This window comes from Hippopotamus amphibius, chromosome 3 (assembly GCF_030028045.1).
Source record: "Hippopotamus amphibius kiboko isolate mHipAmp2 chromosome 3, mHipAmp2.hap2, whole genome shotgun sequence".
NCBI lineage: Eukaryota > Metazoa > Chordata > Mammalia > Artiodactyla > Hippopotamidae > Hippopotamus > Hippopotamus amphibius.
Window position 1 is genome coordinate 28,783,681 of NC_080188.1, and position 144,179 is coordinate 28,927,859.

General features: G+C 40.2%; 3 protein-coding genes across 4 annotated transcripts; 2 read left to right on the forward strand and 1 right to left on the reverse strand.

The window, feature by feature from the left end:
* Positions 1-5,231: 5,231 nt before the first annotated feature.
* Positions 5,232-53,413, reverse strand: CHIC2 (cysteine rich hydrophobic domain 2). Of its 2 annotated transcripts, none has more exons than XM_057729053.1 (6): positions 53,280-53,413; positions 32,932-32,986; positions 32,722-32,793; positions 9,938-9,994; positions 9,712-9,771; positions 5,232-6,493 (listed from the first exon to the last, which is right to left on the reverse strand). In XM_057729053.1, exons 1-6 carry the CDS (start codon positions 53,396-53,398, stop codon positions 6,443-6,445), a joined length of 414 nt encoding a protein of 137 aa, XP_057585036.1. In that variant the 5' UTR covers positions 53,399-53,413; the 3' UTR covers positions 5,232-6,442. The 2 variants fall into 2 exon arrangements, with proteins under 2 accessions (XP_057585036.1, XP_057585035.1); XM_057729052.1 differs by having other exon boundaries at positions 32,638-32,793.
* LOC130847963 (myocilin opposite strand protein-like) lies at positions 24,825-25,058 on the forward strand. Its single transcript, XM_057725742.1, has one exon. It carries the CDS (start codon positions 24,825-24,827, stop codon positions 25,056-25,058), a length of 234 nt encoding a protein of 77 aa, XP_057581725.1.
* A 29,996-nt stretch (positions 53,414-83,409) lies between the features above and the next one.
* On the forward strand, positions 83,410-85,757 carry GSX2 (GS homeobox 2). The gene is made up of 2 exons (XM_057729051.1): positions 83,410-84,210; positions 84,888-85,757. The coding sequence occupies exons 1-2, from the start codon at positions 83,637-83,639 to the stop codon at positions 85,223-85,225; spliced, it is 912 nt and encodes a 303-aa protein (XP_057585034.1). The 5' UTR covers positions 83,410-83,636; the 3' UTR covers positions 85,226-85,757.
* Positions 85,758-144,179: the final 58,422 nt, after the last annotated feature.

A 144,179-nucleotide genomic window follows, 5' to 3' on the forward strand; every position in this document is an offset into this window, starting at 1 on the left:
TTGCACTGGATACCTGGGTCAATCAAGTAAAATGAAAAAAGAGTTTGTATGACAATCATTTGATACAATGCAACAGATAGACTTTAGCTTTTAAATGCTAAATATGTATACTTACAGGAGTAGTGATTAGAATTATCTGCATCCCCCTAAAAACTTAAAAACCAATGCTAAACCTTAATAGCTGTATTGGCTTTAAAAATTTAGGGACAACTTAAATAAGATCTTTGGAGGAAAAAAAAAGTAATATGTAAGTTATTTTTTTTCCTCATCTTTTTTCCAAATATAAAGCAAGTTCATGAACACAATAATGTAAAATTTTCTTTAATAAGTCTATTGCTCATAGCTCCTAAACTCATATTCATAATGTTAATATTTTATTCCTGGATATTTGTGAAGGTCATGTCTACAGAAGAAATGTGTGTGTGTGTGTTCATTCACATGGTCGTTTCAAGAGACGTTATTAAGTTTGGTCAATTTCTTTTTAAAGTGATTTGATCTCTTAAATTCCAGACTCCCTTTTCCAACTTCACCTAAATTGGCTTAAAATTTTATTTAACATATGACAGTCTTTACAGACTAAATGCTGTGAATTAGCCCATATTTCAGTTTTGAGCATGGAATCATGTGTTGAAGTCATGAAAGTCATAAAAACTCAACTAGGCAAAGTAAGCCAGCAAACACAGTAAAAGCTGGAAAAAAAAAAATCCCCTAGCTCAAATTAGGTCTCCATTTGTTTACGAGAAAAACCATGTCAATGAAGACTTAAGTTTACAAGACTAAATATACTGCAACCAACACTGGAACAAAAACCACGCCACCTTAAATACAGATTTCCTCACAATTATAAAAACCAACAAATTTTTATCTAACCAAAAGAAAAATCCCACCTTAACAAAAACATATGACATCCCTTTGACAATGGCTTTAATTTCTCAATAATGAAAGAAAAATATAATATATACCTTTAAAATTCAACTCATACTTTAGCAAAATTATTTTCATTTTTTTTAATGTTACTAGACTTAGCTGGATGTAATTAGAATTACCTGAAAGCATAATTAATAGGGACCTCTTGGGTCTGCATAACTGCTCACCCATCAAAAATTTCTGATGAATTACTGATATTTTATTTAAAAACTATTCCATGCTCATCAAGGACATAGGAAAAAATTCCTAAAATCCTTTATTTGGTACTTTTTAAATTAATTGTCACACAAATTATAAAAGATAAATAGAAGAATACTGTATTCAAGCTGGCCTACCTTCTCAAAGGACATTACATAGAAGAGGAAAACTATCTAGAACAATATTTTTCTTTTAAAAAAATAATTTCTGTTGTAGTATGTAAAGAATGTATAAAAGGAAGCATAAAACTGTGTGCAATTCTTGGCCACTGCATAACTCTCCCCTTTGTAAACCAAACTGTTGGATACCAATGCAGTTATTTCCAACAGTAGATTTCAGCACATTGCTTTCCAATCATGTCTACCTTGCCTTTCCACTGCCAGTTTTACAATGCTTAACTCTTCTGAGAGGTCAAAATGTCATTAGCTCTAACAAATGTAAAAAGAAAGAGACTTTAAGGGGCTTTGATAACTTCAGTTAAAACAAACTCCTGTTTATGAAGACTTCATGGTAATGCAATGAGATTGTAGTAATTACCTAATTAAATAAGCTGCTATTAGAAGAAAAGGAAGAGGAGGTGGTCTTTTATTTAGTATAAAAGATTTCTTGAGCAACTACAACGTGCTTCTAAAACATTTTAAATCTATATAGCATTTATATTGAAAGAGAATTGAAACTAGTTTTACTAAATTAAGAACCACCAGGAAAAATAATAGAAGAGAAAAATCTGCAGTATGAGGGTACATTATGGTCCAATAGAGGGGAGTAGCCAAAACACCAACCTGTTACTTATCTTCTCTTGAAGACTGGTTGATATTATGGTTCTTTAAAAAAAAAAAAAAAAAAAAGATAGCTTATCTGGCAAAATTAAGAATTACCTGGTATAGTTTGGAGATGTAACTATATTTTAAAAGGTCTCATTAGAAAGCTTTTCTCAAATATTACAGCTAATGTCTACCTGATTTTTAAACAAGCAAAGCCTTACTGTAAGTATATATAGGGAGTACTTACTCTAACTCTTTAATTTTAAAAGCAAAATTTGATAACTCAAGTTTCTGCTGATATTGTATGTAAGTCAAAAAAGCTACTCAATCATTACTATAAAACATCTAGCTACTTACTTCTATATAGGACTTAATAAATAACAGCAAAATAAATGATTACAAAATATGAGGTAGTCATAGTACCCTCTTTCCGTGGAAATGAAAAGCAAAGAGGCCAAGTAACTTGATGATCTTGCAGAGCATCAGAAATCAGGATTAGCAATCTGAATTTCTGTTTTCATTACTGTCTATTAATCCTACAAACAACTTCTGTTGTTTTGACTTACCATGGGGAGGTGGTAGTGGTGGTGGGGGGGGTGCTATTATTGCTCCCTATAACAGAAACAAGTACACAGAATTATGACTATAATTATAAACCATATTTAAGCTTCTTCTAAATTACTATCTAAAAATCTCTGTAAAAGTACAGAACAAGATAACTCAAGATTTAAAGACAAATCTCATTCAAATATCAACTTATATCAAAGGTATGATCCTAAAAACAACATGAAGTTGGTTATTACATTTATAGAAAATTGAATTGCTTTATTTATTTTAAAAAGGGTATTTACTTAAACTCAAACGATTATGGGATAACTAATAGTTTGGTTTGGGATTCGTCTTGAGCCTATTCTTTCCACCCTAATACTAGACATAAATCGGCTTTCTTCAGCAATAGTGGTTTGAGAAGCCCCATATGCAACCATTCTATTACTCCTTTCTGGAAAGTCCAGACTGACAGGGTCTATTGAAAAGGAAAACACCAATTGTACCACTGTACCAAGTGGAAATTTAAGTTAAAAAAATTCCCTTTTAAAAATGCAAGTAACACTCTAGCAGACTTTGGGATATCAGCCATTCATCACTTAATGTGACTGACTCACTTTAACTGGCTTTCTAAACACCTAGCTAAGAGTGCCAAAAAATTAACATTCTTACTGGGAGCTTTGGGGAAGGAAGATAGAAAGGCAATTCTGAACTATGTCCACACTTGGGTGAAGACTCTGGACATCAGGAGGGCAGCAAAAGGACCCATGGTACTTCAGGGGGAAAGGAGCAGGAAAGAGAGTCCAGGACTAGATGCTGGAATTCAGTCAAAGACAGTTTTAAACACACCATACTTCTGATTTAGTACTATGGACCAAGAGTTGAGCCAAAGCAAACATTTACAGTGAAACATCAGGCAAGCAGCTAATGGTTATAATTGTGAAGCAAATACCATAAAAGCTGAAACAGTCTATATACAGAATATTAAATAAAACTAGGGTAGTTTGAACTCATGCAACTATGGATCCAACTGTACATGTTACTATTTAATATCATTTTTTACAACCAAAGACTGATATGGAATGCTGTCAAGATTTTATACAGTTGGCCTGTGTCTATTAATATAAAGAAGCAATCAGAAGCTCTCTACATATAACACAGAAATACAACCATGGAGAAATTGTTATAAAGTTAGTTTCTCTAGTAAGAAAAGGAAATCATTGTTTACTAGTATTCAAGGTTGAACATTTCTTGATTTTAGGCCAAAATTACATGTTTATATTTTAAATGGATGAAACCTAGTCATTAAAAAGTCTTAATAAAGCATCTGATGACCATTTTATATAGGTAAGGTTGTGAGACAGGGTCATACCTACCTTAAAAGCTAAATGTGTCACTTCAGTTTTACTATAGTCATTAAGTTTGGGAGTATGTATTTTAACTCAGGTATACAAAAGTCGTGTACTAGAATATAATAGGGTTTGCAAAGTACATTATTTGATAAAGGAATGTTTCTACAAAGGGATGCTAGACTGATTGTAAAATGCCAGTATTATATGACAAAGATCATAAGTAAAATCTATACATTAGATTTTCTGCCAACAATACCTTTTCTTGGCCAGTTTTACAAGTTCTACGGTTCATGTCTCACAAACTTCAAGCCAGAAAAGAGAAACGAAAGATTATCATTTAAAACATTTCCTTGGACTAATTAATGTTCATATAACACAGGCATCTCTGACATTCCTAATTTCCAGTAACATGGGCACTTAATGATTCAAGAAAGGATAAGGGCTTACACTGGGGGCTACTAATAAAACCTCAACTGCTCAAAGCATAAATGGTTTATGGTAATGCCATGTATTAGCCACTCACAGCTCTTTTCTATATATTCTTTAGAAATATAAGAGTGCCCATTTCTAGGGAATCTTTAAGCAACTGACATATTGATACTTCTCATTAAAATTTGGAAAGTTAAAAAAAATCCTATACTTAACATTATCAAGTATGAAAACTATCTTATTGTTAAAATATTCTTATGAGAATATAATAATGTTAAAATCACAATTTATAGAAGAATAATAGGAGAACAAAATTATGTCTAAATAGGTATAGTTCTTCCTATAAAGCTGATTAACAGATGCTCTACAAATTTCAACATTTTAGATTTGGAAAACCATGTTGCATAGTCTACACAGTCATCATATTTTTCTGTTCTTTCAGAATCCTGAGGCAGAATTAGCATGCTCCACACGATAATTTGTTACAGGGAAACCACAGAGGAATACTGGAGTTTCTGAATAGCATTACCTTTTAATTTGCACTACTTTAAGGTGATTAGGACATACTTAAGACACAAGGTAAATAAAGAGAGAAGTGTATGAATTCTTGTACTTTGAGCTTTTCATAGGAAAAGTGTTTTATAAATTCAAGTTGGTGTTTTGGGAGGCAAAGGAAACAAATAAATCTCAGACCAAAAAAAAAAAATCCTAGTTTTTAAGATAGTTCCTAATGCCTGATATAGGATTAGGATATAATCTACTGGCATTCAACTATTCAAATTTACATAGAATTACAGTACTTTGGAAAAGTACAAAGAAATACTTTTTAAAAATACAGGTATATAAATTAATGAAACTGGTATTTAAAAGATTTAATACAAGGAAAAAAGGTCTTATATAGTGGTGCCAATTCTTAATACAAATTAAGCATAGTTTATATAATTTCAAAAGTTATTCACATTATTGCTCAATACCACAGTTGTATGGAACAAGTTCTTGACACACACAAAATTTGTATAATTTCAGGTTTATAAAAACAAAAATGTATACATAGGCCATACAGAAATTTAGAAAGTTTTAAAATGCATGGAGATATGTACAACCAAAAGGAGAGAAAAATGTAGTCTGTACATACTTTAAAGAAACAAAGTGATCTGACTAAACTTGTATGTCATAATGTCATACTCTCAATCAAAAACGTATACTTAACTGGACTGAAAGCAAACCAGTGGATTAAAACAGTATTAAATATGTCCTCCATTTCTTAGTAATAATCTATTTTAAATATTAACGGGGTATTAAACACCAGCTTACTTCAATTCTACAACTTCTCCTCTCTTTCAAAAACTTTTCAGAAACACATATCCATTCTACAATTATGTTAGATTGGGAGAAATATTTTCCTTAGAAATTTTTTAAAGGGGTATTTCTATACTTTTGTATATAAGATTTGATAAACAATAAAAAATAACCCAAATAAGGCCGTTATTAATATCTTGATCAAAAATATACAGATTGTAATGCTACTATATTTTGTGATCCTGAGCTCTAGTAACCATTAGATGCATGCATACCATTCACTGATTGGTCTATTCTAATGAAAATAATTTAATCCTGCCTTACAACTTTTGAAGACAGAAATACTTTCAAAACTTTTTGATAGGTCTTTATAATGTTACAGATATTTCTGCTGTAAACAGAGCATTAGGAATTGTATGAGAAAGAATACGCTAGGGTTCAAAAAGCTATGAAAGAAAACTTACTATTTTAAAATAATGACAATAAATTTAAAAAGCAAGAAAAATAAACGAAGAGTGTGCTTACTAGAATAGATAAGTAGAGCCTTACAAAGGTCTTTTTTCTACATTAAGGAATTAATAAATAAAGGACTGTGTGTACCTTGGTGGTAAAATAAAAAAGGCTGGCCACTTTTTATGCTAAGTTCAAATGTATTTTTTGATAATACAAAAAAGTAATCCTTGAAAATCAGAATACATAACAGAAAAGAGCACAATAACTTAAGTATTAAACATCTGTATGAAATAACTGTTGCAAAGTTTGACAAAAATGCACACTTAGAACATGCGGTTATTTAAAAAAAACAAAAACAGAAAAAAACACCACACATTCTGTAGAACCAATGTTATGTCACCACCAGGAGAGCACCAAGCAAGGCACCATTGGAAAGACAACATACTTGGAAAGTCTCTATAAATAAAGTAAATGCTAATCTGGTCGAAAAATCGGTGTCTTTGGTAAAAATTCTATGAGGATGACCTGCAGAAGGAGAAAAAAAAGTTTTAAAAAGATTTTTTTTTTAAATTTTTTCTTAAAAAAACTTCAGTTATATTCCATTACTTAAAATGATTTTGATAGTGCCTCTGACAAACATAAGAATGCATGCATGAATGAATGAGAAAAGGGAGCTAGCATTTACTGAGAACTAAATACCAAGGGGTTCATAGTATATGGATCTATTCAATCCCAACAATTTTCTATGAGGCAAGTATTATCACACTCATTTTATAGATGAGCAAACTGATGGTCTGAGAAGTGCAACACCATGGATTATGGAGTCAGCAGAGTCAGTATTTGAACAAAGGATTGTCTTAACTCCAAAGCCTTGCCCTTTCTACTGCCCTATGGTGGCTGTAGCTGACCCAGTATCCAGTTCCTTAGGCTTCCCTCCCTTTTATCTAAAGCCTAATTCCATGGGTCTTTAGGTTCTAGAGTTATTTTCATTTTATTGTACCAGGATACGTGATCTCTAGACAAAGAGTTGGTCCTTTATCTCTTAATTTTTTTAAAACAATCTTTTCTTTTCAGGTTAGCAAAATTAAAAGGTTAAAATGTGTTCCAAAGGACTGTTTACTAGCAAACTAACGGAAAATCAACAAAAATAAAACACAGTAACATGGAAAGACACAACTTGACCAGAGCTAATTTTTATTTCAAACTTGGAACTGTCGTAAATTACAATCAATTCTTCCCCTTGTTCTAACTCTGTATGGAATAGATGTTAAGCAAAAAACTTAGTTGATCTGAACAGTTTCCAAGTTTGATGAACTCCTCATTCTTTTTCAGAAACTGTGTCTTGATATGACCTCCAGGTTTGGACACTCTTCTACATTTAGCCATCTGGGCCAGAAACCTTCATTTTCACTCTTCAGTTCTGGCTTTTGATCTGTCTCAATAAAGAAGGCATTTCTATACGTGGCTCCAAAATACTCCTCTCCTAGTTGACTTTGGTGCCCCCTGGGCCACTCTCCTGACCTGTTACTTGCCTACCAAATGTTCATTAGCTTCCTATCCAGCTTCCTTATTTGAACTAGAGTCCTCTGTTTCTCAGTTTTCTCATCTATAAAGTAAAGGGATTGGATAGATGAGAAGATTCTTTATAGCTCTAAAATTTGATGATTAAATCACATTTTATAGTATATACTACATAATGAATAATAAAAGCTATCTTTGACTATACTTGAATTATTCCTAGTTTTTAAAGAATATATCCTACACTTTTTCCCTTCAGAAGCCACACATAGAAATTAGCCACTTGTCTAATTTCTTCTAGATCATACTGCTTTGCCATAGCTGAATAAAAAAAAATTGCTATCAAGTTGGTATTTTTCATAGATTTACTCCAATATTCAAAATATAACTGGGGAGAATTATTTCCCTTTAACTAACAAATGAAATTTTGTAAGTTAAAATTTGAAGTCACATAGATATACATGATAGATTATTTACTATCTTAACTTTTCAAAACTATTTTTAGGGGGTTTTTAAAATTATGTTTTTCCCCCATTCAACTATCACAAATATATATATATACACTCTCCAAGAAAATTAGAAAAATAAATTTTTAAAGCAATTTCTATGTTTATTTTAACTACTCTTCTGGATATCTTCTACGATGGTGTGAAAACAAAATGACTTTAGTAGAAATGTTTACCTAAAAATTTATGAAAAATTAAAGTAAGGTATTTTACAAACAGAGCATATATGTTCAGAATGTTTTGGAAGGTTAAATTTTATTTTAACTAATAATAGAATACCATAAAAATAAACATGAATATAATGAACATATTTTATGAATGAATGACATTCTTATAGTTCTATCTGGAAACAATAGTATGGGAATAACTTTCATGTTTTGCTTTCCAAAGTAAATTTAGAAATGTGCAAAATTAATTAATTAATTAATTTAAAACCTCCATTTTAAGCTTAGTGTTTCGGTTTATAAATATAGCAAATATTTTTTTCACAAGATCCTTTAAATCTCTTACATATCCATCCCTCCTCACAAAATATATAAATTCTCTCACCATCTATGATGAAAATACAAGACTAGCATTTTCACAGGTCAATCTCAAAACAAGTTATCTGAATGTCCTTTATTATTATAAAGAAGTACCAAGTACCTTTTTTCATCATAAATTAACATGTTTGATATAACAGATAATGATGAAATCTACATTATTTGGTTCACTGAATAGAGCTAAAGATATCTTTTATGTTCAAGGCTAAAAATGGGATTTGATTGTGTGATAATGAAAGAAAGAGAAAATGCAACAGAGAAAAATGATTTTATGATAATTTCCACCTATTTCCAGTATCTAAGCACTGTTTTCATCAATCTTTTATACACACACACACACACTACCTATGATGGCTATACTGTTTCAAAAGAATAGACAAAATTCGTCAGAAATGCTGTGCCAGGTAATTAACTCTTCCTCAGATCTTTTTATTTTCATATATTAACCTTTCCATATTTAAAATGAAACACCCAAGCTTAAGGGAGAATATTCATAATTTTCTATAGTATTCTGAACTTTTCAAAAGGAGAAAAGTTATTCAAGTAAAACAAGTAGTCAGTAAATTAAATCCCATTCTAAGCTCTAAAATTCATTGTATACACATGCCCATTAGATATCTTTTAAAGAATAAACATAGGATGAGCAACACCTCCTCTCCTGTTTACTTTTAAGATAATTTTTACAGAATAATATTCCAATAACACTTTGAAAGATTCTTTAAAGGCCACTGAGGTATGGGCAGTTAAAATCTTTATAAAGGCTAAAGGTTTCTTGAGCTCCAGCAGCTTGGCTGAAAGGTTTTCTTCCATACTTGGAAACCTGATTAGCATTATATAAAAAAGCCATATCTGACTTGCTGCGTAACCAAAGTTGTGGTTATTCTTTATACAGCATCTAAAATTTCACACTCCATCAACACACGTTCAGGCTATTTTATCTTGGCAATTAATTTATTATTTTTCAGAACACAGTGAAGCCTTGTTTTCAAGTCATTCATAACTTTATAAATCAGTCTTGCACATGAAACCACGCATCTGTGAACCGTAGAAAATCCTTGCGCTCAGGAGATTGAGCTCCTGACACCTTTGCAGATTAATAATCATGGAAAGAATAAGATCAGAAGCAAAATAAATGATCATTTAATAGAGAAACTCACAAAACAGCCCTTTAACTTACATATTCCATCATGTTATTCGTTTCACATTTCCTTTTGCTCAGTCTCCAGTGCAAGCACAGCTAGACAAGTAGGAGAGTAAAAGAAGAAAAATGAGCTCTATTTTATTGCAGCACACAGACTAACCCATTTGTCCACCTTTCATATTTTTAGTTCAACAAAAGCATCTGTTTCCATACTGTGCAATTCAGACCCCAACAGTACGAAGCTGCTCCCTGTGGTACTCACCTTGTGGTATAACCTATTGTTTTCCCATTCTAATAACTTCTCAATCGATCTTCGTGTCTGGAAGACAAATGAGAAAAAAGTTTACTCTTGACTGGTTTTAGAAAAACTTTGTTTTGCAGCTGCTTTTTGTGTGAAAAGGAAGGAGGTATAAGACAGTGACTGAGTATAGGGTGGTCTATAACACTATCAATATTCTAGTACTAAATAGTAGCCTGAACAGAAATAGTACTCTATTTTGATAAAGATATGGTTTTGTTTTTTGGCATTGTATTTTTTAATTGTTTCAAGCTTACTAGCCTCTAATTTAAAACTATCATAGTCTAAAAAGCTAATGTTATCTACCAAATGATACAAATTTAAATCCCCATTTCTTTCAAAAATATTTTTGTAATACTTAAGTAGTAATAAGACCTGAATATATATTTTAAAACAAACGTTTACACATTAGTTACCAAAATGAAAAGGACTTTTAGAGTAAATTCAAAAAGGAAATAAACATTAATAAAAAAATCAATTTACTATCAAATCAAACTAATCTTTACCTCATACTTAAAAATAATGTCCAAATTTAAAAGCTAGTTTATTATTCCACAGATAAAGATTTTCAAACAGAGGCAAAATTGCATTTAAACCTATCATTTTTGTTGATTTTCAAACAAAACTGGTTCTATTTGAAAATCAAACTCTTCATTCAATACTACTATCACAGGAATCAACTAAGAAATTTACATTTAAGATCACTTGATTTTTGCAACATATACCATGCAGCATGAAATGTTTCTTGCTTGGGAGGAATAAAGAGGAGGATAATTCATGGTGCCAGGTGTTGGGATGAGACTGACACAGCTGCAGGTGCAAATAGGACAGTGTTGCCACAAGAAGCAACTGCAACTTGCTGCAGCTGCAGCTTTCTTGCAAGGAAAGGAAAAAAGCATCCGGCTCTATTAATGTGGCACAACTAAATAGGTACTAATCATCAAATATGAAAATGTGCATGTCAAGCAAGGATGAGGTAGGTGAAAAATTGTTAGAATCAAGCTGGTTTTGAATACTTTAATGTTACATAATAAAATGTTTAATATTTATTTAAATTACTTACTGTAATCTAGCTGCCATATTACCTTTTAGCATGTTAAACATGCTAAAGACACACCACAGTCACAGAGGTGCCAATTATAATTCACAACTACTACTTACTGCCTTGCAGTTTCCAAGTTTATGTCATAAAAATCAGAAAATCAACTAACTCTCTGGGTAATAACATGTCAATGACTAATTTATTACATTACTTTTTTTAAACAGTTTTTTTGGCAAGAATTTTAAAGGGAAAAAAGTGCCCTTGTTAACAATGATCAGCAGACCTCACTTGTTTCTTTGTAAAGATAGCCTTTTAGAGGCAGCTCTCCTTTTAAATGAAAATAGGGCAGCAGTTATGGTCACACTTTTTGTTAATTTAGTTGCCAGTCAGCCCCAAATCAAAAGAAAATAAGGCTGCAGAGTGTAATTAACATTCAGTTCAGTCGTTTTGTCCCTTGTCTAGCCCCCAAGCTTTGTTAAAATTGCCATCTGAATGCTGAAGGCTGTAGGGAAATCGATTTGATTCTAATCGCACCATGAAAAGAACATGATCTAACTGCTTTCAGCCCTCCGTAAATCTGTACTAGGTCTTTAGCACAATGCAACTTCCAATTTAAAAAGCACTGAATGTCTCGTCAATGACTTTGTGAAGAAAAAAGAACAAGGAGCAGACATAAAAATTCCAATAGTTGTTTAAGCATTAAAGTTCATTTGCATCACAGCGAACCTGAAAAGGGCTGACCTCTCAAACCGCCTCTCAGGTCTATGAAGTTGTAGCCTTGACAAGCTCACATTGACAGAGCTCATTGACTCTGAAAGGCTACTCTATCAATGGTGAAAAATGGCAATAGGTTCTACTCTGAGCAGGCATCTGCCTGCCCACCCGCTGCTAAACCAATGGCAAAACCGATTCAAAACCTGAATCTACCTTGTAATCTTCCTTTCTAGGACCTTTTAATAATAGATTAAGATTACTATACAATTTGAGGTTTTACTTTTTACTGATGGTTTAAAAAGGGGGCAGGGGGTATGAAAGAAGTAGGGTAGGGAGAACAAGCTTTCCAAGTCTGTTGTTTCATACTAATGTATAAAAATTAAAAGTTTAACATTACATTCTGCAAATATTCATTACTCACAGAAAAAAGTGGTTACCACAATCATCGTTTCATCACAAATTTAAACTCATACTATATTATAACAAGAACAAATCTCATTATGAATGGATCTCATGGTGTATATGATACATACACACACATATCAATTTAGAAACTTAAAAATATTTACTTTAAATAAATCAACTACCAGTATTTGAATAAGAGATAATTATAAAGTATGAACCTTAAATTCCAAAATATTTATGCAGGAATTCTGAATTTATCTTTTGCCTCTAATTGGAAATTTAATGACAGGGTTTGATATAATAATTGTATCTTACAATATTTACGAATTCTAAACCAAACAAACGGTGGTATGCCATATTCTAAATAAGCATCTAAATATAAAATATTTTTACACACTTGACAGTCTGGAGTAATAGCTGTGAATTAGCACCATCTAATCTTGCTATAAGACTTCTTTCCTGCTTGACAGGTGAAAAAAAAAAAGCACTTGCACGTGCAGCTTAATTAATCATTGCACTTGACATCTCAATGATTTACAGTGAGGAGCAGGTGAGAACATACAAAACCAGAAAGGAACCCTTGATCTGAGTGGAGCATTTCTAGCACACTAAGGTGACAAGTATGTAGATTGTAAGTCATTAAAAAAAAAAAGAAGAAAGAGAGAAAGAAAGAAAGAAAGAAAGAAAGAAAGAAAGAAAGAAAGAAAGAAAGAAAGAAAGGGAGAGAGAGAGAAGAAACTGTGCCACAAATTATTTGTTAGTAACAACAAAAGCTCAAATTATATGGGGAAAAAAAGCTTTACTGAGAATGTTTAATACTTTGCAATTATTTTTAGTTAACAAAATCAAAATATATTTTCACAATTAAATACAATATCAATTTGGCAGATATTGAAAAAATATACAACACTTCAGCATTTATAAAAGCTATTTAAAAGCCTTTAAACATGAAAAGAAAGTATCTTATTATTGCAGTAATATAGAAATAAAAGTTAAGAGTTTATGTCCACAGGGTTGTCAGATAGCTATTTCTAATGAAATATAAGATTTAACACGGTCAAACTCTACAATTACTACTGGACAAACAAACTTAACCATATAAAAATCTCTTCCTGATTTTTAAAAATTTGTATCAATCACCAAATTCAACATCTATTAAAGCAAACTAATATGCATCAAAAAAACCCAGTATGTATTGGGTCTGTCAACATGAAGTAACAACAACAAAAAAAACTTTCAGTATTCTAGCCCAGTGGATCTAAAAATGTGTCATCTTAATTTTCTTAAAAGAATTTGGTGCTTGTGAAAAGCACCAGATTGATAGTCATGGGAACTAAAAATCTTCTATTTAACTGAAAGAACAGGGGAAAGGGCAGTGCAGACTTCAGTGCAAGCTTCCCTACGGTGGGCCTTAATCCTTTTCAGTGCTCACACCCTGGGGGCCAGAGGACAGGTTGGTGGTTCTTAACCAATGAATCCTCAGTCCTTCTGCATAAGATGATCAACAAGAAATCTAATTTTATCATGGATTTTCATCCTTAATTAAAAGGACGAAGACCACCAACTCACACCATATGATCAAAACAAGTTTTTTATGAGAATAACATCGGACTGCTCTAAGCATCTGGACCCCTACCCATCTCCCTCATCACAGAGCTCACTTTAAGCATTTCCTCATTTCAACACCTTGCTAATTCTGTTTTTCTCATTGGTGAACTAGTTCTAATGTAGCCATTTGGCAATGTTAAAGTAAAAAATAACAGGTTATAAAACATCATTTCAATTATAGATAGACTTATTTATTAGACAACTTGAGTAACAAGTAGTAATAACAGAAGATAGAAATTTTGGCTTCTATTCCCTTGGTTCCTTTTAAAATTTTGGTACAATTGTGGAAATAGGTCAAAACATGAAAACTGCAAAAGAGGTAAAATAGCCCAGATAATTCACAAAAAGCCTAATTAAATAATGATTAATCAACAATTCATATTAGGTATGATATACCCCTACCAATTTCCAAAGAAGCATCTAAAGTAAGCTTACAATAGACAAATATATATGAAACATCGAGATATAGTAAGTTAGTGCAATTGAAAATTAGGATTTCTTGAAAATTCAAATTTGACTTATGAGAAAAAACATTTTTGTAATTTTTTCTAAAATCATACTTTCTAAAGAATATGTTATTATTCCCTATAAACAAATTATGTGCCACTAGATATAAATAAGTCTTTCAGGACAGCAAGAAATCATTTAGAAAATCTTCAATGTATTACTTCCCTACTTTGTTACTACTATTACTTAACAGTATACTCATTACCAATGATTCATTTACTCACAATCGTCTGAAAAAGTGTTTTTTCAAAGAAGTGGTTTTCTAGAACTTGCTAATAAAATCAATAGAAATCTCATGGATTTTAAAGTACTTGAAACCAAAGGAAAAATCTTAAATGTGGAAGCTGTATCAAAATTTCTCTGAGTTTTTCTCAAAGAAATAGCACTTTTATCAGTCTGTATGATACAAGATGCTAAGATATGTTAACAAAATGTATAGAGTAGCTCACTAATAACTATTTGTAAAAGTTCAACTATTTAAACTTAAAATTAAAGCTTATTTGAACAGGATTTATTCATAACATTACAGGTCAAAGTGCAATTTCAAACGTTCAATTTCTTATTTAAAACACATTTTAAACTCCTAACTTTACAATGCATTAGGCTTTAACTAGAATAATGCTTTGAATGTATCTATAAGTTTTTAAACATTTAAGTATTTTTCAAAAAAGAACTATACTTATCTTTTGACATCTGCGTAAATTCAAATCATTAAAATAAGTGAAACAAAAATGTGCCTAGTTATAATTCATTAGAAAGAAACCATACAAAATTTTAAATGAATTACTTTAATGTAAGGGAAAAATCACTGGGGGGTAGGATGAATTGGGAGATTGGGATTGCCACATATATAACTAATAAGAAAAAAAATACCAAATTGTACACTCTAAATATATGCAGTTTATTATATGTTAAGTGTATCTCAATAAAAGTTCTTAAAAAAAATGCCCTTTTAACTTAGTACTGAGCAGTGACTTATGGGTACTTTTAAACAAAGTATGCTCAAATACAATTTAATCAAGAGTGTAAGACTAGGCTACTGGTTCTTAATTTTTTAAGGTTACTCTACTTTGTGAATGATGAAAAAGGTATTTATGCACCAATTTACACACAATTTTAAGGCATTATCTACAAACATCTGGTAACTTCTCAGAAAATACTGATTACACCTCAAAAAATTAAAACTGAGTTTCAGCTGAGCAGAAAACTGGAAAAAATTGTTCATAAGACAAATGAATTTCACTAAGCTAATGTAGTCAAACGTATTACTATCAGGGATTTTAAAAACCTACATAACTATGCAAGGAAGAATCACTGGCTAGAACCAATAGGTAGGAGGGAAAAAAGTTACTGCTGATTGATTATAATGGACAACTAGAGAAACAAAAAGGAGTAAGGAATAGTATTTGTTGATCCTCACTTTGGATCTGACCCCATGCTATGTGTCTTCCCTTTGTTACCTTATTTAATCTTCACAATAAACCTAGAAAAGACAGCTTGTATAACTTTTATTTTACATATGAACACTGTGTCTTTGTGGGGTGAAGAAACAAAGCTACACTAGGAAATGGTGGTGCTGGGATTTGAAACCAGGATTGTATGGCTTTCAACATCATGCTTTCTCCATTATTCAATGAAGCTATGAATTTGTAAAGAATTTGTAGCTTGTTGAATAACATGTCTATGACATGCAAGGTATCTTAAGTCACTAACTAGGCTATCGGCCTTGAATAGCCAAATTAATCTCAAACTAAATTTTCTTCAGCTCTAAGGTATATGAAATACTCATTCTACTCTATTCTTAAATCTCAGTGAGATTTATCCAAAATGTATTTTGGTGTTATTTATATCTTGCTTTGTGCAACAAAACATGAACTGAAGTAAGTGCACAGACTTACAGAAGTTAAATGGTTTGCCCAAGGTAATACAAACAGTAAGGGTAATAACAGGATTCAAACCCAGATCTCTAAACTTTAAATCCAACACTTTTTAACTTGGGATCAGCAAACATAACTATTTTTACTTGCATCTGAATTGACATTAATTTATAAATCCTTCCATTCAAGGCACAAACATAAAATGAATATAATGTCCTTAAAATATGATTTCTATTCCAAATATGAAGAAATTTCAAACAAAATGGTAAAAACAAGATAGTAATAATCACACCATTCTTTCCCTCCCAACATGCAAAGAACAGCATAATTCTTTATATAAAGTTAAGGTAACTAGAGACTTATATTTCTGGGTGGGATGTCAACACTTAAGCCAATACTCCCATCACAGATAGAAATGTATAAATTAAAAAAGAAAAAAAACCACTGTTTTTAAAACACCAGAAAATTCTGGAAGCAACAAGGACTAGATGAAATAAAATACAGAGAAGGAAAGAGCCCTTTCTAAATCATTTGATGATTATGTACTGGCATTTTCTTTCTTTGTTGATTAGAGAGGTCAGCTAAGGATTAGGCTTGGCACAACCAGTGGGACTCTACAGAGGAAAAGGGAAATCAACAGAGCTGCCATAGGTTGTACAGCATGGCTCGATGGACTGGAAATGAGATGTACCCCAAAATGCAAAGCCAGCTTTCCCCAGAGACGCTACTGAGTTCTGAGGCAGCATGGAAGGATGGAGGACCAAGATAAGGCAGAGAAAAATTACTCATAGTCTCCCAGTACTTAGGAGACAAAATTCTGCTAGAGGGAGGAGGACCTGCAACAAACTCTTGATTGGTCTCCCCCTCCAAATACTTGAACCTACATAAGATGGAAGGCTAAATTCAAAATATCCAAAGGATACAACCTTCTGAGGAAAGGAGGCAAAGACCCTCCAGTCCTCAATCAAAAGTCTAAAGGGGCCATACCCCAGAAACAGAAAACCAGAGATGGAGTGAATCTTACTCAACTTGCAACCCAGCCCAACCCACCTCAATCTCTGATTAGATCAAAGTGATCATTCTCCTCACCCTATCTGCCTAATAGAGGACAGATGGGACCCTTGATTTTGGAAGATTTCTTCTGGAGTTTCTACTTCATTCTGTGTATAACATCTAGCATAAAATTAAAAACTTTAAAAGCCAATAATCAAAAGAAAAAACCCACAGAAACAGATCTACAGATAATCCAAGTACTGGTGTTAGTTGACAGGAATTTAAATTAATTATGATTAGTATATTCAATTAAATAGAAGGAAAAGATGGAAAAAATGGGTGAAAAGATGAATTTCAAAACAGGACAGATGCTATAAAAACATCAAATGGACCTTTTAGAAGTGAAAAATACAGTATCTGAAATTAAGAATTCATCACACAGGGTAACAGCAGACTGGACACTGAAACAGATGGGCAAATCTTTCTATAAACCACCAAACCAATACTATGTTCTAAATATTCAGAGAGAACTGAATGTCAGCCAGCTCTCAGCAAAACACATTTAAAGGAGTCTAACACATTTTTAAAGTCTCAGTGCTATCTCTGCACATTTAAGACTCAAAGTTTACACCTTTTTTTGTATATCCTCTTTTATAATGAGAATTTAGTAACATGTTTTTACTGCAGCTAAAAGCAAATCATCAGTGCCATTCACACTAAGGGCAGTAATTTATTTAGTTTATGTAAGAATCAGTTTTCTAAGTTTCAAGCCTAAAGTATTCTTTTTTTTTTTAAGCCTAAAGTATTCTTTAAAATGAAATAGCAATAAATACATTTTTCTGGTCATAAGAAATTTTTTATATGAGATCCCTTTTCCACAGTAACTGAAGTAAGATTTGAAAGAGGTTAAACCTATTTCTTTATCCTTATAATATGGGAGATACTGAAGAAGGGGCAAGAAACTGCAAACTGAACACCTAGGGTTGATAGGTGTTAGAAATCCAGACTCTGCCTTCAGTGAGAGTCCCTGTCCCTCCTCCATTGCCTTAGCTCATTACAGACATACTCAATCTCTCTAAGAGAAAATGCACAAGTTTTAAGAAAGGGTGTAGGACTTCCTAGGTGATGCAGCGGTAAAGAATCCACCCGCCAATGCAGGGGACATGGGTTTGAGCCCTGCCCTGGGAAGATTCCACATGCCACGGAGCAACTAAGCCCGTGCGCCACAACTATTCAGCCTGTGCTCTAGAGCCCATGAGCCACAACTACTGAGCCCATGTGCCGCAACTGTTGAAACCCATGCGCCTAGGTCCTCTGCTCCACAACAAAAGAAGCCACTACAATGAGGAGCCCGTGCACCACAATGAAGAGTAGCCCCTGCTCGCAGCAACTAGAGAAAGCCCGCTCGCAGCAACTAGAGAAAGCCCGTGTGCAGCAACGAAGACCCAACGCAGCAAATAAATAAATTAAATAAATAAATAAATTTATAAGAAAGGGTGTAATGTTAGGGGGGGAAAAAAACACCTTACCAGAAATAATGTGTACTTATTCGCTAGGGAGCGAGAACCTGATAATTTCTCAAAGACAGGGATGTTGATTTTTGTTTTATAAAAGTAAAACAGAAGTAAAAGTAATATACCAACTCAGTTGTCCAACTGGAACTTTGCATAAAATCTGATTAAAATATACTGTTTTCCTGTATCTTTATCTCTTTTGTGGCCTCCTTCCTTTACTGTGAGTTTGTATTTTCAAGAAATACAAATTTGTTTAAATATTAGGGAAAAATAATTGGAAAGCTAAATCTGCTGAAAAACTAAAGTACTGCAAAAGTTAATATATATAAAATGCTTGAACACTGTTATCTGTTATAAATCAACTGGATAAACTTAGGTAAATTACAACACTATGGGCCTGAATCTCCTATCTTGTGAAATAATGATCTTTTAAGTTCCTTTCAAACCTCTAAAATCCCCCTGCTTCCAGGTATAAAATTAAATTATGATAAGTAGAAAAAAAGTTGATCTTGTATCCTTATCAAAGAGTGAAAAAAAAAGCATGAGATTTGGAGCTTTAAGCCTGGGGTTCTAACTATGGCCTAGCTTTGTAGACTGTGGGATCTCAAGTAGATTACTTAACTTCTGAACCTCAGTTTTCTCATTCTTAAAACAGGAATAATATGAATGCCTACTCCTGGAAGTTGGGGAAGACTGAATGACACAGTACAAGTAAGTTGATTAACTCAATCCCTGGCATATAGTGAACACTCAATAATTAATTATTAGATGTTATCATGATATTTACCACATAGGATTGTTGTAAAGATTAGAAGAGAACGTATGGTTTTGCGATATATACGTGTATCAAATCATGTTGTACACTTTAAACTTACATAATGTAATATGTCAATCACATCTCAATAAAGCTGGGGGGAGAAAGAATGCATGGGGTAGAGCTTATGTTAAATGTTCTCATCACACCCACACACAAAAAAAAAAGAGGAGGAGAGGAGTGAATTATTAGAGGTGATAGTCAGGTTTATGGCATCATTTATAATGATGGTTTCACAGACGTACACTTATCCTGAATATATGAAAGCCCTTATAGATATGTTATATTTATAGAAATAAAGCAACTGGATAGCATCCTTTAAAAACTGATTTTCCTATACCTTCAATCAATAATAATGACTGTCATAAGAATACATTTATTTGCAAGGTGGAACAAGAGACACAGATGTAGAGAACAAACATATGGACACCAAGTGGGGAAAGTAGGGTGGGGATGGGGAGGTTGACGTGGGATGAATTGGGAGACTGGGATTGCCATACATACATTACTAATAAGAAAAAAAAGTATCAATTATACACATTAAATATATGCAGTTTATTGTATGTCAATTATATCTCAATAAAAGTTCTTAAAGAAAAAATACATTAATTCATCATCTCTTGTTTACCAGAAACTTTTCAAGATCCCCCTTCACTAAAATTTCATTATGATGTTTTCACGTTTGTTTTGCTTTCATTATCTGCAACATGTTAGAAGCATTTTTCTTTATCTAATTCTTCATCCAAATGTTCACTGCCATTCTCATCCTATGATTCAGAGTTACTGAATACAAACGCTCAAATCCCAAACACAGAGTAAATTAGAGTTCTAAAAGTTCTGGGTAACTTTTAAAATTGTTAATATAACTTAGTAAGTATACTTCAAATTCTTCACATATACAAATATTTGTAGCCCTCTAGTTGTGATTCTCCCAAGTTCACTGTCCCTTGAATTTTAAGTCTCACAAGGCTGCATTCTCACTCAAAACCCTCTACTCTTGACCTCTCCCACTTGATTTTCCACCCCTTCTATACCCCAACCAAAGTAACTCACAATTATTGGATAACTAAACTTGAAGTTGAGAGAAAAGGTATCTAGAAGTAAATCTAAGCATATTACAACTTAAAAGTAAAAGAAACAGATGAGATACAGGCCATTTTGTTAATCAAAGTTTCAAAACTAAATAGCAATTATCTAAAAAGTCTCAGAGAAGCCAAAAAAATTTTAGAAAGAAAGAAAATATTTTACCAAAATGTTAATTCTTTAGATTTGAAATAAAAATCAACATTGAGAACTTCTTTACTTAGAGCTTGGAAAGAGATGTTTTGTAGACCTACACAACTCAATTCTCAAAGGATTATAGATTTTCAGGGCTGGAGAGTACCTAGAGAGATCAGTCAGCCTCTCTTCTAAGATTAAAAGAAAAAGAAAGTGGGGCGTGGGGGTGGTGAAACTCCAGGCTCAGAAAGGTTTTAAATGACTCTCTCAAAGTCACTCAGCTTCAAACACTGATTTACTACCATTTATACCTTATCATATTGCCCCTGCAGAAAAAAATGTCTGTTATTTACTCTAAAAGACAAGATGCTTTTATTTATTTAGGAATCTTATTTTGAATTGTGAGCACTGTATCTTCTGAAATGTTACAATCTTACTACTCAAGAATTTCAAAAGCCAAAAGGTACATTCACTCAGCAAATATTTATTGAACACAAGGTAGATGAGAGGCACTGTGAGAGGCACTGGGGATACAGTAGTTAGCAAGACAGACAATGGGAAGAATAATGACAAAATGATACTAATAGCAACTGCCATTAACTAAGCACATACTATAGCCAAAATACTGCACTAAGTACTCTACACGCACTTGCTCTAATTTTTATAACAACACTGAAAGGAAGCAATTAACCCCACCTTAGGTAAAAACTGAGATTTAGAGAGTGTGAACTGATCAGTCATTCAGAGTAAGTACCAATTTCTAAACCAGTTCCTCTAGCACCAAAGTGCAGGTCCCAGCTACCACATGCTGTAGCCTATTTCCTTATTCCTAAAGAAATGATTCCCTGATATAGGACTAAATACACATAAGAGTACAAAGAGAATGGAAATATATACTATTTACGACAAATCCATATAGAGAGCACTTTTAGAAAGCCACGCAATTTTGGTCATCATATGTAAGAGAGAGATTAAAGCACTAAAAAAAGGAGATAAGACAACTCAAGATTAAAAAGTTGGTGTATAAAAATTCTAAAACTTAAGAGTTTTTCAGTCAGAAAGGATAATGGCTGAGAGCATACATAAACAAAGTCTATAAAAGCACTAAAGCTGGGGACTTCCCTTGCGGTGCAGAGGTTAAGAATCCGCCTGCCAATGCAAGGGACACGGGTTCGATCCCGGGTCTAGGAAGATCCCACATGCCATGGAGCAACTAAGCCCATGTGCCACAACTACAGAGTCTGCACTGCAACTACTGAAGCCCATGCACCTAAAGCCTGTGCTCTGCAACAAGAGAAGCCACGGTAGTGAGAAGCCCTTGCACCTCAGTGAAGAGTAGCCCCCACTCGCCACAACTAGAAAAAGCCCATGGACAGCAACAAAGACCCAATGCAGCCAAAAATAAATAAATAAACAAACATATATTTTTTAAAAATAAATAGATAAATAAAAGCACTACAGTTGGGATATTTTATACATATATATATGAAGTTGGGATATGTTTTGTATATATATGCAAAATCTCAGAAGACTGAAACTAATAGTTACTTTAGGATGGAAAACAAACTAAAACAAACAAAAAATACTGTAACACAATGTATGGTAAAATTATGAAATTTGTTTTTTTAGTAAATGATCCAGGCTGAAAGCAATACAAGTCGTAATGAGTTCACTTACTTAAGACATCAAGAAGCAAAGTATAAACATAAGTATCAACAAAAATAATCTTTCGCAAAGTAAATGTCATAAAATCTATTTAATGAAGCTGAAGCATTTTATTTGCTTCTAAGCTCCTCAAGCTCTTACAAAGAACACCAAAAGGCTGAGGTTTCCTGTTTCACTGTCTTCCAAGCACTTACCATTTGTAATTATCGCATTGCTTTTTGTCTATTTTTCAAGTCTATTAAGAGGAAACACATAACCTTTAAATGGTATCTAAAAAGCATCTAAAACAGTACCGAGCCCACAGTACAGCTTCACAAATATTAATTGAATTAATGAATAAATAACTTCCAGAGAATGGCATACTAGCAGCATGAAGAAATGGCAGCTAAAACCAGCAATTTCATAAGACAGATATGCTTATATTCTAAGCGTATCAACTTCATTCAAGTCATTTTAAACATTTTGTATTAAAACAAATATATGTTATATAATAGAATGTAAAATTCAGATGAGTGTCTGAGATATAACACAAAACTTCAAATATATTTTGTGATTGTAGGTGGCTACTTCATAGTTTTAGATCCTAAAGATATATATTTATTGCCTTTTGTTATTAGAGCTACTTCATTAAAAATATGACAAGTACTTACAAACTTAAACTATCTCTGTATGCAGCTAGCCAATTCTCTAAATAGACTACATGGTCTTTGAGTACAGCATTAAAATAAACCTTTCAATCTCCAACACAGTACTTATTTGTCAAAATACTTCTATAAAAAGAGGACATTCAGACTTTCATTTTCAGCAACGATGCAGCAATAGGCACCAGATTTACCCTCTGGCCTGAAACCACCAAAACAAACAAACAAACAAACAAAAAACCAAAAAACCCCTCAAAGCATATGAAACTGTTTTCAAGACAATGAACAACAATGAAAGACTAGAATTCCTGAGAGACCGGAGACAAATGAGAAAGGTCTTATGATTTCCCATGATTACTGATGTCAGAGAGCTTCCAGGCCACAGCAAATGGAGGGAGAGCGCAGACAAAGCCCGGAAACTCTGAGCTAAGGAGACTGAGTTGAGAATCTGAGGAAACCAAGACAGCTAGAAGCCACAGAACAGAGAACCAGAGAGAAAAGTGCTGCAAAGAACTCCAAAGATCTGCAGATAGTCCCTAATGAGTATTAAGGTGAGTGCCGAGCAGCACGTGCAGGTTAAAAAACTATCAAAGGTAGAGCAAAGAACTACTAGAAAGGATTAGAGGTGAGAGCGTCCAAAAATGAGCGTGACAAATATCCAGCACAAAGCCTCTTTCCATTAGCCGGCCTAGAGAACACTACCATTAACAAGCTACTGAGTAGAGTAACCAGGAACGTCTTGCCTCACTAGTGATTAGCCTAGGGCTATGGTTCCTCAAGAAGTTAAGCACACTCCCAGGTATATGCCCAAAAGAACTGAAAATAAGTATCAAACAAATACATGTACACCCATGGCCACAGCAGCACTAGTCACCTTTTGGGTGGAAACAGCCTAAATGTCCATCAATGGATGAATAGATAAATAAATTGTGATATATATTAATAATGGAATATTATTCAACCATAAAAAATGAAGAATTCATACACATTAAAATGTGGAGGAACCTTGAAAACATTATGCCAAGTGAAAGAAGCCAGATACAAAAAGTTATGTATTGTATGATTCCACTTATTTTTAAAAAATTTTTTTTGGCTGTGCAGCATGTGGGATCTTAGTTCCCCAACCAGGGATCAAACTCGCACCCTCTGCACTGGAAGCACAGAGTCTTAACCACTGGACTGCCAGGGAAGTTCTTGTATGATTCCATTTATGTGAAATAATCAGAATAGATAAATCCATAGAGACAGAACACAGACTGTGGTAGCTGGAGGGAAAGGATAATGGTGAGAAACTGCTTAATGGGAAAAGGTTTTCCTTTGGAGTAATGAAAATGTTTTGGAACTAGATAGAAGTGACAGTTGTACAATATTGTGAATGTACAAAATGTCACTGAATTGTTCACTTTATTCTTTTTTCCCCCTTTGGACCATACCACATGGCATGAGGGATCTTAGTTCTCTGACCAGGGACCCATGTCTCCTGCAGTGGAAGTGCAGAGTCTTAACTGCTGGACCACAGGGAGGTCCCTGAATTGTTCACTTTATAATGGTTAATTTTTGTTATATGAATTTCACCCTGATAAATTATTCCTTAAAATATTAAGAAGACTGGGAGAGAGACTGACTACAGGAGGATAAAAAGTCCGGGAGGCAGTTGGCAGCTGCGGTGGTGCTTCTGGTCTTTTTGTTCTCTGAGACAGTGGAGTAACTAATATGTGGGAACAGAGTCTGTACAGAGTAAGAGCATTTCTTCAAAGATCATGAGCTGAGGTGTGGAAGGGTCATATCCTGAGATGATCTGGGATCAAAAGATTCACAGATGCAGTGAATCTTAATCCTCTGTGTGCAAGGCCATGGCTGAGAAAGTCTCCATGGGCAACAGCATTAACCTTCCCTACAGAGACCTGGCTTCCGAGGTGACCAGGCGCAGAATCACCATCACCACAAGAGGGGAGAGATTTACCAAGAAAACTGATGAAGCCCGGGAGATACCCTCAGATGTGGATTCGGGACAAACCCCTCCTCCTAGTGCAGCCGGCTCCGAAGTACCCCCAGCCCCACCTCCCTCTCCAACTGAAGACTCCTAAGCACCTAAAACATCAGTCATTTTGAACTGGATTTTGACAGAAAACTCCAGAAAACTGTTTCCATGAAGTCATCGGGATTGGCTTTGAAGACTGTCTTGGAAAATCTTTGTTCTTTCTTTCCTAGTTTCCTTCTCCTACAACCAATGTTGAGCATTGTTTATCCTTACCCATGCACTTAGAGTATCTTTGGTTTCTCAAGCCAAGTCTCTGATGTCTATATTTGGTCTTTAATTTATGCCACACTGTAGAACACTTATGGTAGTCAGTTATATTTGAATAAAAAAAAAATGAAAAAAAAATTTAGAAGGCTGAAAATGGAAACTAAGAATTGATGGGGGGGGGGGGGGGGCAAACAGTAAAATGAAAGACTTAAGGACTTCCCTGTTGGCACACTGGTTAAGAATCCACCTGCCAATGCTGGGGATGTGGGTTTGATCCCTGGGTCGGAGAGATCCCACATACTGTGGAGCAACTAAGCTCGTGCACCACAACCTCTGAGCCTGTGCTCTGAGGCCCATGAGCCACAACTACTGAGCCCACACACCACAACTACTGAAGTCCATGCACCTAGAGCCCATGCTCCACAACAGGAGAAGCCACCACAATGAGAAGCCCGCACACCGCAATGAAGAGTAGCCCCGCTCACCACAACTAGAGAAAGTCCACATGCAGCAACAAACATCTAACACAGCCAAAAATAAATTAAAAAAAAAAATGAAAGGCTTATATTTAGCCATATCAATAATCACAATAAATGTAAATGGTGCAAAATTCCTAATTAAAATACAGAATGTCAGGCTGAATAAAAAAAATCATGATCCAACAGTAGCTATACGAAATAAACTTTAAATAATGGCAGAACTAGGTTAAAAGTAAAGGAAGGAAAAAGATATGCCACGCTAACATTAATCAAAAGACAGTTGGAAGGGCTTCCTAGGTGGTGCAGTGGTTGAGAATCCACCTGCCAATGCAGGGGACACGGGTTTGATCCCTGCTCCAGGAAGATCGCACATGCTGCGGAGCAACTAAGCCCATGCGCCACAACTATTGAGCCCATGTGCTGCAACTACTGAAGCCCACATGCCTAGAGCCCATGCTCCACAACAAGAAAAGCCACAGCAATGAGAAGCCCGCGCACCACAACGAAGAGTAGCCCCCACTCACCGCAACTAAAAAGAAAGCCCGCGCACAGCAAAAAAGACCCAACACAGCCAATAAAATAAATAAATAAATAAATAAATAAATAAATAAATCTTAACAACAACAAAAAAAGAGTTGGAATGACTATATTAATACTAGAAAAGGTACATTTCACAGAAAAAATATTTATTGGTGATAAAGAAGGTCAATTTCTTACTGATCTCTGAGAAGATTAATAAAACTGATAAACCTCTAGCCAGACTGGTCAGGAAAAAAACAAAAAAAGAGAGAGGCAAGTGATAAATTAACAATTTTAGGAATGTCAGAGGTGATATCACTAGAGATTTTACAAACAGTAAAAGAATAATTAATGAATATTATGAACTGTATGCAAATTCAACAACTTAGATAAAATGGACAAATCCATTGAAAAACAGAAACTACGAAGCTCAAGCAAGATAAAATAGATAACCTGAAAAGTTACATATATATATTAAAGAAATTGAATTTGTAGTTTACAAAATTCCAACATAGAAAATTCCAGGTCCAGATGGATTCACTGGTGAATTCTCCTAAAATTTAAGGAAGAAATAATGCATATTTTGCACAGACTCTTCCAGAAAACTGAAGAGAAAGGAACACTTCCCAACTCATTTTGTGAGGCTATCACTACCCTAATGCCAAAATCAGACATTAAGAGAAAAGAAGACTATAGAAAAATATCCCTCATGATCACAGATATAAGACTTCTAAGCAACTTATAGTCTATTAAATCCAACAAAAATATTAAAAGAAAAACAGACATGACCAAGTGAGGTTCATTCCAGGAAGGTTGGTTTAACATCCAAAAATTTAGTCAATTCCACATATTTCTAAACTAAAAACAAAAAACCAGATAACCACTCTAAAGAAGCAGAAAAGGTATCTAACAAAATCCAACATCTATTCCTGATATAAACTCTCCACAAACTAGTAGAATGAAACTTCCACAGTTGATAAAGGATATCTACAAAACCCTGTAATTAATATGATATGGAATGATGAAAGTGTGAATGCATTCCCCCTAATATCAGGAGCAAGACAAGGACATCTGTTCTCACTACTTCTAATCAGTGTTCTTCTGGAGATTCTAGTCAGTGCAGTTAGAAACAAATAAATTAAATTCAAAGCAAGGACAATAATAAAAATAAGAGCAAAAATTCAATGAAATTGAAAACAGAAAAAAAAAAAAGAGAGAGAAAATCAGGCCTAAAGGAGTCCACTGTCGTCACTTCTATTCGACATTTTGCTGGAAATCCTACCCAGTGAGAAAACAGAAAAAGAAATAAAAGTATATAGATTAGAAACCAAGAAATAAAACAACATGGTTATCTATGTAGAAAATCCCACAGAATGTACAAAAGCATTCCTGGAATATAATAAGATCACAGGACACAATATCAATATACAAAAATCAACTGTATTTTTTATGTACTAACAATGAACAACTGGAAATCAAAATTTTAAAAATATCATTAATAGCACCAAAGAAATAAATACACACCAAGCTAACAAAACATGTGCATGATCTGGATGCTACACACAAAATTACAAAATATTGATAAGAAAGAAATCAAAGAAGACCTAAATAAATAGAGAGATATGCCACATTCATGGTTTGGAAGACTTGTTGTTAAGATGTCAATTTTCCCCACATTGATCTATAATTTCAATCCAATCAAAATCTCAGGATTTTTTTTTTTAGACAAGACAAGCTGATTCTAAAATTTGTATAGAAAATGAAGTAAATTAGAATAGCCAAAACAATCTTGAAAAAGAAGAATAAAGTTTGGAAGACCTGCCCTACCTGATTCCAATACTTACTATAAAGCTATAAGGTACTAAACTATACATATATGTATATCCATGTATAAATATATATATGGGTATATATACACACACATACTATATACTATATATACATATATAGAGATGTCTTATTTATAGTACTTTATAGTTTTACAGTAGGTACTATAGCACTATAGCATATACATATACTACATACTATAAAGCTATAAAGTATTGTAAATAAGACCACACGGTATTAAAATCAAGATGGACACACAGAAATTAACAGAACAGAAGAGTCCAAAAATAGATCCACATAAATATGGTTGATTGACTTTTGACAACAGATCAATACAATGGCAATTTAACAGAAAAAGGATAGTCTCTTCAACAAATCACCTTGGAAAACTTGAAGTCATTTGCAAAAAATGAACTTTGACCTATATATTTCACACCTACACAAATACTGACTCAAAATGAGTCATAGATCTAAAAGTAAAATGCAGAAGAGATCACAGGAGAAAAATGTCACGACCCTAATTTAGGCAAAGAACTCTTAGATATGACACTAAATGCACAATCAATTTTTTGAAAGTTAATAAGTTGGACTTAATCAAAATAAAAAACTTTTGCTCTGCCAAAGACAATAAGAGAATGAAAAGGTAATTATACTACTGAGCCCACGCACCTAGAGCCTGTGCTCCACAAGAGAAACCACCACAATGAGAAACCTGGGCACCACAACAAAGAGTAGCTCCCACTCGCCACAACTAGAGAAAGCCTGTGCACAGCAACAAAGACCCAATGCCGCCTAAAATAAAATAAAATAAAATATAAAATAAAATAAAAATAATAAAATAAAATAAATAAAATAAAATAAATCTTAAAAAAAAGACAATTACAGACTGGAAAAATACATTTGCAAGTTATATATCTGACAAGGGATGTTCTTCAGTTGGTGAATAGATAAACAAATTGTGATATATCCATAAAAAAGAATACACTTGATACATGAAACAAAACAGATGACTCTAAAATGCACTACCTGAATGAAAGAAGCCAGATTCAAATGGCTATACACATGTATACTTCCATTCGTATAACATTCTAGAAAAGGCAGAACCATATGGATAGAAAACAGATCAGTGTTGCCAGGGTTTAAGAACTGAAGAGGATGTGACTGCAAAGGGACAGAAAAAAGGAAGTTTTTTGGAATGAAAGAACTGTAATGTATCTTGATTGTGATAGTGGTTACACAACTCTATGCATTTGTCAAAAATCATAGAACTGTACATCAAAAAAGAGCAAATTTTATTGTATGTTAAATAATTTTCAAAAATAGACAAAGGTAATTTTTTTAAAGGAAAAGGCAATCTGGAAGGCCTAAAAATAATAATAATAGGACAGATTAAAAACAAGATCTCCAGAACATGACCAGGTCATAGAAAGGTGCACTCAGTCGGGGATGGGTTTCAAAGGCAAGGCAGAAATCTAGTTATTCAAATTATTGAATAATGTTAGGAAGGTGGAAACTCTAAGCCTTTGGAAACGGGGTATGCCTTTGGTCCCGATTCGCCTTAGAGTCTGAGACAATGCTAACCATATGAGGATTCCACATCACAAACAAGGACAAAAGAGGTTCAGAGGCTGGCAATCAGGCTGGGTTTTAGCTTTTATTTGCACTAGTACCTCTAAATCAAGGGTTCTTAATATGGAATACCTAGACAGAATTCCAGCAGTCTGTGAAAGTGGACAGAACAAAAATTCATCTTTCATTTCACTAACCTCTAACTGAAATGTACTATATTTCCTTAGGTTATGAATGTATACAACTAACTGTGGTAGTTTAAATAGGACCTGTATCTTTTTCACTCATAGACATCACATTTTTTTCCTATCATATCATATTACCATGGATCCCCTTCTATCTTATTTTGCATGCACTAATAAAGAAATATTTATAAATCATATATTTGAGAGGTTTCATTATTTTGATAACTATGTAACCAGTTTCCTAAATAATCCAATGTATTTGATTTTATACATTTAAGATACATTAAACCTTTCCAAATACAAATAAAACATTATTCTAGGACTTTCCTGGTGGCCCAGTGGTTAATAATCTGCCTGCCCATGCGGGGGACACGAGTTCAATCCCTGGTCCAGGAAGATCCCACATGCCATGGAGCAACTAAGCCCATGTGCCACAACTACTGAGCCTGTGCTCTAGAGCCCGCAAGCCACAACTATTGAGCCCATGTGCCACAACTACTGAAGCCCGTGCACTTAGAGCCTGTGCTCCTCAACAAGAGAAGCCACCACAATGAGAAGCCCGCACACAACAAAGAGTAGCCTCCGTGCTCCACAAATGAAGAAAGCCTGAGCACAGTAGCGAAGACCCAACACAGCCAATAAATAAATAAATAAAATTTAAAAGAAAAAAAACACTATTCTAAGAAAAAGTTCATAGGCTTTCCGAGACTATCAAAGGGGTCTATGATAAATAAAAATCTCTGCTCTAAATTATCCTGTCCCCATCTTACAAAGCACCCCTTTTTTCAGGGCCTCTAATACCCTTCACATATGCATGAAGGGTCCCACTCTCCAATTATATAATAGATTATACCCTCAACAGGGAAATACACAGATATTTTTAAGCAGTAATCACACTTGTTTATGCCCACTGGACAGTGGAGTCCATATAAAATTAAATCATACAAGAAAGACCTTAGATATAATAATACAAAGTTGAATGAAAAGTAATTCCTGAAACTACAGACTGAAATAACCTAAAAAAGTCAATCTACTTTACATCTCAAATAAGAAGGAATTTAATAAAAGCATCTGAAATATGATTTTGTTACTAAGAATGCATGGAGAAGGGTAGGAAGTTTACTTTTGTCTTCTAAATCCTACACTGTGCACACATTGCAATATCTTGTTTACTCATTTAAAAAGTAAAAAAACAGAGTATCTCAAAACCTAAAAACAACAAAAAAAAAACCAGCAAAAAACTAGGTCACAAAGGTTTCTACAGTAATAGAACTCTCTGATTCCTTGGGTTACATAACAGCAAATGGCCAACCAAGTAAGACATAGCTGTCACTTAACAGTGGAAATGGCCAAAAAGTAGGAGGGAGGGAGGGGATCTAAACCATAACAGCTATAAGTTCAACTATGGATGTAGGGACAACCAGATTCTTTTTTTTTTTTTTTAACCTATGGTAGGTAGATGATCTAATGAGAATTATGGGGGGAAAATATTCTTAGGACATAAAAAAGTAAATATCACAAATATTACAATAAATATTACAATAGTAATTTTATTACAAAGGTAATATCTACTTCCTAGCAATAAAATGCACTAGTTAAAATTTTTTTCCAGTAGAACTCGAGGTTTGGGGGGGGTGGGGGGTGAAGGGGAAGCTGAGATAAAGCAAGAGAGTAGCACAGACATATATATAGTACCAACTGTGAAACAGATAGCCAGTGGGAAGTTGTTGTATAACAAAGGGAGTCCAACTCAAGGATGGAAGATGCCTTAGAGGACTGGGACGGGGAGGGTGGGGGGGACTCGAGGGAGGGTGGGGGGGGAGTTGAGGGAAGGAGGGAATATGGGGATATGTGTATAAAAACAGATGATTGAACTTGGTGTACCCCCCAAAAATAATAAATAAATTAATTAATGAAAAAAAAAGAAATACACATCTTATTTTGTAAAACAAAAAAGGACAAATAAAATTTGCTTTTCCATATTTCCTATCATTTGATGACAAAATGAAATGGAGCCACACAAAACTATTCATTCAATTTCAATGTAATGGTATTTCATTTTTATACCTTCATCATAATTTTTTAAAGCTTTTTAACAGAAATGTAACACATTCAATCTATACTAATTTGCCTTTACTCACATCTCGGAGATTTTTTATTAAAAGCAGTCAAAATTATTACTCTTTAGATCATTTTTTCAGATTACAGGATTACCATGTACTCATCACGGGAAACTTGTAAAATAACAAAAAAAAATTCTTTAAATGAAAGAAAGAAAACAGAACTTCCCATAATTTCACCAAATAAAAATAAGCATTATTACCATTTTATTTCTTCTACTGGTACTATCTTACATATCAGTAATAATGCTATTTATCAATATTTATTAGACTCTTACTTCGAGCTATTCAGCTAAAAGCTTTACAAACTATTTTATTTTATCTTTACAATAGTCCTATTCAAGTAGGGAGGTAAATAATGCCATTTCACAGATACGTCAACTAGAGTTTAAAGAGGTTAGGAAACATGCCTAGGAGGTCACAGAGATAAATGGCAGACCTGTACCCAAATTTTCAACTACCACCATCAATGGATATATAGAGAACTCTGTATTCTACTCTAACGTAATGCCCTATGTCATAAAAATTATAATTGTTAGCTATTTAATATGACAGTATGTGGATGTAATTTACTTAATCACTCCTCTATTGGGTCAAATTATTTTTGTATAGTATTCAGAACAGTGTGACTCATTCAATACAAAAAATAAAAACTAGGTAAATGCAAGATCTGGCTTGTCAACTTCTAAATTTAAATTAAAATATATAATTCAACTTACTCTTTTACTGAGGCAAATAACTGGCCACATACTGCAACCTAATGTGCAGCAGCAACAAAGGCAGCCACAAAGTAGCCAACGTACATTAACAGGAAGGTTCTTCTTAAGACAACTGTTAACTCTGTTGATGCTGGCTTTAAATTCTTCTGGAGCTACCTAAAGAAGAATTTTAAGAAATAACAACACTGCAATATTAATGTCAATAAACATCTCATTAGCATAAATTTTTCTAATTTGTTAAAAAAAGACTTCAGTTTGAGGCACATAAATAACACCTAAATAACTGACACTCACTTTTCCAGTTAATGAAGAAGGGAATTCTGATTCAAATTTGTTGCTCAGTCCAAATCTATTTTTAAAAAAAGAAGAAAAATATGTTATTACATGTCATTGTTGCAAAAAATAGACCATTTAACTTAAAGGTCAAGTAAATTGAGTGCAACTTTATACAACGAATAACAATACCAAGTTTGAGACACAAATATTGTAATCGGCAATTTATGAAATGTAACAAGCAATTTTAGCAGCTGAATCAAAACTTTTACACAAGAGGCTGAGAATATAGAAAGACTTGACTTCTTTGGTGCTACCTTTGTGAGCCAAATGTTAATGAAATGGAAAACAACACAACTGTCCAATTTTGTCAGAATTACTAAGATTCTTCCAATTAAGTAACAGAAGGTAAAATCTCTATTAATTACTCTTCAGGTCAAGAGCATTTTGTTCACCCTCAACAAAGAATGCAAATTAAATCCTCTGAGATCAGCATATCTACACTGCTATTACAGCTAGAGAATGTTAAAAAACACCTGGAACAACATGGCTACTTCAACTTTCAAATACCAAGACATTTGCTACACATACCCCCAAGGAAATGAAACCAAGGTAGTGCATTTTAACATTTTTAAGCTTCTCAATGTCTTGAAAGATCATGAAGATTGACCGGGCCCTTGACTATTTCTTTGCATAAGTTAGTGGGAAAGATAAAACACTCACAGACACATTGGTAATAGCAGATTACACCCTGGAAATAAAATTGAGATGCTTATATATGATGACTTTTACTGGGTCCTGGAGCCAAAATTTTTTTCCAGTTTTATTGAGATATACTTGACATATAACGTTGTATTAGTTTAAGGTGTACAACCTAATGATCTGATACATGATACATTGTGAAATGATTACCATAGTATGTTTAGTTCACACCCATCACCTCACATAGTTATATATTTTTTTCATGTGAAGAAAAGGCTTAAAATTCACTCTCTTAGCAACCCCTAAATACATAATACTGTATCTTGGGTAGCTGGCACTAGTAAGAGGGATCCTCTGAGATATTTTGTATGAAACAGCTGGCCAGGTCAAGAGTTTCTAACTCAACCATCAATGAAGCTAGAGACAGAAATCAGATAAGGTAGGCTGTGAGAAAGCAATAAGGAGTGGTGGAGACTGGCCAAGTATAAGGTATACAATTCGTGTGTGTGTGTGAATATGAGTCAGATCCAGCTGATTACTGTGACACTAGAATGCAGGCCCACCTCTGACAGGTTGTATGATTTTCCTTTTCTAAGAGGAGCTGGAAAACCAGATTTCTGTGCAAAATTTCCCACCTTTAAAATATTGTGCAAGTCAATCACAACACTTCTGTGGGTCAGGCTGTCATTTGCATCATGATCTAGATTTCCCTACAACATGTAGATGGTGGCAGCTGAGACCATTTTGTCATCATCTTAGAGTACTTTCAAATATTATTTAATAGCAGCATTGAAATAACACCAATATGTCTTTATAAACAATGGGTACCATTTATGAAAAAGTTACATTATAAACTACCTAGATCCAAGACAAAGTTCTGACACTAAACATAAACTGGCAACCATTACTGTTTAATATAATTCTGGCATTGGATATTCTCTAAGACTCTATGCTAAATCTGCTTTTTATATGGGGGCCTCAGAGCAACGTGGTTCTACTTGAAAATGCCCCTACAGATACCTCACCTACAACTGTAAAGGTCCTAGCATGAGGAAGAGATATGCAGTGCTTACTGACAATCCTGTGAGGTCTCTCAATAATGGACTTCCTTTTCATCTATTTCCCTTAAAGGAGATACCATTCAACAAATGTTTATTGAATACTGGACCTTGTAAATTATACATTTCCATCTCTTGTGTTACCTCCCTTGGTCTGAAGAGTTTCTCCTTCAATCAATAGGTTTCATTTCAACAATATTTATTATTGCAATTAACCATCTCCTTCCAACTGGTCTTCAAAATTTTTTAGAAAAGCAACAACCAGGTACCTCCAAGTCTCCTAAAGATAAGTGTCTTCCCCTTCCATCTTCAGACACTAAATATTTAAAACAGATTATTTTACCAAATACCTACAGTTTGCCAGGTGATATGCTAATTTAGAGGGAGCAGTCCAGTACGAGTATAAACCTTAATTTCCTTTCTTTGCCAAGCCTGGATACTTATAATAAGGCTGAGTGGCTGAGTGTTGATGCTTTGCCCAGGGAGCACTACCATCTAATTGCTCTGCTGTTCCTGCAAGTCAGGGCTCCTTTTAAGACAGGCTAGTAGTTATTCTTCTGAGTAAGAACTAGCAGTTCCAAGGACATTCTTTAGGCACTCTCTTCAGTCACACTTTTCTTGTGTCTTAAGAACAGATAGTAATCCTTTCTCTTTCTTTATCTCACCCCCAAAAGAATGACATGGTTCACAACAGATGGGAGTGCTTAGCTTTGCCACCAGCCATTAAGTTGGTGCTGATGATTTTTCCATTTCCTCTCACTGTATTTCCCACCTGCTGAACAAGAATACCTGTAAACAGTGTCAAGAAGATGCTACTGTTGAAGGCCTTGGAGTCTCCCCAGCCCACAGGAGTGAACCCCACCTGCAATTTGCTTTCCCTTTAAAAATCTTTAAACAAGATATTTAAATTCAAATCAAGTACAGCATGATTACAGGCAGATTGAGCCATGATAACCAGGTGCCCTTTCCTCATTTCCATTTGGAATATAGTATTCTACTATATTCAAACATTTGGGTGAACAAGGGGTGTTCAAACATTTGGTGTCAGGAATTCTTTGCCCTCTTAAATCGTTGAGGACCTCAATGAGCTTAAGTTTATGTGATTTATATTTATCACTATTTTGGATTACACATTAGAACTGAGATATTTAAAACATTTAAAATTTTTATTCATAAATGAGCCCACTATATGCCAGCAAAAATGTTTTAATGAGAAATAAATATTTTTCAAAACAAAAAACTTCAGTGAGATTTTCACACATCTCTTTAATGTCAGACAATGAAAGAGCAGAATTCTCACATCTCTTTCTGCATTCAATCTGTAGTGACATTATGATCTTTTGGTTAATGTTTATAAAGAAAATTGAGTTTCACCAGATATGTAGTTGGAAAACTGTGTATACTCTTTGATACTATAACAAAATTTGGTAAGTGGTGGCTTATTAAGGATTTTTTGCAAGAAGGACTTTATCAATGAACTTTTAATACTCTGTTAAATTAAAAACCACCGTGTAGCTTCCTTTTTAAGTGGATTTTTTTTTAACCATACCTGATTTTATAACTTCATATATTATTCCCTTGGAAAATATTGGTAGATTGAGTTATACAGATTTCCAAATGTTGACACACTTCATCGTGTGATATCAGAACGATCACAATCATTAACATGACCAGTGAGCTCATCATAAGTATTGAGAAGCTGTCAAGCTCACAGTGGCAGATGAGTTTTCCAAAATTCTAATTTTCATCTGAAAGCTGGAATTACTGACAACAAATGCTATCAGTTGTTTTACCTGAAGTGACAGTCTTGCTTTACTTAAAAAAAAAAAAAAAAAAATAAGAGGCTGTATGATAACCAGCACTATATGAACCAAAGAAAAAAAATGGTTGATTTAATTTGAGCTACCACCTATACCATAAAAATTAATTTCAGGGCTTCCTAGGTGGCGCAGTGGTTGAGAATCTGCCTGCCAATGCAGGGGACACGGGTTCGATCCCTGCTCCAGGAAGATCCCACGTACCGCGGAGCAACTAAGCCTGTGCACCACAACTACTGAGCCTGTGCTTTAGAGCCCGTGAGCCACAACTATTGAGCCCATGTGCTGCAACTACTGAAGCCCATCCGCCTAGAGCCTGTGCTCCGCAACAAGAGAAGCCATGGCAATGAGGAGCTTGCGCACCACAACAAAGAGTAGCCCCCACTCACTGCAACTAAAAAGAAAGCCCGCGTGCAACAACAACAAAAAAGACCCAACACAGCCAATAAAATAAATTTATAAAAAAAAAAAATTAACTTCAAAGCATATTATTTTAATAGATGACTTTTTTTCCTAGCTTTGAATGTTACTGATGGAGATAGGCTATGGCTGTGGATTTTAACAAGTGTCCTTGGTATGCATAAGCAATAAAAAGCAGGGGAAGGAAAAATACAGGGAAAAGTTGGAAAGGGGAAGTAGAAGGAAAAAGGGAGAGAAGAATGATGAAGAAAGTGAGGACTGGGACTTCCCTGGTGACACAGTGATTAAGAATCTGCCTGCCAATGCAGGGGACACGGGTTTGAGCCCTGGGCCAGGAAGATCCCACATGCCGTGGAGCAACTAAGCCCGTACGCCACAAGTACTGAAGCCCATGCACCTAGAGCCTGTGCTCCTCAACAAGAGAAGCCACTGCAATGAGAAGCCCTTGCACCGAAATGAAGAGCAGCCCCCAGTCGCCACAACTAGAAAAAGTCCACGTGCAGCAAGAAAGACCCAACGCAGCCAACAAAAGTAAATAAATTATTTATTAAAAAAACTCATTCACTTAAAAAAAGTCAACAGCTACATTTATTTAAGAAAGAAAGAAAAAGAGAAAGAAAGAAAGAGAAAGAAAGAAAGGAAGGAAAGAAGGAAGGAAGGAAGGATTGGCAAACTGCCTATTAACTGTCAGTCCATTAGATGTTTGAAAGAAAATGTAAACATATGCTACATCTACATCTATTCCTATTACCTGAAAGATCTTGTCCTGAATCACTGTTAAAATACTCATGGCTTGAGAACTGATAAACGATTTAAACTATTTTCAAAAAATGGCAAACATGACAAGAATGTAAAACACATTAAACAACCTATTTTTCTCTTACCTATTACAAGTTTACAAATCTACTAGTACTTGGAGAAAAAGAGAATTCATTCAAATCAAACTACTGAGTACCTTCTATGTAACATTTCATGATCACAAAGTCCTACAACAGAAAGCTAATATAGCTTTAAAAAACTTTTTTTAAGAAAGAAAGTATCAGACCTCCCTGAAGGCCCAGTGGTTAAAACTCCGCTCCCAATGCAGGGGGCTTGGGTTCCATCCCTGGTCAGGGAACTAGGATCCCACATGCCGCACAGCATGGCCCTTGGCAGTGAAAGCACAGAGTCCTAACCACTGGACCACCAAGGAATTCCCCCAATTTTTACTTTCAAATAAATTGAGGTAGTTTTCAAAGTTCTTATAATATGCCTGGTAAAACTCTGCAAAGGGGCTGCAACTCTACACCTACATCTAAATGGAATCTTGAAATAAGCTTGTTTTACTCATATCCCACTTACTTCCATTTCACTGTCTCCTCATTCCTAAATCTACAGCCAAAATTCAAAACGCAAACTAATCTGTTACCCTGCACTCTCATCTTCATCCAATTCAGAACCTCCCTTTCCTGCGCACACACTCAGTAGTTGCAGCACACAGGCTTAGCTGCTTCGCAGCATGTGGGACCTTCCTGGACCAGGGCTCGAACCTGTGTCCCCTGCATTGGCAGGCAGATTCTTAACCACTGCGCCACCAGGGAAGTCCTCTTCCAAACCTCTTTTAACATTTAATATCTAACTTATCTACTGATCTGCTACTTGGATACCTACTTACATCTTCTCTTTAAAAAAATCTTTTTTTCTTCACTTTAACCAAAAATCCCATTGAAATGACTCTTTCCTTAGAGATTCTCAACTATAACTCATTCCCTGGAGTCTATCGTCCAGACTCCATCTTCCATGTTCTCATAATACTTGACTATATTCTCTCTTGCATAGTCCTTATCATAGCTCATTATAATTATGTCATAACCCTAACTCCCTACCCTGATAATCAATGAGTTGGCTATAGGTAGGCATGATATCTTAATTATCTTTATATCCTAAATGTCTGGCCCAATGCCTGATAAATACTCTACAAATATTTGCTAAATAAATTAATTTCCAAGCCAGAAGAAATGCCTACATTGCACTAACTCCTCATTGCAAACTTCTATATCACTGTTCTCTCTTCCTCTGATGCACATGATTTCCACATTGTTCCAAGCCCCAACCACGCTCCAGAAGATCCCACATGCCATGGAGCAACTAAGCCTGTGCGCCACAACTACTGAGCCTGTGCTCTAGAGCCCCTGAGCCACAACTACTGAGCCTGTGTGCCGCATCTACTGAAGCCCGCGTGCCTAGAGCCCGTGCTCCACAGCAGGAGAGGCCACTGCAGTGAGAAGCCCGAGCACCACAGTGAAGAGTAGCCCCCACTCTCACCGCGACTAGAGAAAGCCCGTGTGCCGCAACGAAGACCCAACATAGCCAATAAAAACATAAAAATAAATTTTAAGAAGTCTTTAAAAAAATTCATACCTTTTGACCTAATAATTCTACTTCTAGAAATGTATTAGAAGAAAATAATTACAGTGGCACAGATATGTTCAGGAGTAATCAAGTATTCTGCAGTGTTATTTTCATGAGGGAGTGTTTAAAGACATTTTGTTTCATTTGTTGTTTCCTAAAATAGGATCTATTTTTCAGTAGATGTACAGTAACTGCTAAGCAAATACATTAAAAAATCTTATAATATACAATAACATCAATATAATTTTTTTCTATCTGAATCTTTTATTTGGTATTAACTAGGTATGTTTTCATAAGTACACAAGGAGTTTGGGGTTCACTAATCAATAGCTTTCCTGAATGCATTTCAATCTTTTCTACAGTTCTAGTCCATATAATCCCCAGTCCTTTTTTTTTTAACTTCAATTTTTAATTTTTCTGTGTTCCTTGTATCTCCTCATATTAACGTCTCTTAGGATTCACTAATGCATTGTTATTTTGAATTAAAATATGTTTTGAACTGATGGTGAATTTTGCCTTTTAAATACATAAGAATCTGAATTCAACTTTGTTGTGTGCTGTGTTTATTTTCCTTGTTTCTGAGTTGCGGTGCTATTTTTAACAGTGAAAGTTTTAAAACAACAAAGACTACAATTGTATGAAATTAATTATGATACGCCAATTTGAAAGAGACTACACAGCTCAAAACCATGTACACTAGAGAGCAGCCTGTTACTCTGCGTGCCTGACTAGGAGCTCCCTAAACTCTGATGAATTAGAGCACAAATGGGCATCTGCTTTAAAAACAGCTAATTCCTGGACTGGCTAGCAGCATATGGGATGGCAGGGCCTACCCAACTTGAACAACACTAACTCAATCTGATCCTCTTTCTTCAAGTATCTGAATAAGAGACAATAGTTGGTAACATGAAGCTTAAACGGAGGCCGAGATATAGTAAAGTCATGGGTAAGTAGAGGTTTAAAGAATTAAAAAAAAAAAAAAAGAATAAGCTGAAGCCAACAGCAAGCCGAACCTACGAGATAGAGGGTAAAAGCGGTCTGCCAGGTCACGAATGCAACAACGAAGCTAGAACTGAAAGAAGGTAAGTTGCTGTGACAGACCACTAGACCAAAGGACACATGCTGCTCAGAAAAATGACAGAATAACTTCATCACCAGAGCTGAATTCAAATTTCCAAAACAACAATATCCTAGTCTCCATGAACTCTGGCTATACAATGGCAAAGTTTCCTGTCTTCTTTAGTCTCCATGCATTCTTACAAAAAAACGTGCACTGCTTAAGGCCCCCTGGGTGGTTCTGGTCTTTGAAATCTAATAGAGCCTAATGTTTCATACTATGCAAGAACCTGTAATAATACTGGCAAATGTTCCCAATATGTTAAATGAAAAATGTAGAATACAGAATACTTTATAAGTATGGTCTCAATTTTTTAATACAAATATTTACATACACATAGAAAAATAGAAAAAGTTTATCAAAAATATTAATAGTGGTTAACCCTAGGCAATAATATTATGGGTGATTTTCATTTTCATAATTTCATGTTTTCCAAAATTTCAATAATTGCATATATTAGTATTTTAAACTAAACAAAAAATTTAATAAGGACTAGGAACAAATATACCAAAATATTAAATGGCCTTTTCCTCTTGGTGATTATAGATGGTTTCTTTTCTGCTTCACTGGGAAGTTTCCCAGTTTTTAATAACCTTTATGTTTTTCATTACAATTAGAAAAAGCATTAAACCTGAAGAAAAAATATATGATTAAAGAAGTTTTGGTTTATTTTTAACTCAGCCTAAGGAAATATATGTGCAATTGACATGTCTAGATTTCAAGATAATTCTACTAGTTTTAAAGTATACTTTAGAGTATATTTTAAGGATTTTTAAAGAATACTTAAATATATATTAAATATATTGTAAAGAATTTAAAAATTAAGTAGATAAAAATAATTCCTAATTCCACAGCAGCAGAATCTCAGAATCTGAGAGCTGGAAAGGACCACAGCTACATTCAGTCCAAACATTTAATTTTACAGGTGAAGAAATCGATGTATAAAAGGTAAATAACTTGGGTCTCATAGCTAATTAATATGTAGGATCTAGGTTAGAGCCTTATTTTGCTGAACCCAAGCCCAGAACAATTTCTATTACAGGTCAATGCCACTAATAACTTTCTCTGTAAGCAAAGAAAATGTTTATCTCCTTGAATTAGAAACTTTAAATTGCGAAAATATTTGAGAATTGGAGGGAAAAAACTTTTTCCATCAAACAGAAATTATAAAATTAAAACTAACACATAACAAATGTTAACATTCTCATATGGATCTGGGGGAAAAAATCTGGTTTTGAGCTTTTCTTTCAAATTTGTATCTAAAATCCCAAAATACAAAGGGTGAGTCCAAAATTATCCACACTCTGGCTGTAGAATTTACAGAATTTTTAACATAATTGGAGTGCGGATAATTTTGGACTCACCCTCGTATATAGGATTTTGTTATGTGTTTCTCTTGATGAATAATATAGAGAATGTTTAAGTTTGTCGCTTTGGTTCAATAAAATAAAAGCAATTAAGCAAACAAGACTCTGGAGCCAGACTGCCTGGATTGAAATCTTGACACTGTCTTTTCTAGAAGTGTCACTCTGAGCAAATTAGTTACCTTTTCTGAGCCTCAGTTTCCCTATTTATACACCAGGGATAATAATAACCCTTAACTAATTAAATGAGTTCATATACATAAAGCACCAACAGTGCACAGCATAAACTCTTTATGTTTAACTGCTTTTATTATTATAAAACAATGTAAATGTATGCTATGTTTTTATTATGGTTATCACTCTTCTAATAAAGTTGACAATATTATCATTTAATGTTCATTATAGATAATAAGAAAATGTCCAGAGCTCAATGACTTCATAAATATCCTCTCAGATAATTCAGCAAACAGAACAGCCAATGATATAACTGGCTAATGTTAACTGTCACAGATATTCCAACTTTCTGCCAACCTCTTCAAGGTCAGGGGTGATATGGAGGAAACAGGGTACATAGAGAAGTGCTGGGTTCAGGAAAGCCAGGCAAAATTAAACAGTTGTAGCTAACATGGGCAAGCATGAGGTCAGGAATCCAGGCAGGTGAGACAAAGGCTGAAAAGCACAAAGAAGTTACTGTGGTGAAAATATAAGAGCAACAAAGTGGAGAGACAGAAAGCCTGAATTCTAATCCTGGTTCAGATTATCAACTAGGTATATTTTCTCAAGAAAGCAAATCTACCTTCTGGTTTTATTTGCCTCAGGTAAGACAACCTTCTCAGGGTCATTTATGGCCCAAAGGTCAAATGCAGTCTCTAAGTTTTTAAGGAAAAAAAAAAAAAAAGCAAAGTTTTCTGGGTTCACATTTTATAGACGCAACAGCTGCTGTAAAAAAAGAAGAAAGTTTTGAAACTTTATTCTTGTCAAAAAAAGTTTGATAGTTTTCCTCTTTGCAAGAGAAGGTTGTCTAAAGTTTGTACTCTTTACCAAGTCTGGCTCATCTCACGTTCTGACAGAGGAAGCACTATGAAAAAAGAGAAAGCACAGAGTAAGGGGAACTAGAGGAGTTTTAATTTTAAGTACAAAGGAGGGTAGGACTCATTAAGATAATTGTAAAAGATTTGAAGAAGGTGAAGGAGCTAGCCATTTGGGTATCTAGGGGGAATATTCCAGAAAGTGGAACCAATTGGTGCAAAGCCCTAAGCCAGAGGTGTGCCTAGAATAATTCAGGGAATGGAAAGGAAGCTGTGTGAATAGACTGGGGTAAACAAGTGAAAGAAGTCAGAGAAATGGGCCAGATCAAGTAAGGTCTTATAGGCCATTAAAAGGAACTTTAATTCTAAAGATGGGGAGCTTTGGAGAGTCTTGCTACAGAAAAGAGACATGATCTAACTTACATTGTAAAAGAATCACTGTGGCAGATGTACCAAAGAGACTGTGAAGGTTGGGAGGCAAAGGTGGGAGCAGGGAGAAGAAAAGTATTAAGTACAAGGCAGAAGAGAGAAAATGATAACTCAAACCAGCAATATAGATGGTAAAAAGTGGTCAGATTTTGGATATATTTTGAAGACAGAGCCAAAAGACTGCTTTCCTGACAGATTAGATGCATTGAAAGAGAAAGAGGGACATCAAGGATGTGTCAAAGATTTTTTAGTCTAAGCAAATAGGATGCCAGGTCTGCCATCAACGGAGAATGGGAAGGCTGCACTTGAAGCTGATTTGGGAGGGAAGATTATAAATTCAGTTTTGGATATCTGGACTCTGAGACACTCAACCTGTGCAAATCTACAGACTAAGAGAATTTTATCCTTCTGTTGATATGACAACACATATGAACTAGAAATTTCAGATTCAATTTGAACACATGGGTTATGTAGATGGCAAGTGAAGACAGCACTTATTTCCTAATGCTGAACTCTGAGCTCAATGGAATCAGCTTTTTTAGCTATTCTGGGAAATGAAGTCATAACCACAGAAGAAATTAACAGATTTTAATGCAAAAAAATCATGCTTTAAATTCACCTGGCTGCCTTAAAACACATCTGAATATCAATGTGGCTCATGGAAGGATAGAACTGAAAGTGTATTAAATTTACCCAGAAGATACAAAACCCCTGGAGTTGGAGACATATGAGTCTCAGAATACAATGCTAAAAATTTTTAACTGTGTGACCGAATTCTGTATATTTCAGTTCAACCAGCTCTGTGAAAGTATTATCTCATTCATAAACTAGTGAAATCAGAAATTTACTTAAATCATGTACTACAATCACTCTATCATAAACCTCATCACTATACATAGTTTCTATAACATTCTAGCATTAGAATTTTACTAATTTTCAATTATTAAGATTACATTTTCAAGTATTAACAGATAATTAAATCTGTTGTTAAGCAGTGAAAGTTATGTAAATGTATACTGATTAAACTTCATGGTATTAACTTCGGATGATATAGGGATTCAACTAATCCAACTCAATTACTTTACATTATCTGCACCAGACTAAGGAAAAAAATTTTATATATCTAATTTATATATGTTCTAGAATATCTTCACATTTATATAAATACTATGAGCAACACAATGATGATAAATTATGTTCATTTAAAAAATAATCTGAATTGGTTTATAGTACACACTACCAAAATATCAATTTCAAGTAAAATTTATAATTGAATAGTTTAGGAAGGGCAGAGAAAGAAGGCTGGATACATAGGAGCTCCTTTACTGGACTAATCAAGAACTCCATCGTAATTATCAATACAATGCAAGATAAAAGAGAATAAAACAAGGTGCTCTCGTAGGAAGCATACAGACAGACAAGACAGATAGACAAATAGAGACAAACATATACATTCACTTCTTATCAATCAAAAGAACAAAAGTAAGTTAACACAAAGTCCAACCAACTCTATCCTAACTAACCTTCACTTACTAGATGTAGAATGAAAAAGAGCTCAAGAAGAAAATCATTTTTCCAGATCTTTGAGAAAATTTCAATTTATGTAGACAGATCAGTTTTAAGTATAAAAATGTAGAAAGCACAGTCTTTTCCTCAAATCTAATGAACAGATCATTGTCAAACACCACACATCTTGTAGATAAAGGGTACAAAGGTTCTTACTTCAAAATCTACGATCTTGTGGGAAAGCCCCTCTCCGCTTCCTGCACACACTGTTCTTTTGGCATACTAGCTGCCCTGTGGCAGCAGAACAGGAAATGTATGTATGTCATCAAGACAGTCTCCAGTCAACAGTAAGGGCAGCCAACAGTTCTCTGACCTCACCCTCCACAAAGCCAAAACAAAAAATACCACAATTGGGGAATGAGATGGCAAAAGTGGCCAATGCGATGTTCTGCCATACCTCATTGGAAAGTTGTTAAATGTTACACGGCTTACAGTCAGAACTGTGATAACTCCCTTATCTAAAGTCCATCACCCTAGACCAGGCCACTATCATCTCATCTTTACTGTTCCAAGAGTTCCTAACTACTCTCCCCAGTTTCCCTCTAATCTCTCTACAATCCTTTTTGGCCCCTAGCTGAGTTTGCCAATCTCATTTCAAGGCAATATTGCCTTTGTTTCCTTCATTCTAATCACAATACAGCAGTATCCTTTCAGTTCCTCAGGCAAGCCAAACTTATTTTGCTGTTCTCCAGACTCTTCACAGACTCTTCCACACTTCCTAAATGTTATCTTCTCAGAGGGGGTCTCCCTAATCATATTATTTTCTATCAGACTCTAACGGGGTCCTTCACAGCAACTTTCTCAGACATAATTTATGTACTAGCTGTAAGCTCCAGGAGGGCAGAGGAACTACCCATGTTTCACTCATAACTATATACCCAGAGCCTCACATAATACTTAGCATAAAATTTAATAAACACTTGTTAAATCACTTATCAGGAAACCTCAATAAGACAGTTGATAATGAAGGATTAATAGAAAATACTCTGAGGAAACAAGTATCTTGAAACCCAAGTATTAAAATTCAAGCATCTAAATAAATCCAGCACCCAGAGCCAACTTCTCTTATTTTATGCATAGTTCTAATAAGGTTGGTTGTCTCATTTCCAACCTACAGCTGATCAATTAGAAAGAAAAGAAGAACGTAAATAGAAAGCAAAATCTCTCACATGTGAAATTCAAAAGAAAGTGCCATTTAGAGATCTTCAAACCCCAAAATACTTCAACAGCCTCTAGGAACATCACTGTGTACCAATCTGTTAATATCTTCTTTTGATTAAATGTTTCCTCTACTCAATCAGACAATTCTGACTTATGTTTGGGATCTTGTTTTAAAGCAGGAAAGCATATGTCACATTTTAGAATGATTTCCAAGAAAATAGTGACAATTAACCAAAAAATACACATGAAGGGATAAATATCAAAATATATGGTACTAACTTGCTGAATGCTTACTATGGGTCCAGGTAATCAGATAAATTATTTCTGACTGTCACACCTAATCTCTGAGGTAGATATCCCTTTTGCAGATGAGAAAACTAAAGTTCAGAAAGGTTAATGGTTACAGTCAGGAAGTTTCTGAGAACTGAAATCAATCTGCTTGACATTAAAGAACACACTCTTTCCACAGTACCATCTATCGTTTTCCAAATGCACCTGATATAAGAATCACCCAGTGGGACTTCCTAGGTGGCGCAGTGGTTAAGAATCCACCTGCCAATGCAGGGACACGGGTTCAATCCCTGCTCCAGAAGGACCCCACATGTCACAGAGCAACTAAGTCCATGCGCCACAACTACTGAGCCTGCCCTCTAGAGCCCGTGAGCCACAACTATTGAGCCTGTGTGCCAAAACTACTGAAACTCACACGCCTAGAGCCAGTGCTCCACAACAAGAGAAGCCACGCAATGAGAAGCCCGTGCACCACAATGAAGAGTAGCCCCCAAACTCCACAACTAGGTAAAGCCTGTGTGCAGCAACGAAGACCCAATGTAGCCAATAAATAAATAATTACTTAAAAAAAAAAATCACCCAAGGTCTTATAAAAAAGTAAAAATTCCTAGTCTTCCCCTAAAGATTCTGATTGGGGATGTCTTAGGTAAGAACCTGAAATGTATAGTTTTTAAAATGCTTTTAGTGATTCTGATAATCAGGCAAGTTTAAGAAATACTATACTGAGATTAAGCTAGACTGTATGAACATGGAAACACTGGTGTAAGTTTTGATTTTACGAATGGATTCTAAAACAAATTATGAAAAGTCACCAACAAATCTTACACAGAAGATACTAGAGTAAGGATACCTAACAGCATCTGTTGCTGTTATAAAGCTTAATTTTATTGAGAATGAAATCTTAAGTAGCTTTATAATAGATTAGAAAGCTAAGCCAGACATAGATACTATAGAGACTTAAAAGATTCCCTTCTGAGTATACAGTTGGTCTATTATCCTAGGCGTTTAACCTGCTAGGAATATAAGCTCAAGTTGGAATTCAAGAGCAGCTCTCATACATATTATTCTTTAGGGTACTATTATTATTTAGAGTAATATTTAGAATAATAATAGTATTTGATTATTTACCATCATAAACAATTTCATATCATTTACTTTCCACCATTTAATTCCTATATTCCACTTAGCTAGACACACAAAAGTTTAAGTACTAGTTAACTTCACATCTGTTGGCAGGCAGAAATCCCACACTGAACTGTTTGGGCTGGAATATCATGTGAATTTCAAATTAAAATACAATAAAATTTTAAAACTTCAGTTTAATACCATACTTCTCATTTCTTCAAGAAAGTTTACCCATTGAGAAGTTTTAGCAGTTAAAATATTTAGCATTTTTTTCTTCATGTTATCAGAGATACATTCAATGCTATGTTCTAAATCAAACTAATTTCCTCTCAAATTATAAAGGTAAGAAAAATCTCTGGGAAGAAAATATCTACTTTGACAATTTCCTCATATTCACCAAATTTTGTTTTTTAAAAAAAGATAAGCTAGGGAATTTCCCAGCAGTCCAGTAGTTAAGGCTCTGTGCTTTCACTGCTGAGAGCGCAGGTTCAATCCCTGGTAGGGGAACTAAGATCCTGCAAGCCAAGCAGCATGGCCAATAAATAAACAAATAAATACATAAAACAAGCCATTTATCTTATGAATGTGCTTTCATAAGAGTTCTATTGTAAAATATTGTTTGCCTTCATTAGGAGGTACAGAAAAAAGAAGAAAACAGTTATTCCTTTGACAATCCTGACATGATAACAAAGATGTATGCAATCACCTCACATATTCAGAGGACATTTCAGGACCCATAATACTCCAGACACTAGCTTAAGCAATGGAGAGATAAAAACCAATTAGCATAATTCCTGTCCTCAAAGAAGTATCCAGCTTTGTGGATAAACATCAAAAAGATCTTCAAAAATCTCCAAACGAAAAATTTAATGTTTAAAAGTGGAATAACCAGGTTCGGTGGAAGAAAGGAGGTGGGAGTTACAAAGTTTAATAAAATTGTTTAATTGAAGTGAATCTGTTATTCGGGCAAATCACGTTCAGGTCTCTTATTGCTAACCACAGCATCTAGTAGCAGTTTTTTTTTTTTTTAATAACTTCCTTGATTTTTTAAAAAATTCATTTATTTTTTGGCTGCGTCAGGTCTTAGCTGCCACATGCGAGATCCTCGCTGCAGTGGTGTGCGGGCTTCTCTAGTTGTGGCGTGTGCTCTATAGTTGTGGCATGTGGGCTCTCTAATTGAGGCTGTGGGCTCAGCAGTTGTGGTGTGTGGGCTTAGTTGCCCTGCGGCATGTGGGATCTTAGTTCCTTGACCAGGGATCGAACCCGCGTTCCCCTGAACTGGAAGGCAGATTCTTAACCACTGGGCCACCAGGGAAGTCCCCCTAATAGCACTCTTAGTCCAATACATTTCAAGACAGACAACTTTTTTTTAACTCTACCATTTGAAAGGTAAATATATACTAAAGTGTTCCTGTGATTGTCTTCTATGCAAAGATTCTATCCCAAAGTGTTTCCATATTTTTTCAAGTCACATTTCTAAATCTTTCAATTTTCCACAGCTTACCTGAAATGAAGACAAAGAAAGCGACTGTCCCACAGCCATTGATAAAAACTGGTAAAGGATGAGAAATTATTTGTGGACATGGTAGGAAGATTATACCTCAGAAGAAAGCACCCGAAGACACAATAATTTAGGGAAATTAAAAGAGAATAACATTAGAAACAAACTTCAGTAAAATAAGTTGGCTCTATGACAGGGCTTGTGTTAGTCAAAGATTATACATGCCCTAGGAAAGCTCCAAGTTTGATTCTGATATGGGAGGGCATGAAATGACACAGGAACTAATAATGTCAGTTATAACGATAGATTAGATAGGAAATACTGCCATAAAACTAGTTTTAAATTCTAATTTTTATAGTAACACAACACTATCATTACTGTGAAAAATCAAACTCTCCAACAAATGATCATTATGTTTTACACAAATTTATTCTAAGGGGCAAAGAATGCCATAATTTAAAAATACTAGAGACTTTCCTGGTGCTGCAGTGGTTAAGACTCTGTGCTCCCAATGCAGGGGGCTCGAGTTCAATTCCTAGTCAGGGGACCAGATTCCTCATGCATGCCACAACTAAGAGTTCACACGTCACAACTAAGGAGCCCACATGTGCCAACTAAGATCCGGCACAACCAAATAAATATTTTTTTAAAAAATAAAAAAATAATAAAAATAAAAATATTAACCAATTTAGCCAATACCACCTACTAAATTAATCACTTTTTTCTCTCATCTTCATTACATAATAAAATGAGAAATAGACACACACATACACACACACAGGAAATCTATTTTTAATTGAAGTGTGAGCTCAAGCCTTTTAAATTACATGTACATAAATATTATGCAACAGGAACTTATCATTTCCCTCTCTTCCTTCAAATACCACTTTTCCTCAAAATATGCTTCTGCACAAGATTTCTTCCTGTTGGAGCTGCCACCTTGTTCCATACTGCTACACGCAAATCTAAAAATGAAGGAAATTATTATACTCATCTAGAAGAATATCAAGAAAGAATACCAGTTTTAATAGAAGTACACAGTTTAAGCCTATTTGGGGTCACTATGAAAATTTTTTATTAGAAACTGCATTAAAACGGGCTTCGTTTAGACAAATCATACATTTTAAATACTTATATCCCCAAAATCTGATTATGGCACAAAACTAACCAAGACCTGCCTGTGTAGTAGAAAATGGAAGGTGACTTACTTTTTCACATCACTGTGACGTGCCAAATTACGTCACATGAGAATACACTGATTTCTAAAATAAGAGTAATATTATAATACAATGTAAATCATGGGTGGTGGGAAGGGAAGAGTAGAAATATTCAACTATAAAGGTCTACTCAAAAGTGAAATCTGTGAAAAACACATGGATGGATCTATAGCTTTTCAGGTTGATCTGGATTACAGATGATTCTATACATTACAATATAATTGACTTTCAAACTGGTAAGGGAAAAGGGGCCTGAACAGTTTCTTAGTTTAAATAAAGGGGCAGGGCACAGAGCAGCTGCAGTGATAAGCTTAACCAGTCTTACTATAACTGTTTTTAGCTCTTCCCACTTATACTTAAGATTTTTTTTTTTTTTTTTTTGATGAGGACCATTTTTAAAGTCTTTATTTAACTGGTTACAATATTGCTCTGTTTTATGTTTTGCTTTTTTGGCCATGAGGCATGCAGGATCTTAGCTCCCCCACCAGGGATCAAACCTGCAGCCCCTGCATTGGAAGGCAAAGTCTTAACCAGTGGACAGACAGGGAAGTCCCTCCATTTATACTTAAAGGCAAGAAAAACTGTACATGCTCAACAGTTATAGCAACTCATAAACACCAATTTCAAAAAACTTTATGTTAACTGGGTTCCTACTGCATAGTTTGCCTGTCAATTATGCATGAGAGAGTCATGTAAAAAAGTTTTGTATTACTGTTACTATACTTATCTATGTCACCACAAAACAGGATTAGGTTTTCAGTGCAGAAAGATTCTTACTAATTCTCATTGAAATATTTCACACAATAATTTAACCTCATACAAATCATCTAGAAATGGAAAAATAAGACTAAAGTGAATCACTATTAGGTTTGAAAACGGCAGTTTGGATTTCTTAGTCCTGTGCTTTACAACCTATGTTTCTCAAAGTCAAACACTATGTGTGAGTGATAATAAAGACCAATATTTATTAGCACAGTACCATACAATGTGATGATTTCTTTGCATGTATTATCTCAACTCATCCTTAATAATTTTAACAGTCAGGGACTATAACTATAGCCATCTTAAATGAAGAATCATAGATAAATAACTTACCCAAGAAGTGGCAGAGGATAGATTTGAACCCAGAGTCTAGAACCAAGGTAAGAGGAAAGAAAGGGAAGTTGCTGAGGGAGATCTCAGAAAAATTAACTCCCCAATGTAGAAAGGCATACCGTTTACATATAGTTCCTCTTATACTCTGGAAGAGCAGTTTTCAATCCTGGCTACATAACTGAATCACTTGTGGAACTTTTTAAACAAATTCTGCAAGCCTGGGACCCTCACTCAGATAACTGGCTTTCAACTGGGGCAAAGGCAAGGCTTTTTTCTTAAAGCTCCCCAGGTGATTCTAATGGGCAACTATAATTGAGAACCACTAATAATTCCCTCCCTCTCTGTTAACCTCTCTAAGCAGCCAACTAAAATCAAATTTACTAATCACCTATTTGGTTCTAGCACTTCGCAGACTATATTTTCCATCATGACCAACAAAGTACTTAGCTTTTCTTTTCCTTAAACAGAGGAAACATTATATCTAATGCTGAGCCTTTTTAAATAAAATTTTGACAGCTTTTCTTTGACATGAGGAATGTAAGGGGAAGGGTAGGCAGATAATATGATAAAAGTTTGAAAGCTCTTCTTTAAGCACTCCTTAGGTTTAAAAGAATGTAATAACATCCTAACAGTCAAACAAAACTTAAATGGCAGGCTTTCTCTGTGATATATGTTAAAAAAAAAAAAAAAAAGGTTTAACATCCCACAATATTTGGTTATATTTCTTAATTCTGCTGGTGATGACAGTCAAAATACTAAGTAACTGTTATTGTGGTGATAAATTCCATTGTCTTTTCATGGCGCTGTGACAGCAATTATGCAGTGTTTTTACCCTGTTAAGTCACCTGCATATAAACTAACAGGTGCTAAAGAAATCAAAGCATTACATAAGCACACCCAAACAACAATATGGCTGGTCATATCACGTATTGAGAAATGCAAGGATTTTGCTGACAGTCTTATACGAGAAGTCTTACTATTTCACTAAAATGTATTCACTGCACATCCCACTCACCCTAAACCATAAATATAACGAAAAGCGTTCCAGGCAGTCTCAGACTTGCTGGCCGTTTTATTTTACTAAAAAAGGTGAAGTGGGGAGATGGCTAACAAGCATGAAGTTTGATCTAGGGTCAAAGAGAATGAAAATGAAAGTATAAACACTTCAAGTTGTACCAAACTTTGGACTTCTCAGGGAAACATTACAAAACTTCCTGCTTCCGGACAGCTCATTACTTCGTTCAAGTCTTCACATTCCCGTATTAGCCATGATCTTTCAGAAAGCTGTCCTTCCTTATTGTTTGAACAATATCAGACTTTTACAATGTTGCCAATTGGACTTACAGGAACCCTCATCAAATGAAGAAGGCATCCCAGAGTTCATGCCCAAAGGAGGGACTTAGTAACCTGAGAGAACCCTCAGTAACCTGAGCAGTGCGTGCCCATCACATAAATTCTTTTTTAAAATTATGTATAAACATACATCGTTCTGCATCTTAAATATATAAGTTCATGTACACATTTTTTAACCATACAATTCCAGGAACTTCCATTAGTTCCGCAGAAACTGACTCTGCAAGAAACTGGGAAGACCTGTGGGTATGTGTGAAACACAGACACGACAGGGAACCACTCATTACCGATCGTCACCAGGGTCTCACCCGGCCCAGAGCTGGCCTCCGAGCCATATGTCACTAGGCTCTCAGGCACAGACGACGAGAGAGAACCACAGGGAAACCGGATGAGAAAACAGGGGCAGGCACCTCGACACAGCTGTATGTCCACCCCGAAGCTGAAGGGGTGGCCGGAAGGGCAGACCCTAAAGAATAACCTTCCTCCTGGGATCCGTCACAGCGCCCAGCCCCGCAGGGCCTAAGAGGGGTGTGGGGGGAGGGAGCGCAGCGTCTGTCCCCACTTGGGAGAACGAAACAAATGAAAATAAAGCAAGTTCTCACTTCCTGGTCGCCTCCTCTTCCCGCAGGCCTCCGACACCGGACGGACACCGGGGAGAGAGGGCCCCGCGGAGCCAGGCGCCCGCCCCAGCCCGGCACCTCCCGTCCTCGCCCTCGCCCTCCTCCGGGCCTTACACGGTGACGTGACCGGAGCCGCGGACCACCACCGGGTCCGGCGAGTACTTGAGCAGCTGCTCCTCCAGGGCCCGCTCCTCGTCCTCCTCCTCCTCATAGATCTCGTCGAAATCCGCCATCCTGAGCCTCCGAGGCCCCCTGCCCGAAGGGGCCTGTCCAGGAGCTGAGGCCGGGATACGGGCTGGCGAGGCGGCGGAGGCTGAGGGGAGTCGCTGCCGCGGGCTGCGAGGCCGCGGAGTTCGCTCTGGGCTGTCTCGGCTTCGGCTACAGAGGAGATGGGGTCCCGGCCGTCGCCGCCGCCGCCGCCGCCATTACCGTCAGCAATAACAACAACACAATGTCAACATCCGCCCAAGGGCCGCCACCTCCACCAGCGCCGCCGCCGCCGCCGCAGCAGCAACTCGGGCAACCACAGCAACAGCCGGAGCCTCCCGCAGCAGGAGCCCCGGACTACGGCATCGCGAGACTTCCCGGGAGTGAGGGCGGGCGGGTGCGTGGGCGCTCGAGCGCGCGGGCTGGCGGGCGGGAGCGCGCACGTGAGGCCTCGGTCGCTTCCCCAGGTCGCTTTCGTTCCTCCACTTCCACGCGCCGACGGCTCCTCGGACGCGCGCTCCCGCAGGCGCGGCCCCGCCCTCCAGCAGAGGGGTCGCAGGCGCGCGAGCGGAGTGTCGCTGGGAGGTGGTGGCCTTGACCCCGACTCAGAGACCAGAGCTCTGACTGTGCAGGGGGGCACTGAGTTCCCCAGAGTAATCGCTAACCTGTTTTGGTTAAAATAAAAACCCTGGTTGGAAGAGAAAGTTTAATGTGCATGTGGTTGCCTGTTTATCTAATAATCGAATCTCACTCTTCGTCAGTTTTTTTAGTCTGTGATGAGAACCAGAGCCTGTAACTTTTCCAATTTGAGGAACCCAACAGACACACTGCAAGTATTTGTCCACTATAATACAGGATTTTTCAAAACACGTCCAAATTCAAACATCTTGTCCCATCATCCCCTTAAATATAGTCCAATAGGTGAGGCCAATGATACTGATTTTTTTTTCTCTTACAAGAAAACTCACTGTAGTCATACCGTGAAACAAAATAGACAAATTCTCTGGATTCCAGTTTGGTAGATGCAGTTTTCTGCCCCAACTTCCATAACCTCTTTTCTCCCTTAAGAACTTAGGGAATCCCTTTCCTTTCTTACAGCTCCTTCCAGGAAAGGAAAGGTGAAGGGAGGGGAGGGCAGGTAGAGTTTGGTGGATTCCCTTTACCAGTCTAGACTACCAGTAAAGGCCTGAGGTTCTCGTTGGGTACTTGGTGTCATGGTCAAGAACCTGCCCAGGCAAACAAATAGTTCAGGGGCAGGATTGGGCTCCTGAGAGAGTCCAGGATAAGGTACATACACTGTGGGGGCAAGAAAGGGTAGTCATACCGTACCCAGTGCTGGTCAGAATATTCTCCAAGTGCAGTGTTCAGTTCCGGCCAGTTTAGATGGGTCATTGTTAAAGCTGAGAAAGTGCAAAGGAGGGAATTAGGACAGTGAGTGAGAAATGCCAAAGAACCTCCTACTGGTAATGGTTGAAGAAAATGAGCATAGTTAGCCAAGAAAAGATGAAGGAAAAACATGGTAGATTGTATCAGACTTGCTATGGATCTCTCCTGAGGACATTTACTCATTCAACAAATATTTACTGAGTTCCAACCATGTGGCAGGCACTGTGTGTGTGTGTGTGTGTGTGTGTGTGTGTGTGTGTGTGTGTAAAATGAGGTACAGTTTGTGCTTTCGAGCAGCTTATTTATCACTTAAGGCAAGCAATCACAATCCTGTTGTGTGCTGCCAAAGGAGCACACAGAGGGTGAAACATAGCCCATAGGATGTAGCTTGGTTTGGTGATTAACTGCCTGCCTGACTGCCTGCCTTTGAATCCCAGCTCTGCCACTTACAATGTGACCCTGGACAAGTCATTTAACTTCTCTGTTCCTCATGTGTAAAATGAGGATAATAATAGTACTACCCCACGGGGCTGCTTTGCAGATCAAACGGATTACTACATGTGAAATGCTTAGAAGAAAACCTGGCACACAGTAAATACTGGGTGGCAATAGAGGATCTCTAAGGCCCCATCCAACTAATCAACTCTATGAGGATCAGCACAATTTTTTTGCATTATGTACTGCTTTACTGTTTACAAAGCACATACGTATATCATTTAATATTCCCCAAGAACTCTGTGAGGTAACCGAGGATGTAATGTATTCCTTAGTTTCAGAGATGCTATGTGACTGCCTTATAGCCAAATGGCTATTTAAGATTCCAACTCAGGGCTTCAATTCAGTGCACTGGGTAGGCCAAGTTCCTGAATTTGCTTCTTGGCAGAAACTAGGAGGCCAAGTGGCTGCATTCAGTTAAAGGAATGGCTGCAATGGGAGGGTGAGAAAAGGGAACCAGAGGAAGAAAAGTCAGTATGTTCCAGGCATGGCCCACACCCTGTGTGCTGTGACTGAGAATTCACCTTTCTGTAAAAACAACTGCAAAGATAAGGGGTTGGTGACCCAAAGTTTCTGAATCATCACATAGCTGACAACTTCCCAAGGGCAGGGGAAGTCACCCACAGCCCCTTAAACCTCCAGCACTTTCCATAGTTCCTGCTTCAGAGAAGAAGTTCAATAAATGTTATCTGAATTGAGATATATTGTTACTGGTACTATTTCCAGAAAACCATGAGTTAATTAGGCTTCTGCGGACTGTGAGAACCTCACCCTTATCTTAACACTGGTTCTGTGTGGGAGAAATGTTCTTATTCTAAGATGTACTCAACAGAGAGATCTTTGTAACTCCCACTGCCTCAGTGTAAGGTGGGGGCTACCTTATTTTTGCTCTTCCTATTTTGTTCTTCTTTTTCCTGTTCTGAAAAACCTGTCAAAGCCAGCAAAAGGGTGTGGGACCTGGGCACAAGGCCGAGAGGATGAGGGAAGCTGAGACAAATATTTCCCTGATGATGGTTAACATCGGAATCCCAAAGTCCACTTCCAGCCCTCCAGGGTCCAGCTTCCTGTCACACTCCTTTCCCAGTCTCTTCCTGGGGACAAATCTCCCCCCTCAGTATCTTTTCCCTCGGTGTTGAGGTGCTCTCCTGCACTCTGCAGTATGCATTCCTCTCCATTTGAGTTCCCCTTTACATTCCTGCTTCACACACTTCCACAATTACCTTCACACCAAATGCCTCAAAACCAAACAGAATAATGCCTCGGGGCCTCATGAGGCAACAAATATACAGTTGCTTTTAACGCAACTATTCCTAGATTTGAAAACATCCAAGTTCTGTCATTGTGTAGCGGAGTGGCCTTGGGCAGTTTCAACTTTCCAAGCTTCCTTTTCTTCATCCTGAAATGGGACTTCTGTCATGGGGCTATCAAGGGTCAAATGAGGTAATGCATGTGCTATGGGCTGAATTGTGCTTCCCCAAAATTTATATGCAAAAGCCCTAACCCCCAAGGTGATGGTATTTGGAGATAGGGCCTTTGGGAAGTAATTAGGTTTAGATGAGGTCATGAGGCTGGGGTCCTCAGGATAGGATTAGTGTCCTTATAAGAAGATACCAGAGAGCTTACTCTCCCCATCACCCTTGCCTGGGTGTGAGAACACAGAAGGAAGACTTCCACCTGCAAGCCAGGAAGCTGGTTCACACCAGCAACCAAATTGGCAAGCACTTTGATCTTTGTGCAGACTTCTACTGTCTCCAGAACTTGTGAGAAATAGATTTCTGTTGCTTAAGCCAGCCAATCTATGGGATTTTGTTATGGCAGCCCAAGCTAAGACAGCATGTAAACCCTCATCTGTTCACTCATTCATTCATTAAACAAACATTCATTAAATTACTCCCACGTGCCATACTCTGCCCCAGGAACTAGGGTTTAGCAGTAAGGTAGTAAACAAAACACAGTCCCTGCCTTCACAAAGCATAAAATCCATGGGGGAAGTGTGACAGATAACTTTAAAAATAATTAACTATTAGAATTGTGGTCATTCCTGTGGAGAAGTACAGGGGACCATGAGAGGGTCAAAGAGGTTGATAGAAACTTGAAGGCCTTGGTAAAGAGCCAGAAGTTCATCCTAAAAGTAAGGGAGATACACTGAGGATGTGAAGCCAAGCCATGACATTATCAGGTGTGCATGTTAAAATCCCCAAATGGGAGACCAATAGTCCAATCTACCCAGCATGCATCCCTACTTCTTCTGAAAACAGAACACATCCTCCCCTCCCCGGACAATTTGTGGTAAATCATATCTCCTCTATTCTCAGTACACATGATTGGGTTACGCTGAGCACATCCCCAATTCCAACAGTGTGCATATCACCTAGGGTGGCAAATCAAAGCATGGGATTGGTTTGAACAGATGTATGATTTGGACAGAACCAAGGAGATTCAATATCAGAACTTTCACTATAACTATTGGGAAGAGGGGGCTCTCTTTTTCTATGAATCTACTAGAAGCCATGTTGCTCTTACAATAGTAGAAACAGTCTAAGAATGATGCCAACACTGAAGGAAGCAGAACCAAGGGATGAAGCAAACGTGACTTATCCTGATGGTATTTTTATCATGACCATATCCTGAGTTCCTGAGTTCAGCTACATCTAAAAATTTCCCAGGTTTGTAGGAGAGGATAATGGATTCAGTTTGTGGAATATGAGACACCCAGTGGATATGCCCAGTAGAACATAGATAGATAGAGATATTATATAGACAGATGGATAGATGTGTGGGTAGATGAATGAAGAGATAGATAAGACAGAGAGGGAGGAAGGGAGAGAATGAGTTGGGGGAGAGGCTCAAAAGATAAGTCTTGGCAGGAAATAAAAACATTTGACGGACTTCCCTGGTGGCACAGTGGTTAAGAATCCACCTGCCGATGCAGGGGACAGGGGATCCCTGCATTGGCAGATCTCCCTAATCCAGGAAGATCCCACATATTGTGGAGCAACTAAGCCCATGCGCCACAACTACTGAAGCCCATGCACCTAGAGCCAGTGCTCCGCCACAAGAGAAGCCACCGCAATGAGAAGCCTGCACACTGCAACGAAGAGTAGACCCCGCCAGCCGCAACTAGAGAAAGCCCACACACAGCAAGGAAGACCCAACGCAGCCAAAAATAAATAAATAAATAAATAAATTTATGAAGAAAAGAAGAAAAAAAAACATTTGGGATCCATCAACTCATATATGGCAAAGGTAGCCACAGAAGTGACCTAGATGGCTCAAAAGCCAAGAGGTGAGGTGCCATGGAGAGCATGAGTAGATAAGAGGGTGTAGGATGAAGGAATTTCAGTGGGTAGGGATGGGGAGAGGAGGAAGAATTGACAAAGGAAATTGAGAGAGACTAGCCAAAGTGGTGAGAGGTAAACAGAGAGCACGATGTTACAAGTAAAGGGAGAGAAAAGTAAAAGAAAGAGGTAGTAGCTGTTCATGTGAGATGCTGCAGAGATAGTATAAGATAGAAACCAGTGTTCACTGTTTTAAGGAGAACAGCAAATCCTGAAGGACTCAGTTTCTACAACCAGCAATTTGATAGAGCCAACACAGAACCCCTTGTTAAATATAACCATTTAAAAAAACAGTAACGCTGGGCTTCCCTGGTAGCACAGTGGTTAAGAACCCACTTGCCAATGCAGGGGACACAGGTTCGATCCTTGGTCCAGGAAGATCCCACGTGCCTCGGAGCAGCTAAGCCCATGAGCCACAACTACCAAGCCTGTACTCTAGAGCCTGTGAGCCACAACTAATGAGCCCATGTGCCGCAACTGCTGAAGCCTGAAAGCCTAGGGCCCGTGTTCTGCAACAAGAGAAGCCACCACAGTGAGAAGCCTGCACACCACACGAAGAGTAGCCCCCACTCTCCGCAACTAGAGAAAGCCTGCACACAGTAATGAAGACCCAATACAGCCAATAAATAAAAATTTAAAAATTAAATAATTAAAAAAAACAGTAATAAAAGAGGAGCGTAACTCCCCACTCCTAAAGTGTGGACCATACGTAGAGACTTCCTTCCAAAGGAAAGGGGGGAAGACTAACTTGACAGTGGTGACACCTGACAAACACTACTGCAGCCAGCTAATCAAGGTCAACATCATGTTGACCATAAATTATGTTGATAGTATTACCTTTGTTATGATATGATGAAAAGGGCACTTAACCTTTCTGATCTTCCTCCCCAAAACCCATTCTAATCATAAGAAAAAAATCAGACAAATTCCAGTAGTGAGGCTTCCTACAAAATATCTCGACAGTACTCCTGAAGACGGCCAAGGTCATCAAAAACAAGGAAACTCTGAGAAACTGTCACAGCCAAGAGGAGCCTAAGAAGACATGACAACTAAATGTAATATGGCATCCTAGATGGGATTCTGGAACAGAAAAATGAAATTAGGTAAAAACTAAGAAAATCTGAATGAACTATGGACTTTAGTTAATAATAATGTATTGATGTTGGTTCATTAATTTTAGTAAACATACTGTAAGATGATAATAATAGAGAAAAGTATTATTTCCAGCAGCTAAAGGCAGGAGTCTTAACATGCTGTGATAGGAGACTGGCCCTGGGTAGGTTCAAGGCAGGACCATGGCATCTTACCAGGAAGGGCTGCAAGACAAAAACCAGAAAAACCCTGCCCATAGGCCAAGGAAGCAACGTGGAAAATTTTTCTCCTGGAATTCTGGGTTGGAGAAATAAAGATCTCTGGTGAAAAATCAAAGTCCCAGGCCTACACCTTGCTTAAGTGCCATATCCAAATTTACACCAAACTTGTAATATAGGAATGGGCGACCTAAGAAATTAGTTGAGAGAAGAATCGTATTTAGTATATGATTTCCAAAGAAGGCAAATGGGATGGGATCTAGAATACAGTGTCTGGAACCTGGTAATCTCACAGAAGAAGTTAGCTATTTTTCTTCTTATTACTCTCTCTCTATTACTATCTAAGAAGAGTGATAGGTAGAATAAAACTAATACTAACTTTTGATTTTGTATGATTTTGTATGACATGGTAGATGTGGTATGAGGGAATATGGCCTTAAGAGAAGAAATATTTGGTGCCAGCCATGAGTACCATCTTCCTAGGTGAGAGGAAGAATTTTAAGTTGCATCAGGAGAGTTTTAAATTGCTTGGAGAAATTAAATTTTTCGGTCCTCTGGGAAAACAAATAAAATGTCTTCCTTAGTCCTTACTCACAGGCGTAATTCCGAAAAAGAAATTAATCCTCTCCACCCACAATGATCACTTTAAAAATCTTTTTAAATATAAAATTGACACAACATGTCCCAATCTTAGAGTCTGTGGTGCTCAGAGTGTAACTAATGAAAAATAGCACTGCTGCTCCACTGCCCTAGGGTTAAGGAAAGGTCGTGTGCAATACAGGTATGTGAAAGGCCTTTGGGGAGCAACAGTTATCCTCTTCTGCTTCTACAGTCATCTGAACAACTGTGGTGACTGAGAAAGAGGGAAAGAAGATAATCTAAACTAGACTGGGAGCTTCCTGAGGGCAGATGCTATTCTATTTGGGAAAAGAAGCAAATGCTTATGTAGCATATATTGTATTCCAGACACTGTTCTAAGTACTTTACATATATCAATACATTTAGCCTCACAAACATCCTTATAACATAGGTACCATTTTCATTCCTATTTTACACATATGCAAATGGAGGCAAAAGGAAATTAAAGTAACTTGGCCCAAAGCCACACAAGCAGGAAATGGTAGAACCAGGATTTGAGCCGAAAACAGTATGTTTCCTCTCTCCATGATCTTACCATTATGCTCTCCTGTCTTAAACACCAGCAGAAAAATATTCAGATCACTTCCCTCTTCCCAGCACCTACAACAGTGCCAAGTATACAGTTAGTGCTTTATAAATATTAGATGACTACACATATGAACTCACTGTTTTCATTTTTCTTTGATCATTTCACACCATATACACATATTTAGTTCAATGTCTCCAACTATTTTTATAATAAATCTGTAAAACCCATATGGATTCTCCTAGATTACCTTAGAATTATATCGACAGCTGCTCACCTGATTTAAACCAATGCTGTAAATATGACATATAAGTTGTACTGGGTTTTCCTCATTGCCACCTCTTAAGTTCACAAATGTCTAGAGACTATTCCTAAAATCATAGGCTCATATGACCAGAACGAAGCCCAGAAGTCGTCTCGTTCACACTAACCTCCAAAACCACAAGTCTAAATCATGCAGTGCTTCCTTCTCGTTTGAACATCTTAGATAATTATAGTAAATGTCTGTAACCATACTGAGCAAATGCAAAAATGCTTTATTATGTTCTTCCACAGTTCTTTAAGGTCTGGGACTCTGTCTTTGCTATTTTTTATTCCAAGTCCTTTAATATTTCCTGGAATTCAAGAGTCATTAGATGTATCTTCATCTATTAATTCTCTTTCCAATCTCTGGGAAGACATAAATCAAGTTTACTCTTTATTCTGTGACAGTCCTTCAAATAAATGAAGATATCTCCACCCCCAATTTTTTTATTTTTTGAGCTAAACATGCCCATTTACTTCAATCATTTTTCCTCCAAGAAGGTAGTTTCAAGTTTCTGACTCTTTTCAGAGGCTGTACCTGCCTCTTATCAGCTTTGTTGGGTCAATAGCCATTTTATTATTTGGGGCTCAGAACTAGACATAGTGTGATTTGACTAGTGTGATAGCCAGCCTCCAAGATGATCTCTTAACGAGCCTCATCATTTGGTATTCACACCCTCCTGTAGTTCCCCACCCCCCGCCCCATATTGAATAGAGCTGACCTGTGTGACCAATAGGATTGTGAAAGTGACAGTATGTGAGGTTAGGTTTTAAAAAACATGGCAGGGACTTCCCTGGTGGTGCAGTGGTTAAGAATCCACCTGTCAATGCAGGGGACCACACGTTCGATCCCTGGACCGGGAGGATCCCACATGCCACGCAGCAACTAAGCCCACAACTACTTAGCCTGTGCTCTAGAGCCTGCAAGTCACAACCATTGAGCCCACATGCCACAACTACTGAAGCCCACGTGCCTAGAGCCCGTGCTCTGCAACAGGAGAAGCCATTGCAATGAGAAGCCTGCACACTACAAGGAAGAGTAACCCCCGTTTGCCACGCGTGCAGCAACAAAGACCCAACACAGCCAATAAACAAACAAACAAACAAACAGATAAATTTTAAAAATAAATAAATAAAGACATGGCAGCATCCACCTTATTCCCTTAAATCACTCACTCTGTGGGAAGCCAGTAGCCATGTCATGAAGACACTCAAACAACTCTACAGGAAGGTTCACAAGAGAGGAAGTGAGGCCTCCCACCACTCCTGTGAGTCAGCTACCCTAGCCAAGCCTTCCGATGACTGCAGCTCCAGCTAACATGCTGATTGCAACACTATGAGAGAGCCTGTGCCAGATCACCAATTCCTAATCCATAGAAACTGTCAGAAATAACAAATGTCTATTGTTGTTTTAAGCCACTAAGTTTTGGGGTAATCTGTTATGTTGTAATACATGATTATTACAGCGAAGTTAGAAGATAAAGAGACTAACACTTCCTTCCTAACCCTAATAGAAAATGTGGAAAAACAAAGAGAAACAGATTTAATAGCTTGATTAAACTATTAATTTTTAAAGTTTTGGGGAGATGGGGTGTGTGTGTGTGTGTTGATGTGTAAAAGTTTGTTTGGTATCCTTTTTAGTTAAGTTGTTTTGTTTTCGGCCTCTGTACATTGCCATAGTGCCGTACTTAACTTATACAGACACTCAATACACAACTTTTGCAATGTTGGGCTTCACCTTTAAGGTTGAGGGACACAACTAAATTTTGCTCCTGAATTGGGTGTGGTGAAATCTGTTCTCTAGCCTTTTGGAACATTCACTGGAAGCCAATGGCCTTCCTCCTCACCAACGCTGAGATGTTTCTACACTTCTTTGAACATGGTACAGGAAAGAGCTGGATTTAATAGTTCTAATTGTGCTGGACTTCTCATGGGATTGAGTTTAGGCAGCACCCAGCTTCACTTGGGAACGTTGGAGAAAACTTACTTTTGTTCTCTCTCTCTCTTTCTCTTTGCTCACCCCACCACCAGCACATACACATGGCCTTACAATGCTCAGTTTTTATTCATACCTACTTCTTTCTTACAGTATTTTCCCACATTATTTTCTTTTTGAATATCTGCTTTTTATATTCATACTTTTGAAATTTCTTTCTTTTCTACTTTTATTGGCTAGTATGATTCAACCTCTTCTTAAAACCTGAGTTACTTTTATATGGAACTAAAATTGTAAAGTAGAAATTCTCCCAAGTAAGTGAACTTTAGGGCTTTAATACCCAAGACATTATGTTGCTCCTAGTGATCTTAAGCACTTAAGAGATGCATGAATAATTTTAGGCTTTGGGAAATCATCTAGTAACTCTGCACTTGATATGTTTAAAGACACCAATGTGTCCTTTGAAAATGTAATGCACTGTGAGGCAATCTGGAGGGTCCAAAAATTAAATGCACCTTATCATTGTTGGAATAACTTGAACCTGGAGGAACAAAATAGTTCTAAGTGAACTTCTTCAGAAATCTTGCTATTATCTTTTGTGTTGTAGTTAATTGCACCATTAGGAAGACATTTGTATATGAGCATGGAGAAGAATGCACTGTCTTTCTTCAGAAAAATAAGGGAAGAAATGAAGCAAAGAAAAAAGAGCACCTATAAGCAGAAACAATATTTATATCAATGTTTACATAGTGCTTATTATTTTATAAACATTTTCATTTAGAATGTCTCATCTGACCCTCACAATACTCCAATGAAATAAACAGAGGGATATTATTCCCATTCTATAAATTTCAAAGGAAACTGAGGTTAAATGAGTTACTCAGGTCCAACTGGCTCCTAAAAGACAGAGATACAACAAAGACCTAAGACTCCTCTTGTTTCTGTGGGTACATTTCCACCACAAGGAAGGGAAGAGAAATAAGAAGGGAAAATTAAAACTTAATGAGACAATGAGGCTAACCGTTTTTATGAAACTTAAAGATGAATTGCTGAGGGGTTATAGAAATTGCTGAGGGGTTACCTCGCCAAACACTTAGGAATCCAAGGATGATATTTAAGAAACAGGAATTTGGGTTGACTCAATACTTGTGACCCTTATCTGTGCAGTAGAGCTAATTATGGTACCTATTACACAGAGTCATTGGGATGATTAAATGAGATAAAACATGTAAAGAATGATAAGTATTAACAAGCATATGATTAATGATGATGATGTTACTTTAATCAGGGTGGAGAGAATACTAGAATAAAGAGTAGTAGATGTGCATTTTCATGCTGCATTGTAATCAACCTACTCTAAATTATCTTCCTTCAATTCCCCTATCTAGAGAATGAAGACAAGACTCCTTCCTAGCTGCCTCTGCAGAAATAATTCACCATGCTTGATCATGTTCTGAGCACCTATAAAGCCCTATAGAAATAAAAGAAGATACTGGAACCATTTTTCTCTTTCAGTCTTTCTCCCTCCTTGCCATTCTGAGCAAAGCCATACTGTGGGACATTGGAGGAGTTTTTGAGTAGTTATCTATTCAGGCCTACCCAGTCTCCTGGCAACTTAAAATTCAGTGGCAGAACTGGAAGGAACAGTCAACTTGCCTTTATTGTTTTCTGAGATTCAAGCAAGCAGCTCACATTATCTAGAAGAGGCTAACTGAGGTGGCAATGTACATTATCATCTAAAGAATGGATGAATTATTTTGCTGTGGATTAGTGCAGTGATTAGCCTGGGGGAGGTTTGTCTACAAGGAGATGCTTCCTCCAAATGTCTTTGCTGGGCTGTTGTGACTCCTGCTTACCGTAGAAGTGATTTCACTTTGGCCCAGAGTCCCACTCTGCCCTCCATCTGTCAGGTCCCTGCAACTTCATTCCCATAGCAGCCATCCTGCCACCCACCACTAGCCATGAGGACCTGTTGTTTAAGGGTATGTCACACAAGCAGGGGATCATTCTTTTAGTATCATAGAGCAGCTGATCATTCATAATTAGAGCATGACTGTTGACTAAATCAAAGCCCATTCAGACCCATCTACACTCTATGGCATCAGCATGCAGTTCTAGCCTGTCCTGCCTGATTTGAGATGCTTTAGAAATGATGTAACTTGGCAAATGAATTCACAATCAAAATCTCTTTAGATGATTATCTCAGATCAACTATAAGTGACACCAACCAACCCATGCACATAGTGTCTCTAACATGTTAATTCTATAGTTAGTGCCCACTAGTCAAGGTTTTTTTAGGTTACTGAAATGAGTTTACAAACTTTAGGTAGCTCAGGATCCTATCATTACATACACATCAAATGTCATTTTGATAAATGACATTGCCGAAGGGTCAGATATTACTTTCTGTTCTCATTTTTAAAATGATCAAAAACAACATTTTGATAGTTATATTGAGAAGAGCTGTTCAATCTGATTTAATTGAGTCAGATTAAGTTAATATCATTGAAGAATTGTCCTACAATCCTTAATCCCTTTTTTATTTCTGGGTCATAATTAAAGCAACATAAAAACAACTTTATTAATACACTTTGAATTATATTTGTCTGGACTGAGCCTGCCTTTCATTTTTCTGTCCACTCAGTCTTAAGAGAGCTTATGATTTATTAACTATTATCTTTACAGTTTCCTACATGACATTAAATCATACAACCTTAGAAATTTTATTCTGTCCTTTCTCTTCCAGGTTAGTGTTAAAACTTCCCTTTGCAAAACTGGACTTTTATCCCTACCTTTTGTTTTCTTCCAACTTTTCTATATTTTCTTTCCCCTGAGATATATTCTTTCTTTCCTTTGATCATAATCATAGTGACATCTTTTTTTTTCTCTCTTCTATTCCTTAACTAACATCTCAAAGATGTTTTAATCACTTACTGAAAAGCCATGTTAAAAATTTAATCCACATGCCATTTTTTAAGATTAGCATTTAAGAATATCTCTTTGCACATAGAGTACATAATAGTGGTATAAAGATATTTCTTAAAACTTGGAAAGATTTTGATCAAAGGGATGCATATTTTATCCTGTCTAGGACTTTGGCTAACAGCCATCAACTTTCAAGATCAGCATTTCCCAATGATTTACTCTGAGAAAATCTAGTCCTGTGAAATGCTTCTAGAAAACACAAAGGGAGATGATAATCTTTCTCTCTTCCTTTCTTTCTCTCTTCCTTTCTCCCTCCCTCCCTTCCTTCCTTCCTTCCATTTTATCCTGATTGTTATTTAGTGTCAATTGCTATGTTTTAAGTTCCAATTAATGAAACTGAATTCAAACTGTCTCAATAAGTAGGCATTTGTTAACTTCACTGATGATTAAAGTCTAGAGGTGGGGCAGGCAAGGTACAATGTGATCAGGCCTCAAGCTCCATTCCCAAACTCTGTTTATATCTGTGTTATATTCCTCTTCTCTGCAAAATGACTGCAGCAGATCCAGCCCTCATATTTACACATCACACTCCGCAGAGCAAGAGAGAGGATCAACACTCTTAAACTCCACCCCCATGCCCCACCAAAAGTTCTAGGATTTGCTCTTTTTGGAGCCTCTCAGGTCACAAGCTGTTTACCAAGCCAATCATTATGGAAGGGATAACATATACTGATTGGCTTAACCTAGATCATATTTTCCTCTTTGGAGCAATAGATAGTGTCAGCTTCCCTGGAATTCCAAGGCTAAAACAACAACATTATGAATGCTGTAGAAATAACTAACTGGTGTCCATTATAAATAAAGTTGGGAAATATTGACTTATACCCACTTCTTAATTCAAGTATAATCTTGAAAATGGAGAAGACTCCAAACCTGGAGAATAAGCATTAAGAAGAGACCAGTCCCATAAGATTTATCAGCATATCCCTAAAACTTAATATAAGGAACTGTTAGAGCATAAGCCCAGGTAGGAGAAAACTTTATCTGTATTCTTGTCCCTGGTGCCATGAAGACTGCTTGGCATATAGTGAGAACTCAATAAATATTTGTTGAGTTAATGAAGGAATTGGTTTCTAACGAAGGGCCTTTTATCTGAACATTAACAAACTTTGTTCTCAAAGGGAAGAAGGATCCATAAATCTCTAAGCTCCTCTTCTGGGGAAATGGGCATAAGAAGAAATGATTTTCCCAATTCTCCATGAGGTCTGGTTTTGCAGTTACTGAGACATATCCTACTTTCCTTTACCTCTTTGTCTATCCTTACCAAAAACACTCATTCAGCTGAGAGAAATTGAGTATCCATGTGTTCCTGCAACCTTAAAAATCCCATTTGATTACAGTGTTCAATACATAGCCCCCTACAAAGAGGAATGGAAAGATAAAATACCAGAAACTATTTTTGCCCTTTAAAAAATAAACACTAAAAATGTGGTGCTTTGGCAAGATTATGAACTGCAGAGTCTCAAAGACATGAGTTTGAATCCAGGTTCTGCTCTTTACTAATCATGTGACCTCAGGCAACTTAACCTCTCTGAACTTGTTTCCTCATCTATAAAATGAGGATGATATCCTCCTCATTCAATCAAATGTAATAACATGGCAAAATATCTGCCATAGCAGACACTTAGTGATAATTATTATCCTTATTATCCTCATCATCTAAGAAACTTCAAGGTGACTTAGTTGAATAGTTCATTTAACTCAACCATCTCTCCAGGTGATGCTGAGGGCTAGTCTATAAGAGATTGCTCTTGAAAGATTAGTGTCTGCATAAACAGATCCTGAGAAATCATGCCCCAGTACACACTATGTAGAGATAAAACTTATAGTTACTATATATGTAAACGCTGAGGAATTTTAGATGATTTGTGTTTTCACCATCAGGAAGAAGAAGGTAGAAGAAAAGGGTAGAAGCACTTTAAGTGGGAAAAGATGTTAGTAGGAAGCCCCAGGCACGGAGCTCTGTGTGCTGTGGACCACAAACAGTCCTCCCTGCTTAGAGCAGAGAGGTTGGTCCAGAATGTACTAGGATGAGGGCAATTAGATAGGTAATGAGGTGATGGATGGAAAAGAAACTAAAGGTTATAGCTGATGATAAATAGTGATAATGTATATGATTTTGTGCATTGATTTACCATTTCTCCCTGCTTTTCCCATCTACCTGGGATCTCAAAGATGAGCAACCTTCTTTCTGGAGGTGGATATGACAGGCCATTTTGCAAGCACTTGAAGTCCTTCAGGAAACACAAACATCTGTGACCTGGAGCAGTCACTTAGGATTCTGACACCCACTGGGAATTTGAGCAATGCTGTTGCTCAGGACCAAGCCACAAACATCTGACTGCCCTACGCAACAGGTCCTTGGCATGCTAAGTTGTCAACAGGCCTTTCAGAGATAAAGTTGTATCAATCAGAAAACATCTAAGGTCTACATGGAAAAGGAAATCTTTTGGAAAGGAAACAAGACAGGATATCTGAATACTACTTTAGGATTTCCCTACTTCACTCTGTTTCTATTAGATGGATTGGGATGGGAGAAGAGTTTTCAGGCCAACTTTCTAAGGCACCTGGTTAGCTCTAATCCCATATTCCCACCAAGCCACCTTGATTTGTTTTGGTTTCCAAATCTACTGTATTCCAGTCCCATTGTCAAGTAGTAAGGACTTGATTATCCCTAGATAGACTGACCAATAGATTACACAGTTCCTGAGACCAGGGAAGTGAAACTCTGGAACAGAGTCAGCTTTCAACAAATATGTCAAATAATATGTGCCAATTACTTTGATGGGCACTATACTTATCAGACCGTGAGGCCTCTCCAGACTACCATCCTAACCATCATCTCGACCCTCAGTAATTTCATCTTATCTTAATGCTGCAACCATTATACGAACACAGTTTAAATACTGTAGACTGATGCCATTTTTACCTCCAACCCCAATTTCTCTTAAGTTCAGATCCATATTTCCAACATTACTATACATAAAATATTTCTCCTTGTCTGTTCCAACAGTACTTATAACTCAAAATGTTTAAAACCAAGTACTTTTTTTCTTTCTCTTCCACCCACTCTGTCCACAAGCCCCTCTGAAACAAAGAGAAACTGCTCATCTTCTGTCATCAGCATTAACAGACACCTGAGCTAGAAATCCAAATTCCCCACTGACTCATTTGTCTTGTGCCTATGTTCTACCTAAGTAGTAACCAAGGACTGCTGCTGCTCTCTTCCAAATGACTCTTGAATTTATCCTCCCTTCTCCTTTGCCACCACCACTGATTCATGTGACCCTCATCATCTCAGGACTGGACTTAGAGACTTTAACTGCCTCTGCTTTCTCTCTCTTCCAATCCATCCTTCACCATGATTACAATATAATCATTGCAACTTTTTGCTTAGCACCTTCAATGACTGTTCATCTAATATAGAGACATCTCATAGTACTTCGCCTGCCACTCAGACCCTTCGCTTTCTAGCACACAGCGGCCCTTGCTTTTTCTCCCTGATGCATGCAGCCATTCCACCTCCACATAATAGACAGCCACCTTCTAGGCCTGTGCTCACTAGCATACCTTTGGCCTAGAAGTCTCTTCTCGCACTGCTGTTGTGGTGGTGTTGGTGTTGTGGTGTTGTTTTGAAGCTGAGCGTATCCTACAAACAATTCAAGGCCAAATCCCAGAATCCCTGATGCCAGCCAGAAGAAAGAATGGCTCTCCTCTCCATGCTTCCATAGATTGTTGCATTCCATACAATTCATCGAGCTGTGGTTAGATTCTGGCCATCTTTATAACCCTCACACCTAGCATAAGTAGGCACTCAGTAAATGATGGTGAATTGAACTGAACTGAATTTCAATAGCAATTGTAGCTCGATTTCCAGAAGTTCGTCTAGCAATATGGCCTAGACCTTATATTTAAAATCGGCCATTATTCTGATAGGCTTTGTCTTGTGTTTACAACTAAATACACCAAGAGTCCTGTCTGGGTAGGGGTCATTCTATGGCCAATATAAATGATATTGTGATCTTTATTAGGTACATTGTTTGGAACTCCATTAACTTGCCTGATCCCAGAAAAAAGCACAGGTAAAAAGCCCCTTTTAGAATAGCAATGATGCAGTTAACTTTGGCTGCCATTGTTCCCTTCTGAACTATGCCTTCTGCATTCATAATTAACATCTCCACTGCTGTAGAGCACCTGGAACTGAAAAACAGCGTACAACTGAGACATGTATTAAATTCTAAATGGAGATGGCATGGAGATAATCTGTGAATAACCAAACATTGAATTAATATTTCAATAAACAATTAAATTGTTCTTTTCCTTTTTTTGTCTCAAAATGTTTAAATTTTCCTCATTCACATAAAAAAGTAACAATTTATGCCATTTGAGGCATAACAAAGAAGCAACTGTCATTTATTTTACTACATGTGAACATCTTTGAGGAAAATCTATCATCTTTAAAAATTTGTTCAGAATTGGTAATTTTATATTTACATCTATTTTTTGAATCACATTACTTTTTTTAAACTACTTTTATAGTTCAATATGACTAATGGTTGCTCTAACAATTATCGATTAATGGCTATTGAGATATCAGTGCTCTCAAAAGGAGATGTCAATTTTTAGTAATATCTGTGGAAGACAATGGTTCTGTGTATGCCCAGAGAATGAGGGACATTGTCTTGCTAAATCAGTTTGCAGTCTATGAGCTCATCAGCTAAATCTGATGGACTGACAGAGAACCCAAACATGAGGAAGGAAATGCAATATACTGACTAAGACAGTATGTTGGTTGGCCCAGAGCAGTCAGACAAGGGAGGGCATCCAGCCAAGTCCAGAGATTCAGGGCAGACTCTAAATGAGCTCGAGCTAACAAGACAATACCTCTTGTTTTCAATCTTGTGCAAATTATAAACACAAGAGGATGAGGCCATTGTGTTATGTTCCCCCAAGCACCACTCATTTAGCTGGGGCTTGAGCAGCTACATAATACTAAAGGCAGACAGTAGAGGGAGGACCCCAGCCTTCATCCTGGGGCCAGGATTTGGAGGGACCCACAGTGTGAATCCAGTAACCTGTTGGTTTTCCTCATTGAGCCAAGTGTTTCCCACCCAAAAAGACACTCTGATTTAGATCCTGAATCTGATTTAGGCAAGTCCTTTAACCTCTGAATACCTCATTGTAGAAATAACAGTTGGGGGAAAAAAAGGTCCTATCTAGCTTATGTTAATTGTGAGATCCAATGACACAGCATATTTAAGACATGTTTACTATATATTCTTTGTAAACTCCAAAATGCTATGTAGAGGTAGGATAGAGTTGTGGTTAGGCATCTACCTAGAACACTAGCATTCTTCTTTCAATCCTGTACTTACTATTGATTGAGCACCTACAGTGCCTGGCACTGATCTCAGTGACCCCAACGGACATAAATATCCTCCAGGAGCTTTCATTCTAGCCGGGAGACTCCGACAATAAACCCACAAACACAGTACATTACACAGTAAGTTGGAGAGTGGTAAGTGCTATGGGAGAACAAAACAGAGCATGGTGAGGGGGTTGGGAGCACAGAGGGCACAGTAGGGGCTTTGGTATTTTAAAAATGGTGAGAAAATGACATTTAAGGAAAGACCAGAAGGTGAGGAAGTGAGCTTGTGGGGAAGAATTCTCAGCAGAGGGGAAGGCCAGTGCAAAAGAGGGCCCGACAAGCAAGGAAAGCAGAGCAAGTGAGTAGGCGAAGAGGAGAAGAGGAGGTCAGAGAGAAAGACACGACCAGATCATGGAGGGCCTTTTCGGCCATTGTAATATCTTTAGTTTTTGCTCTGACCTGATTTGACTTCTATTTTTAGAGGATCTTCTAGCTGCTGGGTTGAGAACAGACTATGGTGGCAGTATAGGAAGAAAAAGCCCTGTCAGGAGACTAGAGTGTGATGTGGACCAGTGTGACAGTGGTGGGGGTGTTGAGAGTGGACAGCTTCTGGATATTTTTAAAGATAGAGCCATCAGGACTTCCCAATGGATTGAATGTACAGAGAGAAAGAGAGGAGTCAGGAAGAGTGCAAAAGTTTGAGTCTGACCCACCAGAAGATAGATCTGCCAGCAACAGAGATGTGCCCATATGGAAGGGAGCTGGAACTCCTCCCCTTTTTTTCCTCCTAGTTGCAGGAATTCTTCCTGCAAATGTAAAACTGTGGATAGAGGAACAAAATTTAGATGCTCTGCTCAGGGACTACTAGAGGAACTGACCATTCCCACTACTTCATCTCCCTGGACCTCAGTTTCTCTGGTTGTAACATGAGATGGGCCAGCTGGATAATGGCAAAATTCCTTTTCAGCTGCTAAATTCAAGAACCTAGATGTTACAACCAATTCTCGCACTTTTCAAGATTTTATTTTCTCTTGAAAGAAAGTCTCAATAAGGAAATTCAGTCTTTGAACATGCTCTTTTTGGTTTAAAATAAAATTATTTTGTGATCCTAGTATATAACATCAAAAAAAAATCTTAATAAGACAGCCTTCTTAAAAAAAAAATACGTCCTGCAATTTGTTTATATAGTATCTTGTTCCAAGGAGGTACGTGGCTAATCAGGAAACATATTTCCTATGTCATATTTCATCAGAAATCTTGCTCACAAGTTTAAATTACAGCACGCATTTTGTGTCACTGTGAAAATATTCCCTTTCCCTTTAATGGTACATGAATGGACTTGAAATGCTTCTAAGGCTGCCTGAAACATTTGCCGCCTGTAGATTCTCGCTGTCTACCCCAGTACTTTTTCATTTCCTCTTGACAACAGCACTATTGATACCACTGGTTCAAGAGGAGAAGTCACTAGAGAAGAATAAAGACCAAGTATCTGACACTCACAGCCTGATTCTAGAGAGGAATGCAATATAATCACACACAGACTAATTTATTTTTTTAATATTTATTTTAATTTATTTTATTTGGCTGTGCCAGGTCTTAGTTGGGGCCTGCGGGATCTTCATTGCGGCATGTGGACTCTCTTTTTTTTTTTAAAGATTTATTTTTATTATTGATTGATTTTATTTTTGGCTGCATTGTGTCTTTGTTGCTGCGCACAGGCTTCCTCCGGTTGAGGAAAGTGGGGGCTACTCTTCCTTGCGGTGTGTGGGCTTCTCATAGTGTTGGCTTCTCTTGTTGTGGTGCATGGGCTCTAGGCGCGAGGATTTCAGTAGTTGTGGCTCCCGGGCTCTGGAGCACAGGCTAAGTAGTTGTGGCGCACTGACTTAGCTGCTCCTCAGCATGTGGGATCTTCCTAGACCAGGGATTTAACCCAGGCTCCCTGCATTGGGAGCACACAGTCTTAACCACTGCACCACCAGGGAGTCCCCCTAATTTAAATTAATTTAAATCCACAGATAATCTCAAACGTGTAGCCCACAAACACAGCATCTCCCCTTCTCCCACATTCCATCAGGCCTGGGGAACATCATCATCACCATCATCATAGCTTGTATATATTGAGTGCCAACAATGTGCCAGGCATTTTCCCACAGTTGTCATAACAACTCATTTAATACCCACAGACACCCTATGAGATGGGTCATTATTATTTTCATTGTCAAAGGAGGGGAGATTCACACCCAGGACCTCCTAACCCTATGCCCAAGCTCAATAGTGCAGTGAAAGAGTTAAAGTTGAGATGGAGCCGGAATGCACACACCCTTACTTCAGCGCACTGTCTTATTGCTATCATTGCCTGTCTTAGAAACCCTTCTGCTTGAGGGCAGAGGCCAACATTTATGTATCATCAGCATTTGGCAAAGCAGGTACACATGAACTGAAAGCCCCGTGAAAACTCCAGTGACAAGTGAGACCTAGGCTATCTTGTTCTCCCGGTTCTCCCAGCGGCCTAAAGCAGAGCCTGGCATACTGTAGGCACTCCATCAATGCTCACTGAGTGAGAAAATGGAGGGAAAGATGATCCAGATGGGAGGGAAGAAAACTAGGGCCAGGAAAGAAGAGGACTCCAGGAGGCGTTGCTCCAGGGCCCCTCCCGCTCAGCACGTCCAGGTTTCAACGTGAGGTTCTCTCCTCCCCCGCCACCCCTCCCCCACTCTGGCGTCGCAGGTTCCCGCCACCCCTCCCCCACCCTCATGTCGCAGGTTCCAAGGCCGCAGGCAGACAAGAGGAGCTCGCGCTGCGTGCGATGCGCACCGTGTGGGCAGGAGTGAGCCGCCAAGAGGCCCGGCCCGCTGGAGGAGCAGCGCCCCGCGCACGCACTCTCAAACGCCAGCTTCTCACACGCACACACGGACGCGCACATACGCTCTCTTCCACATCCTCACTCACGCTCAGACGCTCGCACTCTCCACCCATGCCCTCACAGACACCCTAGCGGGCCCGCACACACATGTGCTTCCACACACGCACACATTATCGCGCACACCCATGGGACCCCACGCTTCTCACACACTCTCACCAGCACATCCATCCACACACTCAGGCTCTCTAGTTCCCACATTCACACATCCACACGCTCCTCTATTCACAGGCACATGTATGCTTACAGCCCCCACACAAGCTCCTAAACGCCTACAGTCTTCGCTTTCACACACACGCGCACACGCTACTCATGGTCACATTCTTCACCTTTTCACACGCTTGCTGATACACACATTCGCATCACACACCCTCCCGCACGCACTCATCCTCACGCCCATACACACACTCGCTCCCTCACCCTTTCACACATTTTTTTCACGCGCGCTTGCGCACACGCACTCAACACGCGCTCTCCCGCCCTGCGCTCACGCTTGCGCATGCGCGCCTGCCACGGCGAGGACGCGGCGCAGAGCTAGGATGCGGGTGTGCTTGGGGTTTAGAGGCCGTTGCTGATAGACGCGTTCTCAGGCAGTGGGTTCAATGAGATCTCTTAGAGTCACTTCGTTTTCCAGTGAGAAATAAGTTAGCCAGGAGGAGGAGGAGACCGAGACCCAGAGAGGGCGACAGACACCAGGAAGGAGCAGGTTGCAGTTCTCCCGCGGTGGCAGCCAGAGCCCCGGGGAGGAGCAGACGCGCGGGGAGCGCAGGCAGTCTCAAAACCTACTTACCCCCATCTAGGGAGCGGCCTCACGGGCCTCTTACAGCCTCTGTCTCCCTGGGCTTCACCCAGACCTGGGGAGGGGAGTGACTGAGCACGGATTTGGGACAGCCCCTGGCCGCGCATCCCTGTTTACGTGCTCAGTGCCTGTGACCTACAGGACACAGCGCAGGAAGCTGTGAGCTAGGGTGAAAAGAGGGACAGGGTCAGCGTTACAAAGTTCTCAGTTTGAATCCTCCCTCTGCCATTTCTAGGCTGCGTGGCCTTGGACAAATTGCATAACCTCTCTGAGCCTCATTTTTCCTATCTGTAAAATGAAGGATTAGTCATTCAGTAAATATTTATTCCAATCCTAATATATGCCACCTCTGAGCTGGCCGTTTTATATACACTGGCGAATAAACAAAACAGACCCAGTTTCTGCCCAGTGCAGCTTGCAGTCAGCTGGGGGAGGTACTCAACCAGCATTGGAATAAACCTGCTGACATATGTATTGATTATGAGGAAGGCTTTTGAAGTAAAAGAATAAGATGCAGCTTTCACCTGCCCAAATGTCTTTTAGCACTTACTGTGTTCTGGGAATAAGTGAATAAAAAGTCACATTCCCTATCTCATTCCAGTTCCAGTCAGTACCTCTTCTGTCATATGGGCCACATTAGACTGGCCTTTGTAATCTTTAAAATATAGGAAAACCACATTAACCAAGGAGTGGACAATACACAAATGCGAAATCATAAAATTACCTACCTCACAGGGTCATTGTGAGAAATAAATGATGCATTAAAGGCTTAACTCATAGCTGGGCACATAGTATGTGCTCCTCTACTATTTATAAAATACATAACTAATAAGGACTGAGTGTATAGCACAGGGAACTCTACTCAATACTCTGTAATGACCTATATGGGAAAAAATTTAAAAAAAAAGTGGATGTATATCTATACACACACACCCATACAACTGATTCACTTTGCTGTATACGTAAAACCAACACCATGTTGTAAATCAACTATACTCCAATAAAAATTGCTTTAAAAAAACCATAGTAGGTGCTCAATAAATGCTAGATATTATTAGGAGATAGCATTGCCCAGTGCCTAAAACTTCAGGCTTCTACATTCTACAGACAGGATCTGAATCCTGGCTGTCATCTCTAGCTCTGTGACCTTGGATAAGACTTTGAACTCCAATAAGACTCCGAATGCTCATTGAAGAAACAATTAGAAAAATAGCTCTTTATCTGGTAGGGCTATTATGCAAATTAAATTAGTTTTTGTGGACAAGGCTCCTGATTAAGGGCAAGGCACACAGTGAGAGCTCGTAAAATGGTGCCTATGAAAATTCTCATACCCTCCTATTTCCTTCTCTGTAAAACAAGCCAGCAAAGCTGGAAGGTTTCTCCAGGCCAATGGAGCGTTGAAGTTTGGAGAGCGGTGCCAAGTGGAGACTGCCATGATGGAGCTCAAGGCCTTTGACAGGGTGGGGAATGGGAGGTGGCGAGGGTCCCCTGCCAGGCATAGGTTGATGGGGCTCCGGAACGGTATGCCCACACACCAAGCGCTAGAGGAACCCCGGGTTAGGCGCCTTTAGGGTGCGGACGCCAGGCTGCAGAGAAGCCTTAGAGGGCAAAGGCAGCCCGGAAACGGCGTCCGGGGGCCGGAGAGGTGATTGGACAGAGGCTGAGGCTTCCTGGTTACGCACTAGGAAACCCGGGGCTCTGATACCTCTTTCCCAAGCCTCAGGACCCATGGAGCTGCCGTTCGCAGATAACAACAAAAACAAGAGACGCCACGAGCTCTTACCAAGCACCAGGCCGGGGTGCTAGGCAGTCCTTAATTCTTCACAGAGATTGGAGAGCGGCGTGCGTTTTTCCTGGTTCACAGATGCAGAAACTGAGATTCTTCTACCAGTCTCCCTGGCCGCCCTTCCGTTCTTGCAATTAACCAAGAGAAGCTCTTCTTGGCTTTTGTGCGCGCCCTTCGGTGGCCCGACACATTCCCCATCCCCCACCCTCCACCCCCATCCCGTCCCAGGCAGAGGCTCCCCGATTGCCCGGCAGGTCACTTCAGACACGGCTTTATCCACTCCTAGAGCCGTGAGGGCTTTACTTTCATATTCACGCGACCTTTTGTAATTCGCCAGCTCTGAGTTGATTTGTGGATTCGTTCGAAGTACTAGAAACTCCCAGGGGACGGGTCTTGTGCAAGGGAACTACCTGGCACCAAACTCGGCCTATAGTAGGCATTCAGTACACACCTTCAACAACTATCAATTATTGAATGAGGCTCAGAGAGGTTATCATCTTGGATAAGTGAGGGTAGGATTTATTCATTATTTCTCGACTCTCACCAGCATCAGGACCACGTAGGGAGAGCGCCATGGTTTTTGTTTGTTGTTTTTAATGTCAGTGTTCTAGCCACACACCATTAAATCAAATCTCTAGGGCATCCTTATTCTCCAGGTGATTTTTGTAGATGACCAAGGTTGAACACCAGAAAGGCCAGATTACTAAAAATTGTAAAGTTTCGCTCTCTTTTTTGTAACTTTTTCTTTTTTAAAGTAAAAAACTGACTTGAATCCCATTACTAAACAGCTATTTAGGCCCAGTGCTTTCAGTAAATTTAGGCCAAGGGAAGTGGAGAATCGGTGCTAATTCAGCCCTCCCCTTACACTCCCAGCTCCCCCCCTTCCAACCAAAACCACCAACTTTGAAAAACGTAGTTTAAAAAAAAAATGGCCAGGGCCAACAGAATGGGAGAAGGAGGGAGGTGCAGCATTTGCTTCAATTATCCGGATAATTGTTCCCCACCTCAGACCATTGTTACTAAAATGAAACAATATTCTATTGGATACAGTCTCTGCCTTTTCAGGCTTGCTCCCTGCAGCGCCTAGCACACGCTGGGCAAGGAGTTGGTGCTCAATAAATTTTATTCTGATGACAGAGGAGAGCTTAAGGTGGGGGAGGGATGCCTCCTTAGGCTTAAGGACTTGGGGCCGGGCGAATATTAATTAAGGTGAAGTGGGGAGCAGAAGGGCTGTGTAGCAGGAGCTGGGTGCCCTCAAAACTCTGTTCAGAAGGCTGGTCCTGAAATTCTCAGCCAAACTCCTCACTTCTTTCCCCGAATCTCCCCACCCGCTTCCTCTCTGAGGGCGGAATTGAACTCTTGTGCCTGTGGTGAGCACAAAGGCGAATTCAGGTTTCTCAAAGACCCATCCGTTCTTAATAAACACTGGGGAGAGGCAAGATCATGTTTTGGTGGTGGGCGAGCACAAGTCCTGCAGCCTGCCCTCTCCACGGACCGGCCTCGCCCCGCCGTGCATTAAAGTAACAGTACCGGGGCAGCTGAAGGGGCAGCCAGCGCCTGAGTCCCTCCCCACTCAGCCAGGGCAGGAACATGGGGACTGACTCCCAACTGCCCCTCTTTCAGCCTGACTCTCAGCTTTTCAAGAGGAGCTAGGGTTCTCTAAGAGCGTGTATTTACTAATTGCAGCCTCCGCTTTAATGAGATTCTTTTAACTCCCCCAAGCCCATTTGCAGGTTGCCGCCTTATCTGGGGACCCTGGTTTTCCACCCTGGCTACACAGCCTGTGAACAATTGCATCTTGGGCTCCTGAGAAGAGCGTGAGCGCCCCATTTCTGCTGAATGCACATCTCGGTTCACCCAAAGCCGGCGGGCTTTTGATGGCCACAATGCAAGTTACGCCCAAAGAGTGTCTCTTTGGTCATACCGACAACGCTTGGCTTCACGTTTGCAAGTTAAACGGGCAGAAACCCAGCTGAAACTCCCACGCCAGACGCCAGGACATTTCCCTCTGCCCTGGCTCTGAGCAGTACTGGGGAATGGGTCCGAGCAGGGGGAGGAAAGGAGGAGGAGTTGGTAGAAGGGGGAGCAGGAAAAGAGTCCTGATTCTCAGCCACCATCTAGAAGAAGGGGGAGGGGATGGGGGGGGAGAAGGACCATTTTCTCTGGTATTTCTCTCTTATTTGTACATGTTTTTCATTTTGCTTTCCTGGCAGCTTTACCCAAATGACAACAACAAAAATCAAATGAGAGCATTTTCTCCTTGTCTTCACCTAGGTAGCTGCTTTCCTCCAGCCCCTGAAAATGTGACTCCTTCATAAAATCAAAATTTATGATTATTCAAATGTTGGGGACTGTGAAAAGAGAGGAAGAAAGAGAGAAAATTAATATTGCAGCTGTTCTTCTGATTAATGAGAGATAATTGCTCATGAAAAGTCACCCCTGTGGCATTTTGTTGTCTCCTGGATCTTTGTTCTTTTCCACTATTATTGAGGACTTTCTTGAAGACTAAGCGGTTCTTTTCAATTTTTGGGTATTCAGAAAGGGTTGCCTGGTTACAGAGAATGGGGAAATCTCTGGCTATATCGGGTAAGATGTGCCACAGACAGCAATATCACAATGCCACTCGGAGAAAAGGATGGATACAAGTTAACGATGCGCTTTCAATAAAACATTCATAGACTTGTTCACGCTTTGATAATGACCTCATTAAAGGGAGCTGGGGGCAAGTAAGTCCTGTCTCCTGTTTGTGTTCAGCTAACAAAACCCAGCTTTGAGATCATTCATCGCTTTGGAAACTAATATGAAATCAATGTAAGAGGAGCAAATAAATCCGAGGCGGCCCCGCCAACTCCCGGCCGTCGCGCCAACTCCCGGCTGTCCCGCCCTGCTCCTGGCCTCCTCCGTTTGGGGCAGGAGAACCGTGTGGGCAAACGCTGAAACTGAGAGGAAAAAAAGGACTTGGGGTGGAGGGGGGTGGGGAGCCGAGGGAGGGCAGAATGTAACTGAGAGCAGCGTCGGGCGGAGGGCGGGGGGAGGGACAGGAAGCACACCGAGTCAGAACTCGAGGGCTGTTGAATAAGTAATACTAAGTCCACGCCCTTTATCTCCCTGTTTTGGCCCCTGAAAGGAAACAGGAAGAGAGAGAAGGAAGAGGCAAATGCAGGGTTCAGGTCTGATGTGATCCCAGGTGGGGGAAAGTACTGGGAGACCTTCTGAAAGGTATATCCAAGAATTCGAATCTCAAGGTTAAGCTGCGAGGGTACCGCTCATCCAGACTCAAGCTGGAGAGTCCAGGGGCAAGGAGGTGGTGCCTCTGAACTGCTTTGATTTTCTTCCCCAGTTGAGGGTAAGGGTAGGGTATCCTGGCTGGGCACGGGTGGGGGGGGGGGGTGGGGGACAATTTTTGTTACCTTCGCATTAGTGACATCATCAAAGACAAAGCAAAGTCATCCTCTGTCATCCCCAGCAAGAGGGGGGAAAAAAAATCAAAGGATTCCCCACCCCCCGCCCCTTAAAAGAACTAATTTTCTCCTTGAATTATGAAAGTGATGGCTTAGGTAACAGCCTGTACTCTGTACCCGACTGCTTAATACCAAATAAATCCTTCCACGTGGCTCCCCGAGTCGTGGCAATTAGAGCTCATTATAGGCTCATAAGAGCTCTCATTTCAGGGATTACTTAATGGACGATGAAATTTTATCGGACAGAATCACTGAGAAATAAAATTGGGCGGCAGCGGAGGCACCATGGGGGCACACTGAAGCTCTGCCCAGGGTCCCTTTCTGCTCCGATGGGTTGGAGGTGCTGCAGTCCTGGGGAAGGGTAGGGCTAGATAGGCCAGCCCAAAAGCTATCGACAGGGTCATGGGGCAGGGTCGGTGGCCAAGGGGGTGGGGTGGGGGGGTGAGCTTCTGAAGCTGGGGCCGGAGTAGAGGAAAGGGGGCAAGGGGCGGGGGGTGGGGGGAGGAGGAGATCCAAACAGAAGTAAAGAGAAGAGTCTGAGAAGAGAGGCTCCAATGTGGAAGATGACCCCAAAATACTTGCTTTTGGTAGGCTCAAGCAGTTACCCTAGTATCCTAATAGACAAATTTCTCAGTCATGACCTGCTTTCAGCCTCAGCCTGGCCCAAGCCATTGCTCCCCTTGCAGCCCTAAGCAACCCCATGGGGCTTTCACTTTTCTCAAAATTCCTCAGCACGCCAACCGGATGTTTCTGTAGTCAAGCGTAAATTGAGTTAGATGCTCAAGCATCAAAATTAGAATTCTCTAAAATAAAATGGTCTTCACATAAGCACAACTCCCAGCACATCAGCATGGAAGTTCTTCCCATGAGCAGAACTAGAATCACTGCAGATCAAAGTGAATAAATACATATTATATAAAATTGTAAGTGATAAAAATGTATATACACTTGCAAAGTGAACAGGGAAATCATGTCACCTACTCGAACAATTTAGGCTTGTAAAAACATCCTGCCGTCAAGCACCTCCCAATGGTTGAGCTCCCAGTCTTCTTTCTGAGGCTGAAATGGTTCGGGGACTGCCTGGATTCTCCAGTTGTGAGTGAGAGTGGGCTGGGCCAGGCAGGCTGGGTTGAGGCTGAGTGCCTGCGATGGCTGCAGCGGCAAACCTTGTGGTACAAAAGTAGTTACAGCTGAGCTGCCCTGAGTTAAGCCCTGAGACTCCTTAATTGTTGTCACAAGATGTTGGATTAGCACATTTCTGGAATAGCTGTCTGTTTACACTCTGGAGACCCACCGTCCACTAACCGCTTTCTAATTGAATTCTAATCACATTCAAATAGCTCAATAACCAGCCTCAGCTGCAATTCATAAAACTTTAATTGCCATCCATAAATCCTGGGCTCCCCAGAGCGGGGCGTCCCTACAACCCAATTACACTTCTCTAGCAGGCAAGAGAGCCGGTCACAGAGATGGAAAGGAAAAAGGAGAGAGGACAGAGAGACAGCCATGTCACCAGCTGAGAAGCTGATGCTTCCCTAGGATTGGGGCCCTTGATTCTCACAGGTGGAGGGAGTCCTGTCCCCAAGTTTCTTAGCACCAGTGTGATGTTAGGCCTGAAGTCAGCTGTTTGGGGGAAAAGACTGGACTTGTAGCTGTTGCTCACCCTCCCTGCTCCAGCCTCCTACAGGGGGAAAGAAGAGAAAGCCGTCACTTCTGCAGCCTTGCCTTCCCTGGAAAGATCAATAGCGCCTAGGTGGGCAGCCACCCTCTCTCACACAGCCATTGGTGCACCAGTCTTCCACTGCCATTCAGAGAGGTTTCCTTTACCAAGCCACTTCTCCCATCCCGAGGCAAGATTCACTGAATAACCATTCTACCTTTATGGGCTTTAAAAGGCCTGCATAGGAGGGGGAGATTCCTGGTTAGCCTGCTAGCTAAGATCTGAGCAAAGGCTTCCCTCAACCCCTGCCAGTCTCTAGAAGGGCGGGGGTTTGGTCCTCTCCCCAAAGTCCTTGGGATGGAGTTTGTAGGGTTGGTCTGGAAATGCAGCAGCGGAACCACTTGGAGAAAGAAAGTGGCCCTTCAGTGTCTCTCTTTGCCAAGGGGGGGAGTTTCAGGTGAGAAAGAGGCACAAGGAAGGGTTGTTGATCTGAATGGCCCCAGAAGGCGCCAAGTGCAAAGGCATTTTAGAACTTCTCAAGCATCAGAATGAAAAGCTTCACTTCTTAGCTGGGAGGCCTCTCTGTTATGTCCCCGGATTCCTCGCCAACTAACCACCTGAATGACCTTGGTCAGGTCCAAAAGCTAGGGCACTGTGTGTGTGTGTGTGTCCAAGTCCCAAGCTGCGCTCTGGGACTGGGCCACACAGTCCTGTTCTAAACCGCAGGCTTCACACTATCCCGTGCCTTATCCACGGCTGGCACAGAGGAGCAAGAAGCACTGGGCTTTCCTATCAGAAAGGCCTCAAAGTCCCCACCTGGTGCACTTTGCGGCCCGAAGCGAAGAAGAGTTGGGCTGGGGCCCAGGCTAGGCCAGAGGGGTGGGATGGAGGATGCAGCTCTGTGATTTCTCGGGAAAGCAGTGGGGAGAGAAGGGGAGGAGGCCTGCCTCCCCCGCGAAATTAACAAAACCTACACTTTGCAAAGTCTCCCCCATCCCCCTCTCCCGAATTCTTCCCTGCCGCGCGCCCGCCCCTCCTCGCAGCTTCTGTTGTGACTCGGGCAGCCTATCCCGAGGGTGGGGAGCTGCCGAGGAGCCTGAGCCGAGCTGTACTCCGCAGCATCACGTGTCGGGGTGGGGGCTATAAAATCCCGGAGCCGGGGCGTCGGGCGGGGGACGTGAGGACCAGCCCTCTCCAGGGACCCCTTTGTTCGTGGCCCAGACGCCGACACCTCCGCGTCCCCAAGGGCTTGACCGCCTGCGTCCGCACCGCGCCCGGGGCAGAGCACAAGACAGGAGAGGGGAGGGGGCGCCTCGGCCGGTCGGGCCCTCCAGCCACCCACCCCTCCCGACATGTCGCGCTCCTTCTATGTCGACTCGCTCATCATCAAGGACTCCTCACGGCCCGCGCCCTCGCTTCCTGAGCCGCACCCCGGGCCAGATTTCTTCATCCCGCTGGGCATGCCATCCCCGTTGGTGATGTCCGTGTCCGGGCCGGGCTGCCCATCCCGCAAGAGCGGCGCGTTCTGCGTTTGTCCGCTCTGCGTCACTTCGCACCTGCACTCCTCTCGGGGGCCCGCGAGCTCTGGCGGCGGGAGCGTAGGGACCGGGAGTGCAGGGCCCGGGGGTGGCGGGGCGGCAGGAGCCGCCGGGGCCTTGCCCCTGCTCAAGAGTCAGTTTTCTTCGGGTCCTGGGGACGCACAGTTTTGCCCGCGCGTGAGCCACGCGCACCATCACCACCACCCGCCGCAGCACCACCATCACCACCACCAGCCCCAGCAGCCCGGCTCGGCTGCAGCCGCGGCGGCCGCGGCGGCAGCGGCCGCAGCCGCGGCGGCCTTGGGGCATCCGCAGCACCACGCACCTGTCTGCACCGCCACCACCTACAACGTGGCGGACCCGCGGAGATTCCACTGCCTCACCATGGGTAGGGCGGGTCCCTGGGCACCTGCGCGCGGTGCCTTGCGGCTCCCGGGAGCAAACTTTCAGCCTGCAGTGGAGGAAGTGGGAACACGGGGGCGGGGTGGGGAGGGAGGAGGGGCTTCTCGTGTAATTGTGGAGTAGTCCCCAGAAGTTCCACGAAGGTAGAAGTTAGCCTTGCCAGCCTCTCCAAGCGGCGTGGTGAGCTTCGCTCGCGGTACCTGGTGCCCGAGTCTTGCATAATATCGAAGGCCTTTGCGACTTCGAATTTGAGGGCTGAGAAATCGGAGGTTAACTGACAGAGGTCCGGGGTGGGTGTGTTTGAACTTAAGTGTGGCATTCCGGCGTCGAGGCTGGCTGAAAGCATTTCGAGGCTTTTGGCTAAGCCTTTCCGCTAGGCTTGAAGGGAGACGACCTGACAATGCAACCCCTCCCCCGGCCCCCACTTTAATCCTCTGACTTTACGTCCCGGACATCAAAGAGCTTCGCTTGCTTGGGCGTCTCTGTCCTTCCCGGCTGAGTAACGATGCGTCTTGCAATGAGAAAGAGTGAGAGATGGATAGATATAGGTGTTTGAGCTTCGCGGGTGGGTCCTTGAGAGGCATCCTTTCCAAGGGATGGCACGTGGGGTGGGAGCTCCTCCCCCGGGAATTACCTCTCTGCCCTCTCTTGGCCGGTCTGCAGGGGGCTCGGACGCCAGCCAGGTACCCAATGGCAAGAGGATGAGGACAGCGTTCACTAGCACGCAGCTCCTGGAGCTGGAGCGGGAATTCTCTTCCAACATGTACCTGTCTCGACTCCGGAGGATCGAAATCGCCACGTACCTGAACCTGTCGGAGAAGCAGGTGAAAATCTGGTTTCAGAACCGCAGGGTGAAGCATAAGAAGGAAGGGAAGGGCACGCAGAGGAACAGTCACACGGGGTGCAAGTGCGTCGGCAGCCAGGCGCACTACGTGCGCTCGGAGGATGAGGACTCCTTGTCGCCGGCCTCCGCCAACGATGACAAGATTTCCCCCTTATGAGGGAGGGCTGCCCCACGTCTCGCCATACGCCCCCGGCATCCCCCAACGCCCACCACGCGACGCGGGAGGCATCCAGGGGCCAAAATCCTCTCCCTTTCGGTGGTCTCACCTGGAGAAGGTGGAGACGAGCGTTCCCGGGGGCTTACATGCTGGGCCTGACCCTTCTCCTGTCTCCTGCTTGACCTATTTGTTTGGGGCTCCACTTGCAGTTACAGATCGTTTTTGTTTTTAATGTAAATAATCTAGATTCAACTCAGTATTGTCATATAACAAAGAAAAAACAGGGTTGGTTTAAGTTTAAAACTGTATAATGGGTTTTGAGAGCGCATGTCATTTCCCTTTCCCTGTGTTTCAGAACCTGATAAAAACACGGGGTTTCTTGATTATTTTTGTTTTGTTTTTAATGAAAGTATTGAATTGCAAATAACTTAGAAAATTAAACCTTGTAGGTCTTGCTTTCTGAAAATTTGTCTGGGGAGAGTTCAAAATCCAAGTTGCTGGAAGTCTCTTTGTGAATAGTTTTATATAAAATTTATATTTATATTTATTTAAATAAATGAAACAAAATCAAAGTTTTAAATTTGTGATGTCTGCTCTCTCCATCTTCCCCTGTCTCTCTCTCCCCCATATGGACGGGGAATAAAAGTGTCTGAGAATTTAGAGCAAAGTGATGACTATAAGTTGGTAATGTGGGTCTCTTGGTTGAGGGAGTTTGTGGTTCTAAAGGATTTCTATGTCACAGAAACTTCTGCCAAGAAGACACCTTCAGTCATGATGCCGCCTACCAGGTAGTACTCCCCATTCCTAAAATAGCTCACTTCCCACAACTGACAGGATACATCACTCCATTTAGAGTGACACTGAATTAATGACAGGCAAACCTTTACATTTATTTAGCAAGAGAGGGTGAAAATCCCCTACCTATTTATTTTCTGTAGCAGTCCCTCCTCTCTTTTTTCCCTTTTCATCTCTCTCAGTACTGAAATCCGAATTATGTGAAGGAATCTGAATAGTAGCAATTGTTATAGGAAGGGCAATGATCCATCAAACAGGTTGGAAGCAAACACATGGAAACTTACAAATGATGCTACAAGTGACTAGAAACAATACTGTTTTTGCTTGTTTGTATAGCTAAGAAATTAGCTGGTTTCCACTGCTGCTGAGAAAACAAAAGTTCAGGAACAGGGAATTATTTTGTCCAAAGACTTACATTCTCACTTTTCCAAAATAGCCCAGAAGTGCCTTTGGACTTTTGGGTTTTTTTTCGTTCTGGTCTCCCTAACTTTAACCTAAATTAGTTCCTTTCTAGTTCCTCTCCTCCCATCACCTTGCAGAGTTCATTCCCGCAAGCCTGGCCCTGGAGAAGACTTACTTTGGTATTGCCCTCAGCAAGGCAACCTGGCTATCTCTTCAGCACAGCCAGGTTCTAAGGCAGAGGGTAAAGCTGGAAATATGGAAACTAGGAGATCTCATTCCCTGCAAGCTGAGTCCCACAAACACCCACTGGTGTTATTTCCGAGTATTTTCTGTAAAGATGCCACCCAAAAAGGCAAAGCCATAGGAACTGTTTACAATACACATATTCACACTTTAGGTCTGATTTACTTTAGGTCTGTAGGAACGGAAACCTCACCAGGTGGGGTTGGGGCTCTAGTATGGGAATGAGGAGAAAAGAGGGAGTCTGTGACCACGGTTTCCCCTCCCAGACACACACACACACTCTCTCTCTCTCCCCCCAGAGGCTCAGGAGAAGGAATGTCTCTTTTCACACTCCCGAGGCCCGAGGCCCGTTGTCAACTCTCATTCTGGTGCTGGCCAGGGCAGGCAGGGGGGAGGAGAGGCTGGACGGTGTGTACTGAATAGGGGAGCTGCTGCCACCGCTTTGTGCAGTGACCTGGGCCTGGTCCTACGCAGTGGTCACAGGCGTCTGACTCGCTTCTGCCCCGGGCCTGGGAGGCTCAGGCTCTGGATAGCTCTCTCTCTCTCTCTCACGCACATAAGCAGAGCTTCAGGCCACTTGTCCTGCCCACTGCGATGGGGAAGGGATGCTGGCTCACTGCCTTTTCCAAAGATCCCATCTCCCTCCTTCTCAATAAACAGGCGTCTCCCGGCACCAGGACAGCAGTAGGCGGAAGGGATTTTCTTAGCGCAAAGAAAGGGCTTCTAAAGAAGAATTCCTTCGCAGGAAATAATAAGAAGGCCAAAAAGCCCCGGTTGCACCTTTTTGCGCTCCTGTCCAAAGCGAAGCCTCATCTGGATGGTGGACAGACAACCCCGTCCTCCTCCCATCCACCCCCAGGCCCGGCCCCTCTGTCTTCCCTCGCTCGGGCCTGACCCTCCCCAAGTCCCTGCCCAGCTGAGGCCAGAGACTCTGCACCTCTCCTGACTATCCCCACCCCCCACCCCCACCCCCACCCCCGGAGCGCAGAGCCACCCATTTACCCCACTGGATGCTGCATCTCCCCCAGCTCCACCGCCGGCGAAGGAAGGAGACGTGGTACCAGCCTTTCTTGCCTGGTTTGGGGCTGCCCGGTACCTCCACCGCCTGTCTTCAGGGAAATTCCTTAGGGATGAGGATAAACAGTGGATCCTGCACTAGAGGCAAAAAGATTCAGGCAAAGACGTGGGACATTCTCCAAATAAAGTTTCTCCAGTGAATCTTCTTGTCACTTTCAGAGTGGACCATGAGATCTCCTTGTCTATTATTTTACACCTCCCCAAACGCCATTTCCCACCTGCCAAAAAAAAAGTTCAGTTGATGTTTTTCAAATTTGGGAATAAGGCGGCTTTGGGAATCTGTCTGATTTTAAAGGCCTACAGTTTCATCTTAGGTTAAGAACACCTAAGCCAACACTCAGATGTACAAGTATTCTGCTAAACAATCCTTATATCAAACACTCTAAGAGAAGTGTCCCCAGATTTATTTAAAAGAGGAGTGTTTAAGATGTGTGGCGTCAACCTTTAATTGTTTCTACCTGGGAAGCACTAGATGCCCCACTTGAAACACAGAATTCTGTTCCTCCAAGGCATGGCCTTTTAGGGGCCTATAACAACATGATAGAAAGTGAAAAAGAGAATAAAAATGAGAATTAGAAATCAGGAGCTTGCTCTATTAAGGAAAGAGAAGTGAGCAGCAGGAACCATTATCGTGGATGAATCCACCTCTTTAAACAGGAAAAGAGCTGGGGGTTGGGGAGGATGGACAGCAAGAAGAATGACCCCCTGCTCTTGTGTCCTGACCCAGTCCAGACATTCCCAGCAAAGAGAGGAGCAGAGACCTTTCCCCTTCACCCTCCCCCTCACTGGCCAACACAAGCCCAAGGCCAAGGGTCTAACAATGATAGTGGCACTCAGGAAGGCTTCTTGATTGCAAACCATGCCCAGGGCAGAAGGGACCCAGCAGCCCATCCCTGTACTGTTTATGGCCCCAGGTGATAAGAGACACTGGTGGTGATGGTAGATCTCACCTCCTCTTCTAATTCTGAAGTGGCCATCATAGTTTACTCCCCCCTGCGGACTGCCCACCATATCCCCCCAAGGATATCCAAAGATATTTTAGGAGAAACAAAAACTTGGGGATGTGAAGTCTTTGATTTTCTGGCTTCTTCCTCCCTCCCCTCACCCCCACTCCTCACCAAGGCTGCCAGTTATATCTAATCAGGATTAGAAATGCAGTTTGCTTGGCCCTGACTATCATCAGAGAATTGCCAGAAAGGCGATTGTTCTAACTAAAGGGGGTCACAGAGGGCAACAGGGTCTGTGTGTGTATGTGCATGTACGCATATGTGTGTGGGGGGGGGGGGAGGGACTTGGTTGTGGTCATGTATGTGGGAAGAAAAGGGTTATTTTTACTAGACTTCTTTTCTTTTCTTTTCTTTTTCTTTCCTTTTCTTTTTCTTTTTACCTTTTGCTTCCCAGTTCTATCTTTCTTGCAGTTTCCACTCATTTTTCATGGCACTGCTTGGGAGATGTCTCTGAGGGAGGCAGGAAGAGGCTCAGAGTTGGGCTAGGGGAAGGAGAAAAAAGATGAACTTCAGGAAAGACTGTAGTGAGCTCTGGGCAAGATCTCAGGTCCAGCCGTAAGGGTGTAAGAAAGAGAGAGAGACTGACACTTCCAATAGAACCTATTTGCTAGAGGAAATTGGGTTTAAAGGAGCAATCACTGCTTTAAAAGGAGCTCCTCCCATCCTCTCCAAACACAGCCTAAAGCTGTCCTAGACATGAATGCAGCTCAGTGCATCAAAGCAATTGTTCCTATTTTCATTATTCACAGGGAATCTTTGAATGTACCTGTTAAGGTGACAGACCTCTTAAAAGGGAACATTTTCCCCGTGCAATTAAATGGTGCATTTACTAGGCTTCTATTAACATAATTTAATATAAATCTATTTTATAAATCTTTAGGCTCACATTACTGAAAATTGAGCTTCTCTGAAAAAAAAAAAAATGCCCACGTCTCTTCCCTAAATTAGATGGAATAGAATCCAAAAACTTGCTATTCTAAGCCAGCTGGAAATGTTAAAAGTAGATGAATCTTTTGTATTGTCTTTTGTTAATGGTGGAGGTTTGAAGAAAAGAGTCAGCTTGTCTCACAGAAGATGAGAAATTCCACAGGAACACAGGGCTTCCAAACCAAGGGCCTGGCACTTGAAGTGGGTAACACAGGCTAGAACTGGAACAGGAACTTAAAGAGATCTCTTAAGAACAGAGTTGAATCAGAGCTCAGATGAAAAAATAACAACCAACCCTGACTCAAAGCAAGTTTCTTCTGTGTGGGGAGAGAAAAATCCAAAGCCTGTGAGCCCTCACAGCCCCATAAGCTACTCCACGTGGAGGTACATATCCTTGTCTGTTCCCATAGCTGGACTCCTTGCTCTCAAGTGCACCCTCCAAAAGCTCGGGCATCCCATTGTCTCTGAAAATAGTGTTTTGTCTGCCCTTATACTGATGTCAGTGCGTGCCCTTCTGCACTGGGCATTGCATTTCTTCAAGCAAAGCCCTATATTTTCCTGAACCCTTGTCCTACCTTTGTTGAGTCTTCTAAATCCCAAACCCAGGAAGGCCCCAGGGGCTCCTCTGAGTGAATCCCGACAGATCGGAAGTGTGTGCTGTGTGCTTAGGAAAGTAACTAGTTTCAGATTAATGAAGCAGTGACAATTTCAATCTGCTTAAAGGCGGAGGTTGGCACTGCCCAGGCCTGAGCATGGGGAGCTCGCCAGGCTGGGCTTTATATTGTCCGCTTTTCTGAAGAGCAGACAAAGATGGATAGAGAGACATTGAAAAGCAGGGGGCGTATTTCAAACAGCCCCATAAAGAGGGCTGTCACTTTAAGACAAGAACCATAGTGCTTTGATGACTTTGTATTAGCTGCCCTATTTCAAATAAGGAACTCAAGTCTCTAGTGAGAGGGAGGAAAAAGGAGGCTGAGAGAAGGAGAAGGAGAGGGGGAGGGGGAGGGGGAGAAGGGGAGAGAGTGGGGAGAGAGAGAAAGGAGAGGGAGAATGTAGTGATATTTGGCCTGTGTGAGCACTGCAGCGGGAATAATTCTTAGGCAACTATTTGGTTTCTGAAGTTCAGGGAGAAACAACCCACAGCAGGTGCAGAGAAAAAAGGCAGGTGGGAGCTGCTCCTTATGGGAAAGAGCTCCCTGCCCCGTGGGCAGCAGCCGGTCCAGGAGTTGAAGCCAGCTTGGCCTCAGTTTGCTGGGAAGTGCTGGAGAGGGACACACAGCTCTGCCCGGTCCCAGACCGCTGAGGATTATAATGGAAATTTTTGAGAGCTTGAAAGAGAAATAATAGGAAGGGGGGAGGGCAGGCTTTTGGAGTCCACCTTCACAAAGCCCAATTTAAATTGTTTGGGGTCAAGCAGCAGCAAGCCACCTTCCCCCTTTCCTTCTTAATTAATTAATGACCACGATTAATTATTAGGGTCTTGTATCTCAAGACTTCAAAACACCTTCCCCCAGGGGCTGATGAGTTGCTTGAGCCAGGCACGTGGTTCTAACTTGAGAGATGAAAGCTGAAAGTTGGCAGTGTAGTCTGTGTCTCTATACCTACTTCCCTCTAGGTCTCTGCCTCTGCTTCTTTTCTGCTCGTCATCCTCTTTCTGCCTTGGTGTGTCTCTGTCTCTCTGAATCTTTCTCTTCTTTGTTCTCCAGGCCGATCTCCCCATCCTCCTCCAATCGCTCTTGGCCCTGGCTCAACCCTCCCAACTTCAGGGCCTCAGCTGTCCCGGGAGAGGGGAGGATGTCCGTGCGGCCCCCACCCAGGGCACCGGCAGCTCCGAATCTCACCGCTGCAGCAATGTCAGGAAGTGAGCGGGCGGCAGGGCTCACCGGCTAGATCAAGAGTTATTGACAGCTTAAATTTTTTTTTTTCCTGCCAATAATTTTTTTTTTAAGGGACCTGGGAACCGGGAGCAGGAGATCGCTCGGGCTTTGCAGGCCGGCGAAAGGGCTCCTCCGACGGTGCCCGCTGGAGGGAGAAGCGTTTAGTCACTGTTTCATTAGGCACTATTTGAACCTTGCAACATGTGGTAATTTCTGGGGCAAGCTGAAAAGGGGGGATTATGTAGGAGGGACACAAGGAAATTAGCGAACGGTTAATTTAACTCGTTTTCTGCTAGACTTTTCGATACATTCCTAATTGACTGAGGGGCAGGTGAAGCTCCCGCCCCATGCAGGCTCATTCACGGTGGGAATAAATGGTTCTTTTTCAACTCACACTGCTCACAATATATCATCAGGGAAAAGACATGCAATGAATATGTTGATTTTTTTTTATTAATGGAATTACACCCTGCCACGCAGGTGTGAGGGTAAAAACCTATACTGCAATGAAATAAGATTAACAATGAAATTAGAATTTTATTAGCTTTATATGTCACATAGACCTGGATTTGAACTGTCAAAACAAGCAACAAGAAAAGATATTCTGAAGGCAGTCCTGCCAATCAACCAGGAGAAATGCAACAGCGTCTATCCAGATCACAATCAGCTTCACTTCCTTCAGTACCTCCTTTGGGCCTTCTGCCGGAGGCAAGAGGACGGAGGGCCTTGCTTGGTAACAGCCTGGTTTCTGGACCCCCAGGTAGTAGCTGAAATCACCGCTTGAGCTCGGAGGCCGGGCCTAGAGCAGGCTCCAGCCCAGGGAAGAGGGGCCGTGATGACCCGAGGCCGCCGAGAGGTCAGCCAGAGGGGCCGGGCCATCACGGGCCTGCGGGCCTCAGGCTTCGCATCCTCTAAATCAGCTGCCGGGCTGGCCGCGACCCGAGGGAATGGAGAGGAGTCGGAATGCGGGGCTGGAGGTGGAGTGGGGCATCCCTTGGAAAGCGCACTGAGTTTTGTTACCCGGGTGCCCCGGGCGCTTCGGCACTGCTACCTGGGTCTGGCAGGCGCAGAGGTGCCCTATGCAAATAGTTCACTATTAGGCGAGAAAGAAATACTTCAAATGGCCCTTTGTAACCTTCTATAGAAAATCGAGGTACTCTGCATGACAAAGCACAATTAAGCTTTCTATTCAGGAGTTCTGCAGCTGGTAGCCCATTGGGAAAGTGGGAGGAAACGCGAATATATTAATAGTGTGGCGAAAGTTTTTTTGTGTGCGTGTCCTTTTCTGCGCCGGAGCTAGGGAGGGGCGGTGGGTGGACCCGGAGGGGAAGGAGGCTCCGCCTTGGATCCTTGCCACCTGTACAACCTCGTCTCTGCCCACGTGGAGAGCCTTGCTTGTCTGGCCGACCGGGCCCTCTGAATGGTCCCGACGACCCCTGCGCGAGCGGGGCTGGGCGTACCCTGCGGGCACCAGCGCCTGGGCGGGGCAGGACGCCTTCCCCAGCCTAGCCTCTGCGACCCCGGAAAGCTGGGCTGAGACCCGACGCCTGGCAGTTCTTGGTACCCGGTGCAGCGGGGAAGCTCCCCAGCCCCGGTGCTTCGCCCAGACGCCAGGGCAGGTGGTGCATATTGGAGCACAGCAGGGGGAAGTTGCGCTGGGAAAGACTTGAGAAGAGTAGAGCCGGATTTTCCGTTCAGCTCTAATTTTGTCCCATAGTTGAGGTTCACTTCCTAATCGTGAGGAGAATTTTTTGCTTCTTAGTAAAGAAGGGCCCTTAGCCAACTGTGCTGGTTATTCTGCATTTTCGGATCTAGATAGATCTATCTCCGCCCTCCTCTGTCCTGCTGGGTGCCGGAAGACACTGGCCACTGTGGATTGTATTACATCTTCTAATAACTGCATTATCTGCAGTTTCTTGCCTTTGACTTCCATTTGGGTTTGGTGAATGAGTGGCACTGCAAATAACAGAACAACCTGATGAGAGAAGCTGAGGTATATTGATTGTTTCTGGGGGTGCTGCGTTGTCCCAGTTCTGGCAGTTGCTGCTTCCTTCCAGAAATTCCCTTTCTCTCTGAGAGCCTCTCTTCCAAGGCTACAGCTCTTAAGCAAGCTCTTCCTGCATCTTCCTGGAAAAGGGTGGAAATGCCTTCAGGCTTTTACTAGTCCCTAAGAGCATCAAATTCTTGTTAATTCCCTGAGCTCTGCACACATCTCTGCAAGTAGTCATTTTGTTGAAAACTTCCTTTAAAAATCCCAGCTCAGACTGGTTGCTTAGAGGCTGACCAGCCATGCTATGCTTGAGTCAGCCTCTTCTGTAACAGTCAGGTCAATTGTCTCCTCGTTTTTGCTGGGACATCTCTCGTGAGAGAAGTTGTCCCAGCCCATTCCATTTTCAACAGCTTTGACCATTAGGACCATTTACTTGTGTTGTATCAGAATCTTCCTTTGTACTGTCTCTCCAAGAGTCCTACCTCATTCTTTTCTCATGGACTTCTAGGTGTCTGCCTTCTTCCCTATTCTCAACTGTGACGTCCTTGATGAGAGCAACTGCATCTTTCATCTCTGCATCCTTAGCATTCATCACAATGCATGGTACATAGTAGATGCCCAGTAAATACTAGCTAGATCAATGCATCATTCTGCTTCCAAGACTCCACCAGTTGCCTCAAACATGGAGGCTGGAAACAACTATATTTCATTGTAGCTGTATATACATACATATATATGATAAATATATATGATAAATATATATACACACAGGCTAAATATCCTATGTAGAGAATAAATATCCTGTATAGAGGATATAGATAGGCTATAGAGAAAGTTCTGGAATCAGTCTGCGTGGTCTACCATTTACTAGCAGTGTGACTTTGAGCAATTCACTTAGCCTCTCTAACTTCTATTTTCCTCACTTGTAAAATGGGGCTCATTACTAGTACTTCCCTCACAGGGTGATGAGGACTAAATAAGGAAACGCAGGAAGAGATACAGATATTTAGCTAACTTAGATAAGGTCTAACTGAACAAGTAACTTTTAAATGAAGACCTGAAGGGAATATGAGGAACTGACCATGTGACTTGCTGGGGCAAGAGAATTCCAGAGGTAGAGAATTCCAAGCAAAGGTCTAGGTGGGAAGATGCCTGAAATACGAGGGTGAGTCAAAAATTATCCGCACGCTGGCTGTAGAATTTATTTTAATTAACTTTTAGAAAAGACAAATACATCATTTTCCAACATAATCTCCTTGCTTTTCAATACACTTTGTCCATCTGTCAACAAGCTTTTGTATTCTCTCATTAAAAAATGTTTTACGCTGAGCTGCGAGCCACAAATGCACCGCTGTCTTCACTTTTTCATCAGAAGTGAATCAGGCTCCTTCTTGATGGCTAACACTTGTGTGACCTTCCTTGAACTTCTCTATCCATTCATACACACCTCTTCTCAACAAGACACTTTCTCCATACTGCACACAAAGTCTTCAATAAATAATGGCACCAGGTATATCCTCAGACCACAAAAAGCAGATCACTGCACGCTGTTCTTCTTTCGTGCAAATCACAAGTGGGGCATCCATTTTTGCTTGCACCGCAGTTACAAATGAACTGACGTAACATATTCACACCTGCACAGCAGTGACTGGGGAGATAGTAGCCTTGAACGGAGAGCACTGATAAGACAGTGTGGCCAACAGAAGTTTTAATATAACCAGAGTGTGGTTAATTTTTGACCCACCCTTGTATATTAATGAATTTGACTACTTTAGATACCTCGTGTGAGTGGAATCATATAGTATGTGTTCTTTTGTGTCTGGCTTATTTCACTTGGCATAATGATTTCAAGGTTCATCCATGTGACAGCATGTGACAGCATTTCCTTTTTTTACCATTCGCATAGTACTTCTTTGTATTTATATACTACATTTTGCTTATCAATTCATCCATTGGTGGACATTTGGGTTGCTTCTACCTCTTTGCTATTGCAAATAGTACTGCTATGAATGTGAGTGTACAAATACCTCTCTGAGATCCTGCTTTCAATTATTTTGGATTATACCCAGGAGTGGGATGCTGGATCATATGGTAGTTCTATTTCTAATTTTTTGAGGAACCACTGTACTGTTTTCCATAATGGTTGTACCATTTTACAATCCCACCAACAATGCAAAAGGGTCCCACTTCTCTACATCCCTGCAAACGCTTGTTAGTTTCTGTGGCTTTTTTTTGGTAGTAATTCTCATAATAATGTAAAGTAATATCTTGTGATTTTGATTTGCATTTCTCTGATGATTAGTAAAGTTGAACATCTTTTCATATTCTTGTTGGCCATTTGTATATCTTCTTTGGAGAAGTATCTGCTCAAGTCCTTTGCCCATTTTCTAACTGGGCTGTTTGATTTTTTTGTTGTTCAGTTGTAAGAGTTCTTAATATATTCTGGATATTAACCCCTTATCAGGTATATGATTTGTATATATTTTCTCCCACTCTGCAGGTTGCCTTTCACTTTGTTAATTCTGTCCTTTGATGCACAAAAGTTTTAAAATTTGATTTGTCCCATCTGTATTTTTTTCTTTTGTTGCTTGTGCTTTTGGTGTCATAACCAAGAAATTTTTGCCAAATTCAATGTCATGAAGATTTCCCCCTATCATTTCCTCTATGAGTTTTATATTTTTAGGTCTTACATTTAGGTCTTTAATCCGTTTAGAGTTAATATTTGTTTATGGTGTAAGGTAAGGGTCCAGCTTTGTTCCTTTGCATGTGGATGTCCATTTTTCCGAACTGGATATCCAGTTGAAGAGACTATGCTTTCTCCATTGAATACTCTTGGCACCCTTGTTGAAAATCATTTGAAATTTGTTTCTGGGTCATCTATTCCACTGGTCTATATGTCTGTCTATATGCCAGTACCACCCCCCCCCCCTTAAGATTTATTTTATTATTTTTTTACTCATTTTTGGCTGCATTGGGTCTTTGTTGCTGTGCATGGGCTTTCTCTAGTTGCAGAGAGCAGGGGGCTACTCTTTGTTGCGATACACAGGCTTCTCATTGCGGGGGCTTCTCTTGTTGCGGAGCATGGGCTCTAGGTATGCGGGCTTCAGTAGTTGTGGCTCACAGGCTCTAGAGCGCAGGATCAGTAGTTGTGGTGAACAGGCTTAGCTGCTCTGCAGCATGTGGGATCTTTCTAGCCCAGGGCTCGAACCCATGTCCCCTGCATTGGCAGGCAAATTCTTAACCACTGTGCCACCAAGGAAGCCCCAGTACCACTCTTTAGATTACCACAGCATTGTAATTAAGTTTTGCAGTCAGAAAGTGTGAGACCTCCAACTTTTTCTTTTTCAAGATTGTTTTGGCTGTTTGGAGTCTCTTGAGATTCATATGAATTTTAGGATAAATTTTCTATTTCTGCAAAAAATGTCATTGGGATTTTGATGGGGTCACATTGAATCTATAGATTGTTTTGAGTTGTACAGATATCATTATATATAAATTTATTTATTTTATTGGCTGTGTTGGGTTTTTTTTTTTTTTTTTTGCCCTGTGCAGGCTTTCTTTAGTTGCGGTGAGTGGTGCACGGCTTTGTTGTGGTGCACAGGCTCCTCATTGCCGTGTCTTCTCTCGTTGCGGAACATGGACTCTAGGCGCGTGGGCTGCAGGAGTTGCAGCACATGGGCTCAATAGTTGTGGCTAATGGGCTCTAAAGCGCAGGCACGATAGTTGTGGCACACGGGCTTAGTTGCTCCGCAGCATGTGGAATCTTCCTGGAGCAGGGATCGAACCCATGTCCCCTGCATTGGCAGGCAGATTGTTAACCACTGTGCCACCTAGGAAGCCCCTATAGATATCTTAACAATACTAAGTCTTCCAATCCAGGAACATGGGATGTTGCTCCATTTATTTGTATCGTTAATTTCTTTCAGCAGCATTTTGTAGTTTTCAGTATACAAGCTTTTTAGGAGGCCATGTTAAACAGTGAAATTGCCAACAAGTACAAAATTTGAACATTGGCACTAACAGATCACAAATGGGACACTTATTTACAATATAAGAGGTGACACCAACAAGGCAGAGCATTGTCTTATTCCACCTCAGAGGGAACGTGTGCCTCGGATGACTCACATTTTTTCATCCTCTGTACATGTCCACAAATGACTAAGAAAGTGTGATGAGTATTGATTTGGGGGTTACAAATAAATTTTACTAAGTAGGGGAATTCAAAAATTTGGAACCTGCAAATAATGAGGATCAACTATATACACTTGCAGAAGTAAAGTGCGTGCAACAGCAGCACACAGGATGGGAGGGAAAAATGGATGAATGCTGTTGTAAGGATATCATGCAATAGGTAAAGTTCTTATGCTATACATGGTATAATATTACTTGGAGACTGTGATAATAAGGCTGCATGCTATAAACACCAAAGCAACAACCAAACCAAGTCAAAACGAAACAGAGCAAACAAAATGATATCACTAACAAGTTACTAAAGACTATAAAGGGGAATAATAAAAAGTAATTGCTAGTGTGATATCAAGGAATAGGAACAAAAAAGTTCATTAGTGAAAGTATAATGATTGAATAAAGAAACAGAGCAAATTTGAAGTGTTGTGTTATGTTCTGAGCATATGAGAAGGACAAACTAGAGTTTCTTCTGAGGATAGCCGGGACATGGTCTTCCTACTTGTTTCCTCTTCTCTTCGACCCAAGGATGGTGATGAGTCTATCCTCTCCTTCTGTAATCCTAATGACCAAGAGTTTGTATTGTTGAGGGCTGACTACCCTGGGATATGGCAGTTTTTAATCTAGGAAACCATTTTTTCCTGCATAATTAGTTTGTGGTAAATAGCTGGCATTGAGAATTCCCTGGAGGTTCAGTGGTTAGGACTTCATGCTTTCATTGTGGAGGGCGAGGGTTCAGTCCCTGGCTGGGGAACTAAGATCCCACAAAATACACGGTGCAGCCAAAAAAAAATTTTAAATAAATAAATACATAGATGAGGATTATATTAGTAAATGTGAAAGTGCAGCTCAAAGAGTCCAAAAACATATCTTTAAAGAAATCATACTTTTTTAAATGCCTGGAAATAGTCACCCAAATATTGAGATAATGTTTACAGAGATGGAGTTTTAGAAATGTGAATTAATATGTGTAAAATTGCTCCCTAAAACAGTAAAGGACTACAAAAATAATCACAAAGAATAGGAATAATCACAAAATAATTTTGGCTCTTAAGACCTGTTTGGAATGATTAGTTTAGAAGACACCAGAAAAAAAAATTGTTCTCTTTTTAATTGAAGTATAGTTGATATACAATGTTGTGTTAAATTTCTGCTGAACAGGGACTTCCCTGGTGGCACAATGGTTAAGAATCCTCCTGCCGGTGCAGGGGGCATGGGTTTGATCCCTGGTCTGGGAAGATCCCACACGCTGCGGAGCAACTAAGCCCATGTGCCACAACTACTGAGCCTGAGTGCCACAACTACTGAAGCCTGCATGCCTAGAGCCCGTGCTCCATAACAAGAGAAGCCATCACAATGAGAAGTCCACACACCACAACAAAGAGTAGCCTCTGCTCTCCACATCTAGAGAAAGCCTGTGCGCAGCAACGAAGACCCAATGCAGCCAATAAAAATAAATTAATTAATTAATTTAAAAAATTTCTGCTGTACAGTAAAGTGATTCAGTTACAGTACATTCTTTTTTATATTCTTTTCCATTATGGTTTATCACAGATATTGAATATAGTTCCCTGTGCTATATAGTAGGACTTTGTTGTTTATCCATTCTATATATAATAGTTTGCATCTGCTAATCCCAAACTCCCAGCCTATCCCTCGGCCACACCCCCCCACCCCCTTGGCAACCACAAGTCTGTTCTATATGCCTGTGAGTCTGTTTCTACTTCATAGATAAGTTCATTTGTGTCATATTTTGGATTCCACGTACGAGTGATATCACATGGTGTTTGTCTTTCTCTTTCTGACTTTCTTGACTTAGTATGATAAAACTCTAGGTCTCTCCATGTTGCTACCACTGGCGTTATTTCATTCTTTTTTATGGCTGAGTAGTATTCTATTGTATATATATATCACATCTTCTTTATCCATTCATCTGTTGATGGACATTAAGGTTGCTTCCATATCTTGGCTATTGTGAATAGTGCTGCTGTAAACATAGGGGTGCATGTATCTTTTTGAATTATATCCTGGGCAGATATATGCCCAGGAGTGGGATTGCTGGGTCATATGGCAACTCTATTTTTAGTTTTTTGAGCAACCATCCTCCATATTGTTTCTCACAGTGGCTGTAGCAACTTACATTCCCACCAACAGTGTAAGAGAGTTCCCTTTTCTCCACACCTTCTCCAGCATTTGTTATTTGTAGACTCTTTAACAATGGCCATTCTGACTGGTATGAGGTGGTACCTCATTGTAGTTTTGATTTATATTTCTCTAATAATTAGTGATGTTGAACAACTTTTCATGTGCCTGTTGGCCATTTGTATGTCTTCTTTGGAGAAATGTCTATTTAGGTCTTCTGCCCATTTTTCAGTTGGATTGTTTGATTTTTTTTTATTGTTAAATTGTATCAGCTGTTTGTATAGTTTGGAAATTAAGCCCTTGTTGGTCTCATCATTTGCAAATAGAAAAATTGTTATTTGATTAGGTTTTGAGTAGCATAAGATCTAGTCCATATTCAGAATGCATTCTCAGTCAGTGTCAGGATTACTTTAATAATTATTTTTGAATTTAAGCTTCCTTCTCCAGTGCATATAGAGCCATTCAAGACATGGATACATACAAAATGCTTGAATGTTTGTGTTTTTTAAAAACACTTTCCTGGACTTCCCTGGTGGCGCAGTGGTTAAGAATCCACCTGCCAATGCAGGGGACACGGGTTTGATCCCCGATCCGGGAAGATCCCACATGCTGCAGAGCAACAAAGCCTGAGCACCACACTACTGAAGCCCATATATCCTGGAGCCCAAGCGCTGCAACTACTGAGCCTCTATACTTCAACTACTGAAGCCCATGCCTAAAGCCTGTGCTCTGCAACAAGAGAAGCCACTGCAATGAGAAGTCCATGCATCACAATGAAGAGTAGCACCCCACCCCCACTACAACTAGAGAAAGCCTGAATGCAGCAATGAAGACCCAATGCAGCCAAAAATTAAAAAAAAAGTAAAAATAAAAATTAATTAATTAAAAAAGCACTTTCCTCCATGTTTTAAGCTTCATAGCAACAAACAATTTCTTTTTAATTGTTTTGATTTCCTAGGCTTTCTTTATGAAGTTGATAAATCTCTTTCTTAATAGCCCAAAGCACACTGGATCAGATCTGGTCTTAGGGGTAGCCATGTCTTAGCCAAAATTCCTTTCTAAACTTCTATTCCTAATAACAAAAGTTTTGGTATGCTAGAAACAGAAAGAAATTGTTTTAAGTTAATAAAAGATGTTTCTCAGAAACTCATGGCAAATATCTTACTAATTTGTGAAACAGTCATACTATCCCCATTAAAGTAGAGAACAAGGAAAGCTGCCCATTCTAATCATTTTACTTAATGACTTTTCATTGGTTCTAGCAAGCTGTAAGGAAAGAAAGAGAATCAAGAGGGAATGAGATTGTTAAAAGGGAAGAGGTTAAATTGCATCTTATAATTTATAGTAGAATACAAATATATAACATAATACAATGTAATTATATTATTGATTAATATTTTATTAATTATATAATATAGTATCCTTATACATATAATGATATATTTATTATATATGTATGTATGTATACACATGCACACATAAAGAGCTAAATTGTTACTCAGAAACATAGGAGGGTCTTCCTAGGTGGCGCAGTGGCTAAGAATCCGCCTGCCAATGCAGGGGACACAGGTTTGAGCCCTGCTCTGGGAAGATCCCACATGCCGCAGAGCAACTAAGCCCATGAGCCGCAACTATTGAGCCCGTGTGCCGCAACTACTGAAGCCCACAAGCCTAGAGCCCATGCTCTGCAACAAGAGAAGGCGCCGCAGTGAGGTGCGCATGCATCACAATGAAGAATAGTCCCTGCTCGCAGCAACTAGAGAAAGCCCGTGTGCAGCAACGAAGACCAAATGCAGCCAATAAATAAATAAATTTATTTAAAAAAAAAGAAACATAGGAAAAGTTTCCAAATGTTTGAACTTATGAAATTCAGCAGCCCAACAGCGTTTCTCAAAAAAACCTATTCAATGTGCAGAGAGTACATACTTCCAGCCTGTTGAGAAATAAACAAACCTGTAAGAAACTGTACAAATGAAACCTGAATCACAGGAAGTATTTAGTCACTGTGTATAAAATGTGTATCTTAAAAGATTATACATTTTAATTGTTTGTTGAGAAAGTGTTCACTTTCAATAATGTATGAATTTTTGTTTTAATCTGTCAACTTCTGAGGAAGGGAGCCTAAGAGGATATAGTTTTTAGAGTGTGTTTTATAACCCCTAGAAATTTTTGATCTGAGGACTTAAAAGCAGAACATATTTATAGAACTGAAATTCAGAATATAGTATTTAAAACCTTATAAAAGTGATTGATGTGGGCCTACATGGATTTTGAATTTACAAACTATTTTGTTCTCTAATAGACCTTAAATTCAAAAATGAAGAAATATGATAGTATCTTTTTTCTTTGTATTGCTTTTGAAGCAATCAGATGAAATTTTATATTCCTCAGACCTCTCATAAAGTTATATATACAATGTTATAGGCTATACTTGAAAATAAGCCTCACTTTCAATATTATCAAGAACTTCAGGAACTTCCCTGGTGGCGCAGTGGTTAAGAATCCGCCTGTCAAGGCAGGGAAAAGAGGTTCGACCCCTGGGCCAGGAAGACCCCACGTGCCTCAAAGCAACTAAGCAGGTGTGCCACAACTACTAAGCCTGCGCTCTACAACCCGTGAGCCACAACTATTGAGCCCACGTGCCATAACTACTGAAGCCCACAAGCCTAGAGCCCATGATCCACAACAAAAGAAGCCACCACAATAAGAAGCCCTCGAAGCACAATGAAGAGTAGCCCCGGCCCGCCACAACTAAAGAAAGCCTGTGCAGCAACGAAGACCCAATACAGCCAATAAATAAATAAAGAAGTAAATTTATTTTAAAAAAAGAAAAAAGAACTTCAAAGCTTTCCCCCTTCTTTGAGGTGGAATTGGTTCATGAACAGAGTATTGGACAAAAGATAAGGGCCCACCTGGGTTTTAGCTGTGACTGATTTTTCCATTAGCTATGTGTCTTTGGGCAGTTGTTTAACCTCTCTGATCTATAAAGAAATCTATGTTTTCTTTATCTGTAAATTTGAGAGTGGTGGAGACGAAATGAGATAAAATATGTACTCAGTGCTTTGCATGCTATAAAACACTGCAAACATTGATTTATGAGGCAGTTTTTCCAAATCCCAATAGCTGTGAGAGGAATGAAAACAGAAGACAAATTTTTTACATTATCTGTTTTATGCAATGAACAAGAGGATGACCAGGATGATGAAGGATGTCAAGACCTTAGTCTTCAAAGGTGTGGTTGAAGGAACTAAGGCTATTAATCTGAAGAGCCAAACACTCAGGGTGTAGGGAGGAAGCATCAGTATTTATAGCCTGCCTCGTGGAAGTCCTGCTGTAGCATTTGCCCTTCAATAGCGTCAGATTTTTTAATGTTTGTTTCATCCAGATGTGAGATATCACCTCCCCTCACCCATTTTCCTCTCATCATAACATTCCCTTAATCTAAAAATCAGAAAGAGCAAATGAGCTTCAGATGAGCTGTTAGCTGACTTCCCTGTGCTTGTAGAATCCTTTCAATCCAGAAGAGGGGTAGGTGGCATTTAGACGTAGTCTCTAAACAAATGTCAACACACATATCACGGGGGAAATCTGAAGAAAATGGAAATGGAACAGGAGGACAACAGACAGAAGTTTAGCGCTTGAGGCGCACATGGACTGGAAGGTATTGAGTGGCAGGTCTGGATGCCCAGAAGTCGATACCTCACCACAAGAGATACGGGAAGCTGATGTCTAGTGGAAAATTGCTCAGGAATGCACAAATTAAGATTGATGTTTGGAGCTCCAATTTCCATACTTCCTATTGTTTCACTTTTCTCATAATAACCAGTCTATCTGGTTATTATGAGAAAATACCTCTTTTATTCAATCAAGTAAGACATAGTGAGTTTAATGAGTTTTGATTTTTTCCAGTCAGGAAGACCTGTCAATATTTCATAGGTAAGCAGAAAGAGGCAGTAAAAGAGCCCTATTAAGATACTCGTATTTTAGTCACTTCTGAAGATCCAAAGACAGGTTCTATTTTGCAAAGCTTTATTCTCTTTTATTGAATTCCTCTCTCTGCTGATTTGTCTTTTGTGATTGCTCAAAGATCAAGCAGCTCATACAATGTACGTGAGTCAGATTTATGGAGCCAGCAGGGTAGCCCATTGGCTTGTCTTCATAGCTGTCAAGCTGCAATTAAATTGTCAAAATTTTTCAGCTGGCTACCTATTTACAGTATAAACAAGTGGTTGCTGGCATCAAACTGTTTGTGAATAGGAGACCTACAAAATAGTTGAGGTTTTATGAGAAGATTTAATTTGAGTTGTGATTTTTTTTGGCATAATAGTGAAGCAAAGTTTCTGAAAGATTTGAGCTATTTCATTGTGTTAATCAACAGATATGTATATGATTATAAGAACATCACCATCTCCATGGATGTGGCCTACACTAAACAGAAAATACTACATTTACTTTACGTAATTAGGAGTTTGCTCCTTTTTTAAAAGAAATTATTTTATTTTTTCAGCTTTATTAAAGTATAATCGACAAATTTGTGTATATGTAAAGTGTACAATGTGATGGTTTTCTCCCTCTTTCATCTATGAGTGTGAGTCAAAAATTACCTGCACTCTGGCTGTAGAATTTATTTTAATTAACTTTTAGAAAAGACAAATACATCATTTTTGACATAATCTCCTTGCTTTTCAATACACTTTGTCCATCTGTCAACAAGCTTTCGTATTCCCTCATTAAAAAATGTTTTAGGCTGAGCTGTGAGCCATGAAGGCACCCCTGTCTTCACTTCCTCATCAGAAGTGGTGATTGAGGAAGTTTCCATTCCAGACTCCACCATTTACTCTCAGTCTCTTAGTGTTGAATCCATGTCTCGTCACCAGTAATGATTCTCTTTAAGAAACTTTCACCTTCCTTAAAGTATCGGTCCAAATTTTGTTTGCAGATACTCAAAGGCTTCTGTTTATGTTCTTCTGTGAGCTGTTTTGGTACCCATATTGCACAAACTTTTTGAAACCTAAGTCTGTCGTGGATTACTTCATAGGCAAAGCCATGGCTGATTTGCAAATGATTTGTCACATAATCTACTGTCACTCATCTATTTGACAGAATCATTTCACATATGTGCTCAATGTTGTCATCAGCCGTGGATGTGGACAGGCGTCCTGCTCCTTCTTGATGGTTAACGCTTGTGCGACCTTCCTTGAACTTCTCTATCCATTCATACACACTTCTTCTCAACAAAACACTTGCACACAAAGTCTTCGATAAATGATGGCATCGGTACACGCTCAGACCACAAAAAAATGAATCACTGCACGCTGTGGTCTTCTTTTGTGCAAATCACAAGTGTGGCATTTGTTTTTGCTCTCACCACAGTTACAAGTGAACTGATGTAACATGTTCACACCTGCACGGCAGTGACTGGGCAGACAATATCCTTGAACAGAATGTGCTGAAAAAGTGAGGCCAATAGAAGTTTTAATATAACTGGAGTGCGGATCATTTTTGACTCAACCTCGTATTTATACTCACGAATGTATCAGGGAAGGGCTTTGCTCTGAATGCAGTGGGGCAGATGTGAACAACTGAGTGTGTGAATTCTTACCTTACCTACATGTTCTAAATCGAATAACTATGGTTCCTAGTCCTCACAAGCCAAGTGGTGGGAAAGTCATTCTCAGCTATGTATAGGAAAATTTCTCCCTCTTGTTTGGGTCTTCTAAAAATCCAGGTGGGAGGAGTGGTCTTTTTCCTGTCTAGCAAACGGGGAGAAGCCAAGTCTTTAGTTGAAAGTGTTCGGCTTCGTGGCTACAGCTGTTTTCTGCTCCGTGATTCTGCTGCCCCGACCAGTTCCTCACGTCTGTTGGACACCAATGCTTTGGGCAGCTCAGAGACACCGTTCCTGTGGGCCTCATCACGGTGACGCTTACTGCTGTTCCCAAGGCTGGGACGGTCTGGGAACACCTTACCGAGATGTTGTCATTGGAATGTGTCCTGAAGGAGTTCTGAGAGAGAAGCATTCCAGGTGGGGGGTAGAGCCCGTACAAAGGCCACGAGGCAGGAGCTTGCCGGGAGTGTCTGAGGAGGAGCAAGGAGGCCAGGGCGGACACAGTGGAGAAGTGCTGGGGTGGGAGGAGTGCTAAGGCTGAGATCAGAGTAGTGTAGGGCCCTTGAGGCCACTTTAAGGACTTCAGTGCTTTTTTTGTTTGTTTGCTTTTTAATAAATTTATTTATTGGCTATGTTGGGTCTTTGTTGCTTTGTGCAGGCTTTCTCTAGTTGCGGCAAACGGGGGCTACTCTTGGTTGCGGTGCACAGGCTTCTCAGTGTGGTGGCTTCTCTTGTTTTGGAGCACGGCCTCTAGGTGAGTGGGCTTCAGTAGTTGTAGCTCAAGAGCTCAACAGTTGAGGCTCACGGGCTCTAGAGCTCAGGCTCAGTAGTTGTGCTCAGGGCTCAGCTGCTCCCAGGTATGTGGGATCCTGGACCAGGGACTGAACCTGTGTCCCCTGCATTGGCAGGCAGATTCTTAACCGCTGCCCCACCAGGGAAGTCCCAGAACTTCAGTGTTTACTCTGAGTAAGATGGGGAACCACTGAAGTGTTTTGAGGCTGTGGAGAGAAGAGCTTGTCTGACTTTCTAATGTCCACTTCCAATCTTGCCTCCATACTCCTGTTTGGGGATTGTGCCACTTGTATGATGCACAGAGGACTGTTTCAGTTGGATTCTGCTTCAGTTATATTCCTTGTAACTATGCCTCAAAAGATGTGTCACTACTGGTTCACCTACTGATTAGTCAAATAAACGCATAGTTACAAACTTTGAAAAGTGCTATCAAGAAAAAGCACATGGGACTTTCCTGGTGGTGCAGTGGTTAGGAATCCGCCTTCCAGTGCAGGGGACACGGGTTCAATCCCTGGTCTGGGAAGATCCCACATGCCATGGAGCAACTAAGCCTGCGCACCACAGCTACTGAGTCTGCCCTCTAGATCCCTCAAGCCACAACTACTGAGCCCACATGCCACAACTATTGAAGCCTGCAAGCCTACAGCCTGGGCTCTGCAACAAGAGAAGCCACTGCACTGAGGAGCCGTGCACCACAGCGAAGAGTAGCCCCTGCTTGCCACAACTAGAGAAAAGCCAGTATGCAGCAATGAAGACTCAACACAGCCAATAAATAAATAAATAATAAAACAAAACAAAAAATAATAAAAGAAAAAACACATGACTAAGAGCCCAGAATTGCCAGCAACCATCAGGCTACCAGGAGCTGGGAGGCGCAACAAAGGATTCTTCCCTTAAGTTCCCTTAAGACTTCGGAGGGAGCGAGATCCTGCCACCACCTTGCTTTCAGACCTCTGGCCTCCAGAAGTCTGATACCCTCTCTCTCTCTCTCTCTCTCTCTCTCTCTCTCTCTCACACACACACACACACACACACACACACACACACACACACACAGAGTATGTGATGCTTTGACAGTATATGATGGGAAAAGAGACCTTAGGTTAATACTGTGAGGAGCTACTTTGAACAAGATCTGAAGTATGCGAGGAGTTAAATAGGTGTGAATGGGGACAGGAGAGCAGGTTTTGCAGATAGAATAGTATATACAAAGGCCCTAGAAAGGGGAAAGCAAGGTGTATTCCATTAAATGAAGGAAGGTCAGTGTGGGGAGCACCAGGGTAGGGAGAGTGACAGGAGCTGAGTACGGAGAAGTACGCTATGTAAACAATTATTGTTTTAGAATAAACGAATGGGACCTCATGAAACTTAAAAGCTTTTGCACAGCAAAAGAAACCATAAACAAGACTAAAAGGCAACCCTCAGAATGGGAAAAAATAATTGCCTATGAAACAACGGACAAAGGATTAACCTCCAAAATATACAAGCAGCTCATGCAGCTTCATACCAAAAAAGCAAATAACCCAATCCACAAATGGGCAGAAGACCTCAATAGACATTTCTCCAAAGAAGACATACAGATGGCCAATAAACACATGAAAAGATGCTCAACATCACTCATCATCAGAGAAATGCAAGTCAAAGCCACAATGAGGTATCACCTCACACCAATCAGAATGGCCATCATCACAAAATCTGGAAACAACAAATGTTGGAGAGGGTGTGGAGAAAAGGGAACTCTCCTGCACTGTTGGTGGGACTGTAAGTTGGTACAGCCACTATGGAAAACAATTTGGAGGTTCCTTAAAAAACTACAAATAGAACTACCATATGATCCAGTCATCCCACTCCTGGGCATATACCCAAAGAAAACCATAATCCCAAAAGAAACTTGTACCATCATGTTTATTGCAGCACTATTTACAATAGCCAGGACATGGAAGCAACCTAAATGCCCATCAACAAATGAATGGATACAGAAGATGTGGCATATATATACAATGGAATATTACTCAGCTATAAAAAGGGATGAGATGGAGCTATATGTAATGAGGTGGATAGAACTACAATCTGTCATACAGAGTGAAGTAAGTCAGAAAGAGAAAGACAAATATTGTATGCTAACTCACATATACGGAATCTAAAAATGGTACTGATGAACTCAGTGACAAGAACAGGGAAGCAGATACAGGGAATGGACTGGAGAACTCGAGGTATGGGAGGGGGCGGGGGGTGAAGGGGAAACTGAGAAGAAGCGGGAGAGTAGTACAGACATATATATACTACCAACTGTAAAATAGTCAGTGGGAAGTTGTTGTATAACAAAGGGAGTCCAACTCGAGGATGGAAGATGCCTTAGAGGACTGGGGCAGGGAGGGTGGGGGGGAATCGAGGGGGGGGCGTCAAGGAAGGGAGGGAATATGGGGATATGTGTATAAAAACAGTTGATTGAACCTGGTGTACCCCCCAAAAAAATAAAATAAAATAATAATAAAAAAAAAAAAAAAAAAAAAAAAAAACAATTATTGTTTTAAGATCTGGTCTTAGCTCTTTGAACACTTAGTCCAGTCAGGCTGCTATAACAAAAATACCACAGACTGGCTTATAAACAACCAAAATTTATTTCTCATAGTTCTGGAGGCTGGAAGTCTGTGATCAGGGTGTTGGCATGCTCATGTGAGGGTCCTCTTCTGGGCTGCAGACATTTTGTATCCTTACAGGGTGGGAGGGGCCGGGGAGCTCTCTGGGGCCTCTTTTATAAGAGCATTAATTCCATTTATGAGAACTTTGCTTTCATGACCTAATCACTTCTCAAACGCCCTACCTTCTAATTACCATCACCTTGGGGGTTAAGATTTCAGCATATGAATTTTGGGGTCGGTGGGGGTTACAAACATTCAGACAATAACAGTCACTAAACCTGTGAGCATGTTTCCTGATCAACTGACATAAACAAAGAGATTATCTATCAAACCATATTAGGGGATACCCCATGGTTGGTTTCTCAGCCAATAGATTTTGGGTTTTTTTCTTATTCTGGCAGTATCTAGACTTTCTATGGGGAACCCACTCTTCCTCATTGTCAGTCAGTGCTTTGGGTAATATGGACCCTACTTCTAGCTCTAAGGGTAGGCTTTGATTGTCATAAGTCAATCAGTGTTTCTTTTTTGGAGACTTCAGTGAGGTCCCTGGTAAGTGTCATCTCTTCTCTGCCTTGGTTTTGAACAACTTGAAAAATTAAGCAAAGAGTAAATATGAAGTTTCCCAGATAGCACTTTTATTGTCATAGAGGCATATGGCTCATGTCTGCTAACCAAATGGACTTACTGTGAGGGTGAGTCAAAAATTACCTGCACTCTGGTTATATTAAAACTTCCATAAATTCTATAGCCAGAGTGAAGATAATTTTCAACTCATCCTCATAATTCTCAACCCCAAATTATGCAACTTGGGCCATGATGGACTTTGACAGGTCCAGCTACATAGAATAACAAAAGAAAACTTCTAACTTTTGAGGGGAGGTCTACTCCCAAAAGGAAGGGCAGAGCTGAGGAGGGCTCTGTCCTTTATTCTCAGTCTTTGTAAAATTACCATGTCAGATGAGTGGATTGATCTTCCTATGAGCAGAGAGAGGCTGGAGTTACATTAATTGAAGCAACATCAGGAGTGAGAAAGAAGCATTCTCCATAACAAGCACCATCTCATCCCTCTTGCCACAGTGATTGTTTTAGAAAAGGACAGTGACCCAGGCTTAAGCCAATCAGCCCATAGAAGTTCCACAGCTTCCAATGGCAGTTTTTACAGAAATAGGACAAACAACATGAAAATTTGTATGGAACTACAAAAGACCTTGAATAGCCAAAACAATATTGAGAAAGAACAAAGTTGGAGATATTCCTGATTACAAACTATATCACAAAGCAATAGTAATCAAAGCAGCATGGTACTGGCATAAAAACAGACACATAGATCAATGGAACAGAACACAAAGTCTAGAAATAAAACCCATGCATATGTGGTTAATTGCTTTATGACAAATGAGCCAAGAATATATACTGGGGAAAGGAAAGTCTCTTCAACAAATGGTGTTGGGGGGGCTTCCTAGGTGGCACAGTGGTTGAGAATTCACCTGCCATTGCAGGGGACACGGGTTCGATCCCTGCTCCAGGAAGATCCCACGTGCCGTGGAGCAACTAAGCCCGTGCACCACAACTATTGAGTCTGCACTTTAGAGCCCATGAGCCATAACTATTGAGCCCATGTGCTGCAACTACTGAAGCCCATGTGCCTAGAGCCCGTGCTCCAAAACAAGAGAAGCCACGGCAATGAGGAGCCCGCGCACCACAACGAAGAGTAGCCCCCACTCACCACAGCTAAAGAGAAAGCCCGTGCACAGCAAAAAAAGACCCAACACAGCCCATAAAATAAATAAATTAATTAAAAAACAAAAACTAAAACAAACAAAAAAAAAACAAATGGTGTTGGGAAAACTGGGCAGCAAAAAAATGAAACTGGACCACTATCTTAAGCTATACACAAAAGTTAACTCAAAATGGGTTAAAGACTTACATTTCAGACCTGAAACTATAATACTCCTAGAAAAAACGCAGTGGATAAGCCCTTTGACATTAGTCTTCACATTGATTTTTTAGATTTGATACTAAAAACAAAAGCAACAAAGCAAAAATAAACAAGTGGTATCACATCAAGTTTAAAAGCTCTGCACAGCAAAGGAAAACATCAACAAACTGCAAAGATAACCTTCCAAATGTGAGAAAATATTTGCAAATCATATAAGTAATAAAAGGTTAAAATCCAAAATATATAAGAAACTCATACAACACAATAGCATAAAACTAAACAATCCAATTAAAAAATGGGCAGAGGATCCAAACAGACATTTTTTCCAAAGAAGACAGAGTTTTAGTTTTTTAAGGAACCTCCAAACTGTTCTCCATAGCGGCTGTATCAATTTATATTCCCACCAAAAGAGCAGGAGTGTTCCCTTTTCTCCACACCCTCTCCAGCATTTATTGTTTCTAGATTTTTTGATGATGGCCATTCTGACCAGTGTGAGGTGATATGCCATTGTAGTTTTGATTTGCATTTCTCTAATGATTAGTGATGTTGAGCATCTTTTCAAGTGTTTGTTGCCAATCTGTACGTCTTCTTTGGAGAAATGTCTATAGAACTACCATGTGACCTAGCAATCCCACTACTGGACATATACCCTGAGAAAACCATAATTCAAAAAGATACGTGTACCACAATGCTCACTGCAGCGCTATTTACAATAGCCAGAACATGGAAGCAACCTAAATGTCCATCAACAGATGAATGGATAAAGAAGATATGACACATATATACAATGGAATATTCCTTAGCCATAAAAAGGAACGAAATTGAGTTATTTGTAGTGGGGTGGATGGACCTAGAGTCTGTCATATAGAGTGAAGTAAGTCAGAAAGAGAAAAACAAGTGTATGGAATCTAAAAAAAACAAAAACAAAAAAACAAAACAGTACTGATGAACCTAGTGGCAGGGCAAGAATAAAGACGCAGACGTAGAGAACAGACTTGAGGGCACAGTGAGGGAAGGGGAGGCTGGGACAAAGTGAGAGTAATGTCGACATTTATACACTACCAAATGTAAAATAGATGGCTAGTGGGAAGCTGTTGCATAGCACAGGGAGATCAGCTGGATGTTTGGTGATGACCTAGAGGGGTGGGATAGGGAGGGTGGGAGGGAAGTTCAAGAGGGAGGGGATATGGGGATATATGAGGGTGAGTCAAAAATTATCCGCACTCTGGCTGTAGAATTTATTTTAATTAACTTTTAGAAAAGACAATACATCATTTTTTTTTGAAATAACCTCCTTGCTTTTCAATACACTTTGCCCATCTGTCAACAAGCTTTCGTATTCCCTCATTAAAAATGTTTTAGGCTGAGCTGTGAGCCACGAATGCACCGCTGTCTTCACTTCTTCATCAGAAGTGAATCCAGCTCCTTCTTGATGGCTAACACTTGTGTGACCTTCCTTGAACGTCTCTATTCATACACACTTCTTTGCCACAAAACACTTTCTCCATACTGCACGTGTCTTCGATAAATAATGGCATCAGGTACACACTCAGACCACAAAGAACGAATCACTGCATGCTGTGGTCTTCTTTCGTGCAGATCACAAGTGGGGCATCCATTTTTGTTCACACCGCAGTTACAAATGAACTGATGTAACACGTTCACACCTGCACAGCATTGATTAGGGGGACAGTAGCCTTGAACGGAAAGCACTGATAAGACAGTGCGGCCAACAGAAGCTTTCATATAACCTGAGTGCGGGTAATTTTTGACTCACCCTCGTACGTATAAATACAGATGATTCACTTTGTTGTACAGTGGAAACTGGCACAACACTGTAAAGCAATTATACTCCAATAAAGATCTGAAGAAAACAATAAAAGACAGATGACCAACAGGTACATTGTAAAAGGTACATTGAAATTATACCTTTTAAGTGTACCAATAGATACATTAAAAAGGTGCTCACGTCACTAGTTATCAGGCAAATGCAAATCAAAACCACAATAAGGGACTTCCCTGGTGGCACAGTGGTTAAGAATCCACCTGCCAATGCAGGGATGCTGGTTCGAGCCCTGGTCCAGGAAGATCCCACATGCCGTGGGACAACTAAGCCCATGTGCCACAACTACTGAGCCTGTGCTCTAGAGCCCAAGAGCCACAACTACTGAGCTGCGTGCTGCAACTACTGAAGCCCACGTTCCTAGAGCCCATGCTCTGCAACAAGAGAAGCCACTGCAATGAGAACCCTGAGCACTGCAAGGAAGAGTAGCCCCCACTTACTGCGGCTAGAGAAAGCTTGCACACAGCAACAAAGACTCAATGCAGGCAAAAAATAAAAATAAAAAATAAACCAAAAAACCCCAAAAAACCCCACAATAAGATATCACCTCACACCTTTAGAATGGCTATTATTAAAAAGAGAAGAAATAATGAGCATTGCACAGGTTGTGGAGAAAAGGAAACCTTTATGCACTGTTGTTGGGAATGTAAATTGGTGCAGCCACTATGGAAAACAGTATGGCAGTTTCTCAAAAAATTAAAAATAGAACTACCATATGATCTAGCAATTCCACTCCTGGGTAGTATTTCTCTGAAAAAAAATGAAAACACTAACTTGAAAAGATATTTGCACCCCTATGTTCATTGCTGCATTATTTACAGGAGCCAAGATATGGAAGCAACCTAAGTGTCCACAGGTGGATGTGTGGATACAGATGTCACACTCTCTCACATACACACACAGACACACACACACACACAGGAATATTATTCAGCCATGAAAAAGAAGGAAATCTAACCATTTGAGACCACACGGATGGACCTTGAGGGCATTATGCTAAGTGAAGTAAGTCAGACAGAGAAAGACAAATACCTATGATCTCACTTACATGTAGAATCTAAAATAAACAAAGAAACAGCTAAAACACAACAATCACAACAAGTGAGCTCAGAGATAAAAAGAATACATTGGTGGTTGCTAGAGGTGAGGAATGGGCAGGGAGCAAGATGGGTAAAGGGGGTCAAAGGGTGCACACTTCCAAGTATAAAATAAATACAACTTTGGGGATGCAATGTACAGCACGGTGACTCTAGTTAGTAATATCGTATTGCATATTCAAAAGTTGCTAAAAGAGTAAATCTTAAAAAAGTGCTCATCACGACAAATTTTGTAACTACGTATGGTGACAGGTGTTAACTAGACGCATGGTGATGATTTTGCAATATCAAATCATTTGATATCTGTATCAAATATCACACTTTATATTTAAAGTGTGTTTCTTATGACTAATAAAATGTTATATCTCAAGGACACCTCTATTTTAAAAAAGAAGAAAGAAGGTCTTTAGCCTCGTAGATTGGTCAGGATTGCACCAATCAGAGCGAGGTGCAAGGGTTTGCTACTGAAGAGGGGTCTTTCGAGAGAAGACCTCTTGTAATCACTTTGCTTCCAAGAGAGAAGTAAGCTTGAGAATTAAGCTAATGAGGAAGAGACCAGAGTTGTGAGCATCAGAGAAACACAGCGTTGCAACCCTGATCAAAATTAGCCTGAAATGTTCTCTGGACTTTTTCAGCTAAAAAGTCAAATTATCTTCATCATTTAAATCAGTTTGAATCAGATTTTCTGTTACTACAACCCAAATTATCCAAATCAATACATGCACATTCTCATCTCTTTGAAAACCAGACTCAAATCTCATCACCTCTAAGAAGTTTTCTATAATTGACCCTCTTGTTGACACTTGTTTTCTGACAGTTCAGCATTACCTACTGTATATTATAATTTTTGCACATAATTATAACATTATTAGTGTTTTCACTGTATATTTTTTATTCCTTTTTCTTTCAATCTATTTGTGTCCTTATATTTAAAGTGTGTTTCTTATAAACAGCATATAGTTGAGTCTTTGTTTTGTTAAAATCTCGTCTGACAATTTCTATTGGAGTGTTACGCCATTTATATTGAATTAGCAACTAATACGGTTGGTTCAATTGTTGCTATGTTTTAAAAAAAATCTCATCTGGGGAGTTCCCTGAGGCCTAGTGGTTAGGATTCGGTGCTTTCACTGCTATGGCCTGAATTCAATCCCTGGTTGGGGAGCTGAGATCCATGCAGCATGGCAAAAAAACAAACAAACAAAAAAAACTCCAAAACTCCCCAAAACAACCCTCAGTGTTCTTTTTTAAGTGATTTTTTATTTTATTTTAAAAATTTATTTATTTATTTATTGGCTGCATTAGGTCTTCGTTGCTGCCCACAGGCTTTCTCTAGTTGTGGTGAGTAGGGGCTATTCTTCATTGCAATTCTCAGGCTTCTCTCATTGCAGAGCACGGGCTCTAGGCACGAGGGCTTCAGTAGTTGTAGCACGCAGCTCAGTAGTTGTGGCTCATGGGCTTAGTTGCTCTGAGACAAGGGGCCAGGGTTCGAACCCGTGACCCCTGCATTGCAGGCAGATTCTTAACCACTGTGCCACCAGGGAAGTCCCCTCTGCATCATTGTTCTCTGTTTCTTTGCTCTTCTTTTCCTATCTTTTAAAAAAAATAATGTCATTTTATTTCCCCTATTGGCTTTCTAGTAATACCTCTTGGCATTTTTTTAGTGGTTATTAAAATTTGCAATACTCATCCTTAACTTATCCTTATTATGCTGTTTCATAAGCAATGTAAGAAACACTATAATATGTTCCACTTCTTTTGCCATTGTACTATTGTTTCTATGTATTTTTTCTCCTCTATTGTAACACATTTTGTTACATTTGCTTTTAACAGTCAAGTCTTCTAAAGAAAGAAATTAAAAATGTACTTTATATTTGTTCATATCTGTGCCCTTTCTGATGGCCTGCATTGTTTCCTACAGATCCAGGCTTCCATCCATTTCCCTTCAGCATGAAAAACACTTCTCCATAGTGTGGGTTTTCAAGCGACAAATTGTCTGTTTCTGTTTTTATTTTGCTCTCATTTTAAAAGTATCTTTTCACAGGGTATAGAATTCTAGCTTGACAGATTTTGGGTTTGTTGTTGTTGTTTTACAGATGTCATTCTATAGTTTTCTGATTTCCATTTTTTTCTGATGAGAAGTCAACCAACATTCATAGTTTTTCCTCCTAAACATCATTGCTCCTTTTGCCCAATCTGGCTGCTTTTAAGATGTCTCAAGGTATGATTTTCTTTTTATTTATCTAGCTTAGTGTTTACTAAGATTCTTGGATATACGGGTTGATTTCTTTCACAAATTTTGGAAAATCCTTGGCGATTATCTCTTCAAATATTTCTTTTGCAACAGTCTTTCCTCTGTTCTTAGATTCCAGCTACCTACGTGTGAGATTACTAAATATCGTCCCATAGGTTTCTGACTCTTACTCTTTCTTCTTTTTCTTTTTTCTTTCAATGTTTTATTCTCTATCGAGTTTGTATAATTTCTATTGACCTATCTTGGGACTCACTAATTCTTTTTTCCTGTGATATATGTCTGTCATTAAGCTCATCCAATGAATTCTGCATTTTAGATACTATGTTTTTTTTGTGTCTTCTTTTCAGACTTTTCATTTTTCTGTTGAAATTCTCCCCCTGTTTGCTCATTTTGTCTATCTTTTACCTAAATACGCTAACATATTTGTAATAGTTATTTTAAAATTCTTGTCTGCTAATTCTATTCACAGATTATCTGGGTTATCTGTGAGTCTGCTTTTAATATTTTTTTCTCTTGATTATGAGTCATATTTTCTTACTTTTTCACATATCTTGGTTTTTAGACATTTTGTACACACATAATATTTGTTTACAACTAATATTTACCCCCAGAAAAGACAATCCCCTTTCCTCTATCAGGAATCTAGCTTAAGGGGATGATTTCTTCACTTTAGTCAAAATTTGGGGTTGCCTCTTCAGTTAGTTTCAGTTCAATTCACCTCTGATATTAAATACCTTTTTCAAAAAATTGAGGTATATTGACATACAACATTACATTAGTTTCAGGTGTACAACAAGAATTTGATACTTGTATACACTGCAGAATGATCATTACAATAAGTCTAGTTAACATCTGTCGCCATACATAGTCATAGTTTTCATTTTTTTCTCTTGTGGTATGAAATATCTTGGCTATGATTAGACCTTCCCTGCGGTAGGGCTTTGAAATCTAAGCACTGTGAAACTATGAGATTGCTATGCTTTCCAGTCCAGTCATCAGTTTCTTGTGCCACAGGAGTCAAGCAGGTAATTTAAACACACGAAGTCATCCAGATGGGGACTACTGTGGTCTGGAGGGCTGGGCGAGCCACAAATCCACTCTATCCCATTGATACCATGCAAAAATGGAGTCAAGGTTGTCAGATCCTCTCCTTATTCTTCTTCTTCTCCTTGTTATTCTTCCTCCTCTCCCTCCCGCCTTCTCCTTCTCCTTCTTCTTCTTCTTCCTCTTCTTCTTCTCCTCCTCCTCCTCCTCCTTCTCCTTCTTCTCCTAAAAGAATCCTGAAACCCAGATCCTTCTGTAAAATTTCCCAACATTTCATTCTAGCAAATAATTCAACATTCTTTTAAAGTGTAGTACAGCCCTAACAAGATATCTGTTAGGTTAAGTCAGCCCATGGACCACCAGTTCTCAGTCTCCAATGTGGTCCAACTTCCTCATATTAGACAAAAAAGCTAAGGTCCAAAGCACTTAACCTTAGATCAGCAAAGAGGACTTTCTGAAGTAAAAACAAATTTTTTAAAAAAATTCTTAGAAGTTAAAATTTTAAAAATTTTGGTTGCTGGTTTAATATTATGAGGCCTTTTCATCAGAGATTTTGTAGATATAAAATATAAAAACTATTCATCCAATCACATGTGGCACAGTGGCTTAGCTTTGTGGGGGAGTGAAGTGTAGATTTTCCACCATGAAGGCAATATATTGATAGCAGTTCCAGATAGTTAGGGAAATAGACAAAAACCCCTCAAACATATCAGTTTTAATCCTCCAGCCATATATCAATTTTGTCTTGTATTCCCTGAGAAATAGAACTATTTTGCCCCTACAACTGACTTCTGTGGGCATGGGATCTGTCAGAGAATAAGATTATTCATATATATTGCTAGAAAAATTTGTTGTATTTCAGATGGACTTAAAAAAAAATCTCTTCATATCAAAGTCTCATTTGCTATTTAAAGACCTATTTACTTCAGCTGCCTACCTGGATGGAATGGAGAGGACAATCAGTATCTCTCCCTGCAAACTGTTTTAATATTCCTATTTCCCTAACAAAGTTTCTCTAAGTAAACACGATTACGGGTCCTGGGGTGCTGTAATATGGGTGCTATAACTTGTAAATCTTATATTCCTTACATATATTCCTTATATTCCTCTACACACACACACACACACACACACGCACACTCATCCCTTCCTTACATCCCACATGCACAGAGCCACAATTCAGCTACTGACTGAAATGAATGTATTTTATGATGTATTTATTCCTCCCTCCAAGCTCTGAGAGAAAAACTGGCTAGAAGCCGATGACTACTAAGAACTCATTTCTTGGCAAGCAGCTACTGGTATTTGTTCAAAACATATTCATAGAGTTGCCACTGTAACAACTTGGAAAGTAGATTAAAATCACTACCATTTTTCCATCCCAGCAATTTTACATTTCAATGCCTCCACTGAACACTTCAGGAATTATCCACAGAACTCAGATTTTTCAAATTTAACTTGCAGCCTAGAAGTTTGAATGGTAGGAATGTCAAACTCTTGGAAGTTTTGGCTAAACTCCTTTTCCTTTAGGCATTCCCTAAGATTCTGTCCTTTTCTTGTTCTTCACTCTTCCTCAGAGCTGTCAGTTCTCCCTTGGGAACAGTAATTCCTTTTGTAAGGACAATTTGCAGATCTAACATCCCCCTTTTGTATGGTAAAATATACACAACATAAAATTTACCACTTTAACCATTTTTTCAGTGTTTCATTCAGTGGTATTACACACATCCAAATTGTTGTGCAACCATTACTACCATTCATCTCCAGAACTGTTTTGTCTTCCCAAATTGAAACTCTTTACCCATTAAATAATCATTCTTCATTCTCCCCTCCCCCTAGCCCCTGGCAACCACCATTCTACTTTCCATCTCTATGAATCTGACTACTCTAGGAACCTCATGTAAGTGGAATCATACAGTATTTGCTCTTCTGTGACTGGCTTATTTCACTTAGCATAATGTCTTCAAGGTTCATTCATGTTGCATTATGTATCAGAATTTTATTCCTTTTTAAAGCTGAATAATATATATATATATTTGGCCACACCACATGACATGTGGGATCTTAGTTCCCTGATCAATGATCGATCCCGTGTACCCTGCAGTGGGAGCACAGAGTCCTAACCACTAGACCGCCAGGGAATTCCCAAATTTTCATCCATTTTTAGCATCACTACCTAAACTTAGGCCCTTAATATTTCTAATTATATAGTAATATCCTTAATTAATTAATTAGCAAACTCCATTAAATATGCTATCATTTTTCCTGTCCCAACATCTTAGCTCTGCCATTGTCTATGGTTGGAGAACCCTTTCTCCTCTGCATCTCTCACCATCTGCTCTAGACCCTTTCTGTGCACTCCAACACACACTAACGTCTCCTTTTCCTAGATCTCTTTAGCAATTATTACAAAGCTCTCTTTTAGTCCTTAGCAAATATCTGTCTTGGAATTATTTGTCCATCTTGGAGATTGTACATCTTGAAGGGCAAGGACTACATCATTACTTATGCATTCTACAGTGACTGAGTAGCTATTATATTTTTGGCTCTGGGCAAGGATTACAAACTGGCATGCAGCACGGTCCCTGCTTTTAAGATGCTCATGTCTTTGTGGAGATGTAACACAAAAGCAAATCATTACAATTCAACATAAAAATGGCTTTAGAAAAGCCGTGGGCAGAAAAGGAATGGCTAACTTTACCTAGAGGAACTAAAGAAAACATATTTCTTAACGTTTCCACAATGATAAATGGCCCACCAAAAATCACAGAAGTTCCTCGTAGGTGATAGATAACTCATGATTTTCACAACTGATTTTTCTGTCTCTCTAGAATCCATTAGCCTTTTCATACATTTGCCTACAGGATCTAGATGTATGTTTTAAACTCCTAACTGTTAGAGAAAATAGTCTGGGCCCAAGGAATTGGAATGGTAACTCTCACTCACAATTCCACTTTATGACGGATACAAATACCTGCCCCTCCATCGAAGACAGTGCTCCAGGGGACAGGGAAGTATCAGAATACAGGGTCTACATCTCAGAAGCCTGGATGGTTGATGGGGGAGGGGTGGTCTAGAGAGTAATACAGGAGGTGGCACTCGGTTCCCAAGAGAAGGCAGGGTAAAAATTTGAAAGGTTGTCTTTTTTTTTTTTTTCCCTTCAGGAATTCCAAGTATATCTTCTGGCGAGAAAGATGTAATAATAGAGACAACTTTATTCACTTGCTGACTCTTTTTTTTGGTTTGTTTGTTTCCTTAGTGCCTATCAGGCATCTGGCACATAATAGACCCTCAAATGCTGCTGAATTTGGTAGAAATACCCAAAATCATATTGCTTGAGTTCACTACAAATTCATGGAATCAAGCCAAATCTTTTAAATCTACTGTTTATTACCTTTTTCCATTTTCCTAAGCTATTTAATTAAGTGCTGTCAAGTTCAAATTCTCAACTCTAATATACTCCATATAAAATCACAAAGTACTGATCTAACTTTACCCTGATTCCACGGCATTCTTCAGCTGTGATGGATTATGTCATTTCTGATGGGGGCAGGAAACTGATAAAGAGCTATCTTCACCTCACTTTTCTTCTCATGAGGCTCATACCCCAAAGCCTGCTCAATGCAGCTGGATTCATGGATTAAAGAAGGAAAAATCCTTTCCTGCCTCTGAGGGAAAAAGTAGACTTGAGAATCTGTGCCTGTTGGGATGCCATCCCAGCTCATTAATGCAGTACCTTCTGATGGTCTTCACCTATAAGTACAATTACATATGAGGCTGTTCATTTCTTCATCCATCCATCCATCCATCCAACAATCACTTGTTGAAAGTCTACATGAGGGGCTCTGGACAAATCACACAAACGGTGTTTACCTTATAGAGCTGACAATCTGGTGGAGGACACAGACAGAATGAAGCCACAAACAAAATAAATTAGAAACTGTGATAAGTTCTATGAAGAAAGCACAGACGTCAGTGTCAGAGAAAAGTTTTTAAAAAGGGTCCTCTGGGTTTGCTCAAAGAAGGGCTTTCCAAGGAGGTGATATTTAAGTTGATAGAAAGATGAGACCCTTAAGTTGATGGAAAGATTTAAGTTGATAGAAGATGGGAATCTTCCTTTGAGTAGAGGGAAGATTGTCCCCGGGAAGACAGAGCAGTGTGTGTGAGGGTCCTGGGGTGGAGGGGCTGATAGAGAGGGGAGCTACAGGAGTAGAGTACAGACTTGATACCAGACAGCCAGGGTTCAAGTTCCAATTTGGTCTCTTACTAATGCTGCAACCTCATGTAAGTTGCAAGTTCCGTGCCTCAGTTTCCTTATCTCTAAGATGGAGATTAAAAATAATATCTATCTTGCAGGATTTCACATACGCAGATTTTTATATAAAAATTCCCAATTTTTAAATTTTGTCCATCATTTCAAGCAGCTTTGTCATCCCAGTCACCCTTCAACCTGGAGCTCAGAGTTTGTGGTGGGCCCACTCTGTTGCCTTCCCTTTCTTTTTCCCACTCTCTCTCCAATAGAGCATCTGGGTACTGAGTTCCTTTACATTTACTTATGGGATTATTCACTGAAGTCTGTCTTCATTGCTATACCATAAACTGTGCAAAGTCAGGGTCCCAAACTGGTTTTGCACAGCATTACATCCCAGGGTCTAACACAATGCCAAGCACACAGCAGGTTCTCAACCTATATTTATTGGATAAATGGATGATACTGAGATGCTTTTTCTATTCTGCCTTGTCCTCTTTTGTCTCTTCTCCTTTCTATTTTTCTCCCAGTTCCTCTTCTTTCTTGTCTTCCTCAGATTCTCAACCTCATCTCTTTACCTGGCAAGAGATATTTTCCCTTTCCTTGTTAATGTATTTTGAAGCAAAGGACTGCTATTTTTCCCCTCTAAATTTTCATCCTCTGTTTCAAGTGTGTGGTCATATAATGCTGTTCCCTGCCCACCAAAACAAACAAACAAACAAACAAAACAGCTTCAGCAAATGGAATCATGAGGTAGATGTGTAATACTCTGAAACACAGTAATATTGAAAAAAATAATGAGGAGAAAGAGAACTCGGCTTCCATCTGGAAAAAAAAAGATAATGGGAAATGTTTTTCAAATGTCTTGAATACGTCTCTCAATAGTTAATGAATGTATTTTCCTTTGGAAACTGTTGGCTTGTGAAATATTTTCGTGTTTCAAATTTGTTTTGGTTGTTAGGCTTCTGTAACCTACTGAAGCAGAAATTAAGCTAGAAAATTCTTGTCAGGGTTAGAAATGGCAACAACCCATTAATCTAGGCCAATTTAAGATGAAACTATTCTTGCAATAAATGTTTTTAATTCCTAAAATGTTTGTCATTAGAGGCCCTCCAGTTACCAGCAAATACAAATGGTTTTACTTTCCTGTGGACAAATGCAATAGTAATATTTTGTATTGTAGGTAGTGTTTCTTCTGGAAGCTCTAGCCAAGTTCGGTGTCAGCCCTATTAGGCAGGGAGGGAAGTATGCACTTACACCAAGAGACTTTCTTATTTTCAAGGGGAGAAATGAACACCAAGGGGAAATTCCCTGGCGGTCCTGTGGTTAGGACTCTACACTTTCACTACGGGGGGCTCGGGTTCGATCCCTGGACGGGGTGGGGGCGGGGGGAATAAGATTCCGTGTGAACACCAGGAAGTAAAGTGATCTGACTACAGTGTTTAGAGGAACAAAAAACAAATGAAACTATGGAGAACTCTAGAAAAGCCCAGATTTCCCATCTGGGGATCACTGACCCTGAGGAATTAATGAAAGTGAAAGCTTGGTTTGTCCCGCCAAGTTTTTTTACCCTTTACCTTACTTGTAATACTGGACTACTCCTCACTCTTTCACACTACTAAGGCCTACATTTACAGCAGCTTTCCTGGCATTTTCTGTCTGTCAAAATATGTAGAAAGCAGAGTGTAGCAGAAGCAGTAGTCAGCTGAGTTCCCTTGAGTTCTGGCCCTGCCAACAACCAGTGTGTGCCCTTGGGCATGCCAGTCACTGCTCCAGCCTCGGCTCCTCAACCAGAAAGAAGAGGAAGAACAAATGATCATGAAGCCGTTGTTCAGTTGTAATAGTCAGCACCATGATTCTTTGCCTTTATTTCCTTTTCAGTTCTGTTCTTTATGATGGGTTTACAAAAGACCCTGCAAAAGAGAAGATGTGAAGTCACAGTTGATACACATGACTTTCTCCTTTCTGGTTTTGTTGGGCATCTAACGATGCCTTGGTTCTAAAAAGAGTCTCTGCTTTTTGTGTTTCCTCACCAAAAAAAGAGCAGTTAACTACCAGCCTGGGTCATAAAAGTGCCCATCCTGCTCGGCGGAGGGAAATCCTTTTGTGCAGCAGAGGCAGAATTGCTGGCTGACAGGTAAAGGCAGTGCAGGGGGGGCCTGGACATTGCTGCCCGTATTAACCAACTGCCTAGACCTTTGCTGCATACCACATGGGCAGCAAGTGGCTGCCTTTCACTCTGCTTTGCTGTTAAATCATATCAATATACGTGTACCAAAAGTCTAGAAAATAACTTGTACAGTACGGGGCATATAGTGACGTCAAAGGCACTGTCCCTACCCTAGTGAGCTTTGGATGGGCATAGAGAAATATGCTCTTTCTTTTCGGGGTGTGCAGCTTGTCTTCTTTTTTTTTTTCTCTTCTTTCTTTATTTCTTTTTTAGTTGGACCCCCAGAAAACTCTCACTAAAATTGCCCTTAGCAAAATAGGGAACTCCATTGGTTTTTTTAAACACTGAAGAGTTCAGGCATAGCTGGATTTCAGGTCCCAAATGATATCACCAGAGTCTAGTCTATCTCTTGGCTAGACTTTCCCCTATGTTGACCTTGCCATCAAACAGGCCCTTATTGGAAAGGTGAAGGCCAGCAGAGTGGCCAGCCTAATCTTCACAGCTTGCATTTAGCAGCACAGAGAGGACCCATTGCCTGGTTCCTTTTGCAAAATTTGTGTTATTAGCTCGGAGTCAGGCTGAGGGGTGGAGTGCCGTCCCTGAACCAGTCACAGTGGCTGGGGAGTAAGGTGGGGTGCAGGGTTGTTTTGATTGGCCGGGTCTTTGCTAGAGGTCAACCCCAGCCATCTCAGTTGCAGGGACTGAGAGTAGTGGGGGAAGGGTAATATGTCCAGAGAGAAAGGAGGGACACTGTCACCCTAAGAAGAGTGAAATGATGCTGGCCAGGCTAAGAGAACCAATATTCACATCATCCCACAATATGAACCTCTTCTTTCAGAATAATAAGTGAGGGAATTCCCTAGCGGTTCAGTGGTTGGGACTCTAAGTTCTCACTGCCAAGGGCCCAGGTTCAATCCCTGGTGGGGGAACTAAGATCCCGCACGCTGTGTGGCACGGCCAGTAAATGAATAAATAAATAAAAATAAAAATCTAAAACAAAAAAATGAAGAGGAAGTGAAGGAGGACTAGGCAAGCAGAGGGGACCAGGAGATCAACCAGGTATAGGTTGGACCCTCAACTAACCCAGCATTGTCTCGTTCTAAGGATTGATTAGACCAAGTACTAAATCTACTGTCCACTTCTCTCGTTATTGTCATCATATCACAAGTTAGAATTCTTACAAATCCTTAGGAAAGCTGCTCCTTACAATGAGTACACAGAGTTTTAGTACACTATTGTTTAAACGTTGAAAAGGGTTTCTTTTTTTCTTCTTTCATTGCATTTTGGCTTTTCATGATGTGCAATTTTGCTGCATTTATAATCATTATGTACTTTTGTTTTGGGAGAATGCATTTTGTCATAAAAGCCTTTCATACAACTAGAGGAATGATCAGCTTCACTATCAATATTCCAGCACAATGTGTTTTTCCCTCCCTGGGGATATTTAAAACAAGTTGCAAAACTCAGATGTATAGCAATTGAAAAAGAAAACTGAAACCAATTTGATTCTCTTAATTGAGAAATAATTAATTTGTGCATGACAATATTAGATACTACAAAAAAGACTGCATGTATTTCTCTCCCTTTTCCTTTCACAAAGTTATCATTTAAATCTAGCTTTGTTTGTGATATAATAATGTAGAGATTGTGCGCAAAGTGAGACTAAACTAATGCAAAGGCTTCTCTTATGAATAGGAAAAAATGAATGTTTTTTTTTGTAATTTAAAGGAAACTGTATTTAAAATGCAATTTTTGGAAAATATAATAAAGTCAAATATAAATATTGTGAACAGATGTTTCTTAAGACGCTTCTGAAATGAATAGTCACCATCTGGAACCATTTACAATGAGAAGAAGGTAAGCATGCACCTGTTCCTTTCTTTAAAAAGATGTAATCTGTGTACCAAATTATAAACTAGTATGGCAGTTTCCATAAAAATGCAATATTCAATTTGCCAAACTGTTTAGAAAAATATTGATAAGAATGTAGATGGTTTAGAAAAGTGGGCTTCTAAAAAGCTTAGTCTCTTTTCAGATTCCTTTACTTATAATTTTTAAAAGATAAAACTCTTTCAAGTGAGTGCATGTTCTACATTTTTAAAGACATGCACAAAACCTGAATGGACACTGCTACTGTCGCTGCCACCACCATCACTCAAGATATCTATTTTCCCCAGATCACAATTTAGAGACTCCACAATATGAATTGAAGCTATAATCCTTGAAGCCTTGATAGACTGATTACATTACTGGCTCCCTTAATGGTTTCCTATATCCACATCCTTCACAATGTGCTATTGGAGCAACTTGCACCAAGAGGCGGAGACTTTTCCCCCATCCTTTGAAGCAGGACTGAACTTGTGACTTGCTTTGGCCAACAGAACACAGGAGAAGGGACAGTATACTAGTTCCAAGCCTAGACCTCCAGAGCCTTTGTATAATTTGATCTTCTTTCCCAGAGCCCTGCCACAGCCTTGTGAATAGGCCTGAGCTAGCCTACTGGAGGACAAGAGACCACATAGAGGAGAGTCCAGTTATCCCTGCAAAGGCCATCCTAGAATAGTTTTCAGCCAGGCAACCAACTCCCCAGCATGTGAGAAAGCCAGTCAAGATCAACAGAGTTGCCTATGTCCTTAGCCTTTTGCCTACATGAGAGTTTTGATTTCTCCATGACTAATGAATGATAGGGGGTGATGCAAGTTGCTAAAGGATTTTAAAAGCTTCTGGCTGCTGTCCTTCTATCTCCTTGAATTACAGGGAGGTAGGTACAAGTTGCAGGGATATAGCTCAAAAGAGAAGATGATGGAATATATAGGTAGATGTTAGTATACAGATTGGAGGCTCTAAATAAGTGAAATAGGAAAAACCCACTGAGTAAATACAGGAATATGGTTAACTGACTGAAGAGAATAATCTGGGACTTCCCTGATGGTGCAGTGGTTAAGAATCTGCCTGCCAATGCAGGGGACACGAGTTCGATCCCTGCTCCAGGAAGATCCCACATGCCTCAGAGCAACTAAGCCCATGAGCCACAACTATTGAGCCTGTGTGCCACAACTACTGAAGGCCACATGCCTGGAGCCTGTGCTGTGCAACAAGAGAAGCCACTGCAATAAGGAGCCCACACACCACAATGAAGAGTAGCCCCCATTTGCCGCAACTATAGAAAGCCCGTGGGCAGCAATGAAGACACAATGCAGCCAATAAATAAATCAATTAATTAATTTAAAAAAATTCAAAGGGGGACCCACCAGTTCTATCAGAGCCCACACCACTTGGACACCTCTGATTTGGGTCTTTTGAGGAATCCATGAACAGTTTGATGCTTGTTCCAAATCTCCCAAACTGGAACTCTTACTTGGGTCAAATCTTGTGGCATTTGCATGCCAACAAATCACTACAACTGCCCCCTTTGGTAGTTGAAAACAAGCCCAAAACAGAACATCTAAGGTATGGGGAACCCATTAGGGTGCATCCTGCAGAACTGGAGGTTTTCTGGCTACCATCCCCTGACCCCAAAACGTTTAATCTTCCTGTGTATTGCAGCCTGGCCCCAATACCAGCTGGGAGATGGGGAAAGTTGGCCCATCAGTTGGTCTCTAAAGTACACCATTTTACAATCAGACCTGCTGTGCCAGAGACAAAAGAAATGGGATGAAATTCCCTATGCCCAGTTTTTTATGGCCTTATATCCAAACAAAGGCCTTCGAAAGTGATATGGGCTTTCCTCCACTGAGGTCATACTGGTCCTTGACCCTCCCCCTGAGGACCTTCTTGATCTCTTCCCTAACCCTCCTCCTACTGCTCCCTTCCTACCCTTTTCCTTCATATGTCTGGATTTGGGCCACAGGCCAGAGGGACCCCCTCTGTACCAGCCCCCTCCCCCAGGACCCAGTCCAGCAAGTACAGGAAGCAGGACTAATAACCAGCCAGGGTCTAATACCTGCTTGGAAAAGTACCCATTTATCACTTCTGATTTGTATGACTGAAAAAGTCATAGTAAGGGGCTGAGGGAAGATCCAGAGGGGTTCCTGAATCTGATTAGGGGAATTTTTCAGACCCATGACCCAACCAGGGATGACACCCAGAGCCGCCTCAGTGTCTGCCTAACAGGGGAAGAAAAGGCAAAAGAGAACAGAAACAATGCAGGTCATGCTATTTTCAGACCAGGGAATCAAGCAATGTCAGATAATGACCCCAAATGGGACCACTGAGACAATAAAGAATGGGGTGGAAGACAGAGGCTGACCCATCATAAAAATATGTTCCTAAAGGGAATCCACATAGCAGGAAAGAAATCTGTCAATTGGGATAAGTTAAAAGAAATCAATCAAATGTCAATGGAAAACCCTTCAGCATTCCTAGAGCACCTTAGGGAATGCCCCGGAATCTATACAACCACAGACCCCGAGTCACTGGAAGGGAATGCAATCCCGAGGTCATAGTTCATTTCCCAAAGTGCCCCTGACATTAGGTGCAAACTTCAGAGCCTGGAAATAGAAACTGTTATTGAACCCAAGTTTGTGTTCCCCACGCACAGTGAGACCAAACAATCTGAAACATCAGAGTTTGGAGCAGAGATAGGCTTACTGCAAGGGCCAAGCAAGGAGAATGGGTGACTCACGCTCAAAAAGCCTGAACTCCCTGATGGTTTTTGGGGAAGAGTTTTTATAGGTAAAATCGGCGGGGAAGGGCTGCAGGGGGTGTGACCTTCTTCTGATCTGTTGGTGGTGAGGTAACAGGATGGTGCTCCAGGAATCTCAGTCATCAGCCTTCTAGTTCCAACCAGCCTGGGGTCCATGTGCTTATGCTTAGCCTGAAGTTACCATCCTCCACTTGGGTGGGGAGTCTTAGTTCTTGTAGAATAACTCAGAGATTTCTATCAAATTGTTATGTGTATCCCTTGAGGAGGAGCCAGGACCCTGCCCCATCACTGCACTATCACATTTCTTGACAGCCTTTCCTTTGTTTCTGCATTCTTTCACACCTCTAATTAGGACACTGCTTGAATCCGCCCTTTGGAACTTAGGGAAGGAAGCCTTTTACCAACACAAGGAATGGGGGACACAGAAAGGCTTTTGTACCTGGGAGGGCCCCACAGGGTCCTGGTTGGTTTCAGAACCAGATACCTCTACCTCTCATCTGGCTAAGTTTGCCTACTAGGTGTTGAATAACTGAGATATAGAGGAGGAAAAGTCAGAAGATAAAAAGGCCTGGAGGCAAGCTCACCTACTGGCTGTTTCACACCAATGTCAACCGGTCAGTACGAGAATCTGGACTGTCTGCCCACAGAGACTCGACTCCAGTGAGTGATCCTCAGCCCCCCCAAGGGATAGCAAGCCAAGGAAACTAGGACTTAATCAGTGCACCGTATGTAAATAAGAGGGACACTAGAAGAGAGAATGCCCTCGTAGCACAGGAGGTGGGGATGGAAATCGCAGGTCCTGGCCATTGCCCTTGAAGGAAGATGGTCCAAAGAGATGAAGAACGATGGGGCCAGAGGGCTCCTAAGCTAGCACTCCAGTTGACCCCTGAGAAGGCCTGGCTGGCATTGGATATAAAGGGAAAGCCTCTCAAATTCTTAGTTGACACCGGTACCACTTAGTTCTGAACACTAGATCAGGCAAACTTGGTCACAAGAGTTGCAAAATTATGAGAGTATCAGAGAAGGCCCAACAGCAGGCATTTATAGAGTCATTAGAATGCAAATTGGATGAACACTCTCTCACTCATTCCTTCCTATACGGTCCTGAATTCTCTATACCCCTGCCAGGAAGGGATATCTTACATAAATTGGGATCTATTATCCACCTAATGGGAGACAAACTGGAGGTTGCTGTCCCCTGAGACAAAGGGCACAAAATGATAATGCTAACCTCCCCAGACAGAGCAAGTCAACCTCTCTGGGGCAAATCCCAAGGTTTGGGCCCAGGGACAGGTGGGATGAGCAATAGGAGCCAGTTCTGTGATAGTCCTTCTAGAACGCTGACATACACAGCCCAACAGAAAATAGTACCCTCTCCACTGGGGGGCCTTATTGGGAATTGCCCCTCTTATACAGGGCCTAATCAACCAGAGTCTTATTAGACCGTGCCAATCAGCCTGTAGTACACCATTCGCCTCATAAACCCAATGGAGAATACCAGATAGTACAGGACCTTAGGGTAGTCAATGCAGCTGTTAGGGAACTGTTGACTGAAACCACCTGTCTCGGCCAGGCATGGTGATGACCACTTGCATGAGTTGTCTCATGACAGGAGGTCCTGATAAGGACTGTGGTGCTGCCACTGAAAGCTAATCAGGAGAATTTGGGAGGGGCCAAAAAGAAGGAGGGGACACCAATCCATAATATGTCCTACCAACCACTCAGAATCCTTTGTGCTGGAATTCGTCTTAGCTAAGAGATGCACGTGCCACAGGAAGGACCCTGAGCCAGACCAGATATGGGCCGAGCAAGATAATTGGCCAGAAACAACCCAGAAAATAGTCCTATTACCATAAAACCTGAGACTGAGAGCCATGTGGCAGAGCAGTTCTCCTGGGTTCCCTTACCCTGCTACTCTCTGCCCGGGAGCCCCTTCCTAATAAAGTCTTTTGCTTTGTCAGTACATGTGTCTCCTTGGACAATTCATTTCCAAGCCTGCTCTTGGGCCCTGGAAGGGCCCCCCTTCCTACAAAAAAGCCACCAAGGATGTACATCCAGTGCTTTCTAATATCTACACCCACCTGGCCACTCTACTGTCTACCAGGATCTTGTATTCTGTATTAAATTTTTAAAATATTTATTATTTATTTATTTATTTTTAGCTGTGTTGGGTCTTCGCTGCTGCACACGGGCTTTCTCTAGCTGTGGTGAGCCGGGGCTATTCTTCCTTGTGGTAAGTGGGCTTCTCACTGGCGGTGGTTTCTCTTGTGGAGCATGGGCCCTAGAACATGCGGGCTTCAGTACTTGCAGCAAATGGGCTCAGTAGTTGTGGTGCATGGGCTTAGTTGCTCTGTGGCATGTGGGGTCTTCCCAGACCAGGGTTCAAACCCGTGTCCCCTGCATTGGCAGGCAGATTCTTAACCACTGCACCACCAGGGAAATCCCTAAGTTAAATTTAAAAGATGCCTTCTTCTATATTCCATCCTTCTTCTGTATTCCAGAGTCACAAGAAACTTTTGCTTTTGTGTGGCAGGATCCAAACATGCAATAAAAACAATAAAAATTCCTGCCCCAAGGGATTTCCTCACCATGTTTGGGGAAACTTTAGCTAAAGACCTGAAAGATCTGTATCTGAGGGAGAGAACCCTCCTCTGTTATGTAGACAACATTCTGATTGCCAGCCCTACTAAGGTGGCCTCTGACAAAAATACTGTAGCCATCCTGAACCTCTTAGCTAATAAAGGATATAAGGTGTCCCAGAAAAAGGCTCAAATATCACAATAATATACCTAGGCTTCATTCTCACAGAAGGTCAGAGAAGCCTACCCCAGGAAAGGAAAGAAGGGAGGCTGGCTCATCAAGGAACTCACTGTGGGAAGGAAGTCCTATATAATTGGTTAGTTGAGGTCATGGTAACTCCTAGCATGAAAAGTATCCTCAGCTGGATAGTTGAGACCTGCCCCATCTGCAATGGACAACCCCAACAGCAAACCCCCCAGAGGCCCCCAAATAAGGTCCATTCAGACCAGAGGGACATATCCTGGGGAAGACTGACAAACTGATCTCACTGTCATGCTGAGAATACCAGGCAATTTCAGGTACCTCTTGCTGCTAGTGGACACACCATCAGGGTAGGTAGACACATTCCCTGCTAGAACTGAAACGGCAGCTGAAATGGCTAACGTATTACTAAAAGAGAGAATCCCCAGGTGTAGTCTCCCAGGATGCCCACAAAGTGATAATGCCTTCATATCTCAAGTGAAAAAAACAGGGATAACAAGTGCCCTGAGTGTAAAATGGACATTGCACTCAGCCTGGAGACTCCCATCTTGGGAGAAAGTAGAGAGATCCAATCGGACCTTAGCCAAGCTATGCCAGGAGACTCAAGAAAATTGGATGAGGTTACTCCCTGCCCTGCTCAGCAGTGAGCCCCATGGGATAAGTCAAAGTTTAGTGCCTTCGAACTTCTGTATGGTAGACCCATCCCCCTCAGCCCCCTTGAAATGGGACAACTCAAGTATGCCCTCCAGGTAGGAGAAACCTTGAAAGCTCTTATGGAATCTGGTAACCAGGTGCTGTCACCCCTTCCGGTCAGGAGATTGGGTGAACCTAAAAACCTGGAAAACCAGCAGCTGGCAGGTAGGCTCACTCCTAAGTGGAATGGAGCTCACCTAACCACCCACTGTGCCCTGAAGTTGCAGGGGATCAATCCCGTGGGTAGATCACATTTGAGTGAGGAGGGTGCCTGAGCCCCAAACTCTGGAAAGACGACCTGGGGCATCAGACCCCCTTGACTCCTTGTGTGAAGCTCTCTCTGACCTAAAGCTTCTCTTCTGAAAAGCAAGAAAAGTTGGTCCCAGAAGAGCAGACTACTGATTGCAGGAATCATTGCACTCAAAGGGGTGCTGCTCACCTTGGCTGGGGGAGCACTGTCACCATAAGAAAAGGTAACAGCCACCATGATGATGGTGGCCAATGTGACCAGTCTCGACTTCCAGCTATGACAAAAGTCCTTTGACTCACTGACCAGTGAGGTCCTGGATAACCAAATTGCCCTAGGTTATCTTTTAGCTCAGGGGTCCCCAGCCCTGGGCCCACGGACCGGAACTGTTAGGGACCGAGCTGCACAGTAGGAGGCGAGCGGCAGGCAACTGAGCTTCATCTACTGCTCCCCAACGCTCCCCGTTGCTCACATTTCTGCCTGAACCATCCCCACCCCTCACCCCACCAACCCCCCCACCTCCCATAATGCCCCCCACCCCTGTTAGTGGAAACCTTGTCTTCCATGTAACCGGTCCCTGGTGCCAAAATGGTTGGGGACCGCTGGGTTAGCAGACAGGGCGGGGCTTTTGCACTGGCCGAAATGTGCTGTTTTCACGTTGGTGCCTGTGGCCCGATTGATGAAAGCGTAGACAGACGATTGGAAAAAAGCAACTTGGCTGCAGAAACCAGGCAGCCGAATCTGGTAAACAAATGTGGAGCGGGGTAAAACAGGCCCTCCCCAGCATCCCTCGGTTTCTACCTCCCTGGGCCCCTTAATGACAATTATTCTCTTGCTAGTATGTGGGCCATGCATCCTAAATTGTCTGGTGTCCTTTGCCTCCAAATAGTGTCATTTGTCTCCACAAATGGTGGCTCAGGGATACGGAGCAGTCAGGGCCGAGACCTGGTGACAACCTCACACGCTGAAAGGCAGCTGGGGAGAAATTCTGCTCCTCCATCCGGGGTTATGACAATGCCCATATCAGCAGGAAGCAGTTACAGAAGGGGGACCTGCGTCCCTCAGCACCCCTCCAGAATGAGGAGCAGGACACAAGACAGAGGAGGGATTTGTCACCGGCAAAGCCCACTGACAATTCTCCAGAAGTAAAAACAGAACCTGGATCATAAAATAGAGTCTAACCTTTTCATCCTCTCATCTGCGCTGAGGTCACTTGTTCATAGGGTGTCGTGTATAGAAGTCTCACACCTGGCACTTCAGACCAGCGCTCCTAGTGAGAAATGGGCGCGCCCATACCTCAGCACCACGGGTCCTGTGCAGCTGCGTTCCACACCTTGATTCAAGATGGCAGAGGGGACCACGTCCAGAGAGGCTGCCCCTGCCCAGCGAGACCCCCTCCCCTCCCCCCAGGTCCCGATAATGCAGCCCCGCCCACTGCCTGTTGGGGGAGAGTGTGGACTCCGGAGCGGGAGCTCGCACCTCTCCATTCTTTGATCCAAGAATAAAACTTTCCTTTGCTTCTGAATCAAACTTGGTGTCATTCTACTGGTGCCAGCAACACTGGGCAGGAGGAACCTTGTAGGGGCCCGACTTGGCGGGCTCAGTAACATTTTCACTTATGTGACTAATAAATCCCTGTTATTATTTAAGCCAAAATGAATTGTTCTCTTCACCTGCAGCTGAAAGATCATTGATACAACCTTTATCTCTTGTTTTCTAGCTTTGCTTCAAGCTCCCTAATTCAGTCTTTCTTCTTGCTTAGACTATTGCAGTAGCCTCTTAAGCACCCTCCCTACTTCCAGTCTGTGTCTCTGTGATCTATTTATTTTGTTACTGGGTTAATTAATACCTTTTAGGCATAGCTATAATCATACCCTCTTGCCCCCAAATTGCAATGGTTCCCCAGTGTCTACAGCATTAAAAACAATCGTCTTTTAACATTCCAGGCCTAGACGGTGTGTGCCAACCGTACTCCTTAAGGCTTCCTGTGACCTCTGTTCCATGTTGGTAAGTACAGAAGATACTTGTTATTCTTTTTCATATTTGACAGCTCAGTAGCGTTTAGCTTTATTGACTGCTCTCTCCTAAGACATTTCTTTCGCCCTGTTTCTGTTACAGCACTCTCCTCTTTTGTTCTTCTCCATCTACTCAAACTTTAACTGTTGGAGTTTTTCCAGGTTGTATTGTAGGATTGTTGCTCTTCTCAGTCCAGACACATTTGCTGGGCATCTCATCAACTTCCATGACTTAAAGTTCCTTTTAAATGCAATGACTCAAATCTAAGCCTTAACCAGACTTCATTGTTTCAGACCCCAGCATCCACTTGCCCATTGGAATCTTCATCTCAGACCTGTCATTTTCCCTTCAAACCTTCACCTCCTCTAGGATTCCTATCCCCATGAATAGTCATCACCATTGATCTAGGGGCTCAAGCCAGAAATTTAACAGTTATACTTGGTTTCTCCATCTCCTTAACCCTTCCTATGTAATCAAACACCAGATCCTGTCAATTCTAACTGCTAAACATCTCTCTCTGTCCCCTACTCTCATCCTCTAGTACAAGGCAAAACCACCTGTCCCCTGGACTGCTAAACTAGTCTCCTAACTGGTTTCCCTTCTTTTACTCTGGCTCCCTTCTTCTCTCTCTGCACCTGAGCTGTCCTTTAAAAATACAAAATGTGATCATGGCACTTCCACGCATACAACCCCTCAGGAACGTCCCCATGTCCTAAGAATCAAGTCCAAGTTCATACCATGGCCCACAAGGTTCTGATGAGCCAGCCCCTGCCTACCTCTCGAACCTCATCTTGGGGTCACTCTCCTTTTCTTTCCCTCTGCTCACCACACTTTTCTTTGTCCTTAGGCTCCACCAAGGCTGTTTTCTGTACCAGAGATAACCTCATCCTTCTTTCTGCTGCCTCGACCCAAGGGCCCCAGCGCAGGCATCCTTCTCTAATGACCCCAAATTGTCAGCAAACCTCTTCTTATCCCGAATTGCACTGCACCTCCCTTTTTCTAAGGATCATTGCATTTGCAAAGGCCTGTTCAATGTCTGTATACTATCCTGGGCCTTAAGCTCCATTAGGAGGGAGACTGTGTCTGTTCTGTAACCTTTGCCTCTACAACTTTATTTTCCATTGAAAAGAAAGTGGAATAATTTACATAAATAATAAACATAAATAATTTCTTTTTACAATTTTCATGTTTACATAAACACAAAGAATTAGAAATAAGCTTAAAAGGAAGGTAAATGTTTTGTGTAAAATGAATTTCTTAAAATATATACCTAGCTTGTAAAATAAAGACGTGTATACAGATGCCCTTTTTAAAAGAATATTTAAAACTCATTATTTGAATGAGTCTCTTACATGGCAGTAAATTTGGTAAAGCAAAGAAGTAAAAACTCTCAAACCTCTCAAACATATTTCTATTTTTGTGCCTATTTGTTACAGTGGAGGGAATTGCTGACAAAAAAGTTAGAGAGGTGATGTAAATAGAGAAGTAATTGCTAACTACAATGATACAAGCTAAAAATTTGAATTATAAACGTTGACTAATTGTCATTACATGTGGTTTCTTTTGATAAGATCTTTTTAAATGTAGTCTAAATTTTAGTTTAATGCACTTACAAATAAAATTTATGCCACTTATCAAAAGAAAATGTAGGCTGATTGTTAGTTCAGCCTTTGTATTTGAGGTAAATGCGTCAGGATCTTCCAGCACCTAAGCTTTTCTTAGGTGGTAAACTAAGGTTCTTGGAAATCTTTATTAACTCTTTTTAGCCACATAAGCTCTGTTGGAAAAGCTATAATTTGAAAACTGTGCTGTAGAGAGAATGGGAGATACCAGAACACGAACTGATTTTCATTTTCCTGATTCATTTGGTAAATAGTTATTCACCATGTCAGTCAGTTATCAGAGCTTTAGAATCTGTGTCAAATACAGATGATCATTTTTTAAATTAGCATCTTGTAACTGCATTTAAAGCCAAAAATATACTAAACATAATTTTAGGTATTTTGTCATCTTAATAATAATAATTGAAAAAAAAATTGAGACTACTCATAACACTATGGTAAGATCCCTGCATACATTATATAGTTTAAGCCTCACAACAATCCTAGGTGATAAGTATTATTCACCATTCCCTTTATACAGTGGAGGCATTTTAGTTTTAGAGAGGTTAAGTAACTTGCCCACAGTCACACAGCTAGGGGGAGCTAGCATTCTAAGCCATGTTTTCTGACTTTAAAGCCAGTAGATTTAGCCACAGTGGTGTATTGACACTCATCAGATTTTGAATGAAATGAATTGGAAATGAATTTGAACATTACTATTGTGGTAATGTTGGCAATGATGATACCAATTTCTGATTATGCAATAATGAAAAGTTTAATTTGATACCATATTTAATGTTTCTAATTTCCCACAGCATATATTTTTTTCTCATAGAGAAAGAGTTTCAGCAATCAAAAACATTTCTTTCTTCCAGGAAAGGAAAGGACTTATCTTATCTCAGGATAATTGATGGCTATCAGTTTGATTTCCAAACACTTCTGTATTAAAATAATTTGAATTCTACTTATGTAGATAAGCCGTGCCCATCTATCTCCCTATCAGTTATTTCCCTATAGATATTCCGTCCAGATATCCTGGAAGTCAGGGTGTCAGTCTGATGGGAAGAGCTCCAGTACACTAGAGGTCTGCCCCAGGGAAGATAAACTAGACAATTTAAGCATAGAATTGGGAAGCCAAGAGTCCAACTCACTGCAACAATTGTTGAGTACCTATCACGTGCAAACCACTGCGCTCCCTACCTTCGTCTGGTTTTCCACCTTCTGGCTGTCCTTTCCCCCCAACCCAAGCCTCCTGTGCTAGAGTCTGGGGTTCTGCTGAAACATACGTGAATCTCACTTTTCCCCTACCTATACCCAAAGACACATCATTCGGCTCCTACTGGCAGTGGAAAGGGAGGCAGACAGGCGTTTCTAGGCCCACCTCTCAGTAGAAGGGGCATTAGGTGGACATCTTTCACTCTACTCCACCCCTATACCTTGCCCCGGGCCTGTGATCACCCTGGATTACACCTCAGGACAGATGTAGATGGCATGAGTCGGGGAGGAGGTATTCACAGGTTACAGAGATCCAGTGAGAAATTTCCTAAGCAGCAGCCAGGAGAAATAATAAAAGTAGTGAGTGCTTGGAAATTTGGGACCTGCCATAATCTACCTTTGTAACCACCAGCCCAAGCAAGGGAATATTACTGCATTTCACAGAGAAGGAAATTGAGACTCAACAGGTTGTCACATCCATGGTCTCGCAAGTACTGCAGAACAGGGATTTAAGACCTAAAGTGTCTGACTTGCATCCCACACTCAACTGCAGATCGGGGAAGCCACATGAAGGTTGTCATCCAGGAACTCCTTGCTTGCTAGAAACCCAGGGTTAGACAGCTGCAAGCCCAACCCTGAGGGCCGAGACAAGCATAGCACATGGCCTTCTGCCTTTCAGGAAAATATAGTCTCACTTCCTCTGGGACTCAGTCCAACAATTTTTCCTGCTCTTGGGTGCATTTTTAAATCTCTTCTTTCCACTTATTCACAGATTTGTTTTCTTTATCTCGAAATAAACATCAAAAATCTTTCCTTGGTCTTGCTCCTCCTTCAAGCACACACTTTATCTTTCTGTTCTTTATTTCCCAATCTCTTAAAAGTGGTCTGCACTGGGGAAGGGGGAATAGGGAGTTACTCCTTAATGGGTATAGAGTTTCAGTTTTACAAGATGAAAAGCGTTATGAAGATGAATGGTGGTGACGGCTGACAGTGGGAATATTTTTAATATCATTGGACTTTGCACTTTGCAATGGTTAAGATGATAAATTTTATGTAATGTGTGTTTTCCCACCAAAAAGAAAAAGTGGAAAAAGGGGTTTGTACCACCTGCTACTGCCAGGATGCACAGTTGAGGTTTCCTGGGAGATAGGACTTTCAGGGCTAAAACTGGGGGAGTCCTAGGCAACCAGGACAGTTAGTGATCCTGTGCTGGCACCACCCTCATTCATTCCTCACTCTGGGCTTTGTTCAGATTTAACCTTGGGAATCTGCCTTTCTCCTTCTCCATTCACTGAAATGGACACTAATAGCTTAACCCAGTGGGTTTTTTTTTTTTTTTTTTTTTTTTTTTTTGCAGTTCTGCAGCATTTGACTGGTGAATTCTCCTTGAAATGCCTTCTTTTTTCTTTCTTTACCCTCAGTAGCCCACAGCTTATGGTTTTCTTTCTCCAAATAGCTCCTCCCTGTCTCTTTCATTGAATCTTGCTTCTAGTATCAAATTCAGGTCTCAGACCACGTGAGGGCAGGCAGGTCTGGGTTCAAGTTCTAGCCATTTACCTGTGAGCTCTGTGAGGACGAGTGGCTTAATCCTCCTGCATCTCAGCTTTCTGGTCTGTAACATAGACCAGATCTGCCTACTAATTACTTACAGTGGAGGGGAAGGATTGGGAAAGGAATATTTAGAATGTTTAAGGTAGTTCTTGGAAGAAAGTAAGCTCTCCGTAAAAGGAAGGATTGTTATCACTTCATCATCTTTCGGAGCTTTGACTTTCTGTGCAGCTCACTAAACTGCAGCTTCAGTCACCCTTTCTAGTTCCATGACCATATTCCAGTTGCCACCGTTACCAGGCTGTCTTCCAGCTCTATCAATTCAAAATATTTAAGACCAAAGCCATCATCTTCCCCTCAAATCAACTGTGATATACAGTGTCTCTTCCTGCTTCCAGGATTCCCGGGGATCCAGGTTCAAACACCCCTGGCTGTTTTTGACTCACTCTTCTCTCTCCTCACCCACATCGAGTCAGTTCCAAAGCTGATCAGTTCTATCTGAGACATTTCACATGTGTCTCTCCTTTTGATTCCCAGTGTCATGGTTGGGAGCCTACCTTCCATCTTAGTACCTCATTAGCTTGTAGCTGGACTATTTTGGCAGCCTCTAAACTGACTCCTCAACCACCAAGATGCTTTGTGCCAGTTTCTGCCCAAACAATTTTTCAAATGCAAAACTCTAAAAGACCTTCAGACTCAACGGAAGTATAAACTCAAAGCTAAAGTTTCAAGCTTTTCCAAAATGGCCTAACAAAAAGAGTATGAAATGACAAAAATCTACAGATGGCCATGGGAGTGAGTGACTAAAGTAGGATAGAGAAAAAATCATTACAGAGGAAGAGATTAAGAAAATGAGAGGCCAGGATATTGGCAGGAATATTGTAGATGTTGAAGCCAGCAAGTATCAATATTATAACAATACCACATAAAACTCTCAGTATGTGTATAGCCAATTAAACTGGGGAGGAAGCATTTTGCAGAGATACCCTGAGAGGAATGCTTAGACTAAGCATTACTCCTAGAATATATTTCTGTGTTGTATAGTCTAGATCAGAGGTCAGCAAACTGTTGCTGTAAAGGGCTGAGGAGTAAATACCTTAGCCTTTTGGTTCATACAGGCTCTGTTGCAACTGCTCAACTCTGCCATTGCAGCAAGAAACAGCCAGAGACAGTACAGATGTGAATGAGCATGGCTGTGTGCCAATAAGACTTTGTTTACAAAAACAGGCTGAACTTAGTCCATAAGCTATATTTTCCTGGCCCTGGTCTAGATCAGTGCTGCCCAATAGCAATATAATTCAAGTCACAAATACAAACCACATACATAATTTTAAATTTTCTGTAAGCTACACTGAAAATGTAAGATCATGCAAGGTTAATTTTAATAATATATTTTATTTAACACACCATATCCAAAGTAGTATTATTTCTGCATGAAATGAACATTAAGAAGTCGTTATTTTACATTCTTGTTTTCAGATTGAGTCTTCTAAATCTCATGTATTTGTAGCACGTCTCAGTTCCCCTAAGCTATGTTTCAGGAGCTCAATTGTTCCATGTGGCCAGTGGCTGCTGTACTGGACAACACAGATTTGGATTTTTTTCTAGCTTACTTAAGATCTCAAACTAAATGAAAACTGGGGAGATGGCATGTGGGATCTTAGTTCCCTGACCAGGGATCAAACCCTGTTATAAAGTTCTAAAGTTTGCAGGCTGATTTTTGTTGGCGTGAGTTTTAATAACTTGTTTTTCTGACTGTGTTTCATGTAGGTTTATGTCCAAGAATGTCTTTGGAAATTCAGCTTACACTAGTTAATCATATGTATATGTGCATGATTGACATGTTTGGATTTCCATGGATGTTTTTGTAATAATTTCATAAAGTGAGAATTTATGGGATACTGAGTTTCAGATCACATTTTTATTACATTTAGTATAAAACTTAAGAAGAGGGATGATTGATTAAGCTTCATTGAAACTAGCACTATTAGATTATTAGCCTTTCAACCAGTAAAATCTCCATATTAATGAAAAAATTTTACCCCTAATTGAAAAACTTACGGAAATCTTTGAGATTTGGGAAACCAATAAAAATCCATTTGAAAATTTCTTAAAAAAAATAAAAGTGGCTGATGACTTCTAACCCAGCAGACTTACATACTTCAGAGTGTAGTTTCTATAAGCAAGAACATTTTCTCACATAACCACAATCCAATCATCAAAATGATGAAATTAGTTAGTATTAGCATTGCTGCAATCTCATTCATCTTCAGACCCCATTCAGGTTTCGCCACTTACATCAAGAGGGTTCAATTCAGAATCCAGCATTGCATTTAGTTATTGTGTCTCTTTACTCAAATTCCTCAGTCTTTTGTTGACTTTTATGACGCTGGTGCTTTTGAAGATTTCAGGTTATTCATTTACTTACTTATTTTTTATAAATGTATTTATTTATTTATTTTTTATTTATTTATTTATTTTATTGGCTGTGTTGGGTCTTTTTTGCTGTGCGCGGGCTTTCTTTAGTTGCAGTGAGTGGGGGCTACTCTTTGTTGTGGTGCGCGGGCTCCTCATTGCCGTGGCTCCTCTTGTTGTGGAGCACAGGCTCTAGGCGTGTGGGCTTCAGTAGTTGCAGCACATGGGCTCAATAGTTGTGGCTCATGGGTTCTAAAGCGCAGGCTCAATAGTTGTGGTGCATGGGCTTAGTTGCTCCAAGGCATGTGGAATCTTCCTGGAGCAGGGATTGAACCTGTGTCCCCTGCATTGGCAGGCAGATTCTTAACCACCGAGCCACCTAGGAAGCCACCCAGGTCAGTTATATTGTAGAATGTCCCTTAATTTAAATTTTTGTGATATTTCTTTGTGATTAGATTGTACATCTTTGGCAAGAATATCACAGAAGTGATGCTGTGTTCTCCTCATTGTATATCAGATGCTGAAAACTCCAATTTGTCCCATTACTGATGACGTTCATTTTGATCACATGATTACAGTCATGTCTGCCAGACTTCTCCGCTGTAAAGGTACTCTCCTTTTTATAATTAATAGCTATGTAAATATTCCTTTTCTCTTCAAACTCTTAAGTTATTCATTTATTTATTTACATCTATATGGGCTCATGATTCCTGTTTTAGTAAATAGATAATTTGTTACTATTATTATTTAATTTTATGTTCAAATCATGTTTGCAATGACCATTGGGAGCCTATTCAAGCTCACATCTGTTCTTGTAACAGGTTTGCATCACTGCTTAAGCACTTTCTTAGTTTCTGGCCCAAGATATTACAGGCTCATCTTGTACTTTCTTTCTTAGTCCTAGCTCTAGAATCAGCCATTTCTCCAGGGAGACACCATTCTTTTTAGTGGAGGATAATATTTAGAAGTGAAGATCCGCGCACTAGATGTTCTCATCGTTATTGAAGTGTGACTGTTCCCAGTGGACAGAGATAGGGAATATATATACATATACATGTTTATACATCTATATTTACATCTATACTTTTTTGTTGAACTATGCATATGGAAAAACATATGTTCTCACCAACATAACTAATTCCAAAGCCAACACCACAGAATTTAATCGAGTTTCCTCCCTTTCCATAGAAACCTGGCTCCCATCATGCTTATTGCATTTGCTCCTTTGATCAGTTCCTTGGGATACAGCTCATCTCCCATCCCTTCCATCACCCTCTCCCCCACGCGGAAGCCTTCCTCTCCTGTTTGGGCTCTGACTTCCCATGCTAGAGGCTGCCCCTCAGCACGAATACCCTCCTCACCCCTCCTCGGCCCTGGCATTCCATACCCGTCCCTTCCTGTGGGCACCCCATGTGTCTACTGTGCTCAGGCTTTGCTTCTCCATGCTGGGTCACTGTGGCTCCCTCTCCCAGTCAAGGTCTGTCAACTTAAAAGGAGAGAGGAGGGGAGGAGGAAATAGGGAGGGGAGGTTGAGGATGGGAAGGGGAGGCAAGAGGGAGAAAAAAAGAGGGAAAGGAAGATAGAGGGGAGGGGAGAGAAGAAAAGGGAAGAAAGGGAAAAGGAAGAGCGATGTGTAAGGTTTTATCTCCTTAAAAAGGAAATGATAAACGAGGTGAAATGTTCAAATTTGACAAGCCCTGGTTAATTAATGGGTATATGAGTGTTTTCTACAGTATCCTCTGCGGTTTGCTTTTAAAACTATACGTGGTAAAGTACGTTTCTTTTTAAATTCCAATCCATTACAGCCTAATATCTTTGTAAAGATAATAAAAGTTAATATCTAGAAAAACAAAACAAAAAAACAAAGACATATAAAATATAGGCCCCCTAATTTTTATCATTAGATTCAACGGACATCAGGTGACTGTGAAATTGCTCCAAGAGTTTCTAAAGGTATTCTCTCAATTTCTGCATGCTTCTCACTGTTGACCAGACAACAGTTGTGTGAACCAGCGGGCATTATTGTCCATGGTTAGAGTAGCACTGAAGACCAGGCTTTTTTCATGCTTGACATGAAACATTTAAAAATAAGATTAAAAATATATATATATAACAAAACTGAGGGCCTGGCTCCTACTTTGAAAAGTCACAGGTGTGCTCTTGAATTTGTGGTGTCTAGGTGAGGGCTCCAGACTGCCTTTTGTAGGCATTTATTCCACGAGGAAAACATCTTGCCAAAAAATAATGGTGTCCAAGGACTGGTAAGACTGCTCTGACCTTGACGTCCTGAAATCTAGCTCTCCTAGAAAGGAGAAAGAATACCAGAATGAAATGGCAGAATGATAGCAGATGGAGCCATTAAAAAGCCTCCTAGAAAATAGGAGAACTTCTGTGTGGGGAGGAAGAGTGCACTTAGATTCCATTAGAAAAACTGCATGTATGTTTCTGGAGCTTCCCTGGCCCAGGCTGGCTCCTTTCCAGTCCTGGTCACAGTTCCTAAGCCTGAGTCACTGCTGGGGACTGGCAGCCACTCTGAAAACCCCACCTTTGGCTCCTCAGGGTGCAGAAACTGCCAACTCCCTGGGAGTCTTGTCTTCTGTCATCTGTGTGGAGATTTGACAGACTCTGTTTTTTCTGAAACCCTTGTAAACAAAATCACGGTGAAAGAGGAAAGATAAGGAACAGATGTGATCATCGCAATCTGAAAAACAAAACAAAGCAAAACAGTTTTCTCCACTGGCCAATACGAATAGGGCTCAAGTCAGCTTTCTATGGAGTTTGACTTCCTGGCCCAAGCACTCAGAGTGCACAGAGAGCATCCTCAGCGCAGAAAGGACCAGGCTCTCTTCAGTGTTTCCTTTGAAGGTATATGCATTTAGAGCAGCCATTTTGATTTGAAAATGTGTCAGGTTGATGCCCTCTACCCAGGAGCCTCAAAGACCATTTCTTTAAAATGTAAATTCCCCAGCAAAATATTTACCATTTGTTTTTTGTTTTTTTCAGTATATTTAACTTGGAATTTTCCATAATAGTTGCAAGTGTTTTTTTCTTTTTTTTAAAATGAACTTTTTAGCACAGCCACGTGGAAAATATTGTTCTTTATATTTCCGCTGCTAGAAGGCTTCAGACTGCATTTTCCTTCAGGCTAACGATGTTGCTTGCTATCGGTGGCTGGCAAGCTACCTTGAGTGGTGGCCTTGAGAATTTTCTAGAGGCCAGGGGGAGGCCTGGACACCACTCCCAGGTGGTCTGAGAACAGGGTGTTCAGAAGCCAGCTCTTAGCATTCGGGTCTGGAATCGTTTCTCAGAGCAGTGCGGCTTGTTCCACAGGACTGTTTTCCTTCCAGTGTATGAACTGGGATTTTTGGCTGCATGTGCTCATTAAGAAAACCCATGTCACTTGTCACAAGTGTAAAAAGAATGTTTCAGATGTTCCTGGAAAACTTTCAGCTGGTTCATGTTCATGCCTAGGTCCTCCCTGCAGTTTTCCCTATTCCTCCCCTCCCAAGATGTGGA

Excerpts from the sequence above, each read along its gene's own strand:
- LOC130847963 (XM_057725742.1), top strand. The coding sequence starts at position 24,825 with ATGGCTGAGAAAGTCTCCATGGGCAACAGCATTAACCTTCCCTACAGA.
- CHIC2 (XM_057729052.1), bottom strand. The coding sequence starts at position 53,398 with ATGGCGGATTTCGACGAGATCTATGAGGAGGAGGAGGACGAGGAGCGG. Across the intron at positions 32,987-53,279 it reads GGCTCCGGTCACGTCACCGT|ATTTGGACTGAGCAACAAAT; the intron begins GTAAGGCCCGGA and ends TTTTAAAAATAG. Across the intron at positions 6,494-9,711 it reads CGAATAACATGATGGAATAT|GTCATCCTCATAGAATTTTT; the intron begins GTAAGTTAAAGG and ends CTCCTTCTGCAG.
- GSX2 (XM_057729051.1), top strand. The coding sequence starts at position 83,637 with ATGTCGCGCTCCTTCTATGTCGACTCGCTCATCATCAAGGACTCCTCA. Across the intron at positions 84,211-84,887 it reads ATTCCACTGCCTCACCATGG|GGGGCTCGGACGCCAGCCAG; the intron begins GTAGGGCGGGTC and ends GCCGGTCTGCAG.